Below are 144,179 nucleotides of genomic sequence, written 5' to 3'. Positions count from 1 at the left end.
CTAACTGTGGTGCTGGAGAAGACTCTTGGGAGTCCCTTGGACTGCAAGGAGATCAAACCAGTCAAGCCTAAAGGAAAACAACCCTGAACATTCACTGGAAGGACTGATGTTGAAGCTGAAGCTCCAATACTTTGATCATCTGATGGGAAGAGCTGACTCATTGGAAAAGACCCTGATTCTAGAGAAGATTGAGGGCAGGAGGACAAGGGGATGACAGAGAACAAGATGGTTGGATAGTATCACTGATTCAATGGACATGAGTTTGAGCAAGCTCCAGGAGATAGTGAAGGACAGGGAAGCCTGGCGTGCTGCAGTCCATGGGTGTGCAAAGAGTTAGACACAACTTAGTGACTAAACAACAGCATGCACGCACTCATGTGTGCACAGTTCATCAAACATACCTCTGCTCCAAAGACATGGGCCTTATATGACTCCTAGATTAAAGGTAGGATGAAGGAATGTCCAGTGATAGAGAGATGATGAGAGACCATCAAGGAATGATCTCTCACATGCATTTACCAAAATTGAAAAAAAATAGCAATGGATGTCCCAGAGTAGGAGTAGAAAGAAGCAGAAGTAATGGATGAGGTTCATGCTGTGTTGAGTTAAGCACTGGACCAGGAATTGAAACACTGGGGTTCCAGGCTAGGTTTTGACACTTTCCAGCCTTGACTCATTGGTTGCTTGTTATTGTTTAGTCACTAAGTGGTGTCCAACTCTTTGTGATCCTGTGAATGGTAGCCTGCCAGGCTCCTCTGTCCATGGAATTTCCCAGCCAAGAATACTGGAGTAAGTTGCTATTTGCTTCTTCATCTTCCTGACCCAGGGGTTGAACCCATGTCTCCTGCATTGGCAGGTGAGTTCTTTACCACTGAGCCACAAGATACTAACTCTTGGGCCAGTCCCATCCATGTGGAAGCATAAGGTAGGAGCTGCCTTGAATTCATGATATTCCAACCTAAACATCAGATAGTCTTTCGAATCAAATCATGCATGAAACTCCAGCATACTTGCCAGGCAGAAGAGAAGTCACGCTGGCAAAGAGAAGGACTGAAGACCTGTCACCTCTCTAACTGACCTTCCCTGCTCCCTCCTACAGCAGCTCTGGGGCAGGAAGCCAGAGGTTCTGGAAGTTCAGTCCCTTGCCTTACTCCTTGCACATCCCCACCACTCTTGTCTAAGTGGAAGCTGGCTGGCATTTCAGGCCATCTGGTGGGTTGATTGTGGTCCACACCAGTGATTGAATCCAGCATTAGGTAAAGACGCCATACAGACTGTGGAACACTTGACTTATGCAAATACGACCTTACGCGGATTGTTCTACGAGGCCTCTAATCACATCTCAGAGATGGGGACTTTTGTCGTGCGGTGTGTGACTGATTGCTGCGAAGCCAGGAAGCTGGGCCAGCAGCTGCCACCATGAGGCGAGGGCCTTTAGACTTTGTTTTGCTGTTGTTCTGTTTTGCCTGTGGATTCTTGCTCCGGCTGCCTGGGTTATTTCAGCATCATTTGTATTATTCTCACTGTGACTGAATGCAATAGCAAGGGGTATATTAGAAAGGAAAAAATAAAGCTTTAAAGAGGCTTCAAAGGGCCAAAGCCTTTATTCCATTGTGTGTGGATTTCCTTTGGCCACTTCAACGTTGAAAAGTATTTTGCACAAAAAGTACATGCGTAAAAAAGCATATAAAGTGTTCTGCACATGGTGTAGTGCTTTAATCTCATTCCTGGAGTTAGGCAGATGGGGGCTCAGAATTTTGTCTTTTAGCTGTGTGTTGTTTTGTCAAATGGCTTAATGTCTTCCAGCCTCAGTTTTTCATCTGTAATATGGGTATGACGAAACACCAGCACCTTATAAGATTGCCCTGGAGATTAAATGAGATAATGCATATAAAGTGCTTTGCTTTCTGCCTGGCACAAAGTCCTGCTGCTGCCGCTGTTTAGTCATAAACCATGTCCGATTCTTTGAGACCCTGTGGACTGTAGCCTGCCAAGCTCCTCTGTCCATGGGATTCTCCAGGCAAGAATACTAGATCAGGTTGCCATTTCCTTCTCTAGCAGATCTTTCTGACTCAAGGATTGAACTTGTATCTCCTGCTTGGCAGGTGGATTCTTTACTACTGAACCATGTGGGAAGCCCTTACAAAGTCCTACAATTTACTATTAAATTTCACTCTTCATCCACATTATTGGTAACATTTCCATTTCATAAGTAGCTCCTACTTTGGTGTAAAGATGGATTTTCTTTTTTGAGTGCTTAAAAAGCAGAATCTAAATGGAAAATTAGCAAAAAATGTAGATGAAGGATGAAATGTAAAAAGGTATGGGGTATGTGCAAATGATAATTAAAATGAGGAATTGTAAATTGAAGCAAAAGGAAATTGCAAGATTTTTAATGCAATTCTGTGCTTAGCTGTGGGTGGTCAATAGATTTAAAATCTGTACCAATATTCAAAATGTAAAAATTAGAGTTTGGGAAGGCTAGTGTCATTTTAAAGCAGCAGAAGTTATCCCAAAATGTTATAAATAATTATAAGGAGACTGTGGCATTGCACACAGCAAACTGTTAGTGTGAATAAAATTGGGCTGTTTCAGGGTTTGATAGTAAACAGAACATTTTGAAGGTAGGAAACAATACTGTCAGTATTGAAGACCCCAAAGCTAGACATGAGTTCTCTGTCTTTTTCCTTTAAAGCTTAGTGTGTTAGCTAGAGCTAATACAAGCCCTTGCTTATCACTGAGAGCATCCGCATGTACTTGAATGCCTTGGCAAGGCTGCTCATATGTGTGTATTGGAGCCATATGTGCTTTGCAGGACAGCCCGTAATTGAAGGAGTGTGAAAGGGGGTGTGTGGGTGAGGGTCAGTGTGATCAAATGCAGGACAGGGCTCAGAGAGGCTGTCCTCATCTTTTGAGATCCTTGGCAAGAGAATAACCATCGGTCCTAATGGCTGAGTGTTGCCTGAGGCTCTCTTTCCATTAAGTGGATTTATATTTTTATTTTCCTGACTTTCAGATGCTTATGTGTACTCTCAAATGGGCCTTTTACATTCCTGTTTGGCTCATCTTTACTTGGAGTACACCTGGATACTCATGAAAGTGACCTTACTTAGATTTGCTAAAATGAAAGTTTTATTTCTTTACTTTCAGCCATAGTAACCCATGTTTGTCTGGAAGTTGGGCAGTCAAGATCTCAGAAGGAGTAAATTGGCACTTCTAGGATTGTGAAGGACAGGGAAGTCTGATGTGCTGCAGTCCATGGGGTCACAAAGAGTCGGACATGACTTAGCGACTGAACAACAACAAGTTTGGTCTCCAATCTCAACTCCATGAGCTATAGCTAGTCATACGCCTGCCTGACTCTGATCTCCTAGCATTTCAGCCCCTCTATCTTGCCCACTGCATAGAACACAGAAGGAACTCCGTACATACTTTTTGGATGAATGGAAAACAAAACAAAACAAAACAGGATGAATGTCAAATAGACATTTTTTCCCCATAAAATCAATTCATCCCTAAGTTGGAGAAGGGAATGGCAACCCACTCCAGTATTCTTGCCTGGGAAATCCCATGGACAGAAGAGCCTGGCTAGCTGCAGTCCATGGAGATGCAAAGCGTCAGACATGACTGAGCACATGTCTAAGTACTAAAGACTGAAGATAATACACATGGCCATACTTACAACAGCATTAATTTGTAGAGAGTTGACTTCAGGGCAAGGATGGTGCTAAGCTTTATATTTGTGTAATCCCCACAACCCTAGCAGGTAGGTATTCTGGTCTTCATTTTAAGATGAATAATAGTGTTTTAAAGTCTGGAGAATGTCCAGAAAGATAGCATTGTTGCAGCTGAGCCTAAGTGATGGAGAGATTACAGTGATTTGTTCAGTGTTATTCAGCTTCCTCCTTGCTCCAGAGTCTGTTGGATGGAGAATGGACCACCGTGGTCACTATCTGGGCAAGTTTTTGTCTCAGAACATTTGTCCACTGTCTTCCCACTCTGGGTGACCTGAATTATTTTAGACATTTCTATATTCTACATCACAAACCCCTAGTTAATATTTTTTTTTGCAAAGTAAATTTAGTTTACTCAGATACACTCTTGTGTCTTAGCATATTTCCTTCTTCAAGATTAACCATTTCTAGCTGATTTATTGCTGAACTTCAGTGAGTCAGCTGTTCTCATGGAGTAAGAATTTTGCCTCTTGTTCTTTGAGTAACGCCCTTGGGTGCCCTGTTGGACATAAATAGTATTCAAAATGCCTTCTGGTGTCCTGCAATGATATTTAGAGGTGGTGAGGAAAGACTATTCTAGAATAGTTTCAGTGGGAATGTCGCTTGCTTTCTCTCTTATTTTCTCTCTCTCTCTATTATTTCCTTGGAAGCACCAATGCCATTAGTAATAAAGAAAAAAATCAATCGCCTTGTAAACAGTCATGGTCAGAATAACTCTCAGGAACAATATCTCAAGAAATGCCAGTGCTTGTCAAAACACAGACTCTGCCAACGGGATGGTTAGTTCAGCCGGTTTACTCCTAAAGTATTTGAATCCACCTTACATTCTCCAGCAGTATATAAATAGACCATCTTCTCCCTGCTAATTTTAAATCAGAAATTGTTATTTGGAGTTAATTTGAAAAAATCAGCTCAAGCTTATTTGCCGTCATTAATTTCATGCAGGTTTTTTAGAGCTTTATGAAAATTGTCCTGAACTACGGGCCTGTGAAGGCAATTCACGAACAGATGTTCGGGGTAAGCGTGGAGACATTATGAGGTTTCTAGCAAATGTGTTTCAAACAGTTGGCTCAGGCACAGGCACACCTTTTAATTACACTGAACTTAGGGTAGGTCAACATCTCAAGGTTTATCTGAATCGTGCGTTACCTTGAGTGCTGTCATCGTGTGAAGGGCAGTCACTGACCTTGAAAGAAGACAGTTCATCATGAAAAGCAATTCAGCAATTGGCCGTGTCACTGAATAACTGAGGAGAGGGAGAAGAGAGAGAGGGAGAGGCCGAGAGAGGTACCCAGAGAGACAGAGACAGAGGCCATGGTTTCAAAACGTGAAATGAATGGTCCTGCGTGAGTTATCTCTGTCCTCCCCATTTCTTTCTGAGGTGGGACGGTGTGCACTGAACCATCTGTATTCTTTTCAGCTCTCCTGGGCTGCATTTATTAATTGGAGCTGCGTGGCCATGTCTTTGTTGTGTGGTGTAAACCGGCTTAGACGGGGGTGAAACTTGTCAGCACTGTGCATGGCAGACAGCAAACGGGTGTTGCGCTGGCCCAAGGCTAACGTCTTTGAGACTGCTGCTTGCATCACCTCTCAGGAGCCCGGCTATGCGTGAAAACGTAATGACTTTCCCTGATCTTTTTTTCTTTAAATCCTTAAAACCCAAATTTCCTTCTCAGTTTCTCTAGGATGAGGAAATCATCCCTATGTAGAAAGGGAATTGTCTCATGTTATTTTTTTAAGATGCAAATGATTTCTCTTTCCATCTTCCTCTCAGCGTTGTGTTCCTTGTTAAAACTGTGGATTAGGCAAATGGTCCTTAGACAACATATACCGTATGGTCTTTGGAAAGTCCCAGAATGCACTGAAGGGGCAGGCAGTGTGGGCGGTGTCACCTGCCCAGCACAGGCGTGGTCTCTGTCCCCACGTCCTGTCTCGTCTCTGCTCCTGTGTCCACTAAAAAGTGCCTGCAAGACGCCCCATCCCGACCTTACCTTTCCGACACAGCATCTGTGTAGAGAGCTTTGTAAGAATTTCTGCCAAGTAAGCCAGCGAATGTCAAGTGGTGTATGAATATGTAATAGCAGTCGTTATCAGTTGATGTCCCGTCTTGGGAAAGAATCTTTTCATTTACTGTGGAGAGAATGAGGGGCAATTTGAAATGGCCCGAGGTAAGTGGCATTTCATACCTTGCCAATCAAATTAACCTTGAACCTTTCTCTGCTACTTAGAATTCTCGCTCGTTTTCTTCTCTCTCCATCACTGAAAATGAAGATGACGTGTCTGAAACCACTCTGCTCTACAGTATTGCACTTGATCCTCGTCTCCCTCCCTGGAGAGGAGCGAGATGAACAGTTCTGGGGTGCCAATCAAACTGATTGAGACTTTAGAGTGGGGGAACCTGTCACCAAGACCCCGTCACCAAATCCAGAAGACACTGCAGTGCGTCAGCTTTACCGACTTCGCCGCAGTAATTGCTTCTCAGGTTCTCCCCTTCCCACCAGTGTTTGGTCTGCGAACGCAGCCTGATTTGAGTGAGGAAGTATGATCCCAGATCAGAGGTGCCAAATTTGAACATGCAATTGTACAGGAGCTAGACTAATTCTATAGGACCCCAGACTCTCCTGTGGAATTTGACTCTTTGATGGAGAGTAGGTCTCTGTGGAGCTCCTGCCTGATTTTCTCTCTGAGCAGACAGCTGCTGTTGTGTGCACGCACACAATAGCAGATGCTTCAGTCCCTGCCTCCTGTCAGTGTTGCTTTGTTCAGTCGCTCAGTCGTGTCCGACTCTTTGTGGCCCCATGGACTGCAGCACGCCAGGCTTCCCTGACCGTCACCATCTCCCAGAGTTTGCTCAAACTCATGTCCATTGAGTTGGTGATGCCATCCAACCATCTCATCCTCTTTTGCCCCTTCTCCTCTTGCCCTCAATCTTTTCCAGCATTAGGGTCTTTTCTGATGAGCCAACTCTTTGCATCAGGTGGCCAAAGTAGGCGCTTCAGCTTCAGCTTCAGTCCTTACTATGAATATTCAGGGTAGATTTCCTTTATGATTGACTGGTTTGATCTCCTTGCTGTCCAAGGGACTCTCAAGGGTCTTCTCCAGCACCACGATTCAAAAGCATCAATTCTTTGTGTCTCAGCCTTCTTAATGGCCCAACTCTCACATCTGTCCCTGACTAAAGGAAAAACCATAGCTTTCACTTTATGGACCTGAGCATCTAGTACCTTTTAAGTAACAATATAAGTACACTCAAACACACACATAGGAACACACATACTTTCCTTTCTTAATTTGAACTCACCAGATATAACAGGCATATCAAAACTCTACCCTCTTACAGTTAGGGAGTCTGGGATGGACAGGTACTCTCTGCTGTATTTGGAATGGATAATCAGCGAGGACCTACTGTAAGCACAGGGAACTCTGCCCAGTTTTATGTGGCAGCCTGGATGGAGGGGAGTTTGGGGGAGAGCAGATCCGTGTATATGTATGGCTGAGTCCCTTTGCTCTTCACCTCAAACTGTCACAACATGGTTTGTTAATTGGCTATATCCCAATGCAAAAGAAAAAGTTAAAAATAAATATGTGAAAGAAAAAAGAAACAGGTACTTAAAATAATAGCTAGATTTATATGCAGAGCTGGCCCTAGATAAAACTTCAGCGTATAAGAAAAAAAATTAATGTGAGTGTCTTTGACCCACGCTGCCCCCCTCCCCCACCAAAAAAACCCACAAACAAACAAGCAAAAATTCCACTGTTTTTAGAGAGGACAAGTCTTAACCCCTAAATAGTCCTCCTGCTTATTTGGATGACGGCTTTAATCCCAGTCTTCCTCTCCACTTCCCACCCCCATTCCTTTATGTTCTTACCTGGATGGCCCACCGCTCCACCACGGTGTCTCTGCCATTATCCAGTCTCAGTAGATAACCAGTGTCAACAGGATCCACTCTCCCGCTGCCCATTCTTTTGTCTTAGACTCATCCTCCTCCTCTCCGTGGAAATGACTCCTTCCTTCTTTTGAAACTTGATAACACTTTGTTCTATTTCATGGCGATTGTTGCATCCTATTCTTTGCTACACTTCTGTGGTAGATCTACATTTTAAGATCTGTGCAGGCAAGAACTGTCTTTGGTTATTCGTGTTTCCCACATGGTGGGAGAAGGATTTAAGAAGGCTTTCAGGAGTTTATAGGAAAAGAACAGAAATTAGAAACGGATGAGAAAAACGAAGCCAAGGGATCTTCTCTGTAACCTGACAGTATCTAGCAAAGAGTCCTTGGAGCAGAGGGGCGGGGGTGTTGTGAGTTCCCCAGATGAAGGTACTCTCTAAGCCTCTGTGACCAAGGGCAGTGAAGCCACAGGCCGGCAGCCAGCATGTTCTCAAGCAGACCAGGGTTTGGGTGGTATGTGTTGTCACTGTTGATCTCTATTCCATCCAAGTTACAGCTATTTCTGAGCAAATCAATGTAATAAGCATTAAATAATGTAATTTTACCTCCAGGATCTGCCTCCAACCAGGTAGAATGAAGTGGGGATCAGTAAGATCAAGTAAGTGAGTGAGTCTTGACCTTGGTGTCAAGGATAAGTGATACATTGGTTGGCAAACAAGAGCTGATTCTTGTTTGGGGAAGATTTGGGCAAATCCTTAAAGGCAGCACCAAAATGTTGAGTGTGTGTGTGTTGTGTTTCAGTTGGATTGGAAAGTTCAGACTGAAGGCTGGTTTCTTCCTGGTTTCTTCTCGCTGAGACTGAGGAATATCTGAATGAAGAAGGTAGATGAGATAGTTCTAAGAGTATCCATGTATTTATTATGTCATTATTCTTTCCCTCTAAATACTAATCCAGTCCATCCTAAAGGAAAGCAGTCCTGAATATTCACTGGAAGGACAGATGCTGAAGCTGAAACTCCAATACTTTGGCTACCTGATGTGAAGAACTGACTCCTTAGAAAAGACCCTGATGCTGGGAAAGATTGAAGGCAGGAGGAGAAGGGGGCGTCAGAGGATGAGATGGTTGGATGGCCTCACTGACTCAATGGACATGAGTTTGAGCAAGCTCTGGATGTTGGTGATGGACAGGGCAGCCTGGCATGCTCCAGCCCACGGGGTCACAAAGAGTTGGGCACGACTGGGCGACTGAACTGAAACACTAATCCACTAAAATTTAGGGTCACATAATTTCTAAACTAGTACATTATTAAAGTATTATTTATTAAAAATATTTATCTATCTGTTTGGCTGTGTCGGGTCTTCATTATGTCGTGCCGAGTGGACTCTTAACTGTGGCTTGCAGGCTTCGCTCCTCCATGGCGTGTAGGATCTTAGGTCCCTGACCAGGGACTGAACCCATGTTCCCTGAATTGCAAGGTGGTTTCTTAGCACTAGACCACCAGGGGAGCCCCTAAACTAGTACATTTTTGCGAGTGAAAGGTGCTCTTGCTATTGTCTGGGGCTGCAGCCAGGACATCCAGAGACCTTCTGATAGGGACTGATCTGTATGGGCAACAATCAACAGGCTGTTGTGATCCTGAATTTTCTCTTATACTGGAAGCATTTTAGGTTTATCTTTTTGGAAATGTCTGATCGATAAAAACCCCATAGCCTCTTAGGACCATATCCAGCTGATTTCTTTTATTCTGCACATTAGGTACATGCAGTTGCTTTCATATAGTGTCTTCCTAAGCCCACAGGTATGTTGAATCACCTTACTGAGTTCTAACAGATTTCCTGTGTGGCTTGATGGATGTTTCCTATCCATCTTGACTCCCCTCTAAGTAATAGTTGTTTGATTGTTTTTCTGTTGTCCTAGTTCCTTGCATTTCTGTTTCAGGGAAGTTGTCGATGAGCATTGCTTTAATCTGTGGCTGTGCTGTTGATGACTTGCCTCAATCAGTTAAAATTCAGGAGGGCTTGAGGTGAAGTTGATTAAACCAACCGAGAGCCCAGACAGGGGAAGAGCTTATTGTCACCACCTGTAAGGAAAATTAATAACCGTCGTGCATGAGAGCCTGTTAGTTTGGTTCGCTTAGAATATGCTTCTGTAAGAGTAACAACTTGAATGGCAGGGATGGCTAATGAAAAGGAAGCAAAGTTTTCTCCAAAAGCTTTGTTCAGAGTGACAAAGAGAAATATGGAGTTATTTATCTGGAAAATCCAGGCTGAAAACTTTTACTACCAAGGACGAAAATTATACTGTCTTGAATCACCCATATTGATGACTAACATTGATTAAATTCCTTGAATTATTGCCTAAATCTTTATTTCATTTATCTTGTGTAAAAAATAATGCAGAAGGGCTCTCTAATGCTTGGCAGCGTGAATAATGCTTCTCAAAGGGCTTCCAGTCTCTTAAAAAATTTTACCCCCATTTTGGAAGCAGAGACTGGGAATAGTAGAAGTCAAAAATCTAAGGATGCAGTTTAGAAACTAGGAGTATTTTTTTTTCTTCCAGTTCTAATGATGTAGATGAACCTGGAACTTATACAGAGTGAAGTAAGTCAGAAAAAGAAAAACAAGCATTGTATATTAACTCATGTATATGGGATCTAGTGAGATGGTACTCATCTCAGGACAGCAGTGGAGGCACAGACATAGTGAACAGACATGTGGACATGGTGAGGGAGGAGAGGGTTGGACGAATGGAGACAGCAGCATGGAAACAATATTCACTACCATGTGTAAAGCAGATAGCTAGTGCGGGTTTGCTGAGACCCAGGGAACTCAAGCCAGGGCTCTGTGACAGCGTGGAGGGCTGGGATGGGATGGAAGGTGGCTGGGAGCTTCAGGAGGGAGGGGACCTATATGGGCCTGTGGTTGATTCATGCTGATGTAAGGCAGAAATCAACACAATGTTGTAAAGCAATTATCCTCTAATTAAAAATGAATAAATATTAAAAAAGAATATGACAAAAAACCCCTTATATGAACTTTGAACTGGAAAACCGTTCTCTTAACATTTGCGAGCAAGCTGAGAACAACTGAAGCTCAAGAACGCTGTGGTTTTGTTGTGACCATTGCTTAGGAGAGGGGAACCAGAGTTGGTGTCTTATACGTCAAGAATGGATAATTAAGTCCACACGTAATAGGATAGTAGTTGTTTTACAGTATATAATAAACTGTCAATGGATACTGATTTGCTATAAAAACAATTATCCCTGGACAAAATGTCTCCGTAGGTTTATTGTGGCTGCTTCAGATCAAGGATCAAATCTGGTTGCATAAGAGGCAGGTATGGTTTGCCTGCTTAGACTGCTGTCGTCTGAATCTGAGCTTCCCTGGCTGGTGAATGCTCGTTGCTACTAGACACTATATTTGTGTGTTAGTCACGCAGTTGTGTCTGACTCTCTGCGACCCCACGGACTGTAGCCTGCCAGGCTCCTCTGTCCATGGGATTCTCCAGGCAAGAATGCTGGGGTGGGCTGCCATGCCCTCCTCCAGGGGATCTTCCTGACCCAGGGGTCGAACCCAGGTCTCCTGCACTGCAGGCAGATTCTCTACTATCTGAGTCTCCAGGGAAGCCCTAGACACTACAGAAACAGGTCTAAGAAAGCAGAGAGATGGCCTCTGATAGCACGCCCTCTTACCAGCAGCAAAAACCAGGACTGGCAGGAAGACTCCTTCCCTTTGTGTAATTATGTTGACGGAGCTCCAGCAAAGCAGGGTGATTTTTGTGCTTTCGTTTTTAAAAGCTGAATGCTCTGAATGCTTCATGCTCAGCTCATAATCCGTTTTCACATTTCTCATTGCTCAGAGGAAATGGGAAGCCTGGATTTTAGATACAAAAAAATCAGAAGTGGTTATTCACTTTTCATATGTTGCTGTTGATGCTTAGTTAATCTTGGGCGAAGTCAGTGAAAGACCACAGTGAGGAGGGTGGAAGTGGCCTGGGGGGTGATGTCAGTGCTTAAACAATGTGGAAGAGAAAAGCTTCTGTCTTCAGTTGGCAAGGACTATGTTATTTGGGTAGGACCACGGTCATCTCTCAGTTGATTCCCATGCCTGCAGTTGCATCCTGTATCAGTTTTGGTCAAGGACTAACATCAGCATGATGGTTTTCATTCCACTTACCTGATCTTCTAGGTAAAGCTGATTATGTTGATTATTTTTTTCTGAGCGTTTTTCTTCTTTTCTAAGAGTTATGAAGGAATTAAGTACTTCTTATATTGTGTTTTGCTTCTTCAGTTGTACATAACTCCTTACCAAAAATCACAATAAACACAAATAGATTTCAAGCAAGGAGAGACTTGAGTTTAGAATCTGGCTACTTATTCTCTTGACAAATATTTCCCACATCCTCTTTTATGCCCTGACTCCTGTAATGAGAAATGAGGGGAAGTTTGGAAATTTTCTCAAGGAGCTTAACCTCTAATAAGGGAGAAAACTGTGCAAATCATAAATGTCATTATAATGTACTGTGCATAGTCGCTCAGTTGTATCTGACTCTTTGTGATCCCATGGACTATATGGCCTGCCAGGCTCCTCTGTCCATGGGATTTTCCAGGCAACAGTACTGGAGTGGGTTGCCATTTGCTCCTCCATATGATCTTCCCAACCCAGGGATAAACCCATGTCTCCTGTGTCTCTTGCATTGCAGCAGATTCCTTACCTGCTGAGCCATCAGGGAAACCATCATAATAGAGGTATGAAGTTTCATAGGAGAGGTGAGATTCAGCCAGATATGATTTTTAGTTACTATTTCTATCCAGGTAGTCTAGGAGAGATCTGTGGAAGAAGGATCATTTAATCTGGGTCTTGAAATGCGTTTAGAATTGAGACATTTGGAAATGGGTCAGTTATCTAATGGTTATCTGTTGTTTGTTTCTATTATTAGTTATCTAGTATCTGCATAGCAAATTAATCTAAAAATAAAGTGGTTTAAAACAGCAAACATTGTTTATTTCCCAAAGCTTCTGTGGGTCAGGAATTGGGATCAACTTTGGAGGTTCTGTTCAGTGTCATAAATACATAATACATAAATACAAATCCTCCTGAGGCTATAGCCAGTCTGAAGGCCTGACGGAAGCAGGAGGGTCTGCTGCCAAGATGGTTCATTCTCATGGCAGTTGACAGGAGGCCTCAGTTCCTCTCAGTGGGCCTGTCCAACCGGACTGCCTGGCGGTCCTCATGACATGGCACCTGGCTTCCCCAGAGACAGTAATCTGAGAGAGGGAGGGGGTGGTGGAAATGAGAACCATATGCAGAGGTGGTGGTGGTTTTTTTTATGACCCAGTTTTGAGTCCTTATGATCATTTCTGCTTCATTCTGTTTGTTAGAAATGAGCCACTATGTCCATCTCACATTCAAAAGGAGGAAAATCAGGTTCTACCTCACAAAGGGAGAACCACTGAAGAGCTTGTGGGAATATTCTAAAACGTTTCCCATGGAGTTGGGAAGATGAGAGGATACATCCAGTGTCGAGAAGGGGCAGGTCACGGCAGAGATCAATAGTTGGTACTTGGACCTGTGTGCAGGAAACTTGAGATAACCCCCTTTGGAGAGCTTTCAACTAAGATGATAAGGTGAAATTAGACAGGAAATATAGAGGGAAGTGAAGCAGGAGGGAAGGGGGCAGGGCACAACCTTTAAAAGAATGACATAGCTCTAAGATGTGATGAAGACTGGCTAGAACCAACTGGGTCCAAGATGGCGGAAGATTAGACTTCTGGTGGACCTTGAACCTCATCATATGCTTATTATAACACACTAGCATCTAACTGATACACCCACCAGGGACACAGCTCTGAGGCTAACCATAAAAAGCCAAAACGTGGGTAGTGGCCCAATTTCTGGAAATCTCTGCCCCTTCCTCAAAATAGTTGGAGTAATCCTCCCACTCATTAGCCTATGAAATTACCCAATTCATAAAAACTAACCACACCATATTTTGAGGCCTATCCCCCTTCTCTATTTCAGCTTCTGCAACGGCCCACGCTCTGCATGTGAAGTGTCCTTCTCTCTATATAAACCCATTTCTTACCTATCACTTTGTCTCTGACTTCTTCTTGTGACAAAGTAAGAACCTCAAATTCACCAGCAACAGAAGGAATTTAGATACTATTGGACAGGGCTGGGAATCATGGAAAGCTTTTGAGCAGGGCAGAGGTATAATTACAGCTGCATTTGTATGGGGATTAGTCTGGCAACAGTAAGAGTGAAGGTTGGGAGTGGGGACACAATGAAAGAGGGGACCAGTTCAGAGGCCAAGACCATTCTGGTCTTGCAGGGGTTTGGTCTTGCAGGGGGTGGTTGGAGCATGGTTCCAAAAAAAATGCAGCTCTCCTTTGAGACTCTACAAAGTGCAAATATCTATGAAGATAAACATTTTTACGTATCTGATCCAATCGTTAATGGAATCTGCCTGTGTTTTAGATGCTGCTCCTCACGGAGCTTTTAATGGGTTAGTGAATTGAGTTGTAAGCTTGATGCATGGCCGTAGTTCCTTCTGTGTTGACTGAGTGCAGTTTGTCTCTAGGCTGGCAATTGCACCTAGTACCACAGGGTGTATTCCTAATTGAGTCTGTCTCTTAACTGTGGGAAGAGCCTGATGTTCTTGCTAGACTAAAACCATCCGAAATTCAGCTCACGGAATGTATGAATCAGGATTCCTTGGCAAAATTGCTACCCTCTTCTCCCTTAGTTATCAGCGTCTCCATTACCAAGACTTCTATTATTCTTCCTCAAGCACTTAGCGTGTTCATTTGATCAACTTGTATATTCACGAACTTCATTTGCAATATAGAAACATTCTGGGTTTCTTGATGATGTCCATCCTCATTGAATAGACAACCCAGAGCACTCAAAAGGCAGGCATACAGCCAGAGTTGGAATTCCAATACTGCTGCTTTGACTTTCCTCATTGTTCTTTAGGAAATCCAATAATTCCAGACTGTAGGAATCTTTTATTTTCTCTGTTTCTGGGTTCGTCTGAATTTATGTGTCCCTCATAGTTTATCATTTAATCATTTTCCTAATTCTTGATTGAGCATTCATTCATTTTCTCATTAACTTGACAGCCAACTTACAGAATGTACGAACCAGGATTTTGTGCATTTTTAAATTGGGCATGAGGGGGTGGGATTGAGCCCAATATCCTGTGGGTGTTTACTAAAGTCTTAATTGAAAAATACTGCTTAGATGAAACTGGTCCCATTTATTTGATCTTCTCAACACATACATCGTCCACACAAGTAATTTATCCTCTTCCTTTGTACCTTCAAATCCCAGTTGCAGTTTAAAGCAAGGGTTGTGATTTATAGCATCTTCCCACCCCCTCCTTATCTGGCTGCCTTTTTGACCCTGTGTAATGACTAGATGAAAACTTGAAGTGATCTCAGATTTCCCCAGTGTCCACTTGTATGTGGATTAATCTCAATGGTGATAACGTGCTGTTTTGTAAATATCTGTGACTCTGAATATTTGGTTGGTCCTCTGCACTGTTAATTGTTAATGTTACCCAGGAGGTGTGTGTTTGTGCTCAGTTGTGTCTGACTCTTTGCGACCCCGTGGACTGTAGCCCGTCAGGCTCCTCTGTCCGTGGGATTCTCCAGGCAGGAACACTGGAGTGGGCAGTCATTTCCTCCTCCAGGGATCTTCCTGACCCAGGGATCAAACCCGTGTTTCTTACAGCTTATGCATTGGCAAGCAGGTTCTCTACCACTGTGCCACCTGCATGCAATGTAACTCATTGTCCATTAAATAGAGTTTCCAATAATAAGTGGCTTTTAGGGTATGTACCATGGTTTGGCAATGGAACAAAACCCCCTTTTCATACTGCTTTTTGTAATTGCTTATCACCAGTGGAGTATTCTCAAGCCTCAGGATATCTTTCAGCTCCTGGAATATCAGGAAATACCAACTGGAGGTGAGAAGATTAAGATCTAGGCACATCTTTCCCCCTAGGTTGTACACTTGTAGGAAACCATGAATAACAGTTATATTATGAGGAAAGTAGAGTCTCTTAGCACAACCCTCTCACTTACATGTGAAAAGAACTGTGTTGCAGAGATGTGGAGTGGTTTCTCAAGGATTCCAAGTCTTAGTAGATTATCCATGACTTAAACCTAGTTTTCTGGGTCTTATGTTCTCTCTAATAAAAACAAACAAGTGAAAGAACCTCTCACGTCTCAAAAAATCCCTCCAATGCCATTTTCTGTGAATCCAACACCAATTGAAACCAAGATGAGAAACCCTCCCTTGCTAATTTCTTCTACTTCTCTTTTGGAGAGTTGCTTTTATCTTTCAAGCCATCAGCTTCCATTGACGTGGTAGACAGGTGTCCTCTTTCACCTCCACACTTCAAGTCATGAATATCAATTACCATTTACTAAGTAACCCTACTCATCAGGAATTGTCTACATGAATACAGTGTGGAGTAATGAACAAAAGGACCTAACTTAGTGTCAGAAACATGGACATTTCTTTAGCTGTTCCCTTCTCCAGAGGATCTTCCCAACCCAGGGATTCAACCTAGGTCTCCTGCATTGCATGTGGATCCTTCACCAGCTGAGCTACCAGGGAAGCCCCAGGTATAAACATGAAATATATTTCAAAATGTGAGTGTTTTGGAGTGTGTTGATGTCATATCAAAGCCCTTTAAAGTATTTAGTACTAGAGGTAGTATAAAAACTTTAACAGATAATCTGGACTTTCTGAGTGTTCTCTAAGAAGGAAGAGGACAATGAAGAGGAGGAAGAAGGACTGTAAGAGAAGTAGAAGGAGGAAGAAGCGGAGAAGGAGAAGGAGGAGCAGAAGGAGATGGACGAGGAGGAGGAGGAGGAAGGAAGGAGAGAGAGGGAGGGGAGGGACAGGGCAGGGAGGAGGGGAGCCGCTTGGATGAGGCAGGGTGGGCAGGAACCACTTTTCTATATACGGAGCCACAAGTAGATGAGCATATCATTAGTGTCTTCAGAGTCCATTATAAATAAGATAATTCATGAGCCCCGATTGTGTCTTAGGCTAAGACATTACTGTTTCATCATGGATTGTGTGGAGATCACAGCGGTGGGAAGTTGGAGTGAACACATTTGAGAAGGTGGGCAGAAGATTGGCACATAGAGCATTGGGGATGGCTATGCTGGTTGGTAGCTGAGAATAGATTCCTGAAATGGAAGTTAGACAGCTATTCTCTGAGGAGACAATCACAAGGTACACAGTGTCAGTGGCAGACCCAAGACAGGTTCCCCAGTGTTAATGGAGGGCACACAACAGTTAATGGCTGTGCAAAATAGACTGTGGGTAAAGTCACAGTTCCTAGGGTTTGACAAGAAATGACAAGGCCAAGTAGTCACTAATTCACCTCTCTCATATCTAAAACAGTGCCTGGCACATAGCAAGTACTCCATAAATACATAAAGAATACATAGAATTTGTTGTAGTGTCATGGAAAGCCAGAGAGATCTGATGATATTTTGGAAAAAGGAGAGAAAACTTCTCAAATAGGAGTTATATACATCTGTTCAAAAGAAAATGATGTACAAAGTCAAGCATGTGTGCATGCTAAGTCCCTCAGTCATGTCTGACTCCGTGCAGACCTGTGGACAGTAGCCTGCCAGGCTCCGCTGTCCATGGGATTCTCCAGGCAAGAGTAATAGAGTGGATTGCCATGCTCTTCTCCAGGGGATCTTCTCGACCCAGGGATTGAACCCAAGTCTCCTGTGGCTCCTGCATTGCAGGTGGATTCTTTACCACTGACCCACAAGGGAAGAAGCTTCACAGAGTCAAGAGAGTCTTAATTTGAAGGTTGCTGAGATGATGGGTTTAACTGTATTTACCCCAGATCCCTAGGTATTTAAGGGCAACAACCTGGAGGTGGAATAGAAAATACCTGGGGATCTGAGAAGTGACACGCCCTCAAACAGTCCTGTTTCCTTCTCAAGTCGGTTCTGAAACCCATTTAGCTACCTTGACATTTTTACGTTTGAGCAGAGTCTCAGAGCCAAAGACCTTGAGGTCTTTCGAAAGTTCATTTCCTGAGATGCGGTAACCTCCAGCACAGGGATCACATTCCAAGAAATGCTTAATATTTAACATGCTGCTGATTTCCTTAATCATCTTTCAATATCAGACGCCTGTGCAGATAAGCCTTTTTAGCCTATGACAGGCGATCCTGTTTAATCCAATCACAAAACATCCATCTCTGATGATGTTGTCCTCGGTGCTGATTCAGGATCTTTCACCAAATTCAAGTGTCCTGTCCGTTGCCCAGGAAGGGAGTTGGGAGAAGATTCCAAGGTGAATATTGATGTGCTATCTCCTCCTGAGATTCTGAGATTCAGTCTCTGAGAGAATGGCTGTGGGTTGTGTCCTGTGGTTGGTTATATAATGCAGATATTTTCAGCCTCTTTAAAAAAAGCTCAAAAAGCATTCTAATTAAAATTTTTTTTTCTATGTCGTGCAAACCAATACCACTGCTCTATCGCTGAGCCTTATCCTGTGGCTACGTCTGTCCCTTGGGGGTGGGGATGGGGGACAGGTTCAGGGATATGGTGGAGTTCAATTTCTGTTGTCCACAATACTCATTCAAAAAAAGTGCTTTTAACATTTTGTCATGTCCATTTTTATGCAACTATACAGAAGCACTGAAATGCTTGTGTCAAATTCTCCATATCAGACTGTTCTGTCTCTAGATACTCTGTCCTTGGGATTTTCGAGGCAAGGATACTGAAGTGGGTTACCATTTCCTTCTCAGGAGGATCTTCCTGACCCAGGGATCGAACCTGGGTCTCCTGCACTGCAGGCAGATTCTTTACTGATTGAACTACCAGGGAAGCCCCCAAAAGAAAGACACTAGAAAAGATCCTCTTACCCTCTTTAGGACATGAAAGTTTTTAGGACCAGTCCCTACTTTTACTCTTCTATAGGGTCTGTAGATTATTTTGATCCAGAACTCTTATTCTTGCTAGAGCTGACTTGATTGCCAGAATGTCCCGTGCTACTTGGTCATCAGGCTTGAGCTGGGTTGCTTTCCCTGGTATGCAGTATAGGACACTCCAGCATCACGTTCTCCATTGAATTGATGAGTCAGCTGCAAGAGAAATGAGGCACGCTCTGTTAGCAGCAAAGGTGCTTGTCTTCCGGTGTCTTACTGGGACTGGGCGATCAAGTGAGCGTAAGGACCTCCAGAGTACCAAAAGCGTGAAGTAAATCAGAAGGAACAAAACACATATCATATATGAACCTCTATATGTGGAATCTGGAAAAATGATATAGATGAACTCGTCTGCCAAGCAGAAATAGAGACATAGATGTGGGGGACAAATGGAAACCAAAGGGAGGATAGGATGAATTGGGAGATTGGGATTGATACTATGTATGAAATAGATAACTGATGCCAACACCCTGAATAGCACAGGGAACTCTACTTAATGCTCTATGATGACGTGAGCGGGAAGGGAATACTCAGAAGAGGGGATATACATGTTCATGTGGCTGACGCACTTCTGAACAGCATGAACTAACCCAACATTGTAAAGCAACTATATGCCGATAAGAAGACAACAGCAGTGTCTGACACGACTGCATACTGGGTGATGCTTCTCCCGCTATGATCTCATTTAATGTGGATGGAGTGACTGTAGTGAGGATAAACAGATTTTGCCACTCAAATGTCTGTATCTGTTAAATGATGCCAATCAACAAGTTTTTATTTGTTAATGAGACAGTGTATATCTGATACATACTAAATGATAATCACAACAGTTAGAGTGTTTCGCTGTCATGCAGAAATGTCAGAGGCGTTGCCAAGGCCTGGATGCATATACCTATTCCTTTGCTTCAAGTCTTCAAGGGCAGAAGAACAGATAAGTGAGTTGGAACACAGAATGGTGGCAATAACTGCTGTGGAGCAGAATAAAGAAAAAAGAATGAAATAGACCATCGCAGAGACTTCTGGGACAACATTAACCACACCGTTGTTTGAATTATAGGGGTCCCAGAAGAACATGAGGAAGAGAAACGGTCTGAGAGACTATTACAAGAGATTATAGTTGAAAATTTCCCTAACTTGGGAAAGGAAATAGCCACTCAAGTTGAGGAAGCACAGACAGTCCCATACAGGACAAACCCAAGGAGAAACACACTGAGACATAATAATCACACTGAGAAAAACTAAATTCAAAGAAAAAAATATTAAACACAGCAAGGGAAAAGCAACAAATAACATACAAGGGAATTCCCATAGGGTTATCAGCTGATTTTCAGCAGAAGCTCTGCAGGCCCGAAGAGAGTGGCAGGATATATTTAAAGTGATGAAAGGGAAAACATATATGTCTTTTATTGTCTTTTTCTGAGGTTTTGATTTTTTGGTAGGTTTTGGACTAAACTACATAATCTGCATGAATATAAATCCATAGTTAATTCAAACAGGCTAAGAAATCCTGCCAGATGGAAACGTACAATTTTTAAATGTGTGTTAAAAAAAGATTGCTTTCTGTTGTCTTTTCAAGGAGTTTCATAAAGAGCATATATACTACTTTGGAGTGGATTTGCTAACTTTCCTTCTCCTTAAGAAGGCAAAATGCCTTGCATGGTATTAGGCTTTTCTTATCTTGAACCGACAGTGCCCTGAATAGATGCATGATGACTCTAAAAAGCCAATTATCACAGGAGAGAAGGGCCACAGATCAATATTCTAAAACCAAAGTTACTATTTTTGAGGACTTGTTCTCCAGCATTTAGTTGGTCCACAAAAGAGAATCCCACAAGCATTTCACACACTGGAGGGTTCGCTTTACAACTTGTGTGGGAAGGAGGCTGCTTCCCATTGCCCTGGGCAGAGTGGTACAGGGTGAGCTGTTGACATCTTTCTTTGCGCAGGTACCTTATGTTTACATCCACTTTCAAAGTTTTCTAGGCTGAAATGTGAGCATAAGAGAGGGTAGAGTGTTGGGTTTGGGGACAGTCATTTATTCTTGTGATTCATGTGGTTTAGTCACTGTCATGCTGACTGTTTGTGGCCCACCAGGCTCCTCTGTCCATGGGATTTTCCAGGCAAGAATACTGGAGTGGGGTGCCATTTCCTTCTCGAGGGGAACTTCCCGACCCAGGGATCAAACCTGGGTCTCCTGCATTGCAGGCAGCCTCCTGCATTGCAGGTGAATACTTTGCCGACTCAGCCACCTTGAAGGAGACTCTTGGTTCTGTCTTGGCTCCTCTGCTCAGAGAGGAGCGATCATTTCCCGTTAAGCATGAATGCTCACTAAGCCCCACAGATTTCAGAAGAGCTACCAGCTTTACCCTTGGCTTGATGGGTGCAGTGTACAGGTTTGTGCCTAATGAACAACATTGTTTGGAATGGGAAAAACCTGCCCTCCTCCACCATTCTTGAGTTCCTGTGGCTAGACCACTAGTGAAATTAACACAGGACAGTATAACAAGAAAACGAAACACATTTTAATTTGGGGGCGTGGAACTTTCATAGAAATGGGGCCTAAGAAGTGGCCAAAGCAGGTAACTTGTATAGTTTTTAGACAAAGAATCAAAACATTTGTGAAAAATTGACAAGACCAAGAACTTAGGCTTTGGGTACTTTAGTAGTGAAGACTAAACAATTTGGGGGCTTGGGGGAGCCAGTTAAAGGAGAAATGAAGTTTGTTTATACAAGCTTCTCTACCCCAAATTACCAACTGGATGGTAGGTGTCCTTTCCTCTCCAGATTCAGGGCGGGGGCTTTTCCCAGGGGACCCTTATTTCCTGGTTTCAGAGAGACAGAGAGGAGTGTCAAAGTGTTCCTCTTGTGTTGGCCCTTTCTTGAGTCATTTTATTTTTTTTTAACTTTTAAAAAATGTATTTATTGAATCCTGGAGATGTACTAGACTTTGTCCATGATGTAAAAATATATCCACTGCTATGTGGTATTACCATTCTAAGGCAGTGACATAAGATTATCATGTAATAAAATTATTACATCATTTACTAAGCAACTACTCTTTATATACAACATACCTAAATTGAAATCAACCTACATGCTCAGAAGATGAGTGTTCCTGTTAGTTGACTTTTTAAAACTACTTGATGCATCTTTTTTCTTTTTAAAAAAAGATTATTTATTTTTAATTGTAGGATAATTGCTTTACAATATTATGTTGGTTTCTGCTGTACATCAACACGAATCAGTCATAGGTATACACACGTCCCTTGCCTCTAGAACCTCCCTCCCACCTCCCACCCCATCCCACCCCTGTAGTTGTCACAGAATCACTTTAATTCCAAGTAATCAACATGCCACTTTGGGGCAGCCTGCCTTGGACCCCAGTAATGCTGACTGCTTTGATATAGGCATCATACAGTATTTCTTTTTAGAAACTCAATTGGGGGGTGGTTATTGAAGACTGTGCAGTCCATTTGTTCTTTCTGAAATTCTAAAATCTGCCAGGCTAAGTCATATTGGCAGAGAGCTGGATGCTCAGACCTCCTGTACTGACCATCTGTGAAACTGCTTTACTATAATTTTGGTTTGAGAATCTTAGCCTACGATGATAACCAATGTAAAAAAGAGCTGTTTGAAACATACAGTTAGGACAACTGTAAGAATGGAGTTGAATGTTTAACACTGCACAGAACCTTTTCCATGCCTTCCATGGTCTTCCCAGATCCCACGTCAAAGTTGTTCCCTAATTTCTCAGGAAACTGAACAGATTCTAGGCTGCAATCTGCCTTCAACCAAATACCTGCAGTTCTCCATTTCTATTAATTAAAAAATTATTTTTCTCTCTTCCATTATATTTTTTAAAAAGATTTTTGTTGTTGTGGACCATTTTTAAAGTTTTTATTGAATTTGTTACAATATTGCTTCTGTTTTATGTTTTGACTTTTTGGCCACGAGGCATGTGAGGTCTTATCTCCCTGACCAGGGATGGACCAGGGTCCAATGCTCCCTCTGCATTGGAAAGTGATATTTTAACCACTGAACCGCCACCAGGGAAGGCCCTTCATTACTTACTGATGTGGATTTCCCCTCCCATTTTGTTGTTTTACATGAGAGGTAAAGGAATAATTTGTTTCTTTATCTCACTTGTAAGATTCAGACAAAAAAGGTTGTATTTCCTCAGTTATCATTAAAAATATCTTGCCTCAATTGCTAAATTAAATTGTCTTTTCATTGATGTTTTAATGTTCATTTCTTTGATTTATTACTGAGGTTAATTTTTTCAAATATTTATAAATGATTCTATGTCCTCATTGGGCTTCTCAGGTGGTGCAGTGGTGAAGAATCTGCCAGCCAATGCAGGGGACTCAAAAAGACGAGAGTTCAATCCCTGGGTGGGGAGGATCCCCTGGAGGAGGGCATGGAAACCCACTCCGGTATTCTTGCCTGGAAAATTCCTTGAACAGAGGAGCACGGTGGGCTGCAGTCCATGGGTTGCAAAGAGTCTGACATGATTGATCACACATGCACACATGTGTCCTCACTGGTGAATATCATGTTCCTGTACCATCTATCTAATGAGTCTTTGTGTCTTATCGTATAACATAACCTCATCATATATCAAGGAGCTATATCCTTGGTGTATTGTAATAATATATATTTTTTACCTTGTTGCTTATCATCTGATAAGCCTGTGTTTTGAAAAATAGAAGGTTTACATTTTCATGCAATCAAGTCAGTTTATCTTTTCCTTTGTGATTTCTTCCATTTCTTTTATGCTAGTTGTGTTTCCATGCAAATTAATAAAAAATTTACTCCTTGGGGGTTTGGACATGGTGGTATATAATTTTTGCTAGGTTGTTTCCATAAACAGACTTAGTATTATGCATAGGGAACAAGAACTGCACAATAAATATTTGTCGATGTGTTGATAAGTTTTACTCGATTAATCTATGGAGTTTACATTTCCTGCAAAGTTACATGGTGAATTTTTAACAGAAACACACAAGGTTCATTTGCATTAGCATTTCCTTTTGGACACTTACAAAGAATTTAAATAGAGTTATGCTTTTGGGCAATGTGAGCAGAAAAATGTTGCCTTATCAATATTCTTGGTTGAAGAGAGGGAGAACTTTTTATCATATCTTTCAATTTGCCTGACTTACCAAAAATCACATCTCCCTTGCACTGAGATTCTTGATTCCAGCTTTAGTACATGAAGCACCCAGAAAAGAGATAAGATTGAATTGTAACATGATTTCCCATCTAGCGAGTAGCTTTCTATCAATTTTTTGTGCGTGACCGTGAGATTGTTTAGCCAGTTAGTATGACATTTGTGTTCTCAGAAGACTAACTCCCTGTGAGGAGAGGAATCTGAAGTTAGACAGAAGACTCCAGTCTTAACAGAATTATGGTTCCCTGAGTGGGAGAAGGGGGCAGGGCTAGAAGGAACCCAGTGCTAAGAATCCAGAGGTAAAGAAGGAAAACAATGTATTTTGCAATGAAAAGCAATCACATCATTGTCCTTTTTCCTCACTTAAATCTACTAGTGAGAAGTGAAGAAATGGCAGTTTTGCAGAAGTCAAGGTCACTACTTTTTGCCACATCTTAATAAGGACTTCCCTGGTGGTTCGGACAATAAAGCGTCTGCCTGCAAGCGGAGGCCCCGGGTTCGATCCCTGGGTCAGGAGGATCCTCTGGAGAAGAAAATGGCAAGCCACTCTAGTACTCTTGCCTGGAAAATCCCATGGACGGAGAAGCATGGTAGGCTACAGTCCATGGGGTCGCAAAGAGTCGGAGACGACTGAGCGACTTCACTCTCACTTTCACACTCTCTCTAATGTGTGTAGGCAGAGCCACCTGACTTACATATTTTGATAAATTTAAATAGACCGCAAAGTCAGAACATCATTTCAGGATGTCCCTGGACGTCCAGTGTTAAGACTTCGCCTTCCAATGCAGGGGGTCTGGGTTCAATCCCTGGTCAGGGAGCTAAAACCCTACATGCCTCATGGGCAGAAAATCAAAACACAGAACAGAAGCAATACTGTAACAAGTTCAATAAGGACTTTGAAAGTAGCCTGCATTAAAAATCATACATCCTTTCTCCTACTACTGATTAGTAGATCCTAATAATCTTTTTGTGTTGGAGAAGACTCTTGAGAGTCCCTGGACTGCAAGGAGATCCAACCAGTCTATGCTAAATGAGATCAGTCCTGGGTGTTCATTGGAGGGACTGATGCTGAAGCTAAAACTCCAGTACTTTGGCCACCTGATGCGAAGAACTGACTCATTGGAAAAGACCCTGATGCTGGGAAAGATTGAGGGCAGGAGGAGAAGGGGGCGACAGAGGATGAGATGGTTGGATGGCATCAGCAAGTCGATGGACACGAGTTTGAGTAAACTCTGGGAGCTGGTGATGGACAGGGAGGCCTGGTGTAATGCAGTCTGTGGGGTCACAAAGAGTCGGACACGACTGAGCGACTGAACTGAAGTGAACTGAACCAACTCCTTTTCTAGGTGATGAGACAGCCCTCATAAAACATGCACGTGTTGCCATCTCTCTTCCTCGGATAAATGTGGATTTGGCATGTTTATTTGCACAATTTCTTATTTTCTGAGGTCACCTTACTCAGGTTTGCTTTCTCTGTTCCCCCCTGTGAAGAAGGCAGGGCCAGCTCCTGGTACCCTGTCTTGCACCAGGGTCCAAAGTCTTCCCCACATTTCAGAGGAAATGTTTGACAGACCCTGGAGCAGACTCAGATAAACAGTACTTGAAGGCATTCAGAAGGCATGGTTTTGGCCCCAGTTTTGGAATGAAGCTAAAGTCTGAATAATGCTCTTTAGTTTATTTTTTCTGGGAAAGAATGCTTAGGCGTGGGGCAAGGACTTGCAGAAGGATCCTTGCTGAAAGTTAACAAAACCTTCCTTCTGTTGAAGCTTGAGAGCCAGAATCATTCATTCTCTTCTCCTCAGTGCATCCGTCACCTTAGCACTTAGATGATTTATGTCAAAGCTTTTTTGTTGTTTCTCATAATATCACAGGACTTTAAGCCCAGACAGAAAAAAGGAAAGAACAATAAGGATGCTTCTGTGTGAGATGGTGAGGACACCCCACCCTGCCTCCTCCACCTTTACCTGGAGGAGAGGTTTTTTTTTTTTGTTTTTTTGTTTTTTCTTTTTAATAAAGGGCAAGTGCTTTCCCAGTCTTGCAACAGAAAAAAAAAAAAAAAAAAGATGGATGTTCCCTTGGGTAAAATTTCTGCTAGAAAAGCGAATAACTAAAGGAGGCCTCTGATTCGAGAAAAGACTTTGTAAATTCTTCCCAGAAAGGTCTGGCTTACTGGGGAGAGAGAATGAAAATGTGCAATTTTGAGGGGAGGGAAAGCATTGGGTGTCTGAGTTTTCTGGAGAAACACGTCTCATCCCAGTCTGTGTTCTGGCAACTCTTTTCTAGCAGTTAAAATAGAGGTTGGGGCATCTGGAGAGACATGAATGGACCAGAGACTGTCATATGGCGTGAAGTAAGCTGGAAAGAGCAAAACAAATAATGTAACGAATGCATATAGATGGACTCTAGGAAAAAGTGCTTTAGATGATCTTACTTGCAGAACAGAAATAGAGACAGAGCTGTAGAGAACAAATGCATGGACAGAAGGGTGGGATGATTTGGGAGATTGGGATTGACATGGATACACTATTGATACTACGTATCAAATAGATAACTGATGCCTACATACTATATAGCACCGGGAACTCTGCTTAATGCTTTCTGGGGCCCTGAATGGGCTGCTGCTGCTGCTAAGTCGCTTCAGTCGTGTCCGACTCTGCGACCCCACAGACGGCAGCCCGCCAGGCTCCCCCATCCCTGGGATTCTCCAGGCAAGAACACTGGAGTGGGTTGCTATTTCCGTCTCCAATGCATGCATGCACGCTAAGTCGCTTCAGTCGTGTCCGACTCTGTGTGACCCCATAGACGGCAGCCCACCAGGCTCCTCTGTCCCTGGGATTCTCCAGGCAAGAACACTGGAGTGGGCTGCCATTCCCTTCTCCGCCTGAATGGGAGGGAAGCTCAAAAGCCTGGGATATATGTATGGTGGTGGTGCTTTAGTCACTAAGTCGTGTCTGACCCTTGCGACCCCCATGGCCTGTAGCCTGCCAGGCTCCTCTGTCTTTGGAATTCTCCAGGCAAGAATACTGGAGTGGATTGCCATTTCCTTCTCCCGGGGATCTTCCCAACCCAGGAATCGCACCCAGGTCGCCTGCCTTTCAGGCAGATTCTTTAACCACTGAACTATTAGGGAAGATGATATATGTATAGGTATGGCCGATTCATTTAGCTATAAAGTAGAAATTATACAACATTGTAAAGCAACTCTACTCCAATAAAAAATAACTTAAAAAAATATGACTGGGGATAGTTGACAGGCTTGTCTGTGCGTCTTCTCCATCATATCTAGGATCTAAATCTTGCCCGATAGGTTCATTTTACTTTTGCTCAACAATTATTGAGCAAATATTGTATTCCAGGGTTAGTGCAGCTGGTAACTTTCAAGGCAAGACTTTTTTTCTCATTTGGTTTATAGGCTTATATAAAGGGAGTGTTGAAATGGTGCAGAAGTTTAAAACTGAATCACTGAATCTGAGATAAGAGAGTTGTTAAGTATCAAATGGACACTTCGTTCAACAGCCTGCCTAAATCTTTGGGTGAAGTACATGAATAGATTTAGGTGCTCACAGAGCAAAGAAATAACGGTGGCTCAGAGGGAAAAGCATTGATCATTGAATAATAGACCCAAAACTTTCCAAAGGAACCAGTGGTCACTCTCTCTAGTACCATGGTACACATTTTCTAAAACATCTGTTTTGAGGAGTGTAAAGTGTTAGTGAGGTCACTAATGAGTGCATCATGGGCATATAATTTGTGGGTGGCTTCCTGGAGACAGACAACTTGACGATCAATGTCAAGATCCAGTTTCAATATTGCTGAAGTCATTTGTCAGTTGTTGATTTGTTTGTGTTTATTCTTTGTCTTAAAGTCTTATAAGGAGTAGATAGAGTCACAGATCCTGGCTATGAAAGGATGAAGGTCACTGGCGATGTTTATGGGCCATGAGAGCACCCCAGATTATATGAAAGATGGTTTACTTGGCCTTTTCTGCCCACAGTGAACCTGTCTCAGAAGATCTTGGGTTTGAAGGAATCCAATCCAATGAGGTTCATTCTTTATTCCCCTGCTAATGCTGATAGAAACGTGTTCTAGGAAGCCCCTGGGTGCAGAGCTGAGAGGGGCAGAGCCAGGTAGAGGATTCAGAAGGGGATTCTCGCTCTCCTTACACCTCCTGGCTTATCTCTGTTCTTAGAGATAAGCCCATAGGATGACAGGAAGCATCTGGTCTCTTCACCTTTCCTTCTGAAATGATGGGCTAAAGGGATACTTACTCAATGAGTCACGCTGGCCAAGGTTCTCCAGTTGAAAAGATGATGACTTGATAAGCAGGCCCCTTGTTCAGGGTGGACTTCCTGTTTCACATTTATGATCGTGTGTGGAGATTTAATTAAGAGTGTTCTTCACTAAGAAGGAATGTTGAATAATAAAGGCTTAGGGGATGGAATGTGTGGGAAGTCACTTAAGCGATGGGATCAAAATCCGTGGACCAGAAACCCTAATTCTCAGTTGCCCTCCTGCTGTTCTCCTGCCTGGGAGAGTGGTCAGAAAGGGGTAGAATGAGTTTGTCAGTGGAAAGTAACCAAACTACAGGTGAGCTGATTGACGGAAGACCACGGTCAGCCCCTGCTTTACAAAAAAAATGCTCCGTGCGGGTGAAAGGTCTTCAGTGAAGCTGCAGAGCTTAGAAGCCCATCTTGTATCCCACTATTCTGTAACCTGCAGGAGAATGACATGGTTATGCAAAAAGAAAAAGATGGCTTCAATGGAAAAAAAAGAAAAAAACTCTTCAGATTAGGAATGCAAAAATCTGGTTTTTAATCTTAATCACTTGTTGATTGTAGGTTCTTGGATAAGTGACGTCACCCCTATGAGCCCCAGTTTTCTTCTCTGTAGAATGAAAATATTAATAACATCAATTTCACGATATTTTTTAAAAAGTATTGAATATATGTGTGCAGTGCTTTGTAACATAGAATGTCCTCTAAAATCTTGGCTCTTCTTATTCTTAATAATCACACTGATAAGACCTGATCAAGAGAGTCTTTTAGACACACCTGGGCTTGGTGAATGATGGAAGTGCCCGTTCTTTCAGGCTGCTCTTGTGTTCAGACTGAACAAACAACAACGAAGCTTAATCTCCTCTGCTTGTCAGCCTTGTGCAAGCTCAGTTTAACACTGACGTCTTGGGCTGACTGTTGGGTGCCGTCAGCCCAGAGCAGGATTTTAGGGTGGCTGTAGTATAACTACAAGTATTCATTTTGCTCAGGATTAGACAAAAATATGCACATGAAAGCCAGTACAAATCAGATATGTGACTTCAGGAAAAGCCCCATTTTAAGAGCTAGGTCCAGTAACGTTTGTTACTGTGTGGAGCCAAGTCCAGGACAGCTCCTTGGTCCATGTCATCCAAGGCGAGAGGATGCTGGTTTGGGGGCACCCTTGCATGGTTGGCATCAGTCTGAAGTTTAGGTAAGTTGGAGGAAATGGCATGTTAACGCTGGATGTCGCAACATCAGTCTTCAAGCAGTGCACTGGGTTTACTTAAAGAAGAGCCCTTTTCAGTGTCTTTAGATGGCCCCAACCGCATTTCATGTTTATAAGGGCCGTGCTAACTCCCTCAGCTATTGCCTGGGATCTGTCTTTCAGCAAATGAGATAAGTAAGGAAAACTTCATCTTCTGTATGCAAGATTTTGGTGCATATGCTAGTAGTCAGGTACATTTCAGGATTAGCATAATTATTTTTACATCTCTGGATTCAGTTTGGATCATCCTGGCCATTTGAGAACTAAGATTAATCCTCTAAAATGTCAAAGGAGCTCTCCCTTTGGTCTTTTACCATCCATTTTCCCTGTTTTTATTTCCATAGAATGCTCTATTAATAAGAACATGCCATGGTCTCAGAAGGGGGTGAAAGAAAATATTTTGCATCTGCCACAGATGCCCGTCTAAATAATAATGTTCTTCTTTTAACACATGGAGTTAATTGTGCATTCTTCTCAGAGAGAAAGTTTGCTTTCTTTAGCCAGGCTTCTGTGCTTGGCTTTAGCATTTCTGTCACCAGCACGCCCACCACCGCTGTCAGGCAGAAACCTCAGTCACAGCACTCAACAAAGACGTGGCAAGCCTCCAAGAAATATATTTCCCACAAACACGCAGCTGAGAACGTTAAAAACTGGGTAGGTCTGGTTTCTGTTTGGTTCACCTCCCAGGTCTCACACATACCTTCTGAGTTGAATGAACTGGTGACAATTTCACCGAAGCACTCAGGAACTCTGGAATTTCTGTTCTGACATGTACCACTTCCACCTTTGTCTTCTGTGATAGCCTCGGTTTGGCGGACAGAGTCCATTAAAGAACAGGGGACCAGCTTGAGGACAGCTTGCACTGTCTTCGATCGTGTGCTGAAAGCCCAGGAGGATGTGTTCAAATTCAGCGAAGGAAAAAAATCCTCCACTTCACCACCTCGCTCAGCCAATATGAGAACCAGATGGGTTTCCACACACTCCTGATTGCTACTGTTTGATGTCAGCTATTGGAATTCCGCACGTTGGTGCCCTGGCATCAGGAAATGCCCCAGCCCTTCATTTTGCTCGGTAGACCACACTGGAGCATTTTTTTTTTTTTCCTCTTAGGAATGAAACCATCATTCAAAAGGCACCTTGTCCCAGCCATTTGTAAATTAATTTGTTAATGAAACATTACATCAGGGCAGCACTTTACAGTTTACAAAGTGCTTTCATTTCCTCATTTAATCCTTAAAATAACCATGTGGAATAGGCAGGGCTGTTGAAAGAAGCTAAACAGTTGAGGAGAAATCCAATGTGCTACTATTCCTGTCTTTAAATATCTGGTGTTAACTTATATAAGCACTAACACTGAATTGTCGCCAAGTCTAAAACATGTCCCTGGAGGAGGGCATGGCAACCCACTCCAGTATTCCTGCCTGAAGAATCCCATGGACAGAGGAGCCTGGAGAGCTACGGTCCATAGGGTCACAGAGTCAGACATGACTGAAGTGACTTAACACACACACGCATAATACACGCATGAGCCCCTAGAATGTTTCTTCTTGTGCGTGTGTGTGCTTCGTCACTCAATCGTGTCCCACTCTTTGCCACCCTTTAGACTGTAGCCTGCAGGCTCCTCTGTCCCTGGGATTTTTAAGGCAAGAATACTGGAGTGGCTTGCCATTTCCTAACTTATATATGCACCATCATTGAATTATTGCCAAGTACAAAATACGTATGAGCCCCCTAGAATGTGTTTCTTCCTAAGGCTGTATAATTTCTGTACATAATTTATGGAGTTCTGGATTCTCAGACACTTTCGTTGACGCTCATAAGTGAATCAAAGAATGACTTTCTCCCCTGGAGGTGGGGATGGGGATGGGCATTTGGGAGAAGAGTTTGAATTGTAGGTCACAGCACAACATTTTGCAATTATATTTTTTTAATCTTGAAAAATATTGATTTAGAAAAATGTCTGCATGTTAATTTTTGCCACACAGTATTAAGCAGAACTGACACATCAGGAAGATATACCATATTTATGTGCAACTGTGTATCCTGGTTTGAGAAATTTGGCCCATGAGCAAAGGCTTGGTGCTCTGTATTAATAATGAAGAAGATGGGTTATAACAATATTTGAGTTTCTTATTTTGAGCAATTCAACCTGCTTACTCGAAGCCCCTCATCCTTTTTTTTTTTTTAAACATAAGAGCCAAAGTTAGGAATCAGGCTGGCGTTTCCTGCTTCTTTATTCCCAATCTCCAGACACTGTTGTTTAAGTCTTGTCTTTTTTTTAAAATGTATTTTTAAAACTTGTATTTATTTATTTTTATGCTATTTGTTCACACAGGAACATTTTCCTTATTTCTTTTTCATACTCTTTAAGTGTCCATCTGACAGCACTGGGATAAACTTTTTCCTGAGATTGTTTGGATCTTCGTTTAGGCTTTGGAGTTACTATGCTTTGCTGATACCATGGCTATGGAAGCAATGCCTAGCTGGCATTTTCCATGGAGGAATGCTCTACAGGCTCTGATGATGGAGATGCAGGCTCTGATGATGGAGATGCAGGCTCTGATGGAGATGAAGGCTCCAATGATGGAGATGCAGGCTCTGATGATGGAGATGCAGGCTCTGATGGAGATGAAGGCTCCGATGATGGAGATGCAGGCTCTGATGATGGAGATGCAGGCTCTGATGATGGAGATGCAGGCTCTGATGGAGATGCAGGCTCTGATGATGGAGATGCAGGCTCTGATGATGGAGACACAGGCTCTGATGATGGAGACACAGGCTCTGATGATGGAGATGCAGGCTCTGATGATGGAGATGTAGGCTCCGATGGTGGAGATGCAGGCTCTGATGATGGAGATGCAGGCTCTGATGATGGAGATGTAGGCTCTGATGATGGAGATGAAGGCTCCAGTGGTGGAGATGCAGGCTCTGATGGTGGAGATGCAGGCTCTGATGGTGGAGATGAAGGCTCTGATGATGGAGATGCAGGCTCCGATGGTGGAGATGCAGGCTCTGATGGTGGAGATGCAGGCTCTCATGATGGAGATGCAGGCTCTGATGATGGAGATGCAGGCTCTGATGGAGATGAAGTCTCCGATGATGGAGATGCAGGCTCTCATGATGCTCTACAGGCTCTGATGATGGGAATGCAGGCTCTGATGATGGAGATGCCGGCTCCGATGGTGGAGATGCAGGCTCTGATGATGGAGATGCAGGCTCCAATGATGGAGATGCAGGCTCTGATGATGGAGATACAGTTCTCTTGAGCCAGGGGCCGGAGCTAAGGCTCAAAGCAGCTCCTCACAAGCAAATATGCCAAGGATGTACCTCTTCTCTCAAGTCTTGCCCTGCGGAATCATGTTCAAGTTTCTCTGCAAGGAAAACAAGGGCCTTTGCCATCTGCCCCCATGCCAATGTCTGCTTTATCTTCTGCCTCTTGTATTTTCTCTTCCCCAGTACTTAGGTTCTTGTAGTCTCTGAATACAGGAGAATTTCTTGTGTTTTGCACCTTTACACGTTTGCACACACTGTTCTCTCAAACACTCTCTTGCCCTGCTCTTGAGAATGGCAAACTCCTGATCTTTCAAGTGTCATCTCAAGCATTACTTCTTCATATAAATCTCTTCCTCGTGCCCTAAAACAGTCTGAGGGTGTGATTTGAAATCCTTTTATGTCCTCTACACTTGTACAGCTCACCACGGGTCCGAGCGTATTTATTGCTTGTTTGTCTGTCTCCGGAATAGATTATGAAATACTTGAAAGTACGGGCCATCTGTCATGGTGACTGGCATGGAGTGTATACTCCAGTCATTGGGGAAGGAATGAATGAAGGACTGTGTGATTCTGCAGCAGTCATTTTAAAGTGGCTTTTTAAGATGTCATCCCAAACTAGCAGTAAAGAAGGAAATATACCCTGGTTTTGCTCCTTAAGTTACAGAATATCTTATTCATGTTGAAAATTATAATCTTAAAAAGTGATTTGACTATACTTTGGGGTTTACTTGAAGCAATGTTTGGCTGAAATACCATTAGAAATGTCATATAAAAATGGGGGAAAGTAAATGTCCTTACAAAACATTAAGTTATAACAAATCACATTTTCCTCCCTAAGTTATCAATTAAATGGCTTCATTGACATTTATAGGTTGTTACAATAAGAGAAAGTTGTAGTGAATATAATGTCAGATAATAATAATGTGTTATTTTACCCAGATTATTACTTCACTTTGTTGTTGTTGGTAAGGATGGAGCCTTTGTAGTAACTACCTGTTCGCAATTCTTCTGAGATAGATTATGAACTCAGTGACTTGTTACAGGCTTTAATGTGTGACTACATCATCACAACGAAGAAAGCAGGAAAACTACAAGGACAGGGCTGTGGGTGAAGAGCAGGAGCCTGAGTCCGTGATTCTCACTCTATTTGAATTATCGTTATTATTAGAGGGTATTGCAGCTCTTGTTATATGACGCTCCAAAGTTAGGATTTATCAGTCATGCTGATAGGATGAACTTCGTCAGTCTTGTTCGTTTTCTTTCTCTCTCTCCTTTTTCTTAGGTTATGGGTTAGGGTGAATACCATTTAGAGCCCTCTCCCCCTTCCCCATTTTGGGTTGGGCAAACTTAAATGAAAACAGTAAGATGATGAAGGATGGGCCATATCAATAGGGTTCTCTAGGAGTCAGAAGAATACGTGAACCCTGTCTGCTTTGGAGGATTATTGAGAAAAACAGATGATCTAAGGTAAGTGAGATATCTGGCATCAAGTTAAAGAAAGTACTTCATTCCTGTGTTTAGGAAGGCATTGCGTCTTAGTCTGATCAGGCCACTATAACAACACAACACAGACTGGTTGGCGTATAAAGAGCAACACTTTATTTCTCATTGGTCTGGAGGCTGGAATTTCGAGACCAGGGTCCCAGCATGAGAGGCGTCCTGGTGAGGGCTGTCTTATAGAATTCTCATTGTACCCTCACATGGTCGAAGGGGTTAGGGAGCTTTGTGAGGTTTTTTTAATGAGAGTTTTCATCTCATTTATAATATCTGAACCTAAAGGCCCACCTTCTAATGTTGTTCAGTCACCAAGTCGAGTCCAACTATCTGCCACCCCATGCATTGCAGCACACCAGGCTTCCGTGTCCATCACCAACTCCCAGAGCTTGCTCAAACTCATGTCCATTAAGTCAGTGATGCCATCCAACCATTTTATCCTCTGTTGCCCCCTTCTCCTCTTGCCCTCAATCCTTCCCAGCATCAGGGTCTTTTCCAATGAGTTGGCTTTTTGAATCAGGTGGCCAGAGTACCAGAACTTCAGCTTTAGCATCAGTCCTTCCAGTGAATATTCAGGGTTGATTTCCTTTAGGAGTGACTGGTTTTATCTCTGCTATCAAAGGGACCCTCAAGAGCCTTCTCCAGCGCCACAATTTGAAAGCATTAGTTCTTCGGCACTCAGCCTTCTTTATGGTTCAACTCTCACGTTCATACATGACTACTGGAACCTCCTAATAACATCACATTAAACATTAGGACTTCAACATATGAATTTGCAGAGTAGACAGAAACCTTCAGGCCATAGTATATTGGATCACACACATTATATTCATACTTTCATTTCTTCTTTCTTAGCAGCTATTTCCATTTCAAGATGGAGGAAGTAGTTTAAGGTTACAAAGAGGACAGTCATAAGACTGTCCATTTGCTCACCTCTTCATCTGTCCATCCATTCATCCATTTTCTACATATTTTTGTCAGAAATAAAGCAAATGGGTAAAAGAATAAAATATACTGAGATTATGGAACACATCTATTTATCTGTCCATTCACCCATCCACTCATCTCTCCATCCATCCACCCACCTATCCAGTAAACATCATAAAGCATCTGCCCTCATAAAGCCTAAATATCAGGAAGAGACCATGACACGCTTTGGATTATGAAATTATAAATAGGCAGAGATCTTTCTTTACTGAGTAGAATGAAACACGTATTTTAAAATACAGATTAATCACAGTGGTATTTTTCTTTCCCAGGGCTTCTGTGAGGATTCAAGAGGTAAAACATGGAATAGTATTGCCCAGAGTTGTCTGAAGAAAGATACCAGAGAAACGAAAGAACCCCGCAATGAACGCTCTCAGTAACTTACAATCACGGTCCTAAAGTGGAAACCGAAGCTGAGAATTCAAGTGCGAGCTACTACATTTTCCGTAATGATCCTCCAGGGAGGAAGGAATGGAAGCAAAGTTGTGCCCAAAATGACTTACTCTAAATAGAAGAAGAAAAATTATTTTTGGCTGTGATAGTTTCATTCTGTCTGTCCCAAGGAATGGGGATGGTTGGGCATTCGTGGTTGACAGGAAGAAGCTGAAGCAAGCTGCTGAATTTACAAGTCACTTTTAAAAATACGTTTTACAGTGCAGGGAATTGGGATAGTTTGTCTACTTTTCATGATCACGATTGAAACTTGGATCCTTATAAATACTGAGGGAAGGTGAGGAAATGAAGTAGGTTTTTAGGCTCAGATTCAGGAAAGAAACCTACCCAGACTCTGGATGTAATGTCTGATAGGAAATAGAGTATTCCCTGGCTACTTGTGGAAATGCCACCTGATAATGAGTTTTGACCCAATTTAGTTCCTTGTAGCAGCATAATAATTTAAATCACTGGGGACATATGCTGAAGCCTTAAAAAAAAGTTATACTCCTTGATTAAACAAGGATACCCACCCCCTCCTCAATCTGACCTAATCTTACACAGCATCCCATTTTCACAGTGTATTTTACTCAGGATATTAGTGGTTTTGACTATCAAAATATTAACCTTTAGGCTAATTGTCTTTTAGGGTTTTCCTGGGGCTTATTCCTGGATATGTTACAAAGTTACGAAGATTCTATTAGTATGCTATTTTCGGAGCATTCATACATGTTCTTCTAGATTTAACCCCTCCAGCCCCTTCAGGGTACTTCCAGTTAAAATGTGATCGATGGTGTTATTTTTAAGGCTGCTGTCTCCTAACTGAAATTTGTTGAAGTTTTCATTCATCCATTCACGTTTATTTTTGTTTTCCCCCAAATAGTAGAGGCATATAATAGCACAGAAACACCAAGCATTCATACAGTAAGAACTGAAAGCCTTCTCTGATTTGTGTTTTCTATAAGCTTTTTTTCAGAATGTACACTGAGATTCTGGTGTACGAGAGGGTGACAAGATCAAATTTTGTGAACAGTCTTCAGTGTTCATTTGGATTCATTTGGAAGAAAGAATTGGAAAAGACAAAAAAAAAAAAAAAGAGTACAAATGGGGTATGTCAGCAGAACCGGTGGGATCTAGTAGAATAATGGTAGGGTCTGAAGTCGGGGGAGTTTAGTCCTTGTTCAAGGAGGCAGGTCTCAACCTCTCTGAGCCTCCTTTTCCTTACCTGTGAAATGAAAGCGGTACCTAGATGAGCTGGAAAGACCACAGAAATGTTTCCAGTTTGCAGATGCATATGGATGATGAATCAGATTGCTCTCACATTGGTTGATTTCCAGCAAAAGAGCAGAGCTAAGGATAGATGCTGATATTCAGAAGATAGATCAGTGGGACTGAGTCTCTGATGTCGTGCCCTTGGTCCCCAGTGAAAGTGAAAGTTGTGGCTGACGCTTTGCCACCCCGTGGACTATACCATCCACGGAATTCTCCAGGCCAGAATACTGGAGTGGGTAGCCTTTTCCTTCTCCAGGGGATCTTCCTAACCCAGAGATCACACCCAGGTCTCCCGCATTGCAGGCGGCTTCTCTACCAGCTGAGCCACAAGGGAAGACCAAGAATCCTGGAGTGGGCAGCCTGTCCCTTCTCCAGCGGATCTTCCCGACCCAGGAATCGAACCCGGGTCTCCTGCAGTTGAAGGTGGATTCTTTACCAACTCAGCTCTCAGGAAAGCCCTGGTCCCCAGGGAAGCCGACAAAAATTAGAGGACCCCGCTGCCTACGTCGCAAGAGGAATTCCCCCTTCCACTCAAGCTAGCAGTGTGGGTGGACCATCTCCGAAACATCATTGTTGCCTCAGTTCCCTAGCTCTCTCTGGACTCATCCATCTTCTATTGTATTTCCTTTTTCCTTCCTTCCTCCTGGGTGTTAGCAATGCCTCGAGTTCCTTCCGCCTTTTCCAGCTTCTCTCCTTCTTTGTGATCTCCTTTGGATATTCTGACACCATTTGATAAAGTCTTTCCATATGGGGTTCACTGCCACCTACATCCAGAAAGTATTCAGAATTATTTCTGGCCTTAATGTCCTACTAGACCTCTTTGCTTGAATACCCCTAGGAAACCTGAAATTACTCCGCCCAGATTCCATCGCCAGACTCAATCCTCCACAGCCATATCCTCTTCAGTGAATGGAACCATCCTCATTCACAGATCACCATATTATATATAGTAAAACTGGAAAAGTTTGGAATATGAGAATTAAAAGCACGTGACATAGACACGAAATAAGCAAATGCTGTTAGAAAAATGGTGCTCACAGACTTGGTCTTGCAGAGCTGCCACCAACTTTTGATTTGTGGAAAACTCCTCATTCTTCGAAGCTGGAGGTTTGGCGATCACCCTCCCTTCCTCCCCGCTCCATGCTAGTGGGAGCAGGCCTCAGTCTGTCTCCACACCAGCTCTTATTCCAATTCCGCCTCCTCTGAGCTGGCGCTGTCATCTTTGTCATATTCAAATTAAATGTGATGATTTCTCGGAGATGCTGCTGGGACTCGCCCCCCGCTCGAAGGCGAGAGCCCAGGTTTCCCCGCAGGATGCACTGGACGCCTCCGAGGTGGGACCTCCGCCTCCGTCTCGTCACTGCTCTCTGCCACACCCATGTGCCACACACGCTCGGTCCACGACCAGGAACCCAGCGCCCTGGGCTCAGGGGCTTGTCTCTCCCGTCTGAGTTTTTCCCTAAATGCTTTTCTCCTTTATCCCCATGATAAACTTCTCGTCTTCAAAGCTCACCTCAGGGTTTCTTTCTTGTTTTCTCGACTCTCCTTGGCTGAACTTTCTGTTTTCCTGCAGTGCTCTTGAAGAAATACTTCCTTCGAAGCATTTGTAGAAGGGCTACACTTTTGTGTAGGTGCTGGTTCGTTTTTTTCTCTCTGTCCCTAGATGGGCAGCGAGCACTTTGAGAGTAGGAATATTTCTTTATTCATCCTTATTGTTTAGTCACTGACTCGTGTCCAACTCTTTGCAGCCCCATGGACTGTAGCCTACCAGGCTCCTCTGTCCATGGGATTCTCCAAGCAAGAATACTGGTGAAGTGAAAGTTGCTCGGTCGTGTCACAAAAAGTCGACTCTTTGTGACCCCATGGACCATACAGTCCATGGAATTCTCCAGGCCAGAAACCTGGAGCAGGTAGCCTTACTCTTCTCTAGGGGATCTTCCCAATCCAGGAATTGAACCCAGGTCTCCCGCATTGCAGGCAGATTCTTTACCAGCTGAGCCACAAGGGAAGCCCAAGAATACTGCAGTGGGTAGCCTGTCCCTTCTCCAGCGGATCTTCCTGACCCAGGAGTCAAACTGGGGTCTCCTGCATTGCAGGTGGATTCTTTACCAACTGAGCTATGAGGGAAGAATACTGAAGTGGGTTGCCATTTCCTCCTCCAGGGGCTCTTCCCAACCCAGGGATTGAACTCATATCTCCTTTATTGGCAGCTGTATTCTTTACCCACTGAGTCACCAAGGAAGCCCTTAATTCATCCCTAGCCCCACACACGTTGCTTGGCACAAAGCAGGAGCTAGATAATGTTTTTCTGGAAAAAAGTATATCGAATAAAAGACCATCCTGATACACTGCTCACCTTATTGTTTGGCCACTGTGTCCTAGTTAACATTTTGTTTGTGATAAGGCGGTGTACCCAGTGACACTGAAAGTCTGGTGAGAAATAACGCAGGGTGGTGATTTTTCACCTGCCTGGTCAGAAGCCAAGCAGGCCCCTGTTTTTCTTTTTGATGAATGAAGGAAGGTTAGGTGACGGAGAAGGATGCAAATAGGCAAAATCCTGAGTGGGTCTGAAGCTCCAGCGAGTCGCTGTCGGGCTCCTGTCCCACTGTGGATGAGGCGTCTTGGAGGGAATTTTCTCTCCATCTCAACTCCAGCGCATCCTGTATTCAGCTGCAGTTGTGTATGCAGCGGGAGCTGGCGTAACGGACGGGCTCAGACAGTGGGCAGTGAACGGAGGAGGAGGAGCAACAGAAGGATTCGTCAGTGTGGGTTTGGTTAGTCCAGCGCTGATTATAAAGAAACTGAAGCAATACCATTTCCACAGAGGTAGTGGTGTCACAGCGGTAAAGAAGCTGCCTGCAATGCAGGAGATGCGAGTTCGATCCTTGGATCCAGGAAGATCCCCTGGAGAAGGAAATGGCTACCCATTCCAGTATTCCTGCCTGGAAAATTCCATCAACAGAGGAACCTGGTGGGCTACAGTCTATGGGGTGGCAAAGAGTTATATATGACTGAGCACACAGGCGTGCACGCGTGCACACGCGCACACACACGCTGGAGCATCAGTGGAGGGAGATGGGTCTTCTGATGAGTGTCAAGCAGGCTTTATTTGGTTCACTAGGACCACATTGTTGAGGGGATGGGGTCCCCCAGGAAGCCGTGGGGGCCGTTACCCAGAACACAGACAACACAATTAGTTCACACGGTGAGAACTGTTTTCCTAGATCTTTTCGAATACGATTAGGTGGATCTGAAATAGGATTTCAGATTGGAAGCTCTCACAACACCTTGACATCAACAAACCATGAATAAATAAAATTGCAAAATCAAACTGCAATTCAAAAGGATTCCATGTAATGATGCCTTTTTCAATAAACGCTGTGGAGAGAAAACTGTGGGATAAACCATATCATTTCAATTTTATCCTCGGGGGTTTTTAGATCCATATGCTTTTATGGAGAAAAATGTTATTAAAAAAAATAGAATCTTTGCCACCATGACTCTTGAATCCCTGGTAGGTGCTCACGGGGAGACTCAGCGTGGGGCTGTCACTGGGGATCAGGCCGGGCTGGCTGGGTTTCCTGCTGATATTTCCTGGGGCTGGAAAGACTGTCGCTTCTGCTCCCTTAAGGGACTGTCACTTATATAAGACTCTCCCTCCAGGAATTCCTTCCTGGAGGAAGGTATATTGGGTTAAGGTATATTTCTAGGAAGTTTAAGTTAAGTTGCAAATACATTAGCAGGGAGAATTCACATGTTCATCCAATTCCAGGCATAAAGACTTTAATGCAATTTTCCTAAAAATGCATTTTACAGAATATTATTTATGAGAAATTATGTAAACCAAGAGGTCTATGGTCAGAGGAGCGTGGCAAACACTGGGTTAAATAGAAATAAATGCTTCTCCCCTGTGTTCCTCCTCTTCCTCCATCTCTTTCTCCTTCTTCCCTTTCTTCAAAATAGCTGTGGATTTTCACTCAAAGCTTTAGCATGCCTAGAGTGAATTCCCAAGCAGGAAATACAGTCAACGAGGTTGGCAAAATGTATTTGAACCTGAAAACTGGTTTATTTGGATGTTTAGAGAAACAGTTTGGAAAAGATTCTGTTTCCATGACAGTCAGATTATGAAACATCGCGGAGCTGAGAGAGGAGGTTGGGAAGCAAGGGTCCCATCTCAAGTGAGGCCGGGGGTGCACATGTGCAGCCTGGAGCGGGGGCCTGAGGGGTTTCAGAGCAGAAGGTTTAGAGGAGGGCACTCGGGCAGAGCTCAGAGGGCAATAAACGAGCCTCTGCAGGGAAGCCAGAGGCAGGGGCAGGTCAGAGCAAATAGAGGCTGTGCGTTTGTTCCCGACTTCGGTTCAGATCTGGTTCTGAGCTCAACTCAGTAACTGGGTGAGAAATTGAACCAGCGAAGCCCTCGTCAAGGAAGAGTCTGGATCTTTTCCAAGTCAACTGACTCTCTCGGGTGTTTTTAGGCCCAGGGTGACCTTTCCCAGATCTCTTAGGATGCTTTGGCTTCCCAATGTTGTCTCCTGGATTACCGGCTGGGGAGAAAACAACTGACAGGCAGGATGACAAGATGAAAAATCCTGAGTTTGGGCTTGAGAAAGACAGATTCTGACAGATTCAGAATACTGGAGTGGGCATAACTGTTCCCTTCTCCAGGGGATCTTCCCAATCCAGGGACTGAACCCAGGTCTCCCTCATTGCAGGCAGATTCTTTACTAGCTGGGCCATCAGGGAAGCCCAAGAATATTGGAGTGGGTGGTCTTTCCCTTCTCCAGGGGATCTTCCCAACCCAGGGACTGAACCCAGGTCTCCCACACTGCAGGCAGATTCTTTACCAGCTGGGCCACCAGGGAAGCCCAAGAATATTGGAGTTGGTAGCCTATCCCTTCTCCAGTGGATCTTCCGGACTCAGGAATAGCCGGTGTCAAATGAGCCAGCAGGGAAGCCCTCTGAACCCCAGACCCACGCTTTAGTCTGAGCTCTGCCCCTCCTCCAAGAGATGATCTTGCTCAATTATTTTAACTTTCTCCCCTCAGCGTCCATGGGGGATTGGCTCCATGACCCCCAGTGGATAACAAAATCTGAGAATGCTTGAGGCCCTTACACAGAATGGTGTGTAACCCACGCAAGCCTGCTGAGTACTTTAGATCATCCCTTTCAGCTGTTGTTCAGTCACTAAGTCATGTCTGACTCTTTGTGCCCCCATGGACTGTAGCACGCCAGGCTTCCCTGTCCTTCACTATCTCCTGAAATTTGCTCAAGTTCATGTTCACTGGGTTGGTAATGCCATCCAACCATTCATTCTCTGGCATCCCCTTCTCCTCCTGCCCTCAATCTTTCCCAGCATCAGGGTCTCTTCTAGTGAGTCAGCTCTTCGCATCAGGTGGTCAAAGTATTGGAGCTTCAGCTTCAGCATCAGTCCTTCCTTCCAATGAATATTCATTGGAATATAAGTAATCATCCCTAGATTATTTATCATGGTGGCTCAGTGGTAAAGAATCTGCCTGCCAATGCAGGAAATGTAGGTTCAATCCCTGGGTCGGGGTGATCCCCTGGAGGAGGAAATGGCAACCCACTCCAGTATTCTTGCCTGGGAAATCCCGTGGACGGAGGAGCCTGGAGGTCTACAGTCTGTTCAAGCCTGTGTGCTCAGTCGCTTCAGTCGTGTCTGACTCTTTGTGACCCCATGGACTGTAGCCTACCAGGCTCTTCTGTCCATGGGATTTTCTAGGCAAGAATACTGCAGTGGGTTGCCAAGCCCTCCTCCAGGGAATCTTCCTGACCTGGGGATTGAACTCATGTCTGCCCGCATCTCCTGCATTGCAGGTGGATTCTTTGCATGCCAAGCCACCTGGGAAGCCCTGGGCTACAGTCCATGGGATTGCAAAGAGTCAGACGTAACAACGATTGAGTACAAGCATGAGATTACATATAATACCTAATATAATGTGAATGCTATGTGAAGGCATTACCAGTGCAGGGAAAGCTCAAGTTTTGCTTTTTGGAACTTTCTGGACTTTAAAAAAGTATATTTTTGATTTTTGGCTGATTGAATCTGTGGATGTGAAGGCATACTATGAAGACATTTCTGGTTCGATTCCATATCACAACAATAAAGCTAAAATCACAATATTGCAAAAAAGTGAGTCACACAAAATTTTTGGTTTCCCAATGCATATGAAAATTATGTTTACACTATACTTTGGTCTATTATGTTTTATGTCCTAAAAAACATGTATCTCAATTAAAAATTACTTTATTATTAAGAAATGCTAAGCCATCATTTGAACCTTCAGTGAATTGTAATCTTTTTGCGATTGTAACATCAAAATTCACTGACCACTGATCATCATAATATTAATAAATATGATGAAATGGAAAAATTGAAAATGTTGTGAGAATTACCAAAATGTGACATGGAGATAGGAAGTGAGCAGATGCTATTAGAAAATTGCTGCTTGCAGACTTGCTCATGCAGGGCTGCACAAAATTTCAATTTGTAGAAAACACAGTGTCTATGAAGTACAATAAAGCAGAGTACAATAAAAAGAAGTTGGGCTCTAGAAGTTTGGGTGTCAGTGGTTTGACCTATTAAGAGCAGTACATTAGATGACCTGTAAAATTACTCATTTTAATGCTCTGAATTAGATTTTATATGTCTATAATCCCTATCGACAAATGAATAATTCACATTTTTTAGTAATAAAGAAATGTCTAAAATGCTTTCTTTGGTCTGATAAATGTAATATTTTCTTCTGCTTACATCTCCAGAATATTTTGAATGACTCTAACAAAAATACAGACTCTCAGAAGGAACAAAGCAGCTTTATAAATTTGAGGTAATATCTATTAAGATAAATTTATTAAACAGGAAACTTTCAGGATTTATATATCTAAATTTTAAGTTTAGTCTTTGAATAACTAACAGATAGCCCAATAATGAAATTCCAAATTATGATTCGGGAAGTTCCTGATTGAAAATGTGGAATTTTTGAGGATTGGTTGTTCCACTGACCATGAACATTTGTTATAATGACTGTGTGTTTTGGCATACTAATTTTTATGTTTCCATGGCAGTGTTTTTGCAGGGGTCCCATCATTCACAAATGCTAGCTCACTCATTTGCAAATAAACTTACCCAATAAAGAATGGAGTGCTTGGCTAGCCCTTTTTAGCTCATTGTAGAAGCAGCAGGATATAGCAGTGACTTTCTTGGAAGCTTGGAATTAAGACAAACGGAGCATAGCCCTTTTAGAATCCTAATCTTTGATTGGCCAACCCATGAGCAAAGGCTTGGTGCTCTGTATTAATAATGAAGCAGATGGATTATAACAATATTTGAGTTTCTTATTCGGAGCAATTCAACCTGCTTACTCCAAGCCCCTCATCCTTTTTTTTTTTTTTTTTAAACATAAGAGCCAAAATTAGGAATCAGGCTGGTGTTTCCTGCTTCTTTATTCCCAATCTCCAGACACTGTTGTTTAAGTCTTTTCTTTTTTTTTAAATGTATTTTTAGAACTTGTATTTATTTATTTTTTGGCTGTGCTGAGCCCAGCATGTGGGATGTTAGTTCCCTGACTGGGGATCGAACCCATGTCCCCTGCAATGGAAGTGCAGGTTCTTAACCACCAGACAGTCAGGGAAGTCCCCTGTTGTTTAAGTCTTATGAAAGCTCATCAGATTCAGTCTCTCCACCCTCACGGCTATGTTTCTAGTCATTTTCATCACACTCTCATCTCTCTGTTTGCAGTCTTATTCCTTTCCATTTCACCCTGCACACCACCACCAAGTTCATTTCCCAAAGGCACCCCTTCCATTCCACCACGCCCCTCAGGAACCAACAGGCTTCCGTATTCAGCCCGTCCCTCTGCTTTTGAGGCTGCCCATCTTTGGAGCGGTGTCACAGTCATCTGGGGCTGTCAGCAAAATACCATAGATGGGGCCACTTAAACTAGAGACATTTAATCCTGATGTTTCTGGAGGCTATAAAGTCCTAGATCAAGGGGTCAGTAAGGTAGGTTTTTATTCTGAGGTCTCTTCTCCTGCCTTGTAGGAGGCCTTGTCTCTCTGAGTATGCACATGACCTCTAAATGATCCCTTGACTCTTTTATTACAGTAGTGACTCTCCTTACAAAGGCTCTAACCTGTCACACCAGGGCCCTGCCCTCTGACTTCGTCTAACCCTAATTATCTCCTGAAGATTCCATCTCCAAATACTGTGACGCTGGGGGTCAGGATTCAGCACATTGGGCAGGACACAGATATGCAGTCCACAGCAGGACTGGCTCTCGTTTGTGTCCTCTCGGGTGTCCATCCCAACTCCAGGGCTCTCACCGGGGGCACCGTTTCCCCACACCGTGACGTCACCTGCTTTTGCACCTGAGACCCTCCAGGCTCGCTTCCCCCACCCCGAAACCTGTACGCTACTCCTCTCACCCCGAAGACTTTCTTCCTCTATTCCACTTGCTCAGATTGGACCTATCCTCAGGGCTCCCCTAAAACTGCACTTGCTCCAAAGCACATTTTTCTAACCTCCTTTGATTCACGCTAGTAATCTCTTTCCACGAACTCTTCCAGTTAGACGTGCACGCGTGCCAAGCTGCTTCGGTCCTATCTGACTCTCTGCGACCCCATGGACTGTAGCCCCCCAGGCTCCTCTGTCCTTGGGATTCTCCAGGCAAGAATGCTGGAGTGGGGAGCCTTGCCCTCCTCCAGGGGATCTTCCCGACCCAGGGATTGAGTCCGGGTCTCTTCCATCTCCTGCGTTGACAGGGGGGTTCTTCACCATTAGCGCCACCCTTACAGTTATAGTCCCACCACATTTTAACAGTTACTCTTGACTTCTTTTATGATATCAGTGAGATATGTTATTGGGATTTATACTCTGTAGCCTACTTTTACGTCTACAGTCTCATGTGATTCTCTCAAAAATCCAGTGAAGTAGAGGCTAGTTTAGTTTCTATTTTATACATAAGAAAATAGAGGCTCCATGAAAGAACTGATTTAGAGAGCTTATAAATCAGGGTTCCAATGCTGTTTTCTCACTCTAACCTTCATGATCCATCTGCTCATTCCTTATCCCATTTTATGAATCTTCTTTCTAAAATATTTTAATTTAGGTTTTCTAGTATTTATGTGTCTCTTTAGACTGAATTTAATTCTTTCCTGGGGAGAGAAACAAATACAATGCATTTCTAGGAAGGAATTTAGAGTTTATCCCATTTGAGTTTCTTCCCACTAAATCTTGTTGCTGTTGTTCGGTCGCTACATCGTGTCTGGCTCTTTGTGACCCCATGGACTGCAGCAAGCCAGGCTTCCCTGTCCTCCACGATCTCTCTAAACCCTGCACTGAGTTATTGTGTGATATAGTAGTCTCTCCACTTAATAAACGAAGAAACTGACGGAAACAAGGATGTGATTCCTGTCTTCTATCTACTGGATTAGGCAATGCCTCTTTATTTATTTATTTATTTTCACATGTGAACCATGTTAATGAGAAACCCCTGGAAAAGATAACACATCTATTCTATTCTAAACCATTGTCATTTTTTTGTTTCGTTGTGTTTGCAGCAGTGCAAACCTAACTTCTTCGGCGCCTGACCTCAGAATATTTTGGCCTCCCACACAGAAGATGAACCCTGAGGTTACAGCTGTTGGGTGGGGGTGAGGGGGTGCGAAATAGCTGAATAGTGGAAACCTAGCAATCACATTTGACCCCAGTCCTTCCAGACATTGGTGCAAGAAACCACTCACACATTCTTTTAGAGTGATACCAAATCAGAAACATTTAATGGGCACTGAAATAGCCAAGTTAAGAATCAGGTTCAGACACGTCGAGGTGTGAGATCTCCAAATAGAGCCAAGTGAGTAAAGAGTTAGCCCTTGAAATGGCCAAATTAAACAGGACACAATTGAGAGCAGGTCGTCCCTCTAGGCCCTCATAAACCCGCACGTGGGAACTTTTGAAAATGGAGTTAGCGCCGATCGTGTCTTATTTTGCTTGGCCGTGTAGTGGGCTCACCCTTCAGGAATTTGGCTCTGACTGGACATATCACACTTTTATGTGTCTGACCTCCTCCCTCAAGTCTGCTTTTGTGTGTGTGTGTGTGTGTGTGTGTGTGTGTGTGTGTATATATATATATAATTTAAAAAATCAGAAACGGTGTTACATTATTAAGTTTAGTAAGAGTGAAAGATTAAAAAAAATACAAAAAAGGACAGAGTGTGCTGAAGGTCATGTAGTTAGATGACCCAGGACGAGGGTCTGCTTGAACTGTGTGGGCTGAGCTGACTTGTACTGGTTAAGGTCAACAGTGAAGCCACTGGGCGGGAGGTGGCGTGGAGGGGGGGCTCCTGAACCCGGCCTCAGCAGCTCCCGCCCGTATTCTCAGAAGCAGGATGCTCAGAAGTGGACAGCTGAGGAGGTGGACACGACAGGCATCTGTTGAGGGTCACACGGTAGAAAGAGGATGAAGTGACATCCCAAGAGGGCGCCCATCGCACTTCTTGCAGGGTTTGAAGCCAACAGATTGCGTGTCACAACTCAAAAGCTGCAGTTCTTGGGACCGGATGCAGAAGAAGGGGAGAGGATGTTAAAAGATGATGAAAAAACTGGCTTTCGAGCATATTTTCCTCCTAGGATGGTCTGTGTCCTACCTGTCAGCATATGTCCCCTCCTTGGAAACTGTAAATGTAAACAGCTACTCGCCCATGCAGTGTTGGCAGCAGAGATTATCACGGAAAAATTTCATGGCATTTGATTAACTTGTGAGTTTCTATTGCAATGTCATAAAAAGGGATCTCTACTGAAATCCCTTCAGCATCCAATTCTGAGTGACTATCTCAAGTGACTGCTCGTGTATTGAGATACACTTATATAGAAAACTGTATTTTGGGGCCATAACCAAGTGATGGTTCTTTTCTATTCCTTTAATAAGGCATTCAGAGGAAAGGAACATCAAGTTTAATAAGTTAAGCTATACATATGTGTATGTATACGTATATATAGCTTAACTTATTAAATATACATTATTGTTAAGTATATTTTGAATATTTGTGCATGCTCGGTTGCTTAGTCATGTCTGATCCTTTGTGACCCAAGGGACTGCAGCCCACCAGGCTCCTCTGTCCATGGAATTCTCTAGGCAAGAATACTGGGCTGGGTTGCCATTTCCTTCTCCAGGGGGTCTTTCCAACCCAGAGATTGAACCTGTGTGTCCTGCATCTCCTGCATTGGCAGGTGGATTCTTTACCACTGAGCCGCCTGGGAAGCCCCATTTTATATATATATGTGTGTGTGTGTGTGTGTGTGTGTGTGTGTGTATTTATTTTATATTTATATTTATGTATATATATGTATGTATGTATATATATATATACATATATATATATATATAATGCTTTCTCAGTTTAAGTTCTGCAAATTTCTCCTTTCCCTCTTCACATTCACATTCCTCAGCATTGCTGTGCCTACGTCAGAAACAGCCTCAACCACTTCTCATGGTCTGACTTAAGGTGTTATCGTGGGATTGATTCTGACACCAAACAGGTGAAACAGTCTTTCTACTGTCAGATTTCAGGCAAGATTCAGTTCTCTGAGCTCAGGAGAGGTGTGGTAAAAAGGTGTATTTCATGCCCACTCAGCCATCTGACTATTGTGTAGTTAAGGGTAATTCTCTTAAAAATTTGATGGTGCTTTTTTATTCAGCAGTTTCTTGCTGAGGTCAAGGTTGGCAAAGGACCAAACAGCTTCTGTTCCAACTTCCCTGTGGTTCCCTTCCAGGTCAGTCCTGGGATTCTGGGCTAATTTGAGAACTTTCTGCAGGTCTCCACTCTTTCTGGCCAAGGAGACCTCTGGGAGGCCAGCTTAGAACCGTGACCGCTTTGCTGATCTGTGTGTGTTGGGCATCTAGCTTGGAAATCTAGTGTTCTCTGTGCAAATTTCCTGGATCTGTCTATTCATTACTGAAATTTCTGGATAAAAGACACCTTTTATGATTTGATCAGTCATTTACACTTTGACCAGTCATTGTTTAATTGTGTGTGTGTTTTCTCAGAAAACTAGGGCTAACTTGCCAAGCATCTGTTCTATTCACTTTAGTCTTTATTTCCCAGGGCTCACTTCTACAAATCAAAAGCCCCTTTGAAGCGGCTCCGACTCTTAAATGACTAAACCTTTACTTTCCTCTTTCCACAAACCCCATACATTAAAAAAAAAAGTGTCTCTAATGGTCTTTATAACTTTGTAATTGGCTTCTCTTCATAACAAAACCATTGATGTGCCAGAATGTGCAGTATTAGAGACTGATGTTATAGTGGAAAGACTCTTGATGTGGAGAGATGAGAAGCTGAAGGAAATTTTATGCATTCACTAGACATTAATTGTATAGTTGGTCTGTGCAGAGTGTTGAAAAGTGTATTAGTTGCTCAGTAATGTCTGACTCTTTGAGACACCATGGACTGTAGCCCGCTAGGCTCCTTTGTCCGTGGAATTCTCCAGGCAAGAACATTGGAGTGGGTTGCCATTTCCTTCTTCATGAGATCTTCCTGACCCAGGGATTGAACCCACGTCTCCCGCATTACAGGCAGATTCTTTACTGTCTCAGGCACCAGGTTGCATAGTAAATGCATATTTGCATTTATATTGTAAAATAATCTAGATATAATATGAGAATGAGTGGAATGCTCTTTATTTGAATGACCGTTTTGACTGAAACTCAGAGTAAAAGTATTTTCTGGAAGAAATGATTCTAACTGATTGAATTTGAGAGAAGCAGTCTTGATTTACGAGACACAGAGTGAAAAAAACTCTTTTCGAAGGACCGGGAGGATGGCAAAAAATAGTGAAATAAAAGTTTAAGAGGCTGAATCAAGTAAATGCTTATAGCACAGAGCCTGTGACGAGCTGACTTTAGCTAAGATAATATATTTCAGGGCTTGAAAAAGTGGGAAGGGTTACATAATGAAGTTGGAGAGGTGCTCTTATGGGAGACCTTTGAAGACCATGGCCACCAAGTAAACTTGACAGTATTGTATTGTCAGGAAGTCGGCCTTAAAGTTTTTTTGTGTTCAGATGGATCTTCTGGAGTGACAACGTTTCTCTCTCATTGATTTACTAATCAGATCATGTTAATTATGAATTGCAAATATAAAAGACGATATACAGGATCCTAAAGCAAGGAAACTGATATACTCCCAAAGCCAAGCACAATGGCTGGCAGACAAGATTTGCTCAGTAGATAAGTGATACTCCAATGAGCAAAGGTCCCGAGTCAGCTCACTTCCCCGGCTTATGCATCATTGCACACACTCATGTCTGATCGGCAATGCCTCTTTCACTGAATACTAATCACTTTTTATGTTTTTAAATCTCACTCTTAATCAATTCATAGAAACTCAGAAACTTTCCTAAATAGAACACTCCATCTGAGCGGTGGTAAACAAGATGTTGAAGTCTGCATAATGGAAAACAAATTATGCAGAGGAGCTGTGTGCCATGGCTGAGAAAGGAAAAAAAAAAAGGACACTTTTTTAACCCACTGCTGCTTCCTTAATTGTCTTGGCATGTGAGAATCAGAGAGTCCCTCAGGCGAGCAAATATCAGCCTCCCAGAAGCCTGCCACTTGGCCGCTCAGATCAGTTCATTTTTGGTGCAGCTCCCCAGCCTGCAGTCAAGACGCAGCAGCACAAGGCCAGGCAGTGTTGTTCTGTTTGCAAGGACCGAAGGTGGTGTTGAACTTTTCAGCGAAGCGAGTGTCACGGGCTGAAGCCTTCAACCAAGGCTGCAGTGAACCACAGAACTATCTCCAGGACTCAGCTTATTGCTTCTAACTGAGGTTGGATACCCATCAAGGATTACAAAGTGATGTTTGACAGGAAAGACTTTGGCAGCATTATTTGTTTGGGTTATTATTTAGAGTCAACATATATGTTATAAAAGCTTCCTCTCCGTTGTTTTTATTGCCTTCCCATACTTTTACGAGTTTGGCAGGGAAACTTCAGAAAAATACGGTGAAAAGGAGTACATTTTCTGCAGAGAGTTTAATGGGATAGTTAAAATTTCGTAAACAAAACATTGTCTCTCACCAGAGACATGGCCCTTCTCCCAGTTACGGATGGAAGAAGTCTGCTAAAAGTACCACAGCCCTGGGAATACCCAAAACAGTACTGAAAAATAGCTGATGCTGCTATATTACCCAGATGCAGCCGCTGAGGCTGGTGGAGGATAAATAACAACCTTCTAGATCACATTGCCATCGGGTGTAGGTGACAAAATCATAATTGGATCCCAGATGTTTGAGCTCCAAACCACTGTGTTACAATTATTAAAGGGATGCTTCCTGAGTCCCCAGTTATTTCTTAGTCCATGTACGACACTCCTCATCCTGGTGGTTGAATCCTACAGTACCAGACACTGCCCTGCTCTTAAGAAGTTTCTCCTGTTGTTAGGGGAGATAAGACATGTTTAAACAGAAACTCACCAAAATAGAAGACAGTAAAGAAGATGTGAAGACTTAGTGAAAGTGAAGTCGCTCAGTCATGTCTGACTCTTTGCGACCTCATGGACTGTAGCCCACCAGGCTCCTCCGTCCATGGGATTTCCCAGGCAAGAGTACTGGAGTGGGTTGCCATTTCCTTCTCCGGGGGATCTTCCTGACCCAGCGATCGAACCCGGGTCTCTCTCATTGCAGGCAGATGCTTACCATTTGAGCCATCAGGGGAGCCACCATGTGAAGCCCTAAGAAGGAAGAATTAAGAGGAAGGCATTTTAAGCAAAGTAGGCTCATTTTTGGCCCCAGTCCCTTGTCCTTTGAAGCAAAAAATATGATATTGATAAAATAAATGTCCACTTACTGAAGTCTGGGGAAGTCTTTCTGGCTTATACATGAGTTAACTTGAATTTTATGCTAGTTAAAACAGCCAGTTGGTGCCTATCAAATGTATATTGTATATCTGCTTGGATTATTAAAGGAAAGGGTGCATTGACCAGAGGTAAATAATGTTCCTGTTAAAAGTAGATTAAATGCCTTCCTTCCTGGGGTGCCAAGGCAGGGGGACTCCTTTGATGATAAGACTCCCTTCCCAGGTGCCAAGGCCAGGATGACTCACTGTGTAGGTGCTGTGCTTTTGAAACCTTGAAGGCATGTATCTTTGACCTGTTCAGCATTCTTTGTTCTGACCAGATATAAAACTGTGCTGAAACTATGCTTCTCCAGAGCAGTTCCTCAGAGTTATCTGGGATGCTGGCTTCTGGCTTATAGTCCTCAGTGTGGCTCAAATAAAACTCTTTTTTTTTAAGGGTTTTTTTTTTGTTTTTCTTTTTTTTTAATGTGGACCATTTTTAAAGTCTTTATTGAATTTGTTACAATATTGCTTCTGTTTTATGTTTTGGATTTTGGGTCCCAAAACACGTAAGATCTTAGCTCCCTGACCAGAACCCCCTGTATTGGAAGGCTGAGTCTTAATCACTGGGTCAACCAGGCAAGTCCCCAAACTCCTATTCCTATTACAAATTGTTGATTGACTATTTTCATGAACACTTGAGGAGAGAGGATACAGCATTTGTCTGAATGTTACAGCTGAGCAGCATTTCTGAAGACTCTGATGTGATCAGGGAGGGCTCCTCAGAGGAGGTGGCACTCGAGTGGGACCTCCAAGGATGGTGAAACCTGGGCGGCTGGAGAGGAGAGAAGAAGATGTCAGAGGCTACAGAAATGGTTGATATTAAGGTGGAGAGTCAAGTGTGTGTGAGGAGTTGTGGTAAAATGTTGAAGAGGGTCAGCCTTATTGGAGAGTAGGTTTCCTGGGGAAGGGATGCCAGGTAAGACTAGAAACTCCACTGACCCACCGCGAGCACTTGGCAGGAAGAGGGAAGCAGGATGTAGGAGGAGCAGAAGATGCACCGTTTCCCTTGTGGTCCCTCTGTTTACATCTTAGGCTTTTTGTCTAGAATCTTTCCTTAAAAACGTCTATTATTAAGCACCAAAGCTAAATGAATACTGAAATAATTATCTGAAAAAACAGGGGATAAAGATTGGGGAATTATTTCCGTAAACAGCAGGGTATTTCCTGAAGCCAAAAAATGTGAGTTATTTCCTTTAATATTTTTAATGCCCTACTAAATGCCCTCTAGTCTTTGGAGGGTAAAAAATAAACTCTTATCTTCAGTTGCTCTTCTTATCTTTGAAACTTATCCGATAAGAACATTTTCAACTTTTGAGTTGCAGGAACAAGCATCCTTAATAAAATTATATGGTACTTTCTTTGATATCTGATTTCTGTCTCTATTTATCCTCTGTCTTTTGACATTATTATTACTGGACACTTTTAAAAAATAGGTTGTACAGTTTGTTGTTCTTAAGTACATAGAGAACCATTAAATTAAGTAAATTTTTCTAGACAGTTTTATGCAACAGGAATCTTTAATATATATGTGTGTGTGTATATATTCTCATTTCAACTAACTGATAATAAGCAGTAAGTTAATTTTCACATTTCAGAAACCAATAACAAAAACAATAAAATATTCTGCTTCGAATTCTGATCATTTACTTTTTTTCAATTTCATGACTATAAATGTAAACATTTAGAAATTTCTACTTATAAAGTTTCCCTTGAGTTATATGCTTCATGTTAATTAATTGGTATAGAACATGTGGTTTCCTTTCCTTCCAGGAGTCTGCTATGTGTACATTTTTTTTTTCTTTGCTTTAAAGTTTGTTTTCTTCTTATTCTTTGTGGGATGTATTCATGGGTAAAATGAAGTATGTCAAGAGTTAGAGAAATACATAATCCTTTAAATCACTGTGGCCAGTCGATCAAAGACCTTAAAATATACTGTCCGTTTTCCAGTATTATGTAAATTTAGCTGAGAGAAAAGATATATGGGCAAGAAACAGTGAAGTGACATTGCAGATAGAATGCCAAAATTTATCACTACTGTTTAGGGATGTTATAGGAATTAAGAGTTGATGGATGGCCAGGGAAGGCACAGTCATTCTAGACATGCATTCATGGAGGTAACGGGGTGAAGTTTGCATGTGTCAAAGCTTGGGTGATTTCCCGAGCCAGAGAAATTTGATTCTGGCCTGCTTAGGGAAAGCTACCTGGGCTGGTAGGGCAGTTTGGAATAGTTGACAGAAGCTGGTATCAGACTGTAGACAGATTTAGAGTCTGAGCTGAGACATATTGGGATAGGGTGACTACTATGAAGTATGTAAGGCACTTTGTGCAATAGAGCATTTATTCATGAATCCATTCTTCCATTCATTCATTGAACAAATAGCAGTCAGCTCCTAACATTGGTTGGACGTGCTGTCAAGGGCCGGGTGGACAGGATTTTGGAGGGAAGAGAAACTGGAGGAAGGGCACCCAAGAGGCTAATGAAGGTGTCCAGATATGGGAAAATGAGGGCCGGTGTGGGGTATGGCGATGGAAGTGAGGGAGAGGGGCTGGACTTAGGGGTTTTCTAAGATTGTATTGGAGGAAATTGCCCTACGGTGCTCTGCTAGTTTCTGCTCTATGACAAACAGCGTGGATCAGCCCTGTGTATGCATTTGTCCCCTCCCTTTTGAGCCTCCTCTCCACCATCCCACCCTCCTAGGTCATCACAGGGCCCCGAGCTGAGCTCCCTGCGTCATATAGCAGGTCCCCCCGGCTATGGATTTTACACATGGTAGTGTATCTGTGGCAATACTAAGCTCCCAATTCGTCCCCCTCTTCCCTTCCTTCCACTGTGTCCACATGCCCAATCTCTGCATCTGTGTCTCTATTTCTGCCCTGCAAATAGGTTTACCAATATCATTTTTCTAGATTCCATATATACGCATTAATATGTGATACTTGTTTGCTTTTCTCTTTCTGACTTACTTCACTCTGTGTGACAGACTCTAGGTCCATTCACAGCACTACAAATGACCCTATTTTTTTCTAGGAGGCTTTTTGAATTCATACTGGAGCCATCATGTTAACTCGTTGGCTATAGGAGATGAAGGAAAGAGAAAGAGGAGAAGGTGGCTTCAGAGTTTCAAGCTGGGCTGACTTGGCAAATGCTATTGATAGAAGGGATGAAATTAGGTGAGTGGATGCAATGTTGGAGTAAAGAGGACAGATTTACTTTAAAGGAGCAGTATCCTACATGCAATTAGTTCCAGGACTAGAGTTGAAATGAGAGATCAGGGTTTGCTATATGTCATTAACAGTGTAAAGCCATTAAGTCTATTTTAATGAGACATTTTAGTCAGCCCTCCATATTTGCAGGTTCCACATCCAAGAACTCAATTAACCTGAGATCAAAAATATTTGGAAGAGAAAATTCCAGAAAGTTCTAAAAAACAGAGCTTACTATTTGCATAGCATTTGCATTGTATTTACAATTATTAGCATAGCATTTCCACTGTATTAGATATTATATGTGTGTGCTCAGTCACTCAGTTGTGTCTGACCTTATGGGCTGAACCCCGCCAGGCTCCTCTTTCCATTGGATTCTCCAGGCAAGACTACTGGAGTAGGTTGCTGTTTCTTTCTCCAAGGCATCTTCCCAACCCAGGGATCGATCCCTCATCTCTGGTGTCTCTTGCATTGGCAGGCGAATTCTTTACCACTGAGCAATCAGAGAAACATAGGGGAGGCTGTACATAGACTATATGCAGATAAAACCACATTTTAAATGAGTCATGAGGATCCTGAGTTTAATATCCATGGCACTTCTGGAACCAATCCCCCATAGAAACCAAGGGATGACTGTACTCATACTGTAGTTGAAGATCATAGAGCCAAGAAAGAAATAATGGAGAGGATCACAGATCATATAAGCATTTATGGAAAGGATGAGAAGATTTATGAGGAGCAGGGTAACTGGAAGAAAATGGGAGCAGAAAAATTTTTCACGTGTTAATATTTTCAACAATAGATTTTCATACTTTTTTTTTTTAAAACAAATGTTGCTAGTCACTCAGTCATGTCCGACTCTTTTGTGACCCCATGGACTGTGGCCTGCTAGGCTCCTCTGTCCATGGGATTTCCCAGGCAAGCATACTGGAGTGGGTTGCTGTTTCCTTCTCCAGGGGATCGTCCTGAGCCAGGGATGGAAACCACATCTCCTGCATTGACAGGTGGATTCTTTACCACTGAGATACCCAAGAAGCCTTAACAGGTATCACTGAGCCCCTATTATAAGTTAGGCACTATTTTAGGTGCCAAGGTTATACGGGATTGCGTATAAATGTCCTTGACCTCATGGAGATTATATATTGGTGGGGGAAAGGCAAGACAGCTTGAAATACTCTCATGTGATGTGATACAACACGCAGAGATGTTAAAGAACTGCTATGCAATATGTTCATGCTCAGTTGCTCAGTCATGCCCGGCTCTTTGCCACCCCATGAACTGTAGCCCACCAGACCCCTCTGTCCATGAAATTTTCCAGGCAAGAATACTGGAGTGGGTTGCCATTCCCTACTCCAATATGTGCTGAAGATTCAAAGTACCGGTGTAACCCCTGAATAGTATAGAAGATATTTTAAAATGAAACATTTTTTTCTTCTTAGGTTTATGATTCAGTAATGCCAATGACAATAAACTAAAGTTATAAAAGAAGAGATAAGGTAGAGTGTGGAAGGAATAGAACTTTAGGTAAACGACTGATGTACGCTGTCATCATCAGATATAACACAGCATTTTTACAAGTCTATAAAATGCTGAAGTCCTTGAAGGGAGTTGCAGAAGGGGTGGGGCAGTGTCCCCGAGGCACGTTTCCTTGGGAAATGAAGCTGCTGAGTAGATGTTAACTGCTCGACTCAGTCTTTTCTGAATTGTCAGAAATGAGTGTAATAAACAAAGGCAAGCAAGGTTCAGAAGGCAGCCAACCTGCTAATGTTATAATCAAAGGTCACCTCTTTGCAAAGATGCATCTTGCCTTTGCACGGATAGTGCTGTTTCTTGTGGAAAACATCCTCCCTGTAAATATCAGGATCCTGTGTGTACTAATTATATACACAAAATGTGTGTGTGCATGCGCAAAGCCACACACACACACACACACACAGGCATAATCACAGTGTGCCCTTTAGTAATTTCTCTCATCATTGCAGTTCTTTCCAAGGGTACTGAAATTCAGTGAGGCATGAGCCCTCGATAAATGCTTGCTTGTTTAGCCAGGAAACATTGGATATGAGCCAATGTATATTTCGTGAGTTGTGAAACAATATGCTATAGGATTAATGAATTTTTGAAACTAAAGATTAAGAAATCTTTTGTCCAGGTGGCATGATAAGGGAATAAAGACACTGAGCGTTTTAAACATCTATAGTGTGTTAAAATAGCCATTATACAATTAATCTTCATCAAAGTCTGCCTATGTATGTGTGCTCAGTCACTCCGTCATGTCTGACTCTGCGACCCCATGGACTGTAGCCCACCAGGCTCCTCTGTCCATGGAATGCTCCAGGCAAGAATACTGGAATGGGTTGCCACTTCCTCCTTCAGGGGATCTTCCCTACCCAGGAATCAAACCTAGGTCTTCTGCACTGCAGGCAGATTCTTTACCCTCTGAGTCACCAGGGAAGCCCTATATCTATATGTGTATATCTAGCTAATTCCCTTCGCTGTACAACAGTAACTAACCCAACATTGTAAATCAATTAAACTCCAATAAAATTTTTTAAAAAAGAAAAAATTATGGGTAGAGAATAATAATAAGATCACCAAATCTGAAAATTAAATAATCTCAGCATTTTGGTTGATGTGGTATGTATTATATAAGATAAATTTATTTTTTTTTAAAGATACCAGTTCATGCTGGACCAGTGATTTTATTCTCACCTTCCTAGACACTAAATTGGTAGAATCTGGATTTATTTTTAGGAGCATTCCCAAGCAGTGGACCCTGTCCAGTGGTATGGAGGAAGTATCAACTCTGAGGAAATTTCTCAGGTTCAGCAGTAGAATCTCCAGGTAAAGAAGAAAAAGTTTCAAATGTGAATGGAAAGTAGGGGGTGGAAGTTTGGGAAGACATCAGTATGGGGAGCTTAGAGACCAAAGGTAATACAATTCTTTATAATGTTGGTGATTCATTCATGGCCCTTTATATCATGAGAATTAACACCTGGGTTATAAAGTTAATTGTATTATATCACTTCAGCATTTTGGAGAACATCATTTGACACAGTCCATTAAAAATCCCTAGCATAATGAATATATTACTTTGGGATTCCAGCGAAGTCTAATGAATAAATATAACATTTAAGCACATTCCTAAGAACCTAGTCTAGATTCACTTGATAAACTAGATAAGCTCACTGTTAATGGATTTGTTCTGGTTGGCTGAGTTAATAATGAGTGCTTAAAACTGCACCTAATGCATATTTACTCAATAAAAGAACCATCTGAGTGATGCTTCTATGTGCAATTGGAAGCCCAATGTAATAAGCATTCATTTGAAAGCTTTAAAAACTATTACTACACATTAGGATTATATAATTTGAATTTTTTGAAATTTTTTTGTCTTTCCAATTTCATTCAATCACTGTCGGGCAGGACATTTGTTTACATTAGAGCAAATGAATAGTGTAAATATACTTTAAAGAAATTTGCATGGTCTGGGAAGACAAATAAAAATTATAATCATGCTATGTACAAAGTAAAATATTCCAACATGTAGCTTGGCAATAGATACTTGGAAATAATACAGAAAATTCCTAGTCCTTATATCTGCAACTTCTGTGTTTATTACTTTTCATTTAATTTTTAGTCTATGGGACGATTTTTTTGGCTTGAAAATGAGCAACATTTTTCATAATCTGATTCAGGATCAGTGTATTTACTTTCACAAATGTGTACTGATATTTTGTGATAAGAGGTAGACAAATTAGATGTTATTTAGTTATGTCATTGCCTTTACTGGGAATTCCCTGGTGGGCCAGTGGTTAGGACTCAGCGCTTTCACTACCAGAGGCCCAGGTTTGATCCCTGGTAAGGGAACTAAGATCTTGCAAACTGTATAGCATTCTCCCACCCCCACCCCCCAAATCATTGCTTTTACAGAACTTGCCACCTTGTTGTGCCCTTGTTGTTGTCTTGACTGTTCCCTACACCTTTCAGCTTCTTCTTGTCCGCCACGGATGTGTCCTCAGATGTTTGTGTGGGAGTCTCATACCCGAGGCAGCTCCAGTGATAGTAATAACTAGGTCTATGAATTAAGAATGCTTCTAGTTGCAAATAACAACATGCCTGAGCAACAGCCGCCTCAATAAGTAGTGTTTATTCTTCTCAAATATCAGTAAGGTCGGAGGCAGGATGCTGGTGGCATTGTTCAGTGGCTTAGAGGTGCTAGGGCTGGTGTCTGTTTGGATTTCTGTTTGTTCCCTTCTAGCCACTGGACTAGCACCAGGCACTCTTTGTCTTGAAGGCAGAAGGACGTGGAGGAAGAAGCAACACCAGATGCATCTGTTAACCTTACAACAACATCGACCAGAAATTACTAAAGGTTTTACTGTTATTCAATCTCCCTGGACATTTCTGCCTCCATGTAATTGTCTATAACTGTGGCATATGGGCACCTGGCTGCAAAGAAAAGTGGGCGTGTGAGATTTTAGTTGAGGGGGGAATGGGAGAAGGGAATCGGAACTGAGTGTTGGGGTAGAACACCCAGTGGGGTTAACCAGGCAGTAGTGCTGGTCACAGCTGGAGAGCCTGGCTCTAACGATCAGGACCCGAGACTCACGTGGACCAGATGGGACCAGAGGAGACAGGTGACTGAAGCTGTTCGCATCACCATCGGCGACCCCCTCCATCCACACTCACCCCGATCTGCATATTGACATGTGGGAAACTACTGTATCCCTGGAGGTGATTCTTAATGTGTCTTTCTTTCCCTCTTGATTTGATTTGATTCTCACATATTATGTAATAATACAGGAATAGATTGCAAAATCATCTCTCATCACTGTTTCCTTAAATGCTTTTCATGCTTCCATTTTCCTTTTGATCCATATCATTTGCATGTATTTCAGTGGAGAGATAATTAAATGCTAAGTTATTTTTTCACTTCACATTATTTCATAACTGTGTCCCTCTGGCTGCTTTCTTTTGTCCTTAATGAATGTCTGTATTGTCTGCACTGATTACTTTAAAGGATAGACATTATTAGCGATCCCAGCTTAGTAGCCATTATAACGTTCCTTAGCTCCAAGAGATAACTTGCACAAGAGTCATTATATCCACAGTAGCAGAAGGACCCAATCATATTTGTTATTTTTGAAAAGCTATTTTTTAAAAATTCTCATGGTTTGAGAATGATGTAACCATGGTGACTTAACAACTTTCATAATGTATGGATCAGTCAGTCAGCTGAAAACTCTGCTGGTTCAATGTGCAAGTAATCTTTGTATTTAAACATCCCAAACCACTATTTTAACTTTAAATAGTGATCAAAATTGTCACTAGATAGGTCAAAAGAACTATCTTTCTTATTACTTTTGGCACTGCATGTGTGTGTTTATGTCACTATGTATTTTATTTGCAGAACAAGTTGTATTTCTTCAACTTCCCCTACCATCTTTATAACACGGACCAGGCTTTAAAATGCAGTACTTAGCGAGGGACTCTCAAGAGTCTTCTCCAACACTTCCCTTAGAAGGCCAGAACACTGGAATTAAAACAAAACAAAACAAAAAAACCCCCACTAGATTTCATATAATCCCAAATAACTTTTAAAAATTATGAATATCTTTATACATATTTAGATGATTTTGCCACTGGCCATCATAAGATCAAATAATTATAGATTCAATTTCTAACTACAGTTGCAAGTGCAATTTTGTAAATACACTGTGTTGTTAGTTGCCCAGTCATGTCAGACTCTTTGTGACCCCATGGATTATAGCCCGCCAGACTTCTCCTCTGTCCACAGGAATTTCTAGACAAGAACACTGGAGTGGGTTGCCATTTCCTTCTCCAGCGGATCTTTGCCACCCAGGGATTGGATCTGGGTCTCCTGCATTGCAGGCAGACTCTTTACTGTCTGAGCCCCCAGGAAGCCCAATCATTACATCACTTTTAGATGCATCCAGTGAAATCTGCATACCTCATAAGCATGATAACCATTGTTAATAAAAAACAATTAATTTATAATATTAAGTTCTGCCTTCAACCAATGACTGGATAAATAAGGAAAGATCTTGACTGAAATGCAGAAGACACAAGGGACTCAGGTTAAATTCCTAGGTTGGGAAGATGCCCTGGAGCAGGGCGTGGCAACCCACTCTAATATTCTTGCCTGGAGAATCCCATGGACAGAGGAGCCTGGTGGGTTACAGTCCGTGGGGTTGCAAAGAGCTGGACATGACTGAGGACACCTGAGTGGATTCAACCAATAGAATATTATCTGGCCATTACAAAGAAGCAATGTACCGGTAATGTGGCAGATTGGATAAACCTTGAAAATATTATGCCAAGTGAAAGTAAACTGTCAGGGAGTGTTTGACGGGAGGACTCCTACGTGCTGTCTCTCATGAGCCCTTCGTCCCTCTTCAAGCGGAACAGCACGCTGCTCCCAGGGACTGAGGTCATTGTGTGAGGCAGGCTTGGGTCTCCTTTAGTAAACATTCTCTTTAGGACAAAACTGCTTAGTCTTGCTCCCCTTTCTTGAGATATGGATTGCCTCCTGACCTCGTGACTAACATTACCCCTTGTTCCCTTGGTAACGGTTGCTGTACGTTTGGTTTGCTGAACTCTATCATTCCCGAAAGAAGTTTCTTGTACTGCAGCCTGTATATACTCATAGAAAAATCATTAAAGCACCTTTGTTCCATTAGAGCTTAGGTCCCCGGGTCTTTTTTTGTCTCTCTCTCTCTTTCTCTCTTTGGGCTGGATGAAGCACAAGCTTCATCAAGATTGCCGGGAGAAATATCAATAACCTCAGATATGCAGATGACACCACCCTTACGGCAGAAAGTGAAGAAGAACTAAAGAGCCTCTTGATGAAAGTGAAAGAGGAGAGTGAAAAAGTTGGCTTAAAGCTCAACATTCAGAAAACTAAGATCATGGCATCTGGTCCCATCACTTTATGGCAAATAGATGGGGAAACAGTGGCTGACTTTATTTTTTTGGGCTCCAAAATCACTCTAGATGGTGACTGCACCCGTGAAATTAAAAGATGCTTACTCCTTGGAAGGAAAGTTATGACCAACCTAGACAGCTTATTAAAAAGCAGAGACATTACTTTGTCAACAAAGGTCCAACTAGTCAAGGCTATGGTTTTTCCAGTGGTCATGTATGGATGTGAGAGTTGGACTATAAAGAAAGCTGAGCACCAAAGAATTGATGCTTTTGAACTGTGGTGTTGGAGAAGACTCTTGAGAGTCCTTGGACTGCAAGGAGATCCAACCAGTCCATCCTAAAGGAGATCAGTCCTGGGTGTTCATTGGAAGGACTGATGTTGAAGCTGAAACTCCAATATTTTGGCCACATCATTCGAAGAGTTGACTCATTGGAAAAGACCCTGATTCTGGGAAAGACTGAGGGTGGGAGGAGAAGGGGATGACAGAGGATGAGATGGTTGGATGGCATCACCGACTCAATGGACATGAGTTTGGGTAAACTCTGGGAGTTGGTGATGGACAGGGAGGCCTGGCGTGCTGCTGTCCATGGGGTCGCAAAGAGTCGGACACAACTGAGCGACTGAACTGATTGAACTGAACAGATGAAATGCATAATGTTTATTTTTGAAGTGGTGAAAGTATTTCAAAATTAACTGTGGAGATAATTGCACTTATATGTAAATATACTAGAAATCATAAAACTATACTATAAATGGATAAATTGCATGGTAAATAACTATCTCAATAAAGCTGTTTAAAAAGGAAAGAAAAAACTATGAACAAGTCCTGCCTTCCTATTTGGGGATTTCACGTTGTTTTTCTACTTGGATTCATATTTTAATTTCATTTCCACTGAGGAGTCTTATTTTAATGTAACACATTCGTGGGCGAGGTGAAATCCCGTGTGTCTGTGGACGAGTATGATACAGTTAACACCGTGGTCAGTAGTGCGGAATGTGGAGCCGGGTTTCTTGAGTTCCAATCACGTTTTGCCACCTGCTGGCTGTGTGATATTGAGAGAGGTACTGTGCTCTCTGTGCCTCAGTGTCCTCATCTGTAAAAGGCAGAAAATATTGCTTATGCCATAGGATTGTCGTGAGAATAGAAACGGTTTACATGGTACCAAAGTTAAAGAAAGCAGGCAATACAGAGGCACCTGGTAAATTTTGCTGTTGTTGTTAGACTGAGATTGTTGCTGTTCAGTCACTAAACTGTGTCTGACTCTTTGTGACCCCGAGGACCACAGCGCACCAGGCTTCCCTATCCTTCACCAACACCTGGAGTTTGCTCAAACTCATGTCCATTGAGTCAATGATGCCATCCAACCATCTCATCCTCTGTCATCTCCTTCCCCTCTTGCCCTTAATCTTTCCCAGCATCAGGGTCTTTTCCAATGAATCAGGTCTTCGAATCAGGTGGCCAGAGTATTGGGGCTTCGGCTTCAGCATCAGTCCTTCCAATGACTATTCAGGACTGATTTCCTTTAGGATGGGTTGGTTTGATCTCCTTACAGTCCAAGGGACTCTCAAGAGTCTTCTTCAGCTGAGATAGGGTTCAGCATCTACTTTGTTCCTCTTGTTAAATTTTTATAGATTTAGGTGCTGATCAACCTCGTCTCACATAAAGAGAGAGATGACCGTGAAAGGACTTTGGTATCTATTATTGTCCTTCAAGTTTGAACTTCTTCCAAGTTACATGTCAAAGAAATCACATCTGTCTATAAAGGAAACTAAGGCAGGGTTGACAACCTGACTAGAATATCTCAGTTTTGTTGAAAGTAAAGAATTGGGAATACCTGGTTTTCCAAAGGTTTCTAGAACTTGAGCTGTTCACTGTTTCAATGTCTGTGTAATAGACTGAGAAGGCTTGGCTAAGCCTTATCAAATAGCTCTTAGGGTCTGTTCGTCTTTCACTTAGAGGCTCCAAATTTATCTCAGTATTCTCAGAGATGATTGGGAATGAAATAAATTTGCTGTTGTTCTGTTGATAAGTCGTGTCCAACTATTTGTGACCCCTTGGACTGCAGCTCGCCAGGCTCCCCTGTCCTTCGCTATCTCCTGGAATTTGCTCAAGTTCATGTTCATTGAGTCATCTTCTGCCTCCCTCTTCTCTTTTTGCCTTCAATCTCTCCCAGCATCAGGATCTTTTCCAGTGAGTCGACTCTTTGCATCAATTTTTAATCAGTTTTATAAATGGTGTAATTTACACAGAGTAAAATTCACCAGTTTTACAAGTACAGTTCTGTGCATTTTGACAAATGTTTAAGATTTTGTAACCCCCACCACCATCGTGGTAAGGAACATTTCCATCACTCCAAAATGGTACCTCAGCCTGTTGCAGTCCACGCCTCCTGCAGGTTTCTGGCCCTGATCTTTCTGTTACTATGTTTTACTTCTAGAATCTGAGTCAACACCTAGGAGTGAGGTTGCAGGTTATCCAGTTAGTGTGTGTTTAACTTTATTAGAAACTGCAGACTGGTTTTGAAGTGAGCCTACTGCCAGCAGTCTCTGACAGTTGCTGTTCATAGCCCCATCAATACTTGCTGTCATCAGTAATTTATTTATTCGGCTGTGCTGAGTCTTAGTAGTGGCATGCAGGATCTTCAATGTTCCTTGCAGCATGTGGAATCTTTTCATTGCAACATGTGGTATTTGGTTTCCTCAGCAGGGATCAAACCTGGGTCCCTTGCTTTGGGAGCTCGAAGTCTCAGCCACAGGACCACCAGGTAAGTCTCCGTCATCAGTGACTTTTTTTTTCTTTTAGCTATTTTATTGAGGTGCAGTGATACCTCGTGAATTTGATTTGAAGGTATCTTAACTCTTCATGGTGTTGAGCATCTTTGCATTTATTGTGTGCCATTGTCCTGTGCTTATTGTCTTTATTGCATTCTTTGCTAAAGAGTCTGTTCAAAATTTTTTGCTCATTTTGGTCACTTTCCTTCTTATTGGTTTGTAAGAGTCTTTATACGTGTGTGTGTGCTCAGTCGCTGAGTCATGTGCAACTTTTTGCAACCCCATGGTCCTCCCAGGATTTTCCAGGAAAGGATACTGGAGTGAGTTGCCATATCCTACTTCAAGGGATCTTCCTGACCCAGGGATCAAACCCATCTCTCTTGTGTCTCCTGCATTGACAGGGGCATTCTTTACCACTTGTGCCACCTGGGAAGCCCAAGAGTCTTTATATAGTCTAATTATTTTGATTTTATAATGAGTTTTATTTTTCCTTCCAAGGTTTTATTTATTTATTTTTAACTGGAGGATAACTTTATATTATGACATGTTTTAAAATATATTTTAGAAAATATTGATGCTGCAGATTTTGCTCATCTACTTTATGGAAAATGCTCTTCATGTTTCTTAATTGTCCAGCAATCCACTAACTTACACTTTCTGCCAGAAAAAAATATTTAATTCTATCATTCAGTTCTAACAGGTACATCAACGTGGATTCCTGTATCAATCCCTTCACATCAGAATTCTGACTTCAAGATAGATAAAGTTTGGATATTTGCCAGAAGTTTTTCATCCTTGGATGAAAAAACTAAAGTGTTTTCTCTCAGTGTTTCTAACCAATGCTCCCTTGATTGCTCTCACAGTGATGATTTATTTTTTTTGTGTGTGTGTATGTAAATAGTTGAGGATGGAAATGCTGGCTGTTAACAGAAAATTATCTTCATTCCCATTTCATTGTACAGTATTTCTAGATTCAAAATATCCCAACACAGGTCAGAACACTCCATTTCTAAAATCTTAAATAAATAGGTATACGATTGAGAAAGATGAGAAACCTTTCTTAGACACTAATATTCTGAATTGTTCCTTTATTTGGTGTTCAGAAGTCTTTTATCTTGGGCTGATGCACTATAGAAAGATGAGGGCTGGTGAGAGTAAGGCTTTCCTTTTTCAAAGGACAGCATCTTGCCAGGAGGGGTGAGAAGGGAGGACCCAGGGCATCTCAAGCTTTGGGATATTTAAGCAGGGTAGCTTTGGCAAAGTGTATGCATGCAAGTTGAAGAAATGGGACCTGTTTCCCCGTCCAGGCCTGCACACTCCTGGGACAATTTCATATATTGGGAGCATCCGTACCACAGCCTGAAGCCCTTTGTTCTAAGCTAATGTGGTTCTTGAGAAGTAAAAGTTTAAGAGGCAATGGGATGCCAGATATTCCCAGAAAGGTAATTTGTCCCCTTCTGGAAGAGAGTGAGAGTTTCCTAGTGGAGAACACAGTGGTGTCTTTGAGCGGTCAAGTGAAGGTCATAACCTGAATTTCTTTAAGTCTTGTTGACGAGAGAGATTTTAAGGCACCAGGACTGTAAATGAAGTATCTCTCTGTCTCCCTCTGGACATTTTTCATAGAAAGTGGTGGTGGTGGTCTTATTTATGTGTGTGCTCATTCGTGTCTGACTCTTTGTGACCCCGTGGACTGTAGCCCGCCAGGCTCCTCTGTCCATGGGATTTCTCAAGCAAGAATCCTGGAGTGAGGTGCCGTTTCCTCCTCCAGGGGATCTGCCTGACAGGGGGATGGAACTCGGGTGGATTCCTTAACACTGAGCCACCTGACTTTTACTATTATTTATAATCAGGCATTGTCACCCTGTTTTTAAGAATCTTTGGCTAATATGCCTCCAGTATGATTTTCTTGGGGACCACCACAATCTATATCAGTGGGAGAACTAATTACTAAAGTATTTAATTAAGAGTTTCTTTCAGGCACTTTTCGAAAAATAATTGAACATTTGAAAAACTTCACCTTATTGTTTCTGGAACTGAACACTGAAGACAGTGGTTGAAAAGATCCAAATAGACCAGCCCAGTCATTACAAAAATTATTTTCATTTATTCAAGCCTTTAAAATAAAATATTCATTTAATAGGATACTCACAGAGGCAATAAAATACATAATTTAATCAGGCTTTCAAACTCATTTAAAAATAGAGAGCTTTCATTTGAGAAAGCTCAGCTATTTTTCTTCCCTCTAGCACATTAGAAAAAAAAACTGCAACTCACAAGATACTACGTTGTATAAGAGAGCCAAATTCTGTTTGACTTACATATCTTGATGAACAGGGAGGGAAAACTCTGCTTGCTGCAGCTGCTAGCATCCAGGCCCTTGACTTTGGGCATTCATTTTGAAATTATGATATGAATTTATGGCGTGTCTTTAATGCACCTGCCTGCTTCCCATTTGATGAGACAAGTGTAGGAAGAACTTGACAGACAGACTGAAAAATCTTCCTTTTGCACAATTTGGAACAATAGTCTTTGACCCTCCCTAATAGGAAGATTGGTAAAACCTCTCCCGTACTAGCCTTTAAATAAATCCCTAGTTCCTTTTAATATGTTTGCCTAACTATAGAAGCATACAGAGGACTCATTCAATTGTAAATGTGAACCCGTATAACGTGGCATAAATGGGCCGCATTTAAAAGCTGAGTCCCTCCCGAAACATCCCACCCTTGCCTTCCTGTTGATACTGGAAGAGCTAAGATCTGACCCTATAATTCATGATCCTGTAATGTTGAGGCACCAGCTTGACCCGAACTCATACCAACCAAATGCAAAAGGCCCTTGGAAACCAAGAGGTCCGAAAGGGAATGGATGAGGCAGTGAAAAATGGCCAAATATTGGGTTGGCCAAAAACTTCATTTAGGTTTTTCTGTAACATCTTACGGAAAAACCCAAATGAATTTTTTGGTCAACCCAATATAAAATGGAACTAGTCCACTCTGAACTGAATTGAGAACGGATCGCTGCAGGGTGAAGGAAAGGAGATTAAATTAGCCTGGTGATGGAGACCCGAGTGTCGGCCAGCTGTTCCATCTTTGCCTTGAAACCTCGCTGCCACTGTCCAAATCCCTTTTGCTTCCTCTTGTTAGACCTGTTTACAGCAGCCCAGGGACTCAGCTGGCGATGACCTTCCCACTTCTGGGCCCTTGGGTTTGTCCTCCTCTCCCTCAAACACTGTGTGATACCTTACTCATTTCCCTCCTGGCTCCCTGGCTTCATTCTTATTGCTACTTACTCCTGTGTATCGCATTGACTCTGGTCTCGCATTTCAAGCAAGTTTCTGGTTTCTTTGCTTTTCCTTGTATTTGCCATGATCTCCCACTGAATGGAGTTCACCCACCAGAGCAGTCTTGTTCCTTCCAATACGTCTCCTTCTCTCTGCGCCTGCTGCCCCCTCTCTGCTCCAGGATGTCTACTGTGGAGGGGGGGGGGGGCTTCCTGTGAACCAGCTAGCTTTCATAGTAACCAGAGTCATACAGGCAAGTCTCCAAGGCTTGAAGAGCTAGGCCAAATTCAAGCCATTGAGTTTGAAGAATTCTGTTTTTCCTACAAAAAATCAAGTGAGCATCATTGGACTCCCAAGGCCGAGTGACAGATGTACAAAATCCCTATTGAGTTATGGGCTGGATTCTAATTTAGTTATTAAATTCTTGGTGTGTCCTATGTTGGGTTTAGTCTGCTGTTCAAGGATATTTCAGGGCCATATTCAAAACCGGTGTATACATATGTGTGTGTGTATATATATATACATATATATATGTGTACAAATATTTGTTATATTAAATATTTGGACCACCAGTCTCTTGGTACCAAAACCAATGCACGAATTCAATTCAAATTTAAATTTTCACTGTAACTTTTTTTCTGCCAAATATCCTATCCAAAAAAATAATTAAGTATTGTTAGAGCTGAAGCATATTCTTTAGGATTCTTTTTGGTTCACCGGTGTTTGCTTTTTGTCTGGTTGAAATCCTTCATTGACCTGTTGGAATGATGAATCAGGCACTGGTTCGTTGTCTCTGCCCTCCGGAAATTCCGCATTGTTTTTTCTATAATATTTCTTGTATACCACGTACACTAGAAAACAATACATAGAAGATGAAGCAAATTTCATAATAATCAGCTGCTAACTTACATTGGACAGGCATTATAATTGGTGACTCAAAAACCAGTTGGCATTTTCTGCGGGTGGGAGGTAACTAGTGAGTTCGACCCCCACTCTGAGTTCCATGGGTCACTCATGGTAAGAGGGGCGATTGCACTTCAGAGGGACCCAGCCCACAGCTAGAGGCTATGTGCTCCCCGGACTTCAGCAGGCATCGGTTAGGATGCTGGTGCCTGCCAATAACAACCACAGCAAGCATGTATTCTGTCCCTACCACCTCCCAGCTACGCACAGGTCCTCAACAAATAAGCTAAGGTGCATTGTCAAGACCTTCTCTGCTGGTCTGTGTTGGAGGACCTGAGCTGGAATAACTGTCTTCCCCAGCCTTCACTCACTTCTTCGCATGATGGTGGGGCCTTGGCTGATGGGTGATCAGCCTTCCTCTCTTCCATGAAGCTGCTAATCACTCATAGCAGCCATTTCTCAGCATATTTTTGAGATCAGCTTGTACCTGGACAGACTAGCCTGTGGTTGATATATCTATGTGCTAAATGCACCCGTGGGAAGCAATGAAAAGGGTTGGTATTAACAAGCCCATCTGGTCATTGTTGCCAGCTGTATTTTCTAATTAAGCCTTATCGATTGAATACAATAAACGTGCTATTTTGTTATCTAAGTATCTGATTTTTTTTCCTTTCTACTTCTTATTTGGTTCCAAAGTCAACCGGGGAAGAGAAGGTATTATTTATCGGCACCCTCAGATTCTAGTACCTCACACTTAAAATTGATGTAATAGTGCTATCTATCTCATAGGACAATTGTGAGATAAAATGCTCAAGTGTGTAGTACTACCTTGGGAGAGGACCAAGAGATCAGTAAATGCCAACTCTTGTGATGACACACAGCTGAGAAAGACAACAGCCTGCTTCCAAGGTCTTAATATGTTGAGCTCAATATCTCCATGGGTGGTTCCTGCACTTCTAATATATTAGTTTTGAAGCCACTGAGCTATTGACTCCATTGAATTGAGCTTGTGTTTAATTAAAATATTCTACTTTTATCATAAACTGTTTTGAGCCAGGAATCCTCACCTTAGCACTAATTTTATTTAACCAAACTATTTCCTCCTTCCTTCTTTCCTTCCTTCTTCCTGTCCTTTTTTCCTTTCGTTGGTCCAAAAAACATTTAAACTTATAATCCTTTCATCAAAATACGTTTCTCAGCACTGCATGTCCTTAGGAGAAGCGCCTCCTTGTTTATATTCTTGCTGCTAAAACTGTGGCAAAATATAAGACCAATGCTATTACCCACTTTTCCATTATTCCTTCAGCTTATCTATTAACCCCTTTTGAATTAGTTATTTAACTAGTAAATCTATGTGATTTTTCTATCACCAGTCTACTTTCTCTGGTTTGTCTGGTAGATGCCACTAGTAGTTATTTGGAAAAATCCCACAGTGCACCAAATCGGGTGCATCTCCAACAAAGAGGAAAACAAGGTAATTAGGCCATGGAACCCTCTGTCCTGGACCGGTGATAACTCAGTGGAATGTTTCTAATGGATCCAGAGGGTCCTATCCTAGGAAGGAAAACTGTGCTTCGAGAATGACATTCAAGACCACAGCGCGGAGAACGATTAACTCCCATGGGCCAGTTGAATACCTATTGGAGCTAAGTGAAAAAGCAAAACTGTACCTCTGGTCATTGTATCACTCAAGAGTCATGTTAATTTTTCATCTGCCTTCACTATGCTGTCCCTGTTAAAATGCCATGAAGCTTAAAGGTGAAGTTTCTTTATTAAAAATAAACAAAACCAGATTTTGAAAATAAAGGTCAAATATCACCAGTCATTAGAAAACAAATGTTGAGAAAACTTTCAAGCGGGTGAAGGCTGGCAAGTGGCAGGGGCTAATGGATCAAAGCTATATGCTATGTTAGAATAAAATAAAATATCAGAATTGGTATTCCTCATACTTGAAATAAAGAATGAGTGTGCTTCAACTGTTTCAATTGTATGGCTACTAAAATATATATAAACAAATATATTTATATAAATAATATATGTACACATATATGTCTTCCAATATAACTTAGCCTGATAAATGTCTCTTGTTATACCAATTTTCTGATAAATATTCTATGTGTGTATGTGTGTGTGTGTGTGTGTGTGTGTGTATGCTCAGTCACTCATTGTATCTGACTTTTGCGACCCCGTGGACTGTAACCCGCCAGTCCATGGAATTTCTCAGGCCAGAACACTGGAATGGGTTGCCATTTCCTACTCCAGGGAATCATTTTTCTCAGTACATCATCTTGATATGCTTAATATCAAGTCATGATAATATTATGTGTGACTTTTCCCACCCACTTATCTCACTGCCAGAAACAGGGAATTAAAAAATGCCATACTGGCAACTTGAGGATTCCTCAAAGAAGATCACCATGAAATGTGACTGTGAGTGTTCCTTACCTGCTAAGAACAGCGCTGCCGCGATGATCTGGAAGATGCTGTAGATGAGCGGGAAGGTGAATATGAGGTTGAGCTCCTCGGGGGTGAAGGAGAGCTGGACGATGGTGGAGCATAGCTGTGTGTTCTGCATCCCTGTTTCCAAAGCAACGGTTCGGCACCTGAAGGAGAGGTCCAGAGAACCAGTGTTTTCACCGGTTTGTTCTGGGTGTTGTTCTGCGTTGTTGTTGTGTAACATTAGAAGCAGATATGAGCATAGAAAATTTACAATTACCAAGAAGATGGCGGAGGGCGGGGAGGGTAAACTAGGAGTTTGGGGTTAACAGATACACATGACTATATATAAAGGAGGTACTCAACAAGGGGACCTACTATACAGGGCACTATATTCAATATCATGTGCGTGCATATGTGTTTTAGTCGTGTCAGTCGTGTCCGGCTCCACGACCCATGGACTGTAGCCCATCAGGCTCGTCTGTTCATGGGATTTTCCAGGCAAGAATACTGGAGTGGGTTGCCTTGCCCTCATCCTGGGGATCTTCTAGGCCCAGGGATTGAACCTATGTCTCCTGCGTCGCCTGCATTGCAGGTGGATACTTTACTCACTGAGCCACCTGGGAAACCTTCAATGTCTTCTAACAATCTACAATGGCAAAGAATTTGAAAAATAATATGCATGTGTATATGATAATCACTTTACTGCACACTGCAAAGTAACACAACATTATATTCTAAAAAAAAATTACTCCAGAAAAAAAGGAGATATGAGAACAAGTACCTATATATGTTTGTATATCTGTTTTAATGCATTTATTCACATAGTTTTATTTATATTAGAAAAACATGTAACTTATTAATATATTATTAGATAATATAGATATTTTATCTTTTTCTCTACATATACATAGATGAAATTTTAGTCTAGTCACCCTAATGATTGCTATAGTAATCAGGAAATGGATATGACCCTCTGTAAAACCTCTATGATAACCTAGAGAGGTGGGATAGGGAGGGAGGTGGGGAGGATGTATAAGTGGGAGGGGCCATCAGCCTGTGGCTGATTCATGGTGATGCATGGCACAAACCATCACTAATTGTAAAGTAATTATCTTCCAAATAAAAATAAAATTAAATTAAAAAAACAAACCTCTATAAATGTTAAGTCTTGTGTAAACAAAAGCTGCTGCTACTGTTTTCTCTTCTTTACATTAAAAAAATTGAGGTTTATAATATTTCTGGCCCAGAGGAACAAGGAACACCAGTTAGCTTATTTTGCCTTCTGAGCAGTAGAAGATATCTTGTCATTAATTCTATAGTGCACATATGTATATAATTTATTTATGTTATATTTAATATATTGGATAGCATTCATTTATAAGTAATATATACTTATTCAACATAATACTGAGTAAATTTTATATACAAAAAATTATAAAATAAAATTACATTCCAATGTGCTGGTTGGAGATGAAATATCCTTCCTTGTAGCAGGCCCACATGTGCTGAAACCTGTGTGGATCATGAGTTCATCCCGCTTCTGGCTAGAGGAACCCTTGTAATGTGGATGCTTTTGTGGAAGTGATTTTGTTTGGAGAATAAGAGTATGTGATCGCAGAAGAGGGGAGGTTCCAGGAGGATTTGAACAACAAGAGGCAGTCAGTGTTGTCTTTCTAGGGAAGAGGCATAATTTAGGAAGGAATGCATCTACACAGAATGATGTATTCAGAAACAGGGTGAATGTTATGACAGGTGAGAAATTTTGAATTTGCCTTGTATTTGCAGCTGTTTTAGGTTGAATTGAGTTTTCCTAGATGCATATGCTAAAGGTCCTAACCCTCAAGACCTCAGATTGTGACACTGTTTGGAAATAAGGTCATTAAAGATACAATTATTAATGGTGAAGACAGATGGTTTGGATGTACCCTAGTTCAATATGACCAGTGTTTTTATAAAAAGGGGGGATTTGAGTGTAGAGAGAGCCATAGAGAGAAAGCAATGTGAGGAGAAACAGAAGATGCATCTATCAGCCAAGCGGAGGGACCTGAACAGACTCGCCTTTATTCCTCATAAAGGACAGAGCCTGCTGACACCCAGATTCTGAACATCTATCCTCTAGAACTGGGAGACAAATTTCTGCTGTTGAAGCCTCTCAGTTTTGGGTACTTTGAGCAGCCCGAGCAAATGAGTTGGGCTTCCCAGGTGGCTCAGTGGTAAAGAATCTGCCTGCTGATGCAGGGGATGCAGGTTCGATCCCTGGATCGGGAAGATCTCTTGGAGTAGGAAACGGCAACCCACTCCAGTATTCTTGCCTGAGAAATTTCATGGAGAGAGGAGCCTGACAGGCTGCAGTCCACGGCAGTCCACGGGGTTGCAAAGAGGTGGACACGACTGGGTGCATGTACACATACCCACACAGAGCAGAATACAACGGCTATTACAGAAGAAAATTCCTAGACTGATTTACTAAAAACACCATACCTGTGCCAGGACTGACCGGCTATTCTAGCCAGAAGAAACCCTAAGGAGTAGCCAGCTATGGGAAATATGGTTCCTATGATCCAGAGTTTGGGCTCTATGATCCAGGCGCTCTGGTAGAGCACGCCTCCAACCACGGCTATGAGCACTATGAGAATGGCGCCTGTGATGGATCCAATCTGGAAGAAAGACACAACAGTAGCAACAATCGTGAGTCAAAGCAAACTCAAGTGCCCTTTCGGGAGAAGAAGCCCGAGGTGCTCTGTCCTGGGAAAATGAGAACAGTGACCCCTCTGTGTGCTCTTGCCCGGTGGTCATGGCAGACCGGTGGGAAATGCTGGTGCTTGCCCCACGCTTCCAGTTATAGGAAGATTAATGGACACGGAGTGCTGTTAATCTCACTTAGCCCGAAGAAGATGTCCTACTTGCAAATCATCCTTGTCACAGGGGAGAACACACTCCAGGAAGAATCAGAAGACCTGGCTTCCAAAGCCACCTCCCCCTGCCTGCCTTCCTTAGGTCAGTCATGAAACCTCTCCGAGTCATAGCTTTTTCATCTAGGATTGAAGATGAAATCCTGCCCTAGTCACCTTATATGATTGTCTTGGTAATGAGAAAATGGAGATAAAACTCCATGAAAGTTAAAAAGGCATGGGCGAACCAAACCAGCATTATTGCTTTCTCCTTTTCACATTAGAAAAAAGAAATGGAGATGATAACTTTTTTGTGTGTGAGAGGAAAAGAAGAACACTAAATGGCTTATTTTACCCATGGGAAGTGGAATCTGTCCATATCTATACATCTTTTTTTTTTTCCTTTTGAGCTTTTAATTTTGTATTGGGGTATAGCCAGGTAACAATGTTGAGATAGTTTCAGATGAACAGTGAAGGGACTCAACCACACATACAGTCCATGTCTATATATCTGTATCATCTATCTCCATCTCTTCTGGTTAGAACATAGTTGGTAAAAGGGAATGAATGGTTACTTATTATATATATCACCATTTGTATGTGTGTATATATATATATATATATATATATGTATCATTTTCTATCTATATATGTGTGTAATATACACACATTATATATTTAATATATTTTTTATATCTATATATATGCACTTACCCATACACACACACACACACACATATATTTATATAAATATAAAATCTATCAATTGCCAGGCACTGGATTGGCCATACGGACACAGGGATGAGAAAGACATGACCTATTTTCCAAGACAGCTGTCTCGATATATTTTATAATACAAACCCACATAGCACAGGTAAAATAAAGTGCTGTGGGTGTACAGAGTAGAAAAAAGCCAAGAGGTGACATTTGAATGGGGTGAACTGGGACTCCCGAAGTGTGGATAGAAACTTGCCATGAGGACAGGGAAGGGCATCCCAGAAGAGTGGGCTGCGTGTCTACTAACGAAGGCCCCTCAGAGGGGGCTTTCTGACCCAGTGAGCAAACCAGCTCAGTCGGCGGTCTCTGCGGCGCACACGGTGGGGCACTTGAGCGTGCTGCCCTTGCCATGAGTGACATGAGAGTCTTACCTTAAGGATGATCTTGGCTTTACGGGGCCACTTGTGGTTAACATACATTCCAATGGAGACGGGAACGACAAGCGCCACCAGAGATATACCTGAAGGTGACAGAGAGCAACGTGATCGGCAGAACGCAGCGCAGGCAAGATGAATGCAAGAATGAGTGGTCTCCAAAAGGTTTAGGAGAGAGAGCAGACTCCTTTCTTGAATACACGAAATAATCAAAAAACAAACAGCCTCCCCCAAACTCTACTTCTTCACCTACTTCAGCAAATAATTCATTTCTGGTGGAAAAATTGATTGTATTGATGATATAAATCCTTGCCCTAAATCCTAGATTAATGTTTTTTAGACTTCCTTATAGAAAAGACTTCCTTTTTTTAGACTTCCTTGTCAATTGATATCTTTTAGTTTCAACTTGTCAGAATCTTGGCTTATTTGGCTTTGGAGTCTTTATATCCTAGTGAAAAATATCTTTTCAAAGTGTGTGTGTGTGTGTATGTGTGTATTTTTGGGGTTTACAAAGATGATATTTAACATCTGTTACTTCACAGTAGTAGAAATAAAAGAAAAAGTTCAGGATTCTGCAGGCATTCTGTGGCTAATGACTTTGAGTTAAGATTGACTAGCGTGATTCAAACCTGCGGCAGAAAGGTGAGACAATAGGCTGAAAAAGCATGCTTTAAATTTTCCATGAGATAGTATATTTGGCGACCTTTCAAGTAATTATAATTCTTCGCAGGAACGTGCTCACCCAGCCAGATAAAGAATCATACTTCAATTTCTCTGTGTTAAATTTACTGCTGTTCTTGCGACATGTGGTTTGTTTCTCCTTATTATTTAACACTCATTTGTCCAATGGCTGCTTTTATATGATATACCACCAAACAACTTGTAACTTTTCTCGCAAGCTGTTTCTTTTTCAAACATCCCTTTGAAGCACTAGGAGAAAGTGGAGTCGAATGATGAAATTCTGAGAGTGGGAGTTGCTTGGTACTGAAGTGGATTGAACTAGGACTGGGAAATGGATTCTAGATTCCAGGGCTGTAAATGTCAATTTAAAACGAATATAATAGTGATGAAAACGTAATGTCTTTGCAGCCTTCTGGCCCTCCTGGCAGTATAAGGGTCTGCAATGACTTTTTCCCAGAAATTACACAATGGGATTAAGTGTACCAAGAGTAGGAAAAGAAAAAAAAAAATACGGATGAAAGAATAAGGAGAAAATGGTGGAATAAAGGAAATGAAAAAGGGTCATCGATGGACATACTGGTAAAGGCTCCTAGAAAAATCCCCTTTGGGTGTCCTTGCATCCTGCTCTTGAGAGAATCATTCTTCCTCTGGGTCTCCAGACTGCTCCCTAAAGGGGTGTTTGTCCGCCTTAAAGGAAAACCACACTGATGCGTACCAACCGTCCTGTAGTGTCTTCCATCTGGGGGCCGATGCTGTGATTGGAATGTGAGTGTGATTGGGCTTTGGTGGTGTATTTGTCATGTGTCAGGTCTGTGCAAAGGCAGCCCAGCTCCGTGTTCGGCCCCTCCTTGCCAGGTCTTTATCTTTTGGGGGCAGCCGGAGGCTGCAGGATACACACACAAGCAGGACCAGCTGCTGACGTCGATGGCAGAGTTGCATTTCCTCTCTTGACCCATACGAGACTGCATAAGGTTTGAAAGTTGACTCGAAGTTGGCTGGAAAAGACACCCTTTGCCCTTCGTCTCTCTCAGGGTGTAGGACTCACGCCTGGAGAGGTGGGTTGTTGTCATTGTTTACTCCCCAGCAGGCTGGATCTTGTGTACCTTATTCCCGTGTGCCTGAGCTCTCTGTGGCAAATACCTATCTATTTAGATGTGAAAGCATCTGCTTACATTCATGCCATTAGAACCGTAACTGGATCTTTAATCAAGTTTATGCGGCAGGTAGAGGAGGGAAGAAGGGAGAAAGAAAAAAGAGAAGGAAAGAGAATGGGGAACAGAGTCACGTGGTGGAACCTGGAGTCAGACAGACTCAGAGCAGGACCTTATTCACAAGCTGTGAGAACTGTGAGTTCTTTATGCCTCTGAGTCTTAGTTTCCCCGTCTGTGGAATGGGTAGCATTCTGTCTAACGGTGCTGATGTGAGAATCCGATGGTGAAGTGGATGCATGGTTCCTGGTCCTAGACTTCTTCAAACGCTTTGAGGGAGGAGGAGAGACAGCAACTTGCTGCAGTGTTTGAGGTGTTACTGGCTGTGCAAGCCGCCTCGGTCTCTGTCGTCGAGGTCTCATCCTCTGACGGGACGCAGGGCGTGTTGGCTGAGTCATCAGAACGTCGGCAGCATTGTATGGGAGCTGGGCACAAAGGCCCTGCCCACGGAGCAGGGTGAGAGCAGACCGGAGGGCTACTCCCAGCTCCCCGGTCATCCTGGACAAATTAAACATATGCCCTGGGCCTAAATTGCCTCGTTGAAAAAGTTGTGATAGCATCTTGCTAATTAATCAGGTTGTGTGTTTTCCACATTAAAGGATAGCAAGAAGGTTAGGTTGGAAAACATGCCTGGACAAAATGGTGAATAAGCGGAGTTAATATCTTTGTTTGGCAGGCTCTCATGGAAAATTTTTTTAATCTTTTCCTCTCTGTTTCTCTCCACTTCTGTTTTCTTTTTTTCCCTTTATGCCTTGTATGATGACGTCTTTCTCCTTTGAGGTGCTGATGATTCTTACTTTCTTTTCCTTGCTATCAATCATTCACACTGTAGTTAGAATTTCCCCATGTTGCCATGGGGGCATTTTCCAGAAGGGAATGAATATTAAGAGGTGGATACTTTCAGACTTAATTTTTTCTTAAACAACAAGTGATTTAGAATTAAACATTCTCATTCAGCAGACAGGTTCTGCGAGAAGTGTATACCACTCAACAAACTGCACTGTTCAGGAAGGTGTCCTCCCAGGCAGCACACGGGGTTGAGCAGTGTGAGGCCCAGGCAGGTGGTTGTGCAGAGCCACCTAAGGCCTGCTTACAGTAGATGACATCTGGCAGGAAGGAGTTCCCTGGGGTCAGTAGAAGGACCACAGGGGGGAAACCCCATACTGAACAGGTGTGCCAAAAAGAACCACTTTTTTGGGGGTAGAGGAGGGGTTGTCTAATGGCCATGGTAGGAATAAAGAGAAAGTAGAGACCATCTGAAGATACTACAATACAGGTTTTCCCCAGGGGATGCGCCAAAGTTTGTTCTAATTCAGTTGTGTAGACCTGAATCACGCTTTTTTTTTAAATCACAGAACCAATCTTTCTTAGAAATGGAAGCCATCCGGGACAGCTTCCCATGCCAACAGGAATCCTTTTTACAACCAACCATCTTTCTGAGGCACCGTTCAGTCTTTGCTCACGTGCACCCTTCCATGGGACCCCCACACCTCTTTGTGGCAGCCCATTAGGGAGACACGTGTCTCCCAGGTCAGCAGAGAAAAGACCATTAGCATACCAGCGATGAGTCCTGAGGTACTAGCTCACCCACATCTCAGCCTCGATGATCCTGGTTCTGGCAGATACCTGCTTTGCGTAAACCAGGAGTTATCCTGTCCTGCCCTTGAGCCCACGTTCCACCAGGGACCTAATCTCCCACCATTATTTGTTCCCCTACAAACAGAAAAAGGCCCTTTGCGTGTGGAGGTGACCATCTGGGAGCTGAGATGAGTGGACACAAGAGTCACAGCTCGCACATTTGACTCCTGGGACCTGAATCCAAGCTGGGTCGGTAGATCAGCTGAATCAAGACATGGTCCGCAGGGTACAGTTATAAACAGTGTGTTTCACCTGAAGGCTTCTCATGGCTGTTGCTTACTGGATGCCCTATTTTGAAATCATTAGTGGAATGTTTTTTTGGATTTCTTTAACTTGAGCGTTTGGGAGCAAATTCGCTCCCCCTGGATTAGCTGTGTTCTGGGTCATGGGAAGGACAGAACCTCCTGTGGCTCCAGTCTCCTCAGGTCCAGACGGCTGTGCCCAGGGGTCCCTCCCATCAGCCCCTCTCCCTGCTGATTTCAGTGGAGGACAAAATTGACTCTCCCATGGGCTCAAGGCTTGGAATTCAGATTCTGCTAATCCTCATTCAAACGCAGGCGAGACTTGTCCTAGAGTCCTTTGTTGTTGTTCAGGCACTAAGCTGTGTCTGGTTCTTTGCAGACCCATGGACTGCAGCACACCAGGCTTCCCTGTCCTTCAGTATATCTCCAGGAGGTTGCTCAAACTCATGTCCATTGAGTCGGTGATGCTATCCAACCATCTCATTCTCTGTGACCCGCTTCTCCTGCCTTCAATCTTTCCCAGCATCAAGGTCTTTTCAAACGAGTTTGTTCTTCACATCAGGTGGCCAGAGTATTGGAGTTTCAGCTTCAGCATCAGTCCTTCCAATGAACACTCAGGACTAATTTCCTTTAGGATGGACTGGTTGGATCTCCTTGCAGTCCAAGGGACTCTCAAGAGTCTTCTCCAACACCACAGTTCAAAAGCATCAATTTTTCAGCGCTCAGCTTTCTTTTTGGGTCCAACTCTCACATCCATACATTACTGGGAAAACCATAGCTTTGACTATACGGACCTTTTTCGGCAAAGTGATGCCTCTGCTTTTTAATATGCTGCCTAGGTTTGTCCTAACTTTTCTTCCAAGGAGCAAGCCTGCACAGACTATAGAGGGCGTGAGAGGTGAGGTCTAGCTGAGGCTGAGCCTGGCCTGAGAAGCCAGCCAGGGACAAGCAGAGGGAGGCTGGCCAGGCTCAGGGTCTGGCCCGACGAGTGACTTACCTATGTTATCGTAGGGAATCACGATCATCCCCGAGTCAACCCACATTTTGGTGTAGATTAACAGGCACAGTGGCATCATCCCCAGGGCGAGCAGTGTGGAGCAGGTGGTCATGCTGATGCTGGAAGGAAACGGGCAAGTTGACACGGCCCCCTGGGCTTTCCAGGGAAGAGGTGGTTTCCTTTCTCAACCCATAATCAGAAAGTCCTGCCAAAGACTCTCTCCAAGCTGCACCATCCGGTCTGATGGATGGAAATATACATGTCTTGTGCAGGTCACACCAGGGACAAGATGGTGAAATCTCTACTGAATCCCTTTCTATTTTGTCTCCCTCCCCACTGCTTCCCGGGCCTCCCCTAGTGGTTCAGACATTAAAGAATCTGCCTGCAATGCGGGAGACTCAGGTTCGATTCCTGGGTCGGGAAGATCCCCTGGAGAAGGAAATGGCAACCCACTCCAGTATTCTTGCCTGGAGAATCCCATGGAGAGGAACCTGGCGGGTTGCAGTTCATGGGGTTCACAAAGAGTCAGACACAACTGAGTAACTAACACTCACTTTCCATTGCTTCTCAAGCATCAGAGAAAATATTTCGTGACAACTTAAACTCATGTTAAACAAGGTACACGGTGCTTGGACATGCCTCCCTGAGAACCTCCAATCAGAAAACAGCAAACATATTTACACCTGCCAAGACGTCACGGGCTTTGGCGTGTCTGTCCAGGCCAAGATGAGATGGATCTCCAAAGCCCCTGAAGGAGAATGCATGCCCAAGGGAAGAAGTCTCAGTGTCTTTCCTTAAAGCAGACAAATTATTCCTCGACTAAAGCTTGAGAAAAGGAGAGGAAACCGACTTCAAAAACCAAAGAAACCAGGAGAGCAGGCAGGGTGGACCTCGTTTCTACTTCTGCTAAGAAATTTAGCAAATGGAGTTCAGCAGAACCAGGGTCTGGGACTTCCCTGGTGGTGCAGTGGATAAGAATTCATCTGCCAACGTGGGGGACATGGGTTCATTCCCTGGTCTGGGAAGATCCCATAGGCCATGGAGCAACTGAGCCCAGATGCCACAACTACTGGCCTGAGCTCTAGAGCCTGGGAGCCCCAGCTACTGAGCCCATGGAGCATGATGACTGAGGCCCAAGCACCCACAGCCCGAGGTCTGCAAAGAGAGAGGCCCCGCAAGGAGAAGCCGGAGCACTGCAACGAAGGGTAACCCCCGCTCGCTGCAACTAGAAAAGCCTGCACAAGGCCACGAAGACCAGGGCAGCCAAAAGTACAGAATAAATAAGTAAGTAAAATTATACAGATAAAAACTTAAAAGAGAACCAAGGTCTGGAAGTCTCCTCCCAAGAGCACCGGCGTGTGAATGAGCGGGCCTGGCTGAGCAGGAGGACTTTGGCTCTGGAGGTGGGGGGCGTGCAGTGATGCTTCTGCAGCAGCACTGTAGTGGATGGAGGAGGGCATTCGGGTTAAGGGGTCTTCCAGTCTCTGCGAGGTGCTCGGGGCATGGTGGTGCTGGTGCACAGTCTCTCCCCAGGAAATGGGGCCCTTAGAAGGCTGGGCCCGACCCTGGCCGGCTCGGAAGTAGGGGTGGCAACCTCCGCGACTCTTAGCTTACTTGACTTCTCTTGGCCAGTTTGCTTCTCTGTGAAATGAAGATCGTAATCGTTACCACTCACAGGATGAGGGACCCGGTGTGTCCAGCGCTTAGAATGATTCCAGGAGCTCGTTAAAAGCCAGTTAGCCCTAACACTGTCTGGCCACTGGGTATGTGTGCGTGTGTGTGTGTGTGTGTGTGTGTTGTGTTTCGGCACAGACTTTTCTGAAAGGCCCTCTAATAGTTGTAGCACTGAGACTATCCAAGTAGTAATTTCTTAAAGGGATTATACGTGGACTTCAAGGAAAATATTAAATTATTTATACCATCAGCTCCCTCCTGCTCCAAAAAAGCCCCCCAGTTTTTGCAAAATAAAGAATAGGGCAATGTTTATCAGGGGGCTTAACTTGCCTGATAATCTTTTTTTTTTAAACAACAGAATGAACTCATTTAAAATATGTTTAAAGGATTTAGAAAAAAAGATTTGTCTTAGTACAGCTAAAATAGTGTAACAGTAACCAATGCTGAGGACGTACATAAAGTACTTCCAAGAGGTTCAGTCTATTATGGTGACAGGTTGCCTTGACTTAGATTCACAAGAGGATGCTAAAGGCAGAGCTCTATGCCAGAATAATAAGTTAATTTGTCATAAACAGTTCTTGATCCTACTTATAAGTAAAATCCTGGAGTTCATAGATAATTTATCCCCCTCTCTCTTCCTTTGTCATTCTCTTTTTTATCTTTTATTTTAAAAAATAAGTTAGCATAGTTCTCCCCATAATAAAATTACTTTTATTCCAGTACACTCAATATGCTTTCCAGAGTGGAGATGACGAGAGTGGGGTGGAGAAGGGGGCAGTGTTCATTACCTGGATCACAGCAAAGAGAAAGGTGAGTACCTTCTGTTTTCACCATGAGAATGGCTTTTGGGAGGAAGTCTGTTTCTCTCCTTATTGTTCTTTCAAATTTCTTTGTGAAAGCTTCAATTCTGACTCACTGCTAAGACAATTTGTGAAGCTGTATCATGGTTTTGAGTTTGGCAAGAGCAGCTTCACAGAGGCCATGAGAAGGGCCAAGAGAGGAGCTGGAGACGGGGACGGTTTAGATTTAGTGGCTACCTGGAGCATTAAACACTGCAGGGGCCATGAGAATAGATGGCTTGAACTACTCGAAATGAGATGAAAACCAACTCAGATAAACAATTTTAAGGAGCAATGTAGGAGGATAAATTAACAAAAGGAAAAAAGCATTTTATATAAAAAATCAGAAGTTCTGCAAAGAGCAAGGAGGAGAAGAGGACGACAGAGGACGAGATGGTTGGATGGCATCACCAACTCAACGGACATGAGTTTGAGTGAGCTCTGGGAGATGGTGAAGGACAGGGAAGCCGGGCGTGCTGCAGTCCATGGGGTCACAAAGAGTTGGACACAACTGAGCAACCGAAGAACGGCAACAACGAACAGCAAAGAGGCCAACGATGGAAACACTCTACCATGCATTTGCATTTACGTTGGAATAAGAGAAAAGATAAGAATAAAACAAATCTCTTGGTTTAAATTCTTGTCTTAGCCCTGTTCACTGCCAGGGAGAATTTGTTCCCTTCTTGTTTTCTTTTAGGAATTAAAAGAAAGCAATAAATGAGAATCCAGTGAATGTTGAGGAATTTGGTGAAGTCAGTGATGAAAAATGCAAAAGACTGTAATCAGAAACGAAACACCAAGTTTGAAACAGCAAAAGAAGATATAGGTGAGGCTGGACAGTGGAAGGGATGACATAGTATCAGCATTGAATGGAGGTTCAGAGTCTGGATAGGGATAAATGGGTAGATCTGGATTCTGATTCGGACTCTCACATACACTGACCGTTACCTCTGTCAAGGTTTGGAGCCTTAATTTCATCATTTATCAAATGCAGAAAGTAGTAGTATTAATACTAACCTCAGGGGATTAGTAGATCAGTAGAGGATTAAAATACACTGGTTGGATGGCATCACCAACTCGATGGATATGAGTCTGAGCAAACTCTGGGTGTTGGTGATGGACAGGGAGGCCTGGCATGCTGCAGTCCATGGGGTGGCAGAGTCGGACACAACTGAGCGACTGAACAGAACTGAACTGAACTTATACCGTGAGTGGCTCCTAATAGCATCTACTAACTGTTTGCCAGTAAATAAAAGGAATTGCTGCAGAGAGAGGCAAGGCTCAGTTCCTTTGAGGGGAAAAATAAAGGGAAAATCATACAGTGTTGAATTAATTCTTAAATGAGAGCTGGACATATATGTGGTTGAAATGGGAGGAATTTCTTTGACTTTGTGATAAGCCCAAGGGTCAATCTAGAACAACTAAAATAAACAGTGAACACAAAGCTGGAAGATGACAAATATAATGACGCCTGGATAAAGAATAAAGGAAGTGGTAGGAAAATCTAGAAACTTTTCCTAGTTTTCTTGAAAATTTCCTCCTTTCCTAGAAAATAATAGAAACAAGTGTAGACTGTGCATAGCAATAAAGGAATGAGGGGGAACGGGAGAAAGGGCGCACAGGCAGCAATTCCCCAAAGAAGTGAGAAAAAAGAAAGCGGGAAGGAAAAATCCTTTGGTCGTGTGGTGGTGGTTTACTTGCTAAGTCTTGTCTGGCTCTTGGGACCCCATGGACTGTAGCCCACCAGGCTCCTCTGTCCATGGGATTCTCCACGCAGGAATGCTGGAGTAGGTAGCCATGCCCTTCTCCAGGGGATCTTCCTGACCCAGGGATCGAACCTCATCTCCTGCATTGCAGGCGGTTTCCTGCATTGCAGGTGGATCCTTTAAGGACTGAGGCACCAGGGAAGCCCGTGCGGTGCGTGCTCAGCCATTGTTAAAGAAAGGGGAGATTCAAAAGCAGGGAGACTTTGCGTGTAGAACAGACCTAGGGGGTGGGGGTCTCTGTGTTCATTCCCAGAACTGTGAGCCTGGGCCTCTGACAAATTCACCTGAAAACACTTCTGTTTCTCCCCGAAACATTTTGTGCCTAATGCACCCATGACAGTGCTAGAACAGGTGAAAACACCTGTTTCCTGATCAGATTCCCACGACAACTTTCTAGGCTGGAGTGAAGGAGCTGAAATACTACTTGCTGTAGATCAGTGAGCAAGGATTCCATTAGCAAGGTCTCTATTTTGTTGTGTGTGTGTGTGTGTGTGTGTGTGTGTGCGAAGTCACCAGAGACTGCAAATTGATGACTTCCCTGGTAGCTCAGACAGTAAAGTGTCTGCCTACAGTGCAGGAGACCTGGGTTTGATCCCTGGGTCAGGAAGATCCTCTGGAGAAGGCAATGGCAGCCCACTCCAGTATTCTTGCTGGGAAAATCCCATGGAGAGAAGCATGGTAGGCTACAGTCCGTGGGGTTGCAAAGAGTCGGACACAACTGGGTGACTTCCCTTTCCCTTTCACTTTCTCAGGTTTTGGAAGAGACGATGGGGTGAGAGAGAGAGAATTTGATTTCCCCCTGAAACCACACCCAGGAAAGTGAAAGCCAAACGATATTGATTTGCTCCTGTTCTGTGCCATCTGTTCAACTAGTGTAGGTACCTGCTGGTATAATCAGTCACATCTCGGCTGCCATTGCTAGAATTTAAGCGGAAATGGAGAAGCTAAAGTGCCCAGAGGACAGAACTGGAAATACAAATGTTAGATAGAATTGTATCCACACAAATGATCATGAGACTTTAGTTATCCACTGCTCACAAGGAAAGAATAAAAAATGTTGGCAAACCATTTCCCAATAGCTGAAATGTCACTTTCTTAATTTGCTCTAAAGAAAATCTATTTTTCTGAAGTTAGAAAATATATTTAGAGATATATTTTTCTAAAATATATTTTCTAAAGAAAAAAATATTTGAACAGTTTTTCCTCTAACAGATGCAATGCATAATGCAATTTATCGCCTTCATTGTGGTATAATTTAACCTTTCAATGATTATTATTCCTGATACCCTATTACTTGTTCCACTAAAATGCAGTGGTGTCTTCTGGGTGATGGGTTCATACAGCTGTCTGTCCCTAAAAGATCTGAGGGCTTCCCCGGTGGCTCAGCTGGTAAAGAATCCACCTGCAATGCAGGAGACCTGGGTTTGATGCCTGGGTTGGGATCCCCTGGGGAAGGGAATGGCTACCCACCCCAGTAGTCTTGCTTGGAGAATTCCATGGACAGAGGAGCCTGGGGTCTACAGTCCATGAGGTCACAAAAAACAAGAGCTGCTGTGTTTTGTGAGTTGTTTTCTTCACCTTGGAGGCATTTTAAATTGAGGTCAGGATTTTGGGCCCACTTGCTGCCATGAGACACAATTCTGCCCCTCTAATACCTTGCCCCCCCCCACCCCCAACTTCTTGTTTCTCATCCTCTGTGCTGGGTGAAAGCCCAGCAAAGCTTGAGAATTGGGCAAGTAAGTAGGTCCTGTGTGAAGAACGTCTATGAGATCAAGTAGGATTTACTTTGGGTGTGCCATGTCTTTCGCTGGGTCTTGTTTGAGTTCCAGAGAGGTGAAATTGCTAGAGAGGTAAGATGATAGCACTGGGTGGTTATTGGTGTTGTTCACAAGACAAGGGAATCAGTGGAATGCACACTATCCAGGAAGAAAATGAACAATTTTCAACACCACAGTCCTATAAGAAGACTTCTTCTGACTTGCTGAAGGATTCATCTACTCTGATTCAGCTGGGGATTTTCCACTGTGATTTCAAATTCTACTTCTGGCTCTCTTATTTCTTAATATTTTTATTTCTTACAGGAACTGTTATGCAAGGGAAGCAAGATTATATAATCATCTCCTGTTTCCAGAGAAATAAAATTTCCTTTTAGCCACAGGAAAGTGTGAGTTAGAACCTTTAGATAAGGTTTTTTTTACTGTTTCAGCCCCCAGAAGGGAATCTACCCCCAAAGCTGATCAACTCAGCACTAGATACACTTTTCTGTCTACAGATGATCACACGTGTGGCCTTACATGGTGATACAGGTTCTTTCATTTCGTTGAAAAATTGCATTACATAATATGACATAAAAGCTGTTTGGTGGCAAAGTCCTGTCTTCAATTCACTTCACCCACCTCATTTTGCTTGTAGATTCCCACCTCTGTGCCTCCATCCGGGTCAAACTAAGCTGAAATGTAAGGAGGCCTTATTGCTATATGGCGGTTCACAGATTAACTAAACCTGAACAACACTTGACATCCTTTGCTCCTCACAGGACTTTCATTAGGGGGAAAAAAAAATCTGTTACAGGGAAGAGATGGTACTTCCTTATGTGAGGGAGATGTAAGGTGAAGATACATGGTTGGTGTGGGTTTTCTAAAGCTTCTGGAGAAATCGGCATCAGCAGAGTGAGGTGGTGGGCTCCCGCGTGTCCACTAGGTGCTGAGTTAATCCGGAATCCAGTTTGACAGTTTGTGGTGGTTACATTTCCACACTGTGAGCGTCTCTCTTCTGAGTGTTGTTGCTGAGGTGGTGAACAGAGTTGCCTACTGTTCAGTATTTAATAAGCACACATTATACTGATACCGGCTGGTTTGCAGAAATGCACACCTTTCACCAGAAATGAGGAATGGTGAGGGAAGGAAAATCATATTTGTCTACTCAACTTGTAGCATTAAAATTCTTGGTCCCCTCCCATTAATGCTTCACCTTATTCCGATTAGTTTTTTTTATTTTTTCCCCCAGTGCTAGTTCAGATTAGCATAGGATAAAATGGACAAACACTGTAATTAAGATTACTCTGGGAAGCAGAGAAAACATCCTCTGTTTATTTTATAGGAAGGTAAGCATAATTTTTTAAAAAACTGCTGTAGTCTTTTTTTAAAATTTAAATTCAATAAATTAATAATAGAAGTGAAGCAAATGTACATTTTAAAAAATTTTATTTTAGGTTTTATACCAAGAGAAAGCTTGTCCAAAAAAACTGGCTGTATGTGGTTGTGATCTCATCCTAGCATCTAATGTTTAGATTTGATTTCATGTTTACATTCAGGACTCCTCATCACCTCAAAGAAAGTTTTTTTTTTCCCTGATGCCAAGGAAAACTGTCTCAGGTGTAGCTTCTGGGTTGGAAAGAATTTATTTTTTGGAAAAACTTTGACTCTTTTCCCAAAGAGAAACAGCAATTATCCAGCTCCTCGTTAACTGAGTTAGATTCAAAAACCCAAACACAGAATAGAACCCTTAGATTCACACAGCACGGCAGCCGTGCAGGAAGGTGAGGAAAGGCATCTCGTCTCTTGTCTCAGCTGGACCCCAGATCCATGGCAGAGCAGATGGGCATTCACGATGCCACAGGCTACTGAGAAGGTTAATTCAATGCCATTAATGCGGTATTGTGAGGTTTACAGATCTTACCTCAGGTCCATGTCGCCATCCACCCAATAGGCCAAGATGTTGGAGGAAGTCCCTCCCGGACAGCATCCCATGATGAGGACCACTACAGCTTGGATGGGGATGATGTCAAAGGCCACGGAGAGGATGAATCCTGTGAGGGGCATGATCCCGAACTGACAGAGGAAGCCGATGCAGATGCCCCATGGCCGCTTTATGTGCCCTAGGAATTTCTTGAGTTCCACGTTGCATCCCATGGAGAACATCACCAGAGCCAACAGGATGGTCAGGACGGCGCTCAGGACCGCACTTAGAACGGCGTTGAAGTTGCTTTCTGGTACCAGACAGGACGTGCCATTGCAAACTGTTGCATTGGCCAAACAGACCATTGAGTTATCCATTGCTGGCTGTTCTGCTCAAACGCTCACTGAAGTCCACAGCAGTTCCAGTCCACTGCTCCTACTAGACAACACCGTCTGCTCCAACCGCATCCAACTTTTAAACCCTTTTCAAACATGTGTCACCTGGTGTCTCCTTCCAAAGCCACCTCAGAAAGGCAATAAAAAACAATAAATGCTAGAATGTCAGTTTCGAGAGGTAACCTTACAACACAGCACAAATTATGAATCATAAAAGCCCTGCCAAATTATTGGCCCAGACAGAGAATTCTAATTAATCATTTATTAGCATGATAACGAACTGTGCATTATAAAAAGAGCCATGTTAATGTTTAATGCTGGGAAGCTTTGTTAAATAATCTTAGTTAAGTGACACTTAAAATCAGCTCGGACTATTACAGAACATTGTAGGGGCATGTCTCATCTCTGTGCAATATGGGAGCACTGGGTCCTGAGAAGTCCAGTGCCTTGTGACAAATCAAACTACTGATCAGTATCAGACTTTGAGCTAGAACCCAGACCACCAAGCTCCTTAACGAATAGTTTTCCTTCCACATTGATGTGTCTGTGTGTATTGGTCTATAGTGCTCATGGAAGGAATATTTAAGTTTGAGAAACTTGTAGGGCCTTTATGCACACCTATGGGAGAGTAACACAGAGAAGGGTAGGATGTTTTCTGTGTTTTCTGGTGGGAAGGCTGGCCAGGAGAGCCCCATCAGTTATCTACACATAATTATGTGTGCCTCACCATGGTAACAAAGGGCTTCATGGCCAGAGAGATAATACAATGAGCTGGAGGGATGAACCTCAGAGGAGTAGGTCAAAGTGATGGGTGTCAGGAACTGGAATTAAAACTTTTTTGGGGGGATAGGGATCTGAGGTCCTGAAGCAGAATGCTGTCCTTAGGGTACATGGAAGGTTAAAAAAGAAGGAAGAGCAGAAATTCTTCCTGTTCTCAAAGCTTTACAACCCAATTGTTGGGTCAGGGTGCATCCCAAGAATAAAATTGAATGTTTTGATTGTGATTTGCAATTTATAACACAAACTTTAGTTTATTATTCAGTTTAAAACCTTAAGTAGGATTAGCACCCCCATTTTACAGATGAGGACTGAGGGTCTAGGAAATGTGGTGCTTTATTCAAGGTTGGAAGTGTAAGGTGAAAGTGTTAGTCACTCAGTTGTGTCCAACTCTTTGTGACCCCATGGACTGTAGCCCACCAGGCTCCTCTGTTCGTGGGATTCTCCAGGCAAGAATACTGGAGTGGGTTGCTATTCCCTTCGCCAGGGGATCTTCCCAACCTAGGGACTGAACCCAGGTCTCCTGCTTTGCAGGCAGCTTCTTTACTGTCTGAGTCCAGCAGATATTAACTGGAAATGCTGAAACTCAGTTTAGCCTGAGGGAGACTAAGAGAAATACCTTTAAAAAGGGTTTCTCTGAACTTCGTGGACTCAGGAATCCCAGAGGGTCTTGTTAAAATGTAGAGTCTGAGCCTGGAAGTCTGGGATGGGCCCTAGGCGTCTGCATTTCTGACAAGCTCCCAGTTCAGGATGACTTTGCCGATCCAGGCATCACGCTGGTCTCAATACCCACATTAGGGTGTCACCAACTGCACCCAAACTGGTGAAAATCACATTTACTGGTCACTTTCGTACTGAAGAACTTACTGCAAACAGTGTTTACAGAGCAACTCGGTGTGGGAAATCAAACTTTGTCATAACTTGGGTGAATGGGAGCTGTGGGCAGTAAGGGTGGGGGTGGTGGGCGATGGGGGTGCCGGCCACTAAGCCAGCTATAGAGTCAACTGAGTCAGAAGTCCCAGCTGCTGGGGTCCCTGACCATGACACTTCCATTTGGGGCTGAGCTGTTGGGAAAACCCTGAGCCATGTCCTCAAAGGGTGACAGGGACTCAGGGTCCCTGCTGGTCCCAGGAGCCTGCCCCAGGGTTGTATTCCCTGGGTGTCTGGGTCCATGACTGCCTACCCTGCATGGGTGGGTCCATTCCTGCCTTCCCCACATGGGTGGGCTTATGGGCTTTGCCTGCCAGTTCCTAGGAGGCCCTCTGTCTCTGCCATCCTCCTTCCCCTTCCCGAAGCTAAAAGATTCAGTTCAGTTCAGTCACTCCGTAGTATCTGACTCTTTGCAACCCCATGAACCGCAACACGCCAGGCCTCCCTGTCCATCACCAACTCCCGGAGAACACCCAAACTCATGTCCATTGAGTCGGTGATGCCATCCAACCATCTCATCTTCTGTCATCCCCTTCTCCTCCTGCCTTCAATCTTTCCCAACATCAGGGTCTTTTCAAATGAGTCAGCTCTTTGTATCAGGTGGCCAAAATATTGGAGTCTCAGCTTCAGCATCAGTCCTTCCAATGAACACCCAGGACTGATCTCCTTTAGGATGGACTGTTTGGATCTCCTTGCAGTCCAAGGGACTCTGAAGAGTCTTCTCCAACACCACAGTTCAAAAGCACCAATTCTTCTGCGCTCAGCTTTCTTTATAGTCCAACTCTCACATCCATATATGACCACTGGGAAAACCATAGCCTTGACTAGACTAGCTAAAAGATTAGAGCTAGCTCATTCCCATCTGGGGTCCCCGCTCCTGATCCTGGGAGTGGAATGACACGCCCTGCCCTGCTGGCTGGCTCCGAGCATCTGAGCATCTTCTGACCTCTGACCCTTTCTGGTTCACTCTGACCTCTGACCCCTTCTGGCTCACTGCCAGCCAGCCAAGCACAGATGACAGGAATGTGCCCTCTGCTGCTACACCTTGGCACTGCTCTGCGAGCTCTTCCCCGCCCTCCCACCCTGCCAGGCCAAGCCAGGGGAGGGAAGGGGCCGCCCGGTGCAGAGATGTAGAATCGTGAACTTGACACACTCCTACCCAAGGTCGATGATCAGCTTTCCAAGCAGCTGCCCTGCTCTGACCTCCAGCATTGCCAGGGAGAGTCTGAGAGCTAGCCCAGGACCTGCGGGCACACAGCATCTCCTACTCCTCCGAGTCTGGTCTGGAAAGGGGAAGCAGGGTCCTGTGGCTTGTGTGGAAGCACTAGGACTTTTCCCAGGATGGGCTACGTGTTCTGGCCGTGCCTGGAGTTGCCAGGTGCAAGCCTCCCAGCCCTTGGTCCAAGGGAGAGACCAGTGAAGGGAGAGAAAACCCGGATGGGGAACAAAAGCTCTTCTCATATTTCAGACGACTTGCTAAGGAGGTTTGAGGCTCCCAGGGGCTGAATGCTTTGCATATAGACAACTTGCAAATGAGCAGTCTGTTTGACTAGACTGGAGTGCTACAGTTCTGGTTTAAAAAAAAATGTGCCAATGCATTTCTAATTTTCACATTGTTTTTACATAAATTTGCACATTAGGCTCTGGAGGCCTTCTATTCAAGTATGGGAGTGATTCACAATTAATTAATACCCTTAACTCAGCTGCATTCAAATTCAGGCAGCAGACCAGGATGAAGAGGAAAGATCTAAATATGAAAAAAAAAAATCATTTACTTTAATCACCACACAGAATCAGGGAACAGATGCACACCTGAGTGAGCCGTTGGGAGGCTGGGGCTTGATTTCCACTGTCATCTTTCTCAGTCTTTTCTGCTCGGCTTCTTCATGCCCGGGGCTCAGATACGAGGCATCCTTCAAGAAGCCAGTAGCGGGTTTCTGTTCCTGGCCTCCTGAGTGGAGAAATGGAGGATCGTGGGGCAATTCAATGGCTCAGGCTTCCGTCTGGTTCCGGTGTAGATGCATGGTTTTGGAGAAATGAGAGTTTAATAGCTTTGCAAGGTGTTTGGGGGCTTCCCAGGTGGCACTAGTGGTAAAGAACCCGCCTGCCAATGCAGGAGATGTAAGAGACGTGGGTTCAATCCCTGGGTTGGGAAGATTCCCTGGAGGAGGGCATGGCAACCTACTCTAGTATTCTTGCCTGGAGAATCCCACGGACAGAGGAGCCTGGTGGCTACAGTCCATAGGGTCACTGAGACATGACTGAAGTGACTTAGCGCACGCGCACACACACACACACACACACGTACACACATGCAAGGTGTTTGCTCTGAAGTTCATATGATGAGAAGTGAGCTTTCTATTTCCTATTGTGCTCCATCAGGAATGGCTCTGTTCAGAGCAACAGTCTTGGGGACTTAAGAGAGTCTGCACAGTTCTCTCTGAAACAACTTTCCTCTCTCCTTTCTTCTGTCCTTTCCTATGGATTGAGCTTTTATGGAGCCTGAAAATCCCACGATTAGAATTATTCTTTGGACTCTCCAACGACCCTCTTTGAGACAAAAATACCCTGGGGAGAATAGCCCCAGGAACAGCTAGCTGTCCATGCATCTGAGAGGCAGTAAAGGAAAAAAGAGAGCAAAGTATTGGTAAGAAGAAAGTATTTAGTATGAAGGGTTTAGAACTTACTGAATGTGAAAAGCACTGGACTTGGACTCAGAAGATCTGAAGTCTAGGTGTCCTTTGGTTGAAGATACTGGCCAACTGTTAAGGCTTTTGTGAATGAATATGAAGCCATATTTAAAGTCTGAAGGATGGTGTAACCACTTACAAGAATGATTCAAGCTAAACATACACGTGGCCTATGACCCAGTCATTCAAGTCCTGGGTAAAGACCTAACAAATCCAACAATTGAGCTCCTTGATGAGCTAGAAAGTCCTTGGTAGCACCATTCATAATAGATCCAACCTGGAACCTATCCAAAGGTCCACCAGGGGGGGAATGGGTACATTAATCATGGTCTATCCACACAATGTAATTTTGTGCCTTAATTAGGATGAATGATCCGCCACAGCAAGGCTAATGTTGAGGAAAAGAGGCCAGACACAAAAGAGCACACACAAAAACAAGCAACACTGACCTAAGGGGTCAGAGGTCGAGACGGGACTACCCTTGGCTGTGGGTGGCGGGAGACTGCAGGCGTGAGCAGTTTGCTGTTCTTTAACAGAAAGTTAGAAGTGGCGACACTTCTAGGTGACCTTATTCACGAAGCAGAAATAGAGACACAGACAGAGGTAGAGAACAACATGAATCCCAAGGGGGAAATCAGGGGAGGGATGGAATGACTGGGAGTCTGGGACTGACACATTCACACCGTTGATACTGTGGATGAAACAGAAAACTAATGAGAACCTACTGCGCGGAGAACTGCAGTCAGTGCCTGCGGTGACCTAGACGGGGAGGAAATCCGGAAAGAGGGGGTATGTGTACACCTACGGCTGAGTCATCTTGGTGTACAGTATAAGCTAACATGACGTTGTAAAGCAACTGTCCTCCAATAGAAGTTGATTAAAAAAATAATAACACTTATGTGGTGGCAGGAACAGACTGGGGGGAAGATATATGTCCTGGCCCAGAGAAGGCAACTGACGGGAGATAAGACCAGACCTGAGATGATTTCATGGGAGAAAAAAGCAGGGGGCAGACATAGGGGATTTGGGGAGCATCAGGATGTAGGGAGGTAGGGAGATGGATATTTCACTTTTACCTTTTGACAAGGGTTGGTTTGGTTTACCATCCTATGGTTGCTAACTAACTACGGCTTAGTAATTTTGTATTGATCAGTTAAGCATTCTCTAAATGTCTAAAAATATTAATCTCTGTGAGTCTTTAATAAAGTACACTTGGGTTAATCAATTTTAGATAAATCTCCAAGCAAACCCTTTTTACAGAAGGCAATGCTTATGTCCTCTTTGCTTCCTCAGTGATTCATAATATTATTTAAATTTAATTTTATTGAAGTAGAGTTGATTTACAATGTTGGGTATATACACTACAGTGATTCACTTACTGTGAATCATATATTCATTTGCATGTTCTTTTTTCCCTTATAGGCTTTTACAAGATATTGAATATAGTTGATATTGAATATAGTTCTCTGTGCTATAGAGTAAGGCCTTGTTGGTTATCTAGTTTATACATGGTGGTGTGTATCTGCTAATCCCAAACTCCTAATTTATCCCTCCCCACACCTTTTCCCTTTGGTAGCCCTAGTTTGTTTTCTGGGTCATGCCATCTCTTATTAGGACGAGTGAGTGAGTGAAGTCGCTCAGCTGTGTCCAACTCTTTGCAACCCCGTAGACTGTAGTTTGCCAGGCTCCTTCATTCATGGAATTTTCCAGGCAAGGATACTGGAGTGGGTCATCATTTCCTGACCGTCACTATTTCTTGGGTATGCTCTTTAGTTTTGTGGTTTAAGATCATTTGTATACAAACACATCTAATTACAAATCAGTTGCAACTCACTGACTTCAAAGTGGTACTAAATTTGAAAATGGGCACTATCTTTAGAAAAAATTGAATTTGAGTTCTAACATGAGACAGATTCTCTTTGGATCTTCAAGCATGTACTCATATCATCAAGAGCTGGCTGAGATACAGATGCATAATCTCAAAGAGTGGTCTCATAATCTCAGCTCCTCAATCATTCATTCTCCATAAATTTTTACACCCTCAATAGATTACAGTTGGCTTCTTAGAGAGGGTCACCAGGGTCTTAGATTATTTATCATCTGTCAGGTTCGGAAGAGTAAGATTGTGACATTGTTAACATAGAAAAACAGTCTATCTCCTTGTGAGGAAGGTATTATCATCTCTAATTTACAGATGGAGTGACTGAGGCTCAGAGGAATTGAACCATTTCACTTAGGCAGATGTAGAAGACCTGGTATACCAGCTCCTTTATAGAAAACAAGTTTCCCTCAGAGCCTCAGGTCGATGTGGGCATCAGGTCTGTTGGATCAGGCAGATGCCAAGGGACTCATTTCACACTGTCTCTCCAATTTCCCACTGGCAGTGAGAAGCGAGGCTGTGTACACCCTTATGCTTATTCCGTGCGTAGACCTCCGCCCCCCGCCCCCGCAAGCATGTGCACACACAGACTACTTCCCCTGGCAAGATCCTCCAGGCTTGGTGGCCAAGGAAATACCTGTGACTTTGATAGCTCTATGCCAGAAAACCTACTCCCATCGGACTCCAGGTGCACTGTGCACCTGCTCAATAACACCTCTGCTATTGACCCTGACCTGGCTCACCTAGCAGGAAGTGTCTCAGAAACTGAGCTCCTCCCACCGTACACCTGAAGTCTTATTCCTAGAGCCAGCATCTCAGCCATATCACCTACGTGTTCATACCAATGCTCCCCTCGTCCTGAAGGCTTCTCAAGACCCTTCACGAGGCGTCGTCACTTCGCCGAGGATGGTCGCACATCCTGCGGCATCTTCTCGCCTCGCTACCGCCCCTCTCCGGCCGGCAGCGCAATATCACCTGAGCTACAGGCTACCTCCAGCTATCCGTCCTTTTCCCGCCGTCATCTGCTCTCCACCAAGCAGTCTTAACGATCAAACAGCTAAAACTAAACTCACCGGATTATGCCAGTCTCTGCTCAACTTCGCCATAGAGGTTCCCGTTACACACAGAATAAAACCCAGACTGTTGTGTTCTAAAGGGTTCTGCATAGCCTGGCCCTGTCTTTTCAGTCTGAATCTCTGCCATGGTCTTGTGCCAGCCACTCTGGTCTTCTTGATGTTCCTGGAGACAGGAGCGCTTCACGTCTCCTTCGGGATTTTGGGCTGGCTGTTGCTTTGCCCAGAACAATTTCCGTTTGCTTTCAGGACTGTTCATCCCCTCACTTCATTTAAGTCTTCTTCACATGGCATCCTTTAGAGAAGCCTCTTCTGATGACTTTGTTTAAAAAATACTCTGTCCATCTTTAAGCCCAATACTTTACTTGTCCTTTTTTTAAGGTATTGGAACTGTATTTGTTTATCTACTTATTTATTTCTGGCTGCACTGGGTCTTTGCTGCGTCTCTCTAGTTGGGGAGTGTGAGCTCCGGAGTGTGTAGTCTTGGGAGCCACAGCACATGGACCAGCTGCTCCGTGGCATGTGGGATCTTAGCTTACAGTTCCATGAACATGGATTTAACTTCCCTGTGTTGGAAGGTGGGTTCTTAACCACTGGACTGCCAGGGAAGTCCCCGGCTTGTTCTTTAAAGCCCTTAACTGCTAGTGGGAATCCACCGCATATCTACTTGTTCACTTCTTTTATTGTCAGTTTCCACCCATCTTAGTTTGTTCCTGCTGCCATAGCAAAGTACCACAAACTGGTACTCAGAGTTCTAGAGGGTAGAAGTCCAAGATCAAGCTGTTTGGCAGGACTGGTTCCTCCTGAGGGAGATTGTTCCATGGCTTATCCTGACTTCTGGGGGCTGGATGGCAGTCTTTGGAGGTTCTTGGCTTGTAGCAGCATCACCTCAATATCTTCCTTTATCTTCGCAAGGTGTTATCTCTTGTGCAAGTCTGTGTCTATGTCCAAATTTCCTCTTTGTAGGAGCACACAATTATATTAGACTATTCCTTAAAAAACTAAAATAGAGCTACCATATGATCCAGCAATCCCACTCTTTGGCCTATATTTGGAGAAAAATCATGATTTGAAAAGATACACGCACCCCAGTGTTCATTGCAGCACTATTTATAGTAGCCAAGACATGGAAGCAACCTAAATGTCCACTGGCACAAGAATGGATAAAGAAGATAAGGTACATATATACAATGGAATGTTAGTCAGTCATAAAAAGATTGAAATAATGCTATTTGCAGTCACATGGATGGAACTGGAGTTTATCATACTAAGTAAATAAGTCAGACAGAGAAAAATAAATATTGCATCATATTGTTTATATGTGGAGTCTAAAAGCATGGTACAAATGGAGCTATTTACAAAGCAGAAATAGAGTCACAGATGTAGAAAACACACTGTGGTTACCAGAGGTTAAGTAGGGGTAAACTGGAAGATTGGGGTTGACATATACACACTACTATATATAAAACAGGTAACTAATAAGGACCTACTGTATAGCTCAGGTAACTCAACTCAGCACTCTGTAATGACCTATATGGGAATAGAATCTAAAAAAAGAGTGAATATACATATAACAGATTCACCTTGCTATGCACCTGAAATTAACACAACATTGTAGACCAACTACCCTCCGATACAAATTAATTAAAAAACCTTGAAATGAGACCTAAATTTTTTTTATTAAACTAGGATCCACCTTAATGACCTCGTCTTAAATTGATCGTCTGTAAAAACTGTGTGTCCAAATAAAGCCACTTCCTGAGGTACTGGGGATTAGGACTTCAATATGTAAATTCTTGGATGGACACAAACGAATTCCTTCTGGAGCATGACTTTCTCTTACTCATTAGTCTATATTTTGCATCAGAATTGAGTCAGGAAAGAAGTCCTTGCTAACCAAGTGCCTAAGAATATTCTCTTCTTGCAAACTTTCAACTGGACCTTTGGTTCGTTCTCTGTATCAGGCTGTGAAAACCCCTATCATGGGGGTTTCCATGATCGATGCCGATATGCAAGATTCCTCTGTCTTGATGGTATAAGTCATCCATCCTCACCTTTCCCCCCTGCCTCGCCCATCAGTGTTGCTAAGTGAGTGGCATTTACTGTTCTTGCTCAGCAACTCTCCCCCACCGCCCTTCTTGATCCCAGATTTATTACCAGTCCCAGCCTCGTGTGTCCTTGAGCATGGTTTCACTTTGACTTCCAATAGCTCCCTGTAAATGCCTGGATTCCCATTGTCTTTCCTGGCCTTCAAGAAACTGGTCCTGTCTACAGGACAGGGGTCTACAGCCAGACCCCTTACCCATGAGTGATGCCCTGGATGTGGCTTTGTGGCTGGCTGGACCTCAGAGGGGGTCAAGCACCAAGTCGTTACACACCAATTATATGTCAATCATGTCAGGAGCTTCATGTACAATAGCACTTTGAGAAACAAAGTTCAAGGTACCAATCTTTCTGATAAAACACATACCTTCCAAAACTAGAACAGTGACATCCTGGCAACAGACCTCTCCGAGTGGCAGGCTCGGCGAATGAAGCAGATGATGCAACCCTAGAAGGGTTCCCGGGTGACTCAGTGGTAAAAAGTCCGCCTGCCAGGCAGGAAACCTGGCTTCAGTCTCTGGGTCGGGAAGATCCCCTGGAGAAGGAAATGGCAACCCACTCCAGTATTCTTGCCTGGGAATTCCCGTGGACGGAGGAGTCGGGCGGGCTGCAGTCCATGGGGTGGCAGAGAGTCAGACAGGACTGAGCGACTGAGCACAGTGGAGCATGCGCTTTGGCCGTGTCTTATTTCTCAGGTTTCCTCCCTTGGTTTCCCTTTTGAGCAGTAGAGCTGCCCCGTCTCTTTACCATCTTCATCTACTCTGCGGCTGCTGCTGAGTCGCATCAGCCGTGTCCGACTCTGTGCGGCCCCATAGACGGCAGCCCACCAGGCTCCCCCGTCCCTGGGATTCTCCAGGCAGGAACATTGGAGTGGGCTGCCATTTCCTTCTCCAAAGCAGGAAAGTGAAAAGTGAAAGTGAAGTCGCTCAGTCGTGTCCGACTCTTAGCGACTCCATGGACCGCAGCCCACCAGGCTCCTCCATCCATGGGATTTGCCAGGCGAGAGTACTGGAGTGGGGTACCACTGCCTTCTCATGTACTCTAGCTCCTGTCAAACTTCTATATCGAGGGGAAAAAAGACAAAAAACCCAGACAGACAGAAATCTTTCCTTGTTTTCCTTTGTACTTTCAGACATGTTAGATTTTTTGGATACTTGACTAAATACAAAGAGAGGAGAAAGCAAAATTAACAAAATACAGGAAAGCCTAAATGTAGGCAAATTGTCCAGGCTTTTAAGAGTTCAAGAAGGGTGTCTAGGCTGGGGAGAGGCAGTGACTGAGGTTAAGGACAAACTACCAGATATTTGAGTGATGAATGAAGGAATTTGGACTACTTCCTGCACAGGGTTTTTGATCACAGCAATGGGATTGAGGAGCCTAGATGGCTCTGAGACACTAATTAAAGTTATAAACGAAGAACGCTTGGTGACTAGGCGCCTTGTTAAGTCAGAAAGAGTCAAAGAGAAATTTAAATTTCAAGTTGCAATTTGATAAGCAGGCCTCATCCTCAATGAATCACAAGAAAACAAGCTTGGGGTAAATAGGATGAGGGTAGTCAATTTCTGTTTTGAGTACATGTTGAATATGAGCTGCTTTGGGGACACTTGGGTAGAGATAGTTCATTAGGCAGTAATTTATCTTTTAAATTTAACTTGATAATTTTTACCACTGATAAATATTTATTATAAATTAATGCAATTAATGCAAATAGGTTCAAAGAAGAAAGTAAGAAAAATGTTCAAATACTAGCCTCCAGAAAATATTAAGTGAGCGTCAGGTCAGATATGTCCCTATGCAGATACATTGAGGGAAGGATAATGTCTTTCTCTTGGCATAGAGAGAGATAAACCTATAAAAATGAGATCATGTACGCATGTCCTTGTAAAAGTAAGATGAATTCAAAATATTTCATATGAGTTTATCAGAAAAATAGAAAATGAAGGATTTCAGATAACTACTGAGACAGTCTTACGGAAAGCATGGGCTTCTCCAGCGGCTCAGTGATAAAGAATCTGCCTGCAATGCAGGAGCCACAGGAGACCTAGGTTTGACCCCTGGATGGGGAAGGTCCCCTGGAGGAGGGCATGGCAACCCACTCTGGTATTTTCGCCTGGAGAATCCCCATGGACAGAGGAACCTGGCGGGGCAATAGTTCATAGGGTTGCAGAGTCAGATATGACTGAAGTGAGTTCACACACCCACACACACATATTATGGAAAGAAAGCATAAGATATTGTTGACTGCATTTAAAAATGCACCATGAATTTTATGCAATTTTGACTCCATAGCATAAAAGGTGGCAAAAATTAGCATTTTCACATTGCTTCTCTGCCTTCCAACTTTTGACTGTATTAATTAATATATATTTGAGTACCTACTATGAGCCAGCAACTGTTTTAGGTGTTTGGTATACACCCAGGGAATAAAATGGGCAGATTCTTGTCTTTGTGAAACTTGTAGTGTGGTCAGAGGGAGATGGAAGATAAATAATGAAAGTAAACATATTGATAATTTAATAAATTAAGTAGAAAAACAAATGGTAAGGAGAAGGCATGCCAGGTATGGTGTTGAGAGAAAGTTATACCCACAATTCATTTTGAAGGCAAGATCCTAGATGAAATCTCTCAGCCTTGCCTGGCAGTTATCGGACCAGAGAGGAGGCCAGCAGGGCTGGACTGGAGAGAAGAAGGAGGAGAGGAACAGAAGAGGACAGACATTTGCAGGATGGAAGGGCCCTGCAAGCCACTGTGAGGACATTAGGTTGCACATCAGTTGGGAACCATGATGAGTCATAATGTTCTTTTTCTCATTTCACTCATTATAATATTTACATCTTGCTTTATAACTATGTTTCATGGATTTCATATATATGAACAGATAACTTCTTTATCTATTCATCCATTGAAGGGGTAATACATGGATATTACATGTTGACATTCTTAGCTTTGGGTTATCTATCCAATCTACTTGTTTTCAGATTTCTTATTTCTTTTTCTTTCTTTTTTATTGATGAAGAGTGCTGGACTTCATTGTTTTTTTGAGATAGAATGTCACATTTTGAAGTCTTCTCTAGACATCATTTTTTCCATTGCAGTATGGGTCACATTTTCCTGTTTCTTTGCATGCCTAGGTTTTATCCTCTCAAGTGTGTACTGGATATTGTGCATTATTTGTTGCAGAGAACTTAATTATAGAATCTTCCTCTGAGGAGTGTTGCTTATTGATCCGGTGGACAGTTAAATTACTGACTTACTACACTGAACTTGTATCGGCTTTTCATTTTATGAGTGAGACTGTTGATTTTATACTTAGTCTAGTCTGATGGCTAGATAGCTTAGTCTTGACACATATATTTTATTTTGAGACATGGCCCTTCTTTGATTTTGATGGGAAGCCCAGAGTGTTTACAAAATGCCTCTAATTGGTTGGAACACAAATCAAAAGTTGTTTCTTCAATGGTGGGCAAAAATTTGAAACCTACGCCCAGTTCTTTCAGACTCTCAGCTCTGGGTTTATGGTTTGCTCCTTGAAATCTCCCCTGCACCTCAGCTGTTCCCAAGTCAGCCAAGGATTTAGGGAAGAATCTATGTAGACTCCAATACTTTGGCCACCTCATGCGAAGAGTTGGCTCATTGGAAAAGACCCTGATGCTGGGAGGGATTGGGAGCAGGAGGTGAAGGGGATGACAGAGGATGAGATGGCTGGATGGCATCACCGACTCGATGGACATGAGTTTGAGTAAACTCCGGGAGCTGGTGATGGACAGGGAGGCCTGGCGTGCTGCGATTCATGGGGTCGCAAAGAGTCGGACACGACTGAGCGGCTGAATCGAACTGAACTGATATGCAGACTTGGGGAGATCTGCCTATGTCTTCCGTGGGATTTTCCCTTAGTTTTTAGATCCTCTGGCAATTCCAAATTCTTTTCTCAGACATCTCAAGCTTGCGTGGCTTTCTGCTCTAATTCTCCCCACACAGCACTGCATGGACTGATGGCTGCCTTCAGAAAAAAGCTTTGTCATCATAGATCTCATCCAGGTGGTTCATTTTTGTATCAAAAATCAAATATCTTTTGGTTTCTTCCTGTCTTTGGTGACTATTCATAACTTTCAAATAGTTTTTTTAATATATTTGCCAAAATTTATAATTGATATCTGTAGGAGAATGACCCTCACCACGAAACATTCTGGCAACACCAGAAACTGTAGTTTGTGATTTCATTTATTTAATATGCAAATAAGAAGCAAAACCATACTATGGCCTTTAGGGAGGCATGTTTTAGGGGGTAATTTTTTTTCTAATTTTCATTTTAGTTTCTTCTCTGATCCAAAGTTTATTTAGAATTATATATTAATATTTGCCAAATACATAGATTCTCCTAATTATTTTTTTTGGGGCCTCCTTGGTGGCTCAGTGGTAAAGGATCCTCCTGCCAATGCAGGAGACACAGGTTCAATCCCTGGGACAAAAAGATTCCCAGGAGAAGGAAATGGTAACTCACTCCAGTCTTCTTGCCTGAGAAATCCCACGGACAGAGGTGCCTGGTGGGCTACAGTCCATGGGGTCACAAAAGAGTTGGACATGACTGAGCGACTATACAGTAATAACGGTCGATTAATATCTGTGTGTGAATTTATCTCTGTCAATGAATTAGGTTTTTGAAATTAGTAATTCACATGTTAAGCTTTATTCTGAAAACAACATGCTGTTTTTCAGTCACCAAGTCGTGCTGACTCTTTGCGACCACATGGACTGTAGCCTGCCAGGCTCCTCCATCCTCCGCTTTCTTCCAGAGTTTGCTCAAATTCATGTCCAATAATGTGGCAGTTAGCTATACTGACCTTACACTTCACACTGTAGTTTATTGCTATTTACTTTCTGTTTTCACTCGTATCATGGTATTTTACTCATGCTCATGAAGCCACTAAATATTATAGGCATGGTTGTACAATGCTTACATCTTATTTTATCTTATACTTCTTAGTCGACAGAACTGGAAGTTGCTATTACATAGCTTGAGGAATATTTCATTTCATCTTTTCAAAGTACCTCTCCTCCTCAAAGATGGTCTCTTCCAGGAAGCTTAATTTCAACAAGGCAATCGACAAGAAAGAGGGGTTGGATATGGAACCTTCTCACTTTCGTTATGAGTTGATTGTTCTGTCTTCATACTATGTGATCTACCAGGAAACCTGTCTTTAAAATATGTTGATATGTATGACTGACCATAAGAAACCATAATTCTCAAGGTTCCTAAGATGGAAAATTAGAGAAGTTAAGAGGCATATCATATGCAATTCAATGCAATGGAGAGCAAACATTTTAATTTTTATGCATCAACTGTACTAAATGTTGTCACTATTGCCAACCCCTCTGGCATTTGGGACATGTTAATTGAATCTCATTTTAGAGTGATGGAAGCTGATGATACTGTATGAGAGAACCTTGTTTAAAAAACATTCTTGAGTTCTGGTAAAGCGTGTACTTTCAAAAAATCAATGGATGTCAATTCCCATAAAGCGATGTGAGGCACCACAATTTACTCACATATGAGCTTGATTTTCCTGCGGCATATCTTGTTTCCACAAACAGAAGATCTCATTGATTTGGAAGTCATCCATCAGAATGCCCTTCTCTGTTCCTGAGGACCAAATAGAAATAGCAGAGCTTCTTAGATGTGGTAATGACTCCCCCAGAATCTCTGCTGCATCATGAGGAATATTACTCTGGGATTTCAGACTGTCTGGGAAGTTGCTGCAGCCCCAATAAATGTGTAAATATTTCACAGTGATTTATTCCATCTGTTTCACTGAGGATTATCTTAACATTTGATAATTATTGAGGAGGGCATTTTGAATTTTTGTTGCATGTGTGGCAAAATAATTTCTGAGGTATGATTTTTTTGTTTGTTTCTACCATAAGAGTTCCATCTTTATTCCTAGCAGTTGGCCACTTTTGGGGTTTCGATAACTCAGGAAGTGGTAGAGGAATTGTACACTTAAGTGGGAACCAGGGTGATGGCCATCAAGAGAGAGAGAGGTGGAATAGACTGCCTGGGCTGATTTTTGTTTCTGGTTCTTGCTTTTTACATTGTTTTCTCAAAGGTGGTCTTAGGACTGCATTCGTTCCTTCTTTTGGCATGCTTTCACCTTGGGTTTGTCCTTCTGTGGGTTTTAAAAAAACAATTAATTTAACTGGAGTATATTTGTTTTACAATATTGTGATAGTTTTTGCCATACATCAACAGGAATCAGCTGTAGGTGTACATGTGCCCCCTCCCTCTGGAATCCACCTCCCCAACCCCACCCTCCCCCAGCCCCCCGACCTCTCTCCCCACCCCTAACCCTCCAGGTCATCACAGAGCACCGACTTTGGGTTCCTTACACCATACATCAAACTCCCACTGGCTATCTATTTTACATATGGTAATGTATATGTTTCAGTGCTATTCTCTCAAATCATCCCACCCTCTCCTTCTCCCACTGAGTCCAAAAGTCTGTTCTTTATGTCTGTGTCTCCTTTGCTTCCCTGTATATACCATCATTTGCTCCTTCTTTCTAGGTTCCATATTTATGTGTTAATATATGATATCTTTCTTTCTCTTTTTGACTTGCTTCACTCTGTATAATAGGCACTGGGTTCACCCACCTCATTAGAACTGACTCAAATGTGTTCCTTTTTAATAGCTGAGTAATATTCCATTGTGTATATATACCAGCTTCTTTATGTGGGTTTTTGAAGTAAGAAAGAACAACCATTAATATAGGTGCATGTAGGAATAAGGCAGAGGTGGCATACTGGGTTACTTTCGATTAAGGATTGTGAAACAGAGTATTAAAGTCATACAATATAATTTTGTGCACCCTTGTGTTTTGTGTGTATGACTAACCCAGGCCTTTTTGGAGTTGTTAGATACTCTAACAACTGCTGAAAACTAGGATTCAGAATCCTGATCATCCCTGTTTATTTATCTTAGAGAATGAACAGTCCACTCTCCTCCTCGTTCCATCCCCATCAGCAACCATCAGAATGTCAGACACACCAAAACCGCAAACAGAAAAGAAAACAAACACGCAAACACCCAGGAAACAAAGTGAAAGCTGCGGTCAGTGACTTATGTCTTACAAAATCCAGCCAGAAGGGTTGGAACTGTTTCTAATCTGAGCTTCTGGCTTGCCTGGGCTTCTGATTCTGGACCTATCTAGCCTACCTGGGCCTGGGACACCTATTGATTACTTTATTTGGTTCCTCTGTCAGCTGACCATTTAAATACCACTATGGTTATTTCCTGGTGGCTCAGTGCTAAGGAATCAATCTGTCAAGCAGGAGATGAGGGTTCGATCCCTGGGTCGTGAAGATCCCCTGCAGATGGAAATGACAACGCTCTCCAGTATTCTTGCCTGGGAAATCCCATGGACAGAGGAGCCTGCTGGGCTACAGTCCATGGGGTCACAAAGAGGTGGACACCACTTAGCAACTGAACAACAACCACGATATGGTTTTTTCCAGGGACTCAATTTGCCGTGGTGCCTAATCATAGAAGGCGAGGCTTAATATCCGAGTCATCAATCCTCAGGGCCCTCTGAGTAGAACATATTTCACGTTAAGGTGTAAATGATTGATTTTATATTTATTTCTGAGAATTTCACCTAAAAGGGGGTGGAGGAGAGGTTCACATCAAGGATAATGAGATGAAGATGGTGGAGGGGTACTTTCACCAATTGGAGAGGACTGAAGGTCGTCAAAGGCACATCAGTCCTGATTCTTGCTATTGCTTCTTTTCAGCCTGCCTGTCATAGCTTGGGGCCGTCCAACTTATTTCTTCATTTTTATTGGATGTCCTGGTTTTCATGACTATGTCCATTTCCAAACTTGAGCTTTTATGAGGGTACTGTCTAAGTTTCTAGCCTTTATCTCAGGTTAAAACAGATTTGATCTTCACAACCTGAGGTAGATCTGCCCACTGAGATTCGTTCCTCATTATTGCTAGATAGATAGATAGATAGATAGATATCCTTACCCCGGCATGAAATTTATACACCAAAGATGAGCCTGTGACACAGCTCAGCTGCTCATGGAATGTGCCTTTAGTGGCAGAATTTTGGGGAGGTCCTCCTGTGATAGTCTTATCTTTTGGTTTGCTGGCTCAGAGAGGTTGGAGTCATCAACTTTCCAAACACCTTAAAACAACTCACAAGAGAGTAAAGCATGAACCATGATGTTCAGTTCAGTTCAGTTCATTTCAGAGCTGGGAAAGACTAGAGATCTCTTCAAGAAAATCAGAGATACCAAGGGAACGTGTCATGCAAAGATGGGTTCAATAAAATACAGAAAAGATATGGACCTAACTGAAGCAGCAGGTATTGAGAAGAGGTGGCAAGACTACACAGGAGAACCATGATGACGTACTATTATTGATGGACAGTGGTTATGATGGTAAACGTTATGTGTGTTTTCCCACAGTTTTAAAAAAGAAACGTCTCTGATCACATGGCCTATCCCCATCTCCAGACCAAGGTGGAGACACTTGCTGTTCTTCAGGACTCTGCACTGTTTCCACTGACCTCACACTCATTCAGACGCTCACTCTCCTCATTTTTTAAAAATCAGTTTTCACAACCATTGTAGGGAATATGCTATGCATAGGTGTGTATGGTAATTAACAGGGAAAAAATAAGAATGACTTTCTCATCACCCCCAAGCGAAGGGCTGGGAGCAGTAAAAAGTCACAAAAACATTTTGTTTTCAAGATGTTTTTTCTACGATGATGATGTACTTTTTACTTCCAACAAGAGTTGGAAGACAGAGTGGAAGTTGAAAGAGAGGCAGAAATACTTGTGGAATTGGTAGAAAACTGATGCTTTCAAATTCTTTCCTCAATCTTAGTCCCGTTTTCGTTCTCTTTCTCAGTAAGTCGATCTCTGGGATGGTTTTGAGTGTACACAGGCTGCAAACTCCTGGGTAACACCACTGTCACTCATACTTAAACCAGAACTGCCTAGATTTGGGAAAAGATACTGGAGAGTATTTCAAATCTCCGGTGAGTAAACTTGATAACCTTTAGCGTTCTTTCAGTCTTTGAGATTCTATTATTCCGCCAAACCTATTTATCTTTTATTGTGATAAACACAGGCTTTTGTGACATGTTCACTCTGGATGTCTCTGTTGACATTTTACGTTTTTCTAAAGGTCATCCTATGTATTATCAATTATATATGAAGTTCATACCAATGTGTATTTTGGAAAATTTACCCAAAATAAGAAGATTTTGTGTATTTTTGATATTTTTGAAATGTTATTTGTATGAGTATTAATATTTGCTATGATAGCTTTCCAAAATCTGACTCTGAAATGAGAGATCATAGGCTATATTTCACAATTAATGTAAGTCTTAGCTTTGGTATCAGTATGCCATCTGGAGACAAACAGCTCTTCCTAATGATTTTTTGCTTATTTTATTTACTTACTTCTAACTTTTTTATATTAATAAAATATATTATTTTTATTAATATAGCTGATTAACAATGTTGTGATAGTTTCACGAGAACAGCAAAGGGGCTCAGCCATACAAACTTTGCTTATTTTAATACCTTAAAGTGAAAGAAAGTGTTAGTTGCTCAGTCATGTTGGACTCTATGATCCGCCAAGCTCCTCTGTCCATGGGATTTCCCAGGCAAGAATATTGGAATGGAGCCATTCCCTTCTGCAGAGGATCTTCTTGACCCAGGGATCCAACCCACATCACCTGCATTGCAGGTGGATCCTTTATCATCTGAGCCGCCAGGGAAGCCCTTAATTTATTAGCAAAGATTATACAGAGCTAACGCTCCTCTCCGTTTTACTGCCTTTAACTAAGTGGAACATGAACACAGACCAGACCACAACATCCTCTGTTTTTCATAGACAAGGGTGATTTCCTGAAGCTGAAACCCTCTCTGAGTATTGTCAGTTTGGCCATCTCTTTCCATGGGAAAAATGTTTCTTCTCTGGTTCCTATTGGTATCCCAGGTAGGTGAAATTTAAATCATGATGCATTTGCTAGAAGCCTCAGGCATCAAAAAGTGGGAACATGCTGTCCGCTTGTTAGAGAATGGAGCTTTGGAGTGAATCCAAATTAATTTCTTATGTTTTAAGTATCTTCATTCTAGGCAAATGGAAAAAATGGCTTTTTTTGACATTCATTATGTAGCCTTGTAAGGTCACCTTTTGGAAGTCACTAAGACTTTAGAATATTCCGCCTACTAAGGTTTGTAATAAAGTTACAATACTCCATCCCAAGTACATCTCTCTTTACCATGTTTGGTTTTCTCTAATTTTTTTTTTTAACGAATGTGTAAGGATATTTTTATATTTTAATTACATGATAATTAACCTTAAGTTAAACAGTTACTCAAAAAGCTTTCATGACGATAGTTTCTCAGACCAAGCAGATCTGCTGTTGTCTGGTAGTAACCAGGAATGTCAATAGTGTTTGGCCTTGGACGGGATAGAGTCAGATAAGAGGTTTTAAAAAAGAGATGGGCAGCCAGCTGTTCTACTGAGAGACTTGTGTGGGGAATTCCCGTGGTACTCTGGGCATCTTTTTCTATGGCATTTGTTCTCTTGTGTCATTATTGCCTATCTTCTAGCCACTCTCTGCCTTTTAGCTACAGATCCTAACACAGTTCCTGGAGGAAAATAGGTGTTCAATACATATTTGTTGATTGGCATGGGGTGATGAATAAATGCATGAATTCCTTCGAAATAAGATAGATATGAAGACATTTCCCTAAAGGTACAAGATTTGATCTGGACTTGGATAATGGAAGATTTGACATAAGAGCCAAGTTGACAGGTCAAATGCAGGAGGTGCAGTTCAGTTTCAGCTTCAGATAAACAACAAATAAATTTTCAGTGTGGATGTGTCCCACTCAGAAAAATGATTCAATGACTCTTTTTTGGTAAGTAAAAGATTTCCCAGTTTGCATGGGATGTACTTGTACTAAAAAAATTTGTTGTTTGTCTGAAATTCAAGCCTAACTGGACATCCTGTATATACATTTGCAAAATCTGGCAATACTAAAAAGAGGAATACAGAATAGATGGAATATTAAGTTAAGGAAATGGCAAGCAAAAGCTACAGAGAATTTTTGCTTTTAAGAGAATTTGAGTCTTTGAGTAGGACTGTCTGAGTGGAGAATTATGATGCAGGGCAGTGCTTGAAAAATACCCTCTTTTTCCACACTGATTTTTCTTTACAAAAATGTATATTCCAGTTTCTGAATACCCTCCACCCACCTTATTCTCTTTACATCAGCACAAGTGCTATTGAAGGTGAAGGACACAGGGTTTTCAACATGCAGCCTTTTGGTCATTGAACCTGGAAAGACATTAATACCTTGTGTGTCGCTGACTATACAACAGATAGTACATGACTGTGTGTTCATGAAAGATGTGAGTCACAATAAACAAACATTTAGACATTTCAGATGGCTTTATTGGAGCTCTTTACTATAAAAAACTGACCATATTGTTTCCTTTAGATAGATTCAACCCTGAACTTTGACAGGTGCTGTGTAATTTAGTTGAAAGTCTTTGCGCTTTCAATGTACTTATTATAAAAGAGAGCTTGTGTATTTCTCCCATGTCAGCATCTTTTCTCTACTTCCCCTTTCTTTTCTTTCCATTTCCTTCCTTCCTTCCTCTCTTTCTACTGGTTCAGTGAGTCAATGTCTTTTAAATAATCTGGAAACAAAAACATTGACCCTTTTTAAAAAAAATCAATGACACTATTTCTGTTCAATACCATAATAATATACTGTTTTTTCAGCATATGCTCTGTTTTTCCCTCATAATATGCTGGGCTAGGATGGGCCTTATAAAAAATCGATTGAAACAAAACCAACATATTCTTCCAGGTGCTCCTGTTGAAAAACAAGATGAAACATTTAAGCTAGCTTTGAAATTAGCATTCTTTTGCTTTGTGCTGAGAATATTGACTACAAAGTCACAGTACCCAATTGTCCTCATTAGCGGAAATTCTTCTCATCCTTTCTACTTTTCAACTTTCAGACCTTAAGGCATCGAAGAGGCACGGATCCAGAAGGAAGAAACCATAGAAACCGAGAAGCATGCTCAGGAAGGATAAAGAGCGATGAATTATCTTCAATCAACATTCATAACCTTCTCTTATTAAACCTAATTGCATTATTCAGCATTTGTGAAGTGAATTGTTTACCAGGGAAAAAGGGACAGAACACTAAACTTCACAGGGATGAAAGGTGATTTAGAGATAAACTAAAGGATAATTGAGAAGCATGATCTCTAAGAATAATAACCTTGCTTATAAATATTGTTTTATTTTAGTGGAGCCATAGCTAGTGTATTATGCAAGTTATCCGAGAATGTCACAAGGCTTGGTTCACCATTTTCTTTCCTTCTCTAGTTTTTTTCACTCTTTTTTCTCTTTTGAGTTTCATATATATACACTCCACAGACAGTATTCTTCATTGCCAGTAAGAGGAACAAAAGGGGAAAATAAATATTAAGTTGATAGAGTCAGCAATGTTTGTAGAATAAAATAAAATAAATATAAACAAATATAAAGTAAATCAAAGGATATTTATCCAAAATACAATCTTCGATTCGACTTGGAAAATATTTACTCAAGGCTTTCTGCATGCCAAGCTGTTTTAGGCATGGCAGGGAATACAATGACACAGTCAGTCTTTACTTTGAAGGTGAATATGGTTTGATGGTGGCAAGAGAAAAAAAGATTCAATATGTGAATGATTATAGCATAGAGCAGATGAAATAAGGGCCCAAGGAGAGGTATACCCACAGTTTTAAATGCGGTTTGATGGAGAGAGATTATATCTTGTGCAGAGAGTGGGAAGACATGGTGGTTGTGGTTAGCAGCAAAGTAAAATTTGATATGGAAAATGAGGGAAATGGGGGGAAAAAGGAGGGAAGAGCTTTCTGGTGGAAACATTATTATGTATCATTGAGAGAGATCACAGGGAACATCAAATATCCCAGCCTTGCTGCAGGGTATCCTGTATGGAGGCAGTCAAAGTAGATGGAGCTGGGAAGGTGGGTGGGGGCTGACTTGGGAGGGCTTTGAAGAAGCCGGAAGGAAGCTGGTGGTCCTAGGGGTGGAGAGCTGAGAACCTGAGTCAGGGGGCCTACTGCTGACTTCCAAGGGGGGACTGGCTGGTCTAAGGCAGTCAGCTCATCGATGCTTCATGTTTAGGTGTGTCTCACTTCTCTGCCAGGGCTCCCCTCTGTGGCTCAGACAGTTAAGAATCTGCCTGCAATGTGGGAGACCGGGGTTTGATCCCTGGGTCGGGAAGATTCCCTGGAGAAGGGAATGGCTACCCATTCCAGTATTCTTGCCTGGAGAATTCCATGGACAGAGGAGCCAGGTGGGTTACAGTCCATGGGGTCACAAACAGTCGGACAGGACTGAGTGACTAACACGTTCACACTTCTCTTCCAAACACTTCATCCTTCCTAGGAAGCCAGGAGTCAGAACAGGAGTAGGGAATGTGCCAAAGTTGCCTCTACTTGATGGCTAGTTTTCTTTCCCACTTCTATATAATAAAAGCAACATTTCAAAATGCTGTGGATCACTCTTTCAACCACAGTGCTGGAGGAAAGACTGAGTTCCAGCCAGCTCCAAAGGTGCATCTCTGCTGATTTTTCTGGTCCTGCTCAGGAGGCCCTTCCGTCCTCCCAGCATGCCCTTGAGCCAGTCTCTCCATCACCCAGGATCTTATTTCTCATTGGTTGGTTCTCTTTGGCGAGGGTGTCCTGACGGAGGCGCTGGAGGACAGGTCTCCACTACTGAAGACAGTTAGACAGGATGGAGGCTAGAGAACAAGCGCAGAAACGTCCCTGCTGGGAGTATGAAAAGGGGAAACGCAGATGAACTGTCATGAGGTCCAAGTACCAGAAGGGAGGAAAGTCTAAAGAGTCAGGAGTCAACGAATGATGGCAAGAACGAATGATGGATGGAAAAGGATTTACTGAAATTAGAATGTCAAATACCGTATGCTAACGCACATATGTGGAATCTAGAAAGATGGTACTGACGATCCTTCATGCAGGGCAGCCAAGGAGAGACAGATATAAAGATCGGACTTTTTGGACATAGCAGGAGAAGGAGAGGGTGGGGTGATTTGAGAGAACAGCACTGAAACATATACATCATGTGCGTGCGTGCCAAGTTGCTTCAGTCGTGCCCAGTTCTTTGACGTCCGGAGGGCTATAACCCACCAGACTCCTTTGTCATGGGGCTCTCCAGGCTAGAATCCTGGAGTGGATTGCCTTGCTCTCCTCCAGGGGATGTTCCTGACCCAAAGATTGAACCTGAGGCTCCTGAGGCTCCTGAATTGCAGGCGGATTCTTTACTACTGAGTCCCTGGGGAAGCCCAAACATACACATTACATATATAAAATAGATAGGCAGTGGGAATTTAATGCATGACTCGGGGAACCCAAAGCCGGTATGCTGTGATGGCCTGGAGGGGTGGGGTGGGGAGGGAGTCGGGGGAGGGGTTCAGGAGGGAGGGGGCACATGTATGCCTATGGCTGATTCATGTTCGTGTAGGGCGGAGGCCATCACAGAATTGTACCATAATCATCCTTCAGTTGAAATAAATAAATTAAAAAGAAAAAGACTGTCTAGGACTGAGATGCCTGGAACATGGCCCTATTGGGTGCAGGACCCTTGGGTAATAAATAATGATGGCTAATACTTCTTTAATATTCACTTTGTATTATTGAAGTTTCAGATATTGTCACCTGAAGTTTTGATCTCTTCCTGAATGGATATTCAAACTGAAAATGTTCCTGGTCTCTGTCCACCTCAGTTCTTTTGTGCTTCTCAGTGTATCAAGATGTTCTATCCTTTCAACAATCCTGTGGGTTTGGGGCTATTATATTCTGACTTCATAAAGAACTTGAAGTAGAAGGAAGGGAAGCAGCTTGCTCAAGTCCATGCAGTCTGGGAGTGGTGACATTGGAATTTAGCTTAAAAGGAAAACAGAACAAACAGTGATCATGCAGGTAAATAGCCTAGGAACGTGAATAAGTAATAAAGGCAGTGTTCTGATATTCACATCCTAGAAAAGCAGGTAAAAATCACAAGGATTTATTGATAACATAAATAGATGGTTACTGAGATTGGGAACTCACAACATGAAGAGTTAGTTTTTCACAAACCATCTGCACAGATATATTAAAATTGGTGAAGGAGGTCTTTGGCATACATCTGTCTGGCTTCATTACTTGGTTGGTCTTGGCATTTTGACTGAGATCACACACAGGACAGAGCAATGTAAAGAGATGTTTTTCCTTTCCCTTGTTCTGAACTGCTGGACTTGGCCTGCAACTCAGTAACAGGAACAGATGCATCTGTCTCGACAATAAATGGGCTTCGGGTCCTGGGCGCTTGTTTGGAAGGACATTTGAGATCTCAGACACGTCGGCCTGAGGCCCTTCCACATCCGTCTGAAACAGCGTGGTGAGGGCAACACACTCGTTAACGAAATGGATGCCCAGGGGGCCCTGTGAACAAACACAGCGGGGAGCTGTGTGCTGGCCCACAGAGGGGAGACCGCCCTTCTGGAATACGAAGTGATCCTTGTGGCTCAGAGAGAAGTGATTTTGGACAGTTTTCCCGCTTCTTTGAGAGACGTGTTGGGGCCCCTCTCTGATAAGCCAGATTGAGACTGAGCCAGTCCCCAGAGGGTCGGGCAAAGTGTCAAGGCAGTGGTCTGTGCCAGAGTGTGGTCTGGTAGAGATGGTGATGATGATGACAGTAGTAACAATATACATAAAGTGCTCTTTCATAACCGAGGCACTCAGCAAACGTGTTTGCTGAGTGCATATTTGTCTGGCACGGACCTTTAATTAATTTATTTTCAAAATATCCATTTATGTATTTGGCTGCGCCGTCTCAGTTGTGGCATGTGTGTTCTTCCATCTTTGTTGCTGCGTGCGGGATCTTAAGATGCAGCATTTGAGCACTTAGCTGCATCTTGTGGGTTTTAGTTCCCTAAGCACGGATAGACATTTTCCATACAGCTTCTCTCACGACAGTTGTCCTCCTTTAGCAGTGAGTGCCATTTCCTGGGAAGCCACAGGGACACCTGGATTAGTGGAGATGGGCAGCAGGACACGGATGGTCAGTGGGAACCTATATCCCAGAAATGGAAGGTGTGGTTGGCTCAAATGTGAACTTTATATGAATTAAATGAGCATGATGGATATGAAGGGTTTCCCAGGCAGCCCTAGTGATAAAGAACCCACCTGCCAATGCAGGAGATGTAAGAGAAGCTGGTTCGATCCCTGGGTCAGGAAGATCCCCTGTGGGGGGACATAGTGTTGGACATAGTGGATACTATGGAGACTATCCCATGGACAGAGGAGACTGGTGGGCTATAGCCCATAGGATCACAAGAGCTGGCCATGGCTGAAGTGACTTAGCACACACGCATGATGGTTATGAAATAGTTCAAGCAGTTAATTACGAACGTCGTGTCTCTTTGTGACCCTATGGACTATACATTCCATGAAATTCTCCAGGCCAGAATACTGGAGTGGGTAGCCTTTCCCTTCTCCAGGGGATTTTCCCAACCCAGGCATCGAACCTAGATCTCTCACATTGCAGGCGAATTCTTTACCAGCTGAGCCACAAGGGAAGCCCAAGAATACTGGAGTGGGTAGTCTATCCATTCTTCAGCGGATCTTCCTGACCCAGGAATTGAAATGGGGTCTCCTGCATTGCAGGCAGATTCTTTACCAACTGAGCTCTTAGGGAAGCCCAGTTATAAATGAAGCTACTCTCAAAAACCTAGGTAGAGTAAGATATTCTACCACTCTCCTTCTATTCATGCCCTTGGTTCTGCAATCCTTTTTAGTACAATGCTTAGCATCATATACTTTAAACCGAAGTTGGTTCATGGGATGAAAACTATTTATAGGCCTAGTGAAAAATACTATTTTTTTATCTGATGGTGTATGATTTATAACTGTGTGTGTGTTAGTCATGTAGTCATGTTTGACTCTTTGTGACTCCATGGCCTATAGCCTACCAGACATTTTGTGCATGGAACTCTCCAGACAAGAATACTGGAGTAGGTTGCCATTCCCTTCCCCAGGGGATTTTCCCAATCCAGAGATTGAACCTGGGTCTACAGCATTGCAGGCAGTTTTGTTACCGTCTGAGCTACCTGGAAAGCCAATCATTTATAGCTAACAGAATGTAAAAGTCTTCCCCCTACTCTATTCTTATAATAAGAAGTTCAGTTGATTTTTCAAATTTGGGGGAGAAATATTCTTTTTTTTTCTTTTTTACTATACTTATCTCTTTTCTTTTATTCTCTATGTGATCTATTTGACTTTTGTCTGCTTATTATCATTTCATCTATACACATGGGTAGTAGAAATAGAAGGAGACCAAACTTAAGTTATTTAAGTGTGGTAGACATTGTGACAAAGACAAAATGAAAGGTTTTTGGAAAATAAAATAGACTTATCAGATCATTAATTTCAATTATGTTGTTACCTATTAGCTCAAATAATTAATAGTTGGCTGACAGTGGAACTTACCAAGAGGCATAAACATCTTCAGTGAGTGGCTACACAAAAGTCCTGCATTCTTTTTAGGTAATGATAGATCTAAAGGTCTAGTTGTGATCAGCAGTTAAAGTTTATTATCAGTTAAAAGGTTAATTCTTTCAACTTCTAAAGACAGTTAAAAAGATGTTTTTTGAAGTAGGAAATTTATGACATAAGCCACTATCTCACTGGATATGCAGGGTACTCACCTCATCAGAACTAGTGTAGAGGAGATTCTGTTCATGTTTCCCCAAGGTCAAAGGCGAAGGATAGACAAAATATAAAGAGAAGGCAGTTAAGCAGAGTGCTCAACTTGACATGTTATTTATTTTTATATGTTTTGTACCAATAAAATACCAAGCAAAAGAGACAAGTAACTTTTCACCATTTAGGACCAGAGGGAAAAAAATCAGGTTATGTGATTATATCTGGTGCCTACAAGATTATAGCTGCAGTGACATAAGAAGCAATAAGCTAAAATATATCGATTCTTTAGTGGTTAGTTTAGATTCTTTTTTCATTTTGATTTAGAGGGAATCATTTATTGAACATCTACTGTGCCAGGCGCTACACTATGATGATTTTTCACCTACTAAGTTATTTCATTCTTCTAATAACCTTGTGATTACTGACAAATGAGAACATTTTTTTAAAACATTCATTAGTATATCTGGTCAAAATTGATGGTAGATGTAGCCAGTATTGATCAAATGTTGATTATTGATTATACTATGCAGATATAGATCTAAGGAAACAAAGAGCAAAAAAGGATGGACTGAAATGACTTCAGGATGCTTTCCTTGACATCAGATTTAAATCTGAAAACATGTGTAAATTGTTTTTGATAGTGCAATATAGCAAAACAGCTATTTGTTGATGGTCATTAGTTTAATTTTCTTATAGTATTATTAACTTCACTCCATTTCATTTATAGACTCTCTTATTAGTGATCTGTCTTGTAAATAAGTATTTTCAGCGACCAGAGAAACCAGGCCTGATGACTTTAATACCTGCCCACAAATTCCTTGATTCTTCCCTTCAAAAGGTAGAGCATTGACACTGCTAATTATTAGAGGAATGTATATCAAAACTGCAATGAGGTATTATCACAGAATGGTCACCATCCAAAAAATCTACAAACAATAAATGCTGGAGAGGGTGGAGAAAAAGGGAATCTCGACAATGTTGGCTCATCTCCTGACTGCAACCTCCTGAGAGATCATGAACCAGACCACCCACCTAAGCCACTTCTGAATTCCCTCCCCACAGAAACATGAGATGAAAAAAAAACAAAAAAGCTTATTCCTTTAAGCCAGTAAGCATTGGATAATTCGTTACAGAAGCAATAACTAATTAATATGCAAAGAGAGAAGATATATGTGTCAGTACAAATTAATCTGTGTTATCAGAAGAAAACAAGTTGTTTTTGCTCAAGAATTCAGAGCCTAGAGCCAAACTGCACACTTTTGTTTTATTGCAGAATGCAATCTGATGGAAACAAGGGCGGGAGAAAGGAAAGTGAGGCAAGGATGACAGGGGAACATTCAAAGCGGAGCCCAACAAAGCTGGCTGTAGTTTCTAAGGACAATGCAGCTGGTTACTCAGTTGCAGGAGATGTCTTTAGAGAGGTGGTTTAGAAGCACTCTGTCTTGGAGGAGTCAACTGGGGAGGAAGGGAGAGGAATTTACCTGCTGGTTTCTTCCTGTCTGTCTTAGGTCACAGTGCTTGCCGTGAAGCATGAATGTTCCACACTCCTTGGTAGGATGTTTTGTCACCCTGGACAGCCAGTCAAAAGCCCTTGCATGGGTCTCATCATGTTGAATCTGGGTCCTGGGACTGTTGTAGTTGTTGCAGTGATGGGTGGAATACAGCCATCACGAAGCCTGACTCTTCCCCTCTAGAGAGGTGAAGAAAATTGATAGTGTCAGGAGATGAGAAGCAAGGACTGCAGAAAGGTGTGTCTTCAGTGGAGCCATTCTGGCCGGGAGAGGGAGCAGAGCAAGTGGCTGAGACCCAGGGGGCAGACGGGGCTGAGTACATCTGGGATGATGCATAAACTTCCCTGGTGTCCATTTCAAGGCACATTGTATTTGTGCATGAAGACTAGTACACTGTGAAGGAACATAAGCTCATCCTTGCAACAATAGCATCTTAGAGTGAGCAGCCATGAAATTAAAAGACGCTTACTTCTTGGAAGGAGAGTTATGACTAACCTAGACTGCATATTAAAAAAACAGAGACATTACTTTGCCAACAAAGGTCCGTCTAGTCAAAGCTATGATGTTTCCAGTGGTCATGTATGGATGTGAGAGTTGGACTATAAAGAAAGCTGAGTGCCAAAGAATTGATGCTTTTGAACTGTGGTGTTGGAGAAGACTCTTGAGAGTCCCTTGCGCTGCAAGGAGATCCAACCAGTCCATCCTGAAGGAAATCAATCCTGAATATTCATTGGAAGGACTGAGGTTGAAGCTGAAACTCCAATACTCTGGTCACCTGATGTGAAGAGCCGACTCATTTGAAAAGACCCTGATGCTGGGAAAGATTGAAGGCAGGAGGAGAAGGGGACGACAGAGGATGAGATGGTTGGATGGCATTACTGACTCAATGGACATGAGTTTGGGTAAACTCTGAGAGTTGGTGATGGACAGGGAGGCCTGGCATGCTGCAATCCATGGGGTCGCAAAGGGTTGGACACGACTGAGCAACTGAACTGAACTGAACTGATGGTGAGCAGTTCAGACTCTGGAGTTGGAACCCAGTGTGTGACCCTGGGCATGTGGTATAACCCTTATGGGCCTCAGTTTTCTCATTTTTACAATAGAGAGAAAGCGGTAGGAGTTTGAGTTAGTAGATTCACAATACTTGTGTATTGTCAGACAGAGTTTGACACAGGGTAAATGCTAGGTAAACTCTGAACTAATATGACTGCCTACTAGGGGCTTGTGCTTATGAAGAAGAGACAAATAACAACATGAAACATGAACTTACGATGAGCCTCATGGCTCAGGGGTTCAGCATCTGCCTGCCAGTGCAGAAGACAAGGGTTCAGTCCCTGGTCTGGGAAGATCCCACATGCTTTGGGGCAACTAAGCCCTTGCACCCCAACTCCTGAAGCCTGCCTGCCCTAGGGCCTGTGCTCTGCAACAAGAGAAGCCCACCCAGGGGGAAGCCTGCCCACCAAAACCCCAAAACTAAAGAGTAACCCCCCCCCCCCCCCCGGCTGCAACTAGAGAAAGCCCGCATGTGGCAATGAAGACCCAGTGCAGTCAAAAATAAAGAAATAAAATTAAAAAAAAAAAAACCTTGAAACTAAAAAACGAGTGAACAAAAGCACTTGCATTGAATGTAGGTCAAAGTCAGATGGAGAATTGTGCATGTAAAAGGCAAATTAACCAATGAGTGTTTCTGTTAACTTGTAGTTGGGAATGCAAACACGGTAGATTCTTATCATTATTTCTGTCTCTTCACTGGCTGATTAGTTGAGAATATAGAAACAAAAACATATTTATTTGCTGCCATCCATGTGCCAGGGGCTGTTTAAGTTCTTTTTACATGTTATCTGATTTGTACATACCACCCAAGGGGAAAGTTCACATCTCTCCTGCTCTCTAACTAAATTGGTTGGAGTTGGGATAAAGTTTAGTTCAAAATCCCCAAATTAAAAATCGAGTAAAGAAATAAACAGAAATCGGGGTAGATTTACCAGATTGGCTTTAAACTGCACAGCTTTCCGTCTGAAGGAAGCAAAGGCAATAATGAGGAAACAAGGTGATAAAAAAGAAAATTAAGTCTGCCTGCCAGTCACATCTGGAAAACTGGAGACTGGAGTCAGGAAGAAGGGGAAATCACACGTATCAGTTCAACAAACGTCTCATGTCAGCATCCGTTACATACCGGACATTTTGCTAGATTCAGGTCCTACAAACATGAGTGATGAGAATTTTGCTATATTCAGGTTCTATAAACATGAAAGACAAAGTCCTTGACCTCAATGTTTTTGGGTGGGGTTGCTGATAATCAGTTTTTAAAATGACTGTAATTCAATGAGGAGTCTAATAATAAATGTGTGTTGAAGTTTGTATGGACTTCCAACCATGAAAGGATAACTGATATGGGTCTTATCTCCTCCTGTAATCAACTAAAATGCTGATAAATACAGAGAAAATACTGTTTTCAGATACTGGACAGTAGACAGCACAGTCATGTGAAGTGTGAACAAGGGACATTGACAGTCCTAGAGTTGTCCCAGGTTCCCGCCTGAAAGCGCCTTTTGGTCCTTGGTGCAGGGAGAGGAAAGCAGAGTGTTTGCACCGAGCTAGGAAGGTGGAGGAGGGAACTGGAGGGAACTGGAGTTTGCAGGGTAGAGGCTGGAGTGAGGCTGGGGAAAGGATGATAAGCGTGGGGCTGTAAGGAATAAGTCCCAGAGCTGGCACTGCTGCTGTTCAATTGCTAAGTCGTGTCTGACTCTCTGCGACCCCATGGACTGCGGCACTCCAGGCTCGTCTGTCCCAGCCGACACCAGGAGACATCTAGTTTCTGACAAGGCAGATGGAGAGACCTTGTGGGATGCCTAGGGCATTCAGTTGAGAGCCTAGAGGCCATGTCTTAGCAGAGACTCCAAAAGTTCATGCCTTAGAAATCAAGTCCCCCAATAAAGCCTACTCTAGACTTGCCGTAGTAAACCCTAGAAACAAGTATCCAAAGGATCAATCAAGCTGATATCTACCTTAAATACCTGTTTAAACAAACTCAACACTCCTTAAGGAAGACAGCAAAATACAACATGATAGTCACAAAATCCACCATCTGATGAAAAAGCATTGGACATGAAAAAGAGGGGAGGGACTTCCTTGTGGTCCAGTGGTTAAGCCTTGTTCTTTCAATACAGAAAGTGGGAATCTGATCCTTGGTAGAAGAGTTAAAATCCCACATGTCTTGGGGCCAAAAAACCAAAACTAAAACAGAAGCAATATTGTAGCAAACTCAATAAAAACTTTAAAAATGGTTTGTATCAAAAAGATCTTAAAAAAAAAGAGGGGATAAAAATGTGGCCCATGGTTAAGGTAGAAATAAGTCAACTAGCAATAGGCCCTTGACTGACAACAGATAAATTAATAGACAAGGTGTTTAAAAGTGCTGTTGCAAATACGCTCAAAGATTTTAAAAAGTAAACATAAACATAATGAAGGTGGCAATTAGAGATATAAGAAGAACCAAGGGTAGTTTCAAAGCTGAAAAATACAATATCTGAAATAAAAAATTAACTAGATGGGCTTACGAGATGATGAGACACTGCAGATGTAAAGGTCAAGGAGCTTGAAGACAACAACACAAATTCTTCAAACTGAAGCACAGAAGACCGTGATTTCAGTAGAGATCGCAAATCTATGAGATGAATCTCAACGCTGTACCCATTTTGTAAGTGAGGAAGTTGAGGCACGGAGAGATGAAGAGCTTGCTAAAAGGTCACACAGTAGAAAGCGTGTGTGTGTGTGATGGGGGGAGTATATTGGGACAGAGGATGAGCAAGAGTATAAAAGGGATTAATACTTAAGAGAAATTCGAGAGGAAGTAAGTGGTAAGTACCCTTGGTCTTTAAGTTTTTTTTTTTTTTGATGTGGACCATTTCTTATAAGTCTTTATAGAATTTGTTACAATGTTGCTTCTCTTTTATGTTTCTTTTGTTTTATAATTGGGAGGCAAGTGGGATCTTAATTCCCCAACCAGTGATCGGACCCTGCACCTCCTTCATGGAAGAAGTCTCAACCCCTGGACCACCAGGGAAATCCCTAAGTGCTCTTGGTCTTGAGGGACTATTTTGCCCACAAGGAAAGAAAGGAATACTGTTCAGACTGGACGAATAAGCACAGGCGGAAAAGAAGAGGGATTTTTTTGGGTCATATTTTAGTTTTCCCAAAGTTGTTGTTCAGTTGCTAAGTTGTGTCTGACTCTTCAAGACCCCATGGGCTGCAGCACACCAGACATCCCTGTCTTTCACTCTCTCCCAGAGTTTGCTCAAACTCATGTCTGTTGAGTCGATGATGCCATCCAAACATCTCATCCTCTGTTGTCCCCATCGCCTTCTGCCCTCAATCTTTCCCCTCATCAGGGTCTTTTCTAATGAGTCAGTTCTTGGCATCAGGTGGTTAAAATATTGGAGCTTCAACTTAACATCAGTCCTTCCAATGAATGTTCAGGGTTGATTTCCTTTAGGATTGACTGGTTTGAAGTCCTTTCTGTCCAAAGGACCCTCGAGAGTCTTCTCCAATGCCACAGTTCAAAAGCATCAATTTTTCAGTGCTCAGCCTTCTTTATGGTCCAACTCTCACATCCATACATGACTACTGGCAAAACCAGAGTTATTGAGTTAGAAAGCCATGATGCTTTAGTAGAGGACGTGGCAGGTTTTCCTCCATTCGGGGCATGAGAATTCGCCTCCTTGCCTCCATTTGTCTTCTTCCTCTCTCTGTGTGTGATGTGAACCTTACAATATTCTCTGTGGTTCCCACACCCCTGTCCTGACGATGCCTGGTGCAGAGGGAGCAGGAAGTGCAGGTCAGCATCCTCTTTCTGCCTGGCTCACTGCTATGGTTGCTGAGTGTATGATGTGTTGTACTTTTGTCTTTGCTACCCAAACTTCTAGTTGTACAAATATCCTCACGTGGTGGGTCAGAGTTGAAGAATTTCCATGCTTAACGCAGCTCCTTCTACACTCAAAGAAGGAGAAATAGATTTTATATGGAATTTTTTTTTCTCAATTCAGAAGTTTTATTTTTCTCAGTTGAATGTTTGTAAAGTTTGTAAATCAGAGATAACATCATAGTTTTGCTCTCATTATTTCAAATTACTCAGAACACAGAAAGTCTTTGACCACCTGCCCCCTCAAATTCACACGTTGGAACCCCTAACCCACAATGTGACTGTATGTGGACATAGGGCCTTTGGGGGAATAATTAAGGTTAAAAGAGGTCCTAAGGATGGGGTGCTGACCTGATAGGATTAGTGCCCTATAAGAGGAGACACTAGAGAGTTCTCCCTCTCTTCTCTCTCTTGACCCTGGAAAATGGAGATCTCCCCACCCCCACTCCACCCCCATTTTCTATGAGAGACACTAGCGATCAGAGTGGTTCAGTAACTTGTGGAGTGTCAGTGGCACAAGGAAGTCAGCTGGAGTCCAAGGTCTGCTCTTTGAGCCATCACAGTGCACGGAGTCATAACCACAAGTCCCAGGTTTGGAAGCATCTTTTCATTGTCTGCTATTTATTTGCAGCTGCCGCCCCAGGATATCTGTCGTGTCATGCTACGTGTCTGCACATTTGGCGCAGCACTTGCGGGCCTGCAGAGACTGATGCTGTTGATACATGTCATCTCCTCTGAGTGCCAGTTGGCCAAGCTTCCTCAGATGCGAATGATGAACAGGCAGCCTCTGACAGTCCCGAGACAGAGTGGTGAGTAGCGTGAGACAGCCATTTGTTTTAAAACTGGTCTCAGAGCCGCAGACGCTTTGTCATCTGTCTAAAACTGGTGCTGCTTTGGAAATCAGACTGTCATTTGTTTAAGGGCAGCACAGTGACACATACCTGTGTGTGTGTGTGTGTGTGTGTGTGTGTGTGTATGTGTATGTCTGTGTTAGTTGCTCAGCTGTGTCTGACTCTTTGTGACCCCATGAACTGTAGCCTGCCAGGTTCCTCTGTCCATGGAATTCTGCAGGCAAGAATACTGGAGTAGGTTGCCATTCCTTTCTCTAGGGGGTCTTCCTGACCAGGGATCGAATCTGGATCTCCTGCCTTGCAGGCAGATTCCTAACTATCTGAGCCACCAGGGAAGCCCCTGTAATTACCTGTTCATTTCAGTGGTGCCCGTTGGAAACAAGTGTTCTGCATTCAGCAATGAAGCAAAGAACTGCCAAGCTGGTGGTAAAAGGGAAGGATGTGAGGACGTGAGACAAGGTGCTTCGAAAAATATTTCAAGAGCAGAATCAGCGCTTTAGCTAGCTAGGACCTAAGATCTTCCAAAAACCACGTGCAAGCTTTTGTGGGTATATACTGATGTACCTTTCTTTCTTTGATTCTTAAAGCTGTCTACAAATCATGGAAGGTAAAACATTCCTGCTTTAGTAAGGACGGCCATGGATTCTTTGCTCGTCACATCTGAATTCCGGTTTTATTTGCAAACTAGAGCAGGCTGGCAGCGGTTACTAGTTCTAACGACTGATGTTGAGAGGGGAGGCAGGCTCCATCATTTCCGCTGGACCAGTAAAAGCTAACATTTTAAGGCTGGATGCGATGACAGACATGAGCCAGTATGGTTCCCACCCTTGGATGGGTTACAGCCTGTGATGTCATGGCCTGTAAGGAGGAAAATTTGAGATCCATTTCAAGACTTCTACTATTTTTATAACCTAGGTAGTGATATACTGTATACATAAAAATGCCATGTATCTAGTTATATATGAGTACATATGTATATGTATGTACTATATATATGAGTGTATATGTATATGAACATACTACATATATGAGTATATAAATAGATACATGGCATTTTTATGTATACAGTATATAGCTACATAGGTTATAAAGATAGTAAAATTTTTGAAATGGATCTCAAATTTTCCTCCACACAGGCTAAGACATCATATGGGCTTCCCTGGTTGCTCAGAGGTGAAGAATCTGCCTGTCAATACAGAAGATACAGGTTTAGTCCCTGGTTTTGGAAGATCTCCTGGAGGAGGAAATGGCAGCCCACTCCCAGTATTCTTGCCTGGGAAATCCCATGGATGGAGGAGCCTGGTGGGCTACAGTCCACATGGTCACAACGAGTCAGACACGACTTGGTGACTGAAATGAACTGAACTGATGTATATACACCCCCAAACAAATATATACTTAGGGAACTGCAGTTTTATGGAGTCTCTTCTTTACCTTTTCTATTGGTTTCAAAACTGCAAAGATGTCCTGGAAACTCCACAGCCCTCGTGATGAAACCGTTCCTTGGGAGTTGGCACGAGCGCCGGGCAAAGGACAAGAAGGTGAAGGAGCTGGTTCAAAGTCACCTCTCAGGTCTGGGATACAGCTTGCCTCTGTCACTGGCATTCTTCATTTACAAGACGGGGTCAGCCCTCTCGGAGCGGAACATTTCACGGGACAAATGCAAAATGACACGCGAAACGATGGCCCTTCAGCTCTGCCAGCACATGAACCTGTGTTATGCGTGGTATGAGAAGTTATTTCTCCTAAGGACCATCTTTAACTTAAGCAACATGTCCTGAAGATGTCTTACAAGGGCAATGGAGATTTAGCTGGGGGTCTAAGTGGGAGGAAGTGATGATGTACAAGGTGAGTCTTCGGAGACTCTGAAAAACCCATTAACGGAGAAGTTATTAATGTCTTTTTTTATGCAGCTACTGTGCACAGGCAGACCCGAAAGAAACCAATCCACGTTATGAAACATTTCACAGAAATCCATTTTTAAAAATAGGAGAATGCTATAAATGAAGTCTTGAGGTAGGAACGGAGTACGTGCCTGGTCTCCTGGGCTGGCTGCAGATTTTCTAAAGAGTAAAGGGAAATTCTCCCTAAGCCTTTACTTTGAGACAAAGAAATTGAATGAAATCTCCTACTGTAACATTTGATTATCTTTTTTATTTTTCTTGTTCTCATGTTTAATTTTCTTCCTTTTTTCTCTTGTATTTCCCCAACCCAACCCTAATACCTCCAGGCCTTTGTTAACTTGAATTTAACTTTAAAAATATCAAACTATTAAACCTTCATTAGGCATGGATGTGATATACACTGAAGTGAATTCCTCAGAAGTTAATGGTGGAATATTCATCCGTGAACACGATGTCTCGGAACTATTATCAGAGGGAATAAACTTAGATACTTTTTTTCCCATAGTATTGCCAGATTTGCATTCATTTTCATTAGACTAAAAGGTCTTTGTAACAGAAATGGTGGTTTATTCAGCTTCTTTAAAAAAATTTTGTTATAGTTGATTTACAATGTTGTGTTAGTTTCAGGTATACAGAAAAGTGACTCCGTCAAACATATACATATATTCATTCTTTTCTGATTCTTTACCCATATAGGTTGTTATGGAATATTGAGTAGGGTTCTCTGTGCTCTATAATAAGTCCCTGTTGGCTATCTGTCTTATGTATAGTAGTGTTGTTCATTAATCTCAACCTTCTAATTTATTCCTCCAGCTGTGTTTCCCCTTTGGTAACATAATAAGTTTGTTTCCAGAGTCTGTGAGTCTATTTCTGTTTTGGAAATAAGTTCATTTGTATCATTTTAAAAAATTAGATTCCACATATTAGTGATATTATGTGATGTTTGTCTTTCTTTTTAGACTGACTTTAGTTAGTATGATAAACTCTAGGTTCATCCGCGTTGCTCCAAATGGCTGTATTTTGTTCCTTTTTATGGCTGAGTAATATTCCATTGTGTGTATATACAACATCTCTGTCCAGTCGTCTACTGATGGACGTTTAGGTTGCATCCGTGTCTTGGCTATCGTAAGCGATGTTGCAATGAACATTGGGCTGCATGTATCTTTTCTTATTCAGCCTTATATCTCTTCCTCAGAGCTCAGGCAGCACACAGTAGAAGATAAAAATATGTTTGTCAGATGAATAAATTCTAGATACATTAAACTATTTTAGTTCAACAACTGCACAGTCAGAGACTTCCTTCTACAGGCCAGACCTTCTGCCAACTGCCAGGCCTTCTGAGATGAGTGAAGATGTGGCTCTTACCTTCAACAGCCTTAGAGTGGGGTCGTGGGAAAGAGGGGGCCATTCTTCCAATGGTGGGGTCGTGGGAAAGAGGGCCCAAGCAGGTGCTCACCAGGCGGGCAGAGGAGGAGAGAGGGACTAAAGGCAGGGAGGAGAGGGGGCAGGGTGTGTGGGCACTTGGTTGGCTAACGTTCCCGGTGACCTTGGCAAAGACTAGCATGGAGACATTGAGTATGTGGGGTGCAGGACCTGAGGAGCCTCGAACCATGGCCCTGACACCCCGCATATTCTGCTCAGGTCGTTGAGTGTTCTTGAACACATAGTTTTATTTAAAAATTTTTTTAATTAAAAATTTTATTTTTAATGCTTTTCAGTTGGATGTATATTTTAATTGGAGTATAATTACTCCAGTTTTCATGGGGTTCTCAAGGCAAGAGGTAAAGATAGGAGGAGTAGGGAATGACAGAGGATGAGATGTTTGGATGGCATCACCAACTTGATGGAGATGAGTTTGAGCACACTCTGGGAGTTGGTGATGGACAGGGAAACCTGGCGTGCTGCAGTTCAAGGGGTCGCAGATTTGGACACGACTGAGTGGCTCAACTGAAGGTGGGTTGTCACCTTTTATTGAAAATCTGATTTAAATGGTTTTCACCTCCTCACCAACCCTCAACAATTTTGCATCCAATAACAGGAAACCATCTCTCCCCCAGAGCCACTCAAGGACCTCAGGTTCAGAAGGCTTTGTGTATTTAGAAATCAAAGGTGAGCCAGAGATGGAGATTGTCTGCGCAGATTGTCGAGTTCATTTTAGGCTCAACCTGCTTTCTTTTACTTCTCTTTTGCTTTTTCTAACTCTCCCCCACAACCTCCAACCCCGCACGCGGACGATTCCCAGTTGTGTCAGGTGGCTGGCTGGAAAGAGCACCTGGGCCCTCCTGGGCGCTCCTTGGAGAAGGGCCATCGCCCCTGCTGTGGGCTGCTCAGCTGGGAAAGGCCTCCTGTAGATTTCAAGCTGCAGGGGAAATGCAAACCAGGTTGCTGGGCTCCAAGAGAGAGAGAGACAGAATAATAAAATGTGGCTAGGAGTGCAGCTGTGGGGAGAGCTCCCAAGTCACTCCCTTTTATTTTACAAGATATATTAAATTACTTGCTCTGCATTTTATAGAATGATAAGCCAGAAGTCTCAGAGTCTATCTACCATGTGGAAAAGCTGGGGATGGCTGAGGTGGACGCATGGTGGTTGTCTGACCCAGCAATGATTTGTCAGATGGCCATGAGTGTTCTGGGCAGATGAAGCTTGCAACCTTTGGAATTAGATATGGAGGGTTGACCAGCAGGCTGTGCTGGGGTGATCTGCCATGATGAAAGTGTGTGTGTGCATGTTGTGCATATGTGTGTGTGTGTGTAAGTGTCCATGTGCTTGTGACTCCTTCACAAGCTGGGCTGCTGAGTTTTCTCTCAGTGAGCCCTTTGCATCTTCATTTTTAAATCTTCAAGTTAAAAAAAAGAGAAATTAAGACATTACAATAGCATTTAAGATCATTCAAACATCTGTTTCATCGGGTTGACTTTAAGGAGATAAAGATTTCTTTCTTACGAACTAAAGGGTTTCATTTTGCGACTCCCAGATGTCAGCTATCAAACCTCCTAATGCTCAGAATATTGCAAACATGAGAACAAAGTCATTTTCTGTTGGAACAACATCCTTGAGAATACTGCATGTCATAAGGTTTGGGGCGGGGGGTACTCCTCAAGGGTTTCAAATATTATGATTGAGAGAAGAATCTTTTTCCACTTTTTCACCCTGGGGAATGGTGCGATTTGTATTCATTCCACAAGTTTTACTTTTTGATTTTTAAATGAAGTAAGAGTTTCCACATACAGACTTGTATTAGAAAAGAGGATTCTAACAGGTCCAGCGCATTCTTGTTTGGACTCTCGAGGGGTCTGCTGCAGTGATGATCTGGGTTCTGGGCCACTGAGGACTTGAAGACAGTTCTTTCAGACTTCCTGCTATGCCGCCTGCAAGTAAGGATGGAGGAATCATTGATTTGAGCCATCAATGATCCTCACTTTTGTGATTCCCTTCAATCTCAAATGGTCCACTTTTGCTCTGAGCACTGCTGTACTAGCATTGTGATAGAAATTACAGGTGAGGGGCAAATGATGTTCTTATCTGCTGATACTGCCTTGTCCATTCTCCCAAGATGACTGGGTAGTAACACGCTATTAGCTGGGTGAGACAGATTTTTTTTTTTATTGTCCCTGTGGCTTAAAAATATTTATTTAGAACAGGAACAGAAAGGGGTTAAACTTCATCACTTTCCAGTTAATCTACAATATTAATTCCCGATTGCTGCTGACTAGATACTTAGTTTTTGTTGTTTAGTCGCTAAGTCGTGTCCGACTCTTCTGTGACCCCATGGACTGAGGCCAGCTGCTCTGTCCGTGGGCTTCCCCAGGCAAGAACGCCGAAATGGATTGTCATTTCCTACTTGAGGGGCTCTTCCTAACTCAGGGATCAAGCCTGTGTCTCCTGCATTGGCAGGCAGATTCTTTACCACTGAGCCCCCTGGAAAACTCCAGATACTTAATGGGGTCAAATAAAAAACCTCAACTTTGTAAGGAGGCCCTTGACTTGAAAAGGTTATTTCAAGGGGGATTAAGCGACTGTTGCAATGGAGGGAAGTCTCTGAGATCAGGCAGAACAAAGCCTTCTCTTATAAAGAAGGAGTGTGCAGGGCTAGAAAGAACCAGATATGGAAAGCGGGATGAGTGAGGAGGGTGGCAAGATAGGAGAGTGGATCTAAGGGTGCTCCTCCTTGAGGTCACCCTAGTTTTAGGCGGGTTCTGGCAGTGGGTGGGTCGAAATTCAGGGATCAGGGGGAGAGAAACTTAAGCAATATTCTTGTGGCAAGCGTTTTGTCCCATTTGGCTGTGTGGCTAAGGAGGCCAAGAGTGGGGTTTTTGGTGGCGGGGTCTTGTGTTAGGTAAACAGGGCTTCCATGAGTTGTGTCTAAGCCGTAGGGGTCTTTGTGGTGGCTCATTTCTCCAAGCTCAGAATGGCAGGGTAACTTTATAATGTTGACCATTTTCCAGGATTACAGGGCTCAGGTAAAACTTGATATTGGAAGTGGCTTAAAGCAACACATCTTAATTATCTGACTGTTCTGGTCGCCGGAAGTTGGACATGGGTGCCGCTGGGTTAAAATCCAGGTGTTGGCAGGGCTGTGTTCCTTGCTGGGGTTCCAGGGAGAGATCTGTTCTCTCTGGTTTTGAAGCTTCTAGGGGCTGCAGACTTCCTTAGCTTCTGGCCCTTTCCAATCCTCAAACGCAGCCTTGGCTGGTGGAGTTTTTCTTACCCTGCATCGCCCTGACACTGCCCTTCCACCTCTCTCTTTCACTTGGATAATCTCCCTTTGTCAAAGTCAGCCAGTAGCATCTTGATTCATTTTACCTCATAAGCTAACATATTCCCACGTTCTGGAAAGTAAGATTTGGACATCTTTGGGGCTATCTTTTTTTGCCTAGCACTGTGCATATCTGGAAGAATTCTGGAACGCACAAAAGGCTCATCTTTCCAAACACTACTTTTTCAAGTACTTGTCATTTTTTTGACTTTAGTCAGTGGCTGTCAAAGTTTTTCACCTGGGTCCTTTGTGCGTGCGTGCTAAGTCCCTTCAGACGTGTCCGCCTCTGTGCTCATCTGTGGCTCCTCTGTCCATGGGATTCTCTAGGCAAGAGTACTGGAGTGGGTTGCCATGCCCTCCACTCTTAAGATTTCTTGAGGATCCCAAAGGCCTTTTGTTTTTGTGGGTTATATCTACTGATACTGACTGCTTTGGGGATTAAAACTGACAAAATTTGAACATATTCATTTATTGATTCATTAAAACTGTCCATCATAAACTCATTAATATGATTAACATTCTGACAAAAAATAACCATATTTCCTAAAGCAAAATTTTTATGAGAAAAATGACATTACTTCACAGTTTTACAGATCTCTTTAATGTCTGGTTTGATAGAAGACAGCTGAGTCTTATATCTGAGCCTGTGTTCAATCTGTTGCAGCATGCAGATTGGTTGAAATATATCAAGAATATCCAGCCTCAGACATGTAGTTGAAAAATAAAGAAATGTTTTAATAGCCTTTGTATAGATAATTGTGGATGTATTTCTTTGATACCACACTAAAATTTAACATTTAAAAGACTGGTGTTTTTTACAGGTTAACTGTAGTGTGGAATATGAAAACACAAGGTTCTGGAGAAGCAGACAACAGAGGATGAGATGGCTGGATGGCATCACTGACTCAGTGGACGTGAGTTTGAGCCAACTCTGGGAGATAGTGAAGGGCAGGGAGGCCTGGCGTGTTGCAGTCCATGGAGTCACAAAGACTTAGTTACTGAACAGCAGCAACCATAAAATCCGGTGGTCTTGCACTTTGAATAGATCTTTTAGCCTCACGTTACTTTATAATACCATTCTTTGATCATTCGAAAAAAATGACTTGCAGAGTTATGAAGACCTTCCAACTGTCACATTTTTTAGTACAATATCAAGAAATCCTTGGAGACGGACATGGCAGTCCACTCCAGAATCCTTGCCTAGAGAATTCCATGGACAGAGAACCCTGGCAGGCTGCAGTCCATGGGGACTGCAAAGAGTCAGACACAACTGAGTGACTAACACCGGAAATCCTATTTGCTAATATCACAACTAAGTTCATCAGAAACATCTTTAACTGTTGGCAAGCTCCTATTGACAGTGCACGTTTTTGAGATTTCTGTTTTTCACTTGAAAGGTCAAATTTTATCACTGGCGAGAAGCCTGCCTGTGTTGACATTTACATTCATGGTACAAAAACCACGGTGGTGTCTGAGCAGAGTGTCTGACAGCCACCTGGACTGACGGTCACGCAGTGAAAGCAAAGAGACAAATTCAGCTTCACAAGCAATAAAAATTAGTAATTTTATTAAATATCAACATGGTTTTGAAAAGATTCTTTATAAAGAAATGGCAAGTGTGTCCATTGTACGGCTGCTCCATCCTAAGCCAGCAGTGGTGAGGCGGGGGTCGGCTCTGGGTCCCACTGGGTGGGATGGCTCTTGACCAGGGTTCATGACAACAGGCGTCTCTGAGGGGCCATCTCCCAGGAAGGAAAGAAGGATTGTGTGGGCACGCTCCTTGGTGGAGGTGTGTTTGAAAGCATTGCAGGCTGTGTTTCTCTAAGGAAGTACCTCTGAAAGTTCAGGTTTTCCAAAAAAATGATCACTCCTGGGCTGAGCGGGTCTTTTCTGTTTTGCACTTAGGCCCACGTCCAGGTAGTAGACGGACTAGATTTCAGGGCATCCCCAGGCTTAAGCACACGTTGACGTGTCTGGCCAGTCCATACAGCAGGCAGATGCCACTTGCTCAGAGCGCCTCATACAGCGCAGCCCCGAGGGAGTTTATTTCTCCCAGCAGCCAAGCGTGCAGGTCTCAATCCCTCCTCACAAACTGGAAAAATAGCATTTTCCTCTTTGTCTCTCTTCAGCGAATCTGAAGTTCTTCAAGCGTTATTTGTAGCCGCTGAGCCTTCATGCTGCCTTTCAAACTAATCAGCCACACAGACAGAGGTGCGTGTCTCCTGCGGTCGCTCGTCATTTATGAGGAGCAGTTGGTAGTTTTCATATCAGCACAAATGTCAGGGCCCTGGCATGATTCTATTTTAGTCCCTTTCTATCTTTCCTGCTTTGTTTCTAGAAATGGCAGAAACACCCTGCTTTTCCATAAGGGTAGGCTGAGAATTCCTTCACGTGTGTCTTAAAGCTCTGAGTTCATCTGGCTCTTGGAAGACTTTAGTTTTTTTTTTAAACCTCAAGGGAGATTACACTATCAACAAGAGACATTTGATTGGTTCCTATGAGCAGATGTTGGAAAAGCAGGATATGCTCTATTGTACAGGTTTTTCTTGCTTTCTGATTCTTTACTATTGGGAAGACATAAAGTCTTATTAAACTGTAATTAATGAGCTGTTTGGATTATTGAATGTTATAGTTTGCCTGTAATTCGCCTTAGTCAAGTAGTGCTTCACTTCCTCTTATAGCTCAAGGTCCAGGGTGGTCCGGAGGGTCTGTGATGTCCCATATCCCAGCCTCCCTCCATCATTCATCCTCCCACCCTTGCCTTCCAGTTTGTGTCTTTTTGTCTCATAGTTGCAAAATGGAGGCTGTAGTTGCAGCGATGTAGTCACGCTCCAGGCTGGGGGAAGAAGAAGAGTCAATAGCCTTCCTCCTTCAGGGGCTTTTGTATGTTCTGATTTGGGAGAGACTGGCATCTCCAGGGTTTAATGTCGGCATCACTTGGGCCAGAGCTATCTCATGCCCCTGTTCCCGACCATGCTCCCCTTGCTCATGCCAGGGAGGCTGTGAGACTGAGAATGTCTAGCAGGATGTGTCACTGCCCTAAATGAACCTGGGACTCTGTGGCATGCAACTGGAAGAATATTTGATGTACTATCCACAAAGATATCTATCTTAATTCTCTTAAGTCTCATAACTGATCCTCCTTTCATCCGGCCCTGCCTTTGAGTAGTCTGGTGTTCTAATTTCTGATGGACGCTGCTCTGGACTCTCAGTGTTTTCCCCATTAACCTTGTCATTATTTCATCGGAGTCCTTAACGAGTGGCATGCAGCTGTGTACAGAAACCCTCAGATATCTTCACCCCATCCTCAAGTCTGTGCGTTGCAGTATGCAAACGAAGTCCATGGCTCTTCATTTTGGAAACAGACAGAGTTCAGATTTCTCATATCCACATGTCTCCAGCTTTCTAGGCCTTGTTTCCACGTTCATCCTTGGTATCTGGATGTTTATGAGATTTATTCTCTTAGAGCCTCAGCATTTCTACCCATTCTGAATTCGGTTTCGTTCTCTGGACCATTGGAAAGTTTTGCATCCCATGACCGCTAAACACCTCTTGGAAAGTCTCAGAGCTTTAAGCTGTGGTCCTCCCTAGAGATTCCGGAGAGCAGAAGTCACTCCAGGTGTTTTCTGTATTATGTGTGTAACCGCCGAGTGCACTGTGACCACATTCCCTGGGCTTAATGTACTTACATCGTCAGGGGAACCTGGGAGAGGCTCAAATTGAGGATTTTCCCTCTAGCCATTGTGGCTATTCTCACATGACCTGTGGTCAGGGGAGGACAGCTGCAGTGATTAGGACAGGAAACCTGATTTAGTACTTTTCTGTCCAGCTAGGAAGACTGTTGGGGAGAACACTTAGGATTCTGGAGCCAGAGGGGATCTGGATACTGCTGGTCAAATGCCCACATGGATGACGAATCAGGACACCTCGCTTTGAGGAGAGTGAGTGATTATTAACAGAAGTCTTGCTGGTAGTCAGGACAGATCTGGGCTTAGAATATAAGTTTTTTTTTTTTTTTTCATACTGGTTATAGAGATTGGCTTTACATTAATTTTCAAGGGAAAGGTTTTACCTTCCTACTCCTGTCCCCTTTCCTTAGGAATGCTAGAACTACCAAAAGCCTCCTGGCTAAAAGGGCAGTGGGTTCTCTCTGAGACGCCCAGGCCCCTGGTACCAACAGGTAGAACTGAAAGTTTGTGTGAAGACATTAAAGGATCTCAATTAAATCTTATATTTTCTATCATGTTGAACACTTAAGTCTTCCCTTTTCTTCCATGTAAAAAGTATTTCATTGTTGTTTACTTGTTAAGTTGTGTCCGACTCTTTCATGACCCCATGGACTGTAGCCTGCCAGGCTCTTCTGTCCATGGGATTTCCCAGGCAAGAACACTGGAGTGGGTTGCCATTTTCTTATCCAGGGATCTTCCCAACCCAGGGATTGAACCCATTTCTCTTGCATCTCCTGTATTGGCTGGCGGGTTCTTTACCGTTGAACCACCAGGGAAGCCCCAAAGTATTTTGTTACTACATATTATATCATTAGGATTGCTTTATGTCATTAACCTGGAAGAAAAAGAAATGTTGGGTTTTAAAGGAAAGTCATCAGAGATGTGTTTAATTGACCTCAGTGACTTACTTTATTTAGTGTAAAATAAAGTCCAATATACAGAGAGATCAATCACATCACAGATTTTCTTAATTGCACTTTTCTCTTGAGTGCAATTAAAAGCATAAGTGCCGCACTGTTAAATGCTTACATTCTAAGGTTCCATTAGCAGTTCCTATGGATGGACTTCTATGCTTGAGAAGGTGCTTTTAAAACATCCAGAGACCTGGTCCCACTTCCTTTCTCTGTACCCTCCAGATCCTGGATTAATTGGTCTCAGGTGTGTGCTCGGCATAGAAATTACCAGACAACAAGGAAGGAAACAACAGCAACTGCAACAAGACCAACTCCCCAGGTGATGCTAAAGCGCAGTTAGGGAAGAGAGGAGCATTTTTATGTGTTTATCAAAACATTGCTTAAATAGAAGTAATCAGTTTTCGTGAACTTTGATACACATTATATTCTCCTTTGTGAAATGTTTTGCATAGGTCCTTTTGTCTGATTTACCTGAAGGCGTACTTAAGATACGATAAATTTAGATATCGTGCTCAACAGTATCTCATCTACAATCCTGGTTTTGTTATAACCATTCCTTAGGGCCAAATCATCCATCACATCCTACTGAGGGAAAGCTGGTCTCAGTAGAAGAGGTGGTCAGATTTCATGTGTCATCAAAGTATCCCAATCATTATTTAACAATTAGTTCTCTGGCACATAATTTCCCAGGACAAAAATGAAATTCCTCAATTTCTTTCACTACTGGTACGGCCATATCATTCAATTCTACCTAACATGGTGTATACCTGATGGCTCAGATGGTAGAGTCTGCCTGCAATGCAGACGATCCAGGTTTGATCCCTGGGTCGGGAAGATCCCCTGGAGAAGGAAATGGCAACCCACTCCAGTATTCTTGCCTGGAGAATTTCATGGAGAGAGGAGCCTGGTGAGCTACATAGTACACAGGGTCGCAAAGAGCCTGACACTTTAAGACTGAGTGGCTCACTTTAAAGTGATGTGAGCAGAACCTGAGCAGATGTAGTGTGAGCACCTCCCAGGAAGCATCCTTGGAGGGAGGGAACACGCACTCTTGCCTTTTCCTCTTTCCTTCTGGCCCCTTCCTTCCGGACATGATGCTGGAGCAGATGCCGCCGTCTTGGTCAGCACGGTCACTACCATCTGGTAGGAATGGCTGAGATCCTAGTCACGGTGGGGCCATCACACCTTGTCTACAGGAGAAATAAACCCGGTATTTCTTGCTTCAGCTACTTTCACCCTGTTTTCCGTTTCATTGTCCTCAAACTGAATTCATCATCCATTCTGAATTACAGTTGAATGTACTGGTACTGCTCAGGGGAGGAGCATATTGAGCAGAGTCCAAGTTCACAGATGTGTTTTGAAAGTATCAGAGCCCTAAGAAAGCCCATTTGATGCCACTGATACTTTTTCAGAGTCCCTGTGCTTCATCCGCTCTCTAGTCTGTTTTAATTATATTTTGGCTTCCGTGGTTGTCTAAATTTTTCCTCTTTCCATCTTGATGAATTATAATCAAAGTTGGCAAAACCAAGAGGCAGGCGAGGTGATGAAACCTGCTGTCTCAAGGACGTGAAATTGCCTCTTGATGGGCCTCCAATTTCACTTCCTCAAGGTCCATACCTGTCACATGGGTTTGAGCACAATATGTCTCAAGAATAAAATTATTACCTAAAAGGACTAAGGTTGAAGATGAACAGAAATTCTTTCTCAAGCTAGATTCATCACACGAGTCCCTAAGTGGAAGCAAACCACTGAGATTTTAGTGTGTGGCATTAGTTATTGCACAGTGGTTTTCATAAATCAGAAAAATTGTGTATTGAAAGCAAAAATACAGACATAGGGACGAATATCTAATGCCGCTAAAGGATGTTGAAATTGTATACAACTGTGGCAGGAAAATGGTCAAATTCCAGTGCATTATCAAATCATTTACTATCATTGAACAGGAATCAAATGTTTGTGATGTGGCAATGGTTAGAGCAAGAGCAGAAAGAGGACCAAGAAGTGATCTTCTGTGCCATTTGGGTAGTTATTCAAGCTTTTCACCTCCTAATCTCCTACTGGACCCCATGGATATTGGTACATGTGATATAGTGTACACTAGTATAGAAATACTAGATGACTTCATGTATTACAGAAAGTATCTCAGAATTTATGAGAAGATTGAAACCAACAGAGTGCTCAAGATGAATAAGAAATCTGTTAGGGAATAAAAAGAGTGACTTATATAAGAGATCATAAAGATTTTACACTTAGTTTGGACAAAGAAAGCTTAAGACATGGTAATGGTTTCAGAGCATCTTTTGACATGAAGACCTGAACAAAATATTATGAATTAAGATGCACTACAGATTGCTTGATTTACAACAGATAAGGTAAATTAGAAGACTGCACATGGTGGAAGAAAAATAAGGAAAGCATTTACTTTGAATTGAATTTTAAAATTTAAAGTGATTAATCAAATTATTTAGACAGTGAGTGATTCACAATATTTTGATTGACTCAACCCTGAGGCTGAGGTAAATAGTTCGTTACAGAGAATAGAAGACAGCAGAAACAATTTCATTGAATCAGCTGGATATGTGCTCAAGTTTTGCAAATACACGAGAAAAAACAGCAGAATTCTTCTAATTTTTAGGAAAGTTGGAGTAATGATTAATTAGATTGGGAATTTGTCTCTGTAGTAAAAGGTGATCTTGACAATAGATGGAAATAATGGAGTTTCTATTCTAAGAAACATTTTCCCCAAAGCAATCTTGTCTTTACTGGGACTAGGTAAGCAAATTTTGAAGTTATTCCCTTTAGATTCCCAAAGAATGGTGAACTTGTGAAAATGAAGAATCTCAGTGTTAAACTCTCAAATAAAGAAGCGACAGGGTAATGGGCTTGATGAAATGCAAACCCATCAATTGTACTTCTGATTTTACTTAACTGAAGTGAGTGGAACGATTTTCTTGCCTATGTCTGCTCGGGCACAGAGAATAAAAATTGAGTCAATTATTTAAGTCATGTATATGTGAAAGTCTCTTTTGGGGCCACAGTTTAGCTTGACTGTTCTTAAGCAGATCTTCTGCATATTTTTCCTTTTAAATTTTATTCTGCTGTATAACTGAAGGCTGTATATAATGATAACAAATTCACTTGTTTTTCAAAAGAAACAAAATCAATGATCATGTTCTGCAATGAGAGATGTGAATTGCTGAATAACTAGCTGCTTAATTTCCTCCATATGAGCAACTGAATAGACAACTTAGCTCTCCCCTCTCCTTTTTAAAACCAAATGATATGAGTCTTTCTCAAATCTAAGCATAGACACGGCTTTCGTCCCACTTTTTTAAAAAATTCAAATTCTATGATTCTTTTGTTTACTTATCATAATACTTTGCCAGTATAGTGAGGCTCATTTCAAAGAAACATTAAAGATAGCTTTCTTTAACAGATATTTCAAACTTGTTCTTTAAAGATAACTTGTAAGGCTTGCTTACCTAATTGTACAGTCTAAATAATTTGTAGAATTTTCAGATATGTTCTAGGCAATCAATTATTTCTTAGTCTTTACATATTAATGTAATTTTAGAGTAAGCAAGGGAATTTTCTTCCTAGTCCACAGAAACAGGAAAAGTAAAAATATGCCACTAAACTTGACTACAGATACAAAGTTTTAAAATTCATGGTAAGTCATCAATAGTCTTAAATGTGGTTTAACTCCATATGGTTTCATTGTATGTAAACAATAGTGGAAAATGAATGGTAATGTTCTTACAGTAATGGAATTATTCATAACTGAAAATCACTGAGAGATTCTCTATTTCAACTTCATATTCTAATTTTAGATTAACTAAATTAATACTTGATCTTCCCTGGTGGTTCAGTGGTGCAGTATCTACCTGCCAATGCAGGAGACACAAGTTTGATCCCTGATACCTGAAGATCCGCTGGAGAAGGAAATGGTAACCTGCTATAGTATTTTCGCCTGGGAAATCCCATGGACATGGGAGCCTGGCAGGCTACAGCTCAAATATTACTTTAGATGTACCTTCATCTCAGCAGGATGTACTGTTCTGTTTTACAGAACAACACATATCTAGACCAGCAGTTTTATTGGTCTAGCTCCATCCTATTATCCTTAATTTCTTAGAGTATGGCCTGTTAAAATTTTTCCATATTTTTATAACTATTTCAAAAGCAAAAACTTGAAGCTTATCAGGGATTGCAAATAAATATCATATTAACCTGGAAATCAAACCTGATCCACCCATTTCAGAGATTGATGCTTTTGAACTGTGGTGTTGGGGAAGACTCTTGAGAGTCCCTTGGACTGCAAGGAGATCCAACCAGTCCATTCTAAAGGAAATCAACCCTGAATATTCATTGGAAGGACTGATGCTGAAGCTGAAACGCCAATACTTTGGCCATCTGATTCAGAGAGCCTGCTCGCTGGAAACAATCCTGATGTTGAGAAAGATTGAAGGCAGGAGGAGAAAAGGGCAATAGAGGATGAGATGTTTGGGTGGCATCACCGACTCAACAGACATGAGTTTGAGCGCATTCTGGGAGATGGTGATGGACAGGGAGGCCTGGTGTGCTGCTGTCCATGGGGCTGCAAAGAGTCAGACACGACTGAGCCGCCGAGCATGCACACAGGGATTCAAATCTGAACTGGTGTGACACCAAGAGAGATCATGTCATTACCTTGCCCTGTCTCTTGCAGTTTAGTTTCTACTCAAGAAACCTTATTAAGTCTCTAAGTCTCTTGTTGTTTAGCTGCTCAGTCATGTCCAACTCTTTGTGACCCCACAGACCATAGCCCACCAGGCTCCTCTGTCCATGGGATTTTCCAGGCAAGAATCCTAGAGCGGTTTGCCATGTCCTTCTCTAGGGGATCTTCCCAATACAGGGATTGAAACTATGGCTCCTGCATTGGCAGGCAGATCGTTTACCGCTGCTCTAAGTCTCTACATGTTCCCAATTCAACAGTAAGATGAATGGGAAAGTATGAAAGTATATTGGACTAGGAAGGTTGTAGAATACAAATTATTCTGTATCCCTTTCTATTGGGGTGGAGTAGTTGTGTTTGCTACATAAATCTGGAAGGTCTTTGCTATCTTGCCTGAGATGGTAGAGCAGTTTTCCATGGAAGGAGTGAAATGATGAGATTAAGCTATTATCAGGTGAAACCACCTGCAGTCCCGATTTCAAAATATTTCTGCTTTCAAATGACTTCTCTGGAAGGAAAGGGGCTATAAATCCCCTAAATAAATAATAATAAATGTTCTGGTCTGTGTATGTATCACAGAAAGATTACTTTGGCATGCTGGCACTTAGCAAATGAGAAATGTCAAAACAAATAAACTGCTTAATTCATATTGGATCCTGACAAATTGATTTGGAAATCCTGTTTTTTCCTATCAGGTGCTACTTCTGAGATAGATTGTTTCACATTTTTTTATGTCAGCTTTAAGGCCTTTGACTCATGCTATTGAGACTAGAAAGGCAATTTAGCAGTACAGGGAGGTATCTGACAAAATGCTTTAAGAACAGTTTATCACCTTTTTCCTGAATTGATATTTTATATCACCTCTGTACAGAGTCATGGTAGCTTCAACTTTTTGCGCCAGGACAAATATTCTCTTTAAGTATCTATCACCATTTCCATCATTTTCCATTTACTGTTTTTTCTTTCAGAATAGCTATAAAGCATCAGATTTTTTTTTCATTTATTTTTATTAGTTGGAGGCTAATTACTTTACATCATTGCAGTGGGTTTTGTCATACATTGAAATGAATTAGCCATGGATTTACATGTATTCCCCATCCCGGTCCCCCCTCCCACCTCCCTCTCCACCCGATCCCTCTGGGTCTTCCCAGTGCACCAGGCCCGAGCACTTGTCTCATGCACCCAACCTGGGCTGGTGATCTGTTTCACCCTAGATAATATACATGTTTCGATGCTGTTCTCTTGAAACATGCCACCCTCGCCTTCTCCCAGAGTCCACCATTATACAGAGCGAAGTAAGCCAGAAAGATACAGATACTGTATACAGATACACAGATACTGTAACTGTGTTAGTTACAGTATACTAACACATATATATGGAATTTAGAAAGATGGTAACGATAACCCTATATGCAAAACAGAAAAAGAGACTCAGATGTATAGAGCATCAGATTTAAAATTTTGCAGAATCCTAGTGACTTTGCTAGTTATCATCATTCGATTCTTAACAAACTATTTTGTTGAAAACAAACTTGTGAGGAACTATTTCCTGCTCTATCAACTAAAGACTTTAAAGTTAATATTTATGGCCATACTTCTAGTTATTTTTTTATAGTTTTCTTAAGGAATCACTGTCTTATAAAGTTAATATATAAAGCACATAAGTATGTAAAACATATCCTGTTTGTCAGTAAATCCCCACCAGAAACTCACAACAACACACTAAGGTTGCTGCTATTACTATCTGGATATTAGAGTCGAGGAAACATACATACAAGTTTAATAAACTTGCCCCAAAGTCATAGGTGATTAGTGATAGCACCTAGATTTGAACCAAGGTCATTCAGTTAGAGACTTTGTACTGTATTTCATTAATATACGAAGGGAGGAAGCTCTAAATTCTTTCTTGCAAGGAAGACACAACTTAAACAATTATATTCCTTTTTTTTTTTTGTAAATTTAATCCATTATGAGGGCTTTCCAGGTGGCACCAGTGGTAAAGAATCTGCTTGCCAATGCTGGAAACGCGAGAAGTTAAGTTTTGATCCCTGGGTTGGGAAGATACCCTAGAGTTAGGAAGTGGCTACTCACTCCTGCGTTCTTGCCTGGAAAATCCATGGACAGAGGAGCCTGGCAGGCTTCAGTCCCTGGGTTGGCAGAGTCAGACACGACTGAGCATGCATGCAGTTATAAAGCACCAAGCATCATGTCAGCCTATTATACTTTCCCTCCAACTTCAGAGAAGGCTCCGCTCCTTCTGCTGTGTTCCTAACTGGGAGGAGTCCTGGGATGCATATGCCAGCAGGCAAAGCCCTTGCAGTAACATCCCATGGGACGTGAGGACCACCACCGACAATGTGAGGAATCGTAAGAAAGATGCTCTCTGCCAGAGGCTGTAAATTGCTGACCACAAGCCAAACAGAGTACATAAATATATCTCGGCAGCTGAGCACTTAAACTTAAAAAAAATATATTTATTTTAATTGGAGGATAATTGCATTACAATATTGTGATGGTTTTTGCCGTATACCAGCATGAATTGGCCACAGGTATGTGTCCCCCATCCTGAAGACCCCTCCCACCTCCCTCCTCACCCCATCCCTCCAGGCTGTCCCAGGGCACTGGGGTTGGTGCCCTGCTTCATGCATCGAACTCACCCTGGTTGTCTGCTTTACACGTGGTAATGTAAATGTTTCAGTGCAATTCTCCCAAGTCATCCCACCCTCTCCTTCTCCCTCTGAGTCCAAAAGTCTGTTCTCCACGTCTGTGTCTCCTTTGCTGCCCTTTACATAGGCTCGTCGGTACCGTCTTTCTAGATCCCATACACACACGTTAATGTACGGTATTTGAAAATGAGCTGCCGATGTTTAAAAACTGGAAGGTTTCACACACACTCGGGTCTCTCCCTCCTCATGAATAGAAGAGTTGGCAACACTGGACGTCTATCCACTCATGCTGGTGGTGGACTGGGGCTACAGGCAGCTGCCCTATTTGGGAGGGTCGTTTATCATTCATCCTCCAGTTCACCACCCAGTCCCTACAATGTGTCATTTTTGCAAGTCACTCATTTTGTGTATTGAAGGAACAATCACTGATTTTCAGTTTGTGACTTCTGCCCACATAAAGCTATTTGCTGTCAATTCTGATGCGTAAATCTGAGTTTATGGGAGTTTTGCTCTGTACCGACGGTGTCGCCTCACCTTGCTTGGTGTTCTCAAGACAACTTTGGTAAAAATCTACGCTACTGTCCAAGGCTTTGGGAGCTAGATTTGCATCTCTTCTGAGTGATCTTTAAGGATGAAGCAAAACGCTTTCCAGGCTGCTGAGGTTAAGGAGTCTTTTCTGTATTAGTGGCCGCTGAGCCCTAATTCAACCTGCTGAAAACACCTAACAAATTATTAACCATTGCAACAAATAACTTTTCCTAGACTCTTTGCCAATTTTCCTCCTAAGGGATTGGAGGGGCTATAACATTGAACATCATGGAAAGAAGGACATCTGGGTTGAATAATAGGATCAGAGGAAGTGCCTGTTTCCAGACAGTAGAATTGTGTTAGTATTTATAACTAATTATTGACTTTAGCTTCATGTTTCCTGGAAGCTATAGACAAAAGGAAAAGTTTGGGGTTTTAAAGTTAGTTTTTCCTGACAAGATAAGTCCTAGAAGCTCATCCAAAGACAAAATTGAATCTGAAACTAGAGCTGACAGGAATATAGTACCGAAGGCCATCTACCTAGCTCACTGGGTTGTGTTACATACAACAATACAATTTCTGTGTTCATCAGAAATTCAAAACTATTCATACAAAATCTGCACACTGATGCATATAGAGGCTTTATTATAGTTGCCAAAACTTGGAAGCAACCATGTCCTTCCATTGGTGAATGGATAAGTAAACTGGAAAAGACTAAACAGAAGCCTCCAACAGGGCCTTTAAATTCAGAGATATGGAAAATATTTCTTAACTGTCCCAAGATAAAAACAAAAAAATATGTACTTGTTTGGCTACTGAGGGATTTGGGTCACTCATTTTTGTTGTTTGGTACTCAGTCATGTCTGACTCTTTTGCAAACCCATGGACTGTAGCCTGCCAGGCTCCTCTGTCCATGGAATTTTCCAGGCAAGGATACTGGAGTGGGTGGCCATTTCCTCCTCCAGGGGATCGTCCTGACCCAGGGATCAAACTCAAGTCTGCTGTGTCTCCTGCATCGTAGGCAGGTCTTTACCACTGAGCCACCTGGCAAGCCCGGATCTACTCGCAGTGTGAGGCTGACTGAGGCCATAGAATCCTCCTTGGTTGACCCTGGGCCATTTTCTCTCTGTCTCTTATGCAACGTGTTCACTCCATTGGGCGTTTCTCTTGCATCAGATAGGCTAAGAAGCCTGCTGAGAGCGAGGCGGGCCAGCCGGCTCCTTAGCTTTCCGGATCAAAGCAGATGGGGAGCGGTAAGCAGCAATTGAATTCCTTTAAGACCTGCCTTGCTAAGAAAAAAGTTGGTTTGTTCTGGTTTGTACTCAGCTGGCATAAAAGGAATTGCAGGAACTGAAGTAATGATATCCTATTGTGCTTTGTCCAAAGCAATCTCAGGGAATAATTTACAACACTTTGCTATTCCCCCCCGCCCCCCCCTTAAAATTAGACTTGTGGACGAGCAGCCCTGTTAGGCTTTAACCTAAACCTGGCTTCCTGCCACTTTCTTTTCTCAGACTTGGAAACTCAAAAGATGATGTCAATTTGTTGGTTGTCAGTCTTGAATGTCTTCTCACAGGGACTGGGCGGGCTTGGATGAAAGGCAACGACTGAGTTTTAGGTTATATTTTGAACACTTGTTCAGGCTGGGCGTCTTGTCTTCATAAGAGGGAATTTTAGTTGAACGTTTTACTCGATTCCTAGGAACTGTTCTCGAATGTGGAGCTGCCAGTGGGCTAGAGAGGCAATTCTATTTGGGAGTGCTTGGCACACTCTTGATGAGCTGAGAAGGAAGTAATGAGGCATCCTGACCCGCTTGTCAGGCTGTACAGGTCGCCAGCCAAGCTGACTCCATAGGCTGATGTCGCGAATAAAAATTGCATAAAGTGATGCCCTCTGGCAGAGGGAGAAGCACCCTTAAGTGCCAACCAGAGGCCACCAGCTAAACTGAAAGACAAAGAAATGCAGAGGTTAACCCATGGTGCCCTGGTTGTATGTGGAAGAAGGCTGTTTTATCTGTCGGCCACAGAAGTCAGTGGATGGGGTGGCTCAAGAAGGG

The 144,179-nt window shown here is 42.7% G+C and overlaps 1 protein-coding gene across 1 annotated transcript; it reads right to left on the bottom strand.

Moving 5' to 3' along the window:
* Positions 1–37,834: 37,834 nt before the first annotated feature.
* SLC10A2 (solute carrier family 10 member 2) lies at positions 37,835–88,348 on the bottom strand. The gene is made up of 7 exons (XM_070471118.1): positions 87,972–88,348; positions 80,015–80,133; positions 75,246–75,334; positions 73,688–73,863; positions 71,213–71,370; positions 68,582–68,715; positions 37,835–38,113 (listed from the first exon to the last, which is right to left on the bottom strand). The coding sequence occupies exons 1-7, from the start codon at positions 88,346–88,348 to the stop codon at positions 37,835–37,837; spliced, it is 1,332 nt and encodes a 443-aa protein (XP_070327219.1).
* Positions 88,349–144,179: the final 55,831 nt, after the last annotated feature.

Source organism: Odocoileus virginianus, chromosome 8 (genome assembly GCF_023699985.2).
Source record: "Odocoileus virginianus isolate 20LAN1187 ecotype Illinois chromosome 8, Ovbor_1.2, whole genome shotgun sequence".
In the NCBI taxonomy this organism is placed as follows: Eukaryota; Metazoa; Chordata; class Mammalia; order Artiodactyla; family Cervidae; genus Odocoileus; species Odocoileus virginianus.
The sequence above is the reverse complement of the archived record's forward strand: the minus strand, read 5'-3'. Positions and strand labels throughout refer to the sequence as shown.

What these genes read in the sequence shown, in the direction of transcription:
- SLC10A2 (XM_070471118.1), bottom strand. Translation starts at nt 88,348, where the DNA reads ATGGATAACTCAATGGTCTGTTTGGCCAATGCAACAGTTTGCAATGGC. An exon ending in GATTCCCTACGATAACATAG is followed by an intron (nt 75,335 to 80,014) that starts GTAAGTCACTCG and finishes TGTCACCTTCAG; the next exon opens with GTATATCTCTGGTGGCGCTT. An exon ending in GGCAGCGCTGTTCTTAGCAG is followed by an intron (nt 68,716 to 71,212) that starts GTAAGGAACACT and finishes ATTGTTTTCTAG; the next exon opens with TGTACGTGGTATACAAGAAA.